This window comes from Oenanthe melanoleuca, chromosome 1 (assembly GCF_029582105.1).
Source record: "Oenanthe melanoleuca isolate GR-GAL-2019-014 chromosome 1, OMel1.0, whole genome shotgun sequence".
Classification (NCBI taxonomy): Eukaryota; Metazoa; Chordata; class Aves; order Passeriformes; family Muscicapidae; genus Oenanthe; species Oenanthe melanoleuca.
Genome location: NC_079333.1, coordinates 42,419,993 through 42,564,171, shown reverse-complemented (window position 1 = coordinate 42,564,171; position 144,179 = coordinate 42,419,993). Strand labels below are relative to the sequence as shown.

General features: G+C 43.0%; 1 protein-coding gene across 1 annotated transcript; it reads left to right on the top strand.

Annotated features, from left to right (window-relative positions):
* Positions 1-79,023: 79,023 nt before the first annotated feature.
* ARHGAP20 (Rho GTPase activating protein 20) lies at positions 79,024-137,155 on the top strand. Its single transcript, XM_056492649.1, is given in 16 exon segments — positions 79,024-79,187; positions 89,097-89,182; positions 107,121-107,291; positions 112,366-112,515; positions 114,365-114,406; positions 114,929-115,013; positions 117,671-117,748; positions 121,172-121,238; positions 123,123-123,305; positions 127,446-127,624; positions 130,501-130,662; positions 131,679-131,788; positions 132,061-132,250; positions 132,701-132,812; positions 134,355-135,305; positions 135,308-137,155. Coding segments are annotated over 16 exon segments (2,709 nt in total). The 5' UTR covers positions 79,024-79,088; the 3' UTR covers positions 135,352-137,155.
* Positions 137,156-144,179: the final 7,024 nt, after the last annotated feature.

Below are 144,179 nucleotides of genomic sequence, written 5' to 3'. Positions count from 1 at the left end.
GTCTTTTTTGGTACAGCAATTTACACGTAAGTATGTGATTTGAAAAACAATGTGTTGTGTCTTTAAGGCTCCCTAGTAAATGAAATAATTTGCTGTTCATGATGTATTTCTGTATTTTGTTGGAAGGGTGTTTTTTGCCAAATTATAATGCTGAAATTTCTGTCTTTGTAAGTGTCCCTGCTATAATACATCTATGATTAAGAAGTAGCTAAATTATTTTAATGTTTATTTGTGCTTTCTATCAATCATCTCTGGTCTGTATTTCCAGTCCATTCTTTCTTATGTTCAAACTAATTATAGATGACATAATTTGCACACACAACTTCAGTTATTATATCTTTTTTTGGTGACTCACAATATCCTTTCAGGGGCCACATAAATTGAATTCTGTGTGCTGGTAAATAATTGTTTCCAGTGGATGCTGTTTGTTGAAATTCTGAATCAGTAGGGACTATAAATTTCTTTCTGACCTTAAAATCAATGAAGCACCTTGCATGTAGCTGGCATTTCATCAGCTATTGCTGACCTTCTGTCCTCTGTGCAGGCTCTTGTAGCTGTGCTACAATAGCTTGAGCTATTCTGGATTTCTGCTGCCTCTCAAATGTAGGCTTAAAAATAGAATGACTGTGGCTCTCTCAGTACTCCTCACTGCCTCTGATGGGATGCCTCTGATGGGATACCAGATCAGCCAAAGCTTTCAAGTGAACTTCAGTAGGCATTTCCATAAGGTAAGCACTGCATGGAAACCAGCCAGGACTTACCAACTGAAATGAGTGACAGATACCCCTTATTTCCTCCCATTTTTTTTACTTAGGTATTTTTTTTTCCTCCCAGTGTTTCTTCCTCAAAGGATAGTGCTAATAACACTAAGGTTGTGTGTTTTATCCCAGTATGGGCCATTCACTTAAGAGTTGGACTCAATGACCCCTGGGGGTCCCTTCCAGCTCAGAGTATTGTCTGATTCTGTAACTCTGTAATTTGACCAGGTGCTAAAAGTCGAGGCTGTCCTTCTCCTCACCTTCCACCTGCAGCTGAGCTGCAGCCAAGCTATCCCAGCTGCTCTCTTACTGACCTGGGGAAAATGCATGGGGACTCTGGTTACCTGCTCACTGACATGAAGGTTTTCAGGGCACTGCTGTGTCAAGTGCAATAAAATGCTATGACGTTGCAATAAAAAATTGCAATGATTTAACCATAGTGAGTTTAGATCCAGCAGCCTGTCCTACCTATTAGTTTTGGTTCATTTATATTCTTGGGGCCAGTTACAGATCTTTTAAAATAGCTGGAGCTTTTGATGGAAAGTAGGTTACAGCTGAGGTTTTGGCATTCCAAAAGACACTAAAAAGGTGCTAATTGTCAGTCTTTTTCTTGTCTGAGTGGAACAGAAGAAACATGTCACTATCTTTGTCAGGTCTGCTATTTTTTGTGGGTCCTTGAGTGTGTTTCTATACCACCACTATGAAACCTACCAGCACTTACTAAAAACTTGCATGATGAGAGGTAGAAATAGATTTTGTATTTTTTTCTTTCCATAGTAATTTTGGAACAAAACCCTTCAGCATTCCTTTTGCCCAACTTCTAGATGCCATAAAATGTATTATAAAGGCAGCTGAGTCTGACACTTTTCATTCAGCTTTTACAAGTAGAAAGGTTACATTTGCAGGAAAGTATTTGTGTTTTCTTATTTACAGAACAAATATAACTATATATGAAGCAGAAATAGAAATGCCTTGTTGCTTATTAACCTCTTCTATGGGTGATATTTGAGGTTTTACTAAACATTGTGTTATTTTTAATACGACTGTTAGAATTAAAGCTCTGTGGAATGCTTGAAAAATACAAAGGTAGTATGCAGAAGCATACTAAGCATACCTAATAGCAGAGTAAGAGTAAGAAAACACTTGTTTTTCACATTTTGCAAAGCATTTTTTGCCTTCCTGTCTGCAGGATTCTGGATTGACCCTTGAATCTCAGCAGTGGAGCTCTAGCATGGAATTCAGTTGATTATATTTATGTGCCTATTGCTGATTTAGGTGCTGTGAGGTATCCAAGAGAGTTTCATGGGCCTGGTAGATATTACAGAGGACCTGTGAAAGAGACTTCTTTGCTGGGATTGCTGCTGGGGATGGGATAATTAAGCAGCTCAAGATGCTTTTCTGTGGAGTCACACCCTGAGAATGCAGTCAGTGCAGTCCAGAGAGCCATACATGTCCCTCTCTGTTTAATGGTGAGTTGAATTTCTCCCTGGGTTCTGTGAGCAACTTGATTATATCTCCACTGACAACAAAGGGAGCAGAGACACCGAGTGCGCATGTGCTCTTCTAAATTTAGCCATGCTGCTCTTTGAGCTGAATCCTACCTGAAGAGCTCAAAACATAGCTGTGCCAGAGCTGGTGTACTGAAATTTCTATTGTCAGTTTTCATCAGCCAGTGCTGGAGTGTCTTTCTTTGCTGTATGATTTTATCCAGAGCAGCAGGTAAAAAACATACCGTGGGTGTCTGCTAACTGCTGTCAATTCCTCATTTGCTCTCAGCAGGGATGTGGCTGCTGCTGTTTGCTCTTTATTCTGGGAATCCACACATAATAGTACTTCTTCTTTCTCTCTCTCTTCCCCCTGCCCCTACCTCCAAACACAGAATGACAGAATCATAAAAACACATTGGTTAGAAAAGACCTTTGAGATCATCGAGTCCAACATTACCCCAGCACTGCCTCACCACTGAACCACGTCCCTGAGTGCCACACCTGAGTGTATCTCATCCCAGGAGAGATTTAAAAAGACCCCCTGAGGGTCTTTTAAATATCTCCTGGGATGGTGACTACATGGACAACAAGCACAAAAGTGCTTGTCAACCCTTTTGGTGTAGAAAAATTCCCTGGTATCTAATCTTGATGCAACTTTAGGCCATTTCCTCTCACCCTGTCACTTGTTACCTGGCAGAAGAGGCTGACCCCCCCCCAGCTCCCCCTCCTGTCAGGCAGCTGCAGAGTGATGGGTCCCCCCTGAGCCTCCTTTTCTCCAGGCTAAACACCCCCAGCTCCCTCAGCTGCTCCTCACAGCACTTGTGCTCCAGAGCCTTCCCCAGCTCCGTGTCCCTTCTCTGGACACGCTCCAGCCCCTCAATGTCTTTCTTGCAGTGAGGGGCCCAGAACTGAGCACAGGATTGGAGCTGTGGCCTCAGCAGTGCCCAGTGCAGGGGGACGGTCACTGCCCTGCTCCTGCTGCCACAGCACTGCTGCTCCAGGCCAGGATGCCATCGGCCTTCTTGGCCACCTGGGCACACCTGGATCATGTTCAGCTGCTGTTTGCAGCACCCCCAGGTCCTTTTCCAACAGGCACCTTTCCAGCCACTGCCCCCAGCCTGCAGTGCTGCCTGGGGCTGTGACCCCAGTGCAGGACCTGGCACCTGGCCCTGTTGAACATCATTCAATTGGCCCTGGCCCTTTGATCCAGCCTGTCCAGATCCCTCTGCAGAACCTTCCTGCCCTCCAGCAGATCAACACTCCACCCCCCCCGCCACCCAGATTGGCGTCACCTGCAAACTGACTGAGGGGGCTCTCAATCTCCTTGTCCAGATCATTGATGGACAAAACCCAAAATTCTATTCAGCAGTTTGTTTCATGGAGCTTTTTGTTTGCAAGGTCTAAAGATGCTCTTGACACCCTGAGAAGCATTTTAGATGTCAAACAGAACTGACTCCAGTATTGAGTCTGGGGAAGACCACTTGTGATATATCCTTCTTTTTTTCAACTCTGTTATACTCTCTTTATCTATAATATATATGGATAGTATCTTTTTAAGATTACAATATATGTTAATAATTATCAAGGGCTCTTATTGATGTGGACTGCTGTTTACCACCCCAAGCAGAGTGGAACACAGTGTCTTCAAATACCATTAGGCTGCCAGGGAAAGATGCTTGCTGAAAAAGACCAGGTTTGCTAAAGAAGAGTGTATTGCAACATCTGACAGAGATCTGTGGGGACCATTACTCCACATCCATGTTACTAGAAAATATTCACTGTTCATGAGGAACACTAAGACAGATGGAGAAGAAAGGTTAGAAAAGCCTTGGGTATTTATGGTAGTGCTGTAGACACAGCCTCCTACCTGGTAATATTGCTCTTGCTCCAAATGTATATTTCAGCTTAATAGCTCTTTTATTTAGCTGCTCATTCCATGGAGCTTTTTGTTCTGTTGATGTCCTGGGCAGCATTTTCTCTGCTTTTAATGTAAAAGGTGCAGTACAGGCCATTCCAGAGATTATAGCAGCTGTTGTGCTGGTTCACACAGACACAGCACTGTCTCTTTAATAGTCCTGAAAACTACTTAATTGGTAAAGGCAACCAAACTCAAATGTGTTAGATCTCCCTGCATTATCACTACAGAACACTCTGGCATCAAAAACTTGATTGCAACAAGTGAGAACAGGATCTAATACTACTTTTATGCATCTATTCTCTGAGATATTTTTTTTGCCTTTGTGCAAAATAGTTCCCCTTGAATGTCATCTAGGCACATAAATATTGTGGATTTCATGCAGATTAATGAAGGTTTGATTCATTTCTGTATAATTCAATTTCTTCCCAGCTGCTAACAGGAGGAGGGAGCTGTGTTTGTCTGCATAGACTCTGCTCAGCATATGGCCCATAGCTAGCAGCAGATCACATCACCCAGCTGTTGTATCCTCCAGGACTGCTCCAACAGATTCTTCAGACTCTTCAGAGTCAATTTTCCATAAAGCTCACCCATAAAGGGATGAAAAACATGTCCATTTGCAAGGGACCAAGCAGTAGGTAGCAAGATTAAAATAAATTAAATCTTTGTAATATAACATCCAATAGTTGCATGTCAGTACCCTCTGGTGTGAATGTGGAGAAACTCTGTTGATTCAGTAGCATCTATTTTTACCTTTCTCCTGATTATGGATGATAGGAAGAATTGTGTGTTTGTTGCTGGATTTGAGACTTGAAAATCAAGCTCCTTAGTCCACTGTGAGCAGCAGGAATAGATTATTTTATTCTTCCCTTCTTTGTCCAGTATAATCCAGCTTTGATCTCTGTGAGAGGTGAGAGCACAGATCAGTTTTCCAGTGTCATCCCCTTTTCCCAGTTCACAAAAACAGCTACCACTAACCAGGAGGGCTGTTTCTCTTCTTAATACCTACAGCAGCTGAAAAACAAAGTGAAGACTGTAACTCCTGTGTTACTGCCTGGGCATTGCATCATGACCAGGCAGGAACACAAGTCGCAGTCGCTACAGAGCAATTTCAAAGTGGTGATGTGAATTCATATTTTCCTTCCCAGTATCTTCCTTCCATGTCATTTATAAGTTCAGCAAAACAAGTTTGCCCTTCTTATTTACAGAACTTTTAATGGTCACTCGGGGTTGGGTAAATCTTCTGGCATCCCATGCTCTGCAGCTGCCTATTATGACTAACACAAGTTTGGTATGGCTCTTGCTGGCTTCCTTTGTGCATTACTTTGTTTAAATTGGAGAGTTATGTTACTTCTTATTGGCATATGTTTACATCTTCAGAACACCATACGCTGTCTGAGACTAATCCAATTTATTCCTTGTTGACAGGAATATAGGAGGGACTGTCACTTGCTAGGCTCAGTATGAAATGTGATTTCATGCTGACTCTCCCCAGAAAACGAAAAGCCAACCAAGTGTTACAGAATGGAGATATTTTAAAGATCATGACAGCTGGGAAAGTTTTGCATTTCACTCAGCCTTTTCCAGATTTTGATGGTTTTGTTGTCTTTACAGTCTTAGTAGAGCCTTGTTGGCTTATGAATCTTGTTGGATTTAACTTTTTAGGATCTAAGGTTTGCAAGCTTGGAAAGCACATATGCTTCAGTAATTGTTTTAATTGAAGGACATTCAGCATGTTGTGACACTGAAGTAGACTTTTTGTGGATCAAAAGTTAGGTCAGTATGTAAATGGAAGTTTAACTTGAAATCTTCCCCCTTACTATCAGAATATGTTTGTCTACCTGCTAGACACAGTGGCACTTTTCCTAAAAAGGGGAATTTTTAGAGGACCATCTCTTGCATGGTCCTTGCTTCCTTCTGGAGTTCAAGGCTGTTCTGTGGGACAAACCTGCATGCAGAGGCTGAAAGCTGTGCTGGGAGCTGTCTATGCAGGAATTTATTTGAGGAGTGAGATCTCTGTTGTACTGGTGAGGTTCATCTGTGCAGACACCTCTAGCATGAGCACCTCCATCAGGGCTGGTCATTTTCTGCTCTCAGGATAGCCAGTGTAGACACACAGACTTTTCTGAGGACTTCCTGAGGGAGGGAGCTGCCCTGGAGATCTGATGGGAATAAGGTGCCCTTTTTATATGGATTTAAATTATGGTACATGTACACCATCAGTAGACTCACTTTGTGGTTTTGTCCAGAGTTTTGCTCTTCTGTTTGTCCAAAAACATGTTGAGTTGTGCCTGGGAATATTGCTTGGAGTAATGGATTTGTACTCTCTGGGAGGAAATCAACATACAGGTGGATCACAGGGTGGCTGAGCCTGGAAGGCACCTTAGGAGATTGCCCAGTCCAGTCTGTTGCTGAAAGCAAGTTCCCCAGGACTGTGTCCAATTCAGAGACAAAATGAACTCCTTGGCAACCCATGCCTTCCCATCTTCATGGTAAAAAAAATTGCTTTCTTAAGTGCAGTGTCCTGTATTTCAGCTTGGGCCCATTGCCTCCTGTCCTCTCACAGGGCACTACTGAGAAAATGCTGTCTCCATCTTCATCACATCCTCTCATTTCTTTTCCTTTCCTGGGTGTTGTTGGAATAGATGCAAGAAAGCTCATATGTTTTCTCCTGTGGCATATTACCAAGACAGCTGGAGTTCTGTTTAAGGAGTTTTAGTAGAGAATTAGAACAGATTTTTTCTCCCCTCTATTTTCAGTCCAAGAGCAGGAATTACAAGAAAGCTCATGAAAAAAAAACAGTTTGGTGGGGTTTCTGTGACAACACTGAGAATTTAAGAAAACCAGAGGTGTTTAGGAGAGAATTTGTAGCTTTTGAAGAATTTTTTCTCATATCTGAACTCAGCCTAAATTATCTCCCTGTTTTTTTCTTAGTGCCTAAGTATAGGCACGAGATTATTTTCCACCAGGAGTTCCATGTTAGGATAGAAAAGGATGTAATGGTTCTTTTTATTTTCTAGCATCTTACAGGACTGTAAAATCAGATCTAAATTGAGAAAATAGCTCTCAAAAAGGAAACTGATGCTACTGCCAATTTTTAATCCACCAGTGCGACAAGCCAACAAAAGCTTTGCATAAAAATTCTTTTCATATTTACATTTATTAAATTGAGTATATCCAACCACTGACATACCAGATCCTTTCCTAGAAGATTTTATAAAAGGAAATCAATTTAATTGTATTAGAGCAAGGCTGGATTTATTTGCAATCTGAAGAGTTTGGGTAACTGGAAACTAATTTTTCTTGAAACAGTTAATTTCACAATAATTTCTGATATTCCATTTTGCATATGGTTGGAGAGAGTGTGTTAGAGTGCTTTGGACCTTAGAGAGCAGCAATTTTCAACATACAACAGAATGAAAAGTGTACCCACTGGAATATAAAATCATTCTTTGTGTGGAAACATACTTGGCCAACAATTTGTGGAAATACCAGTATGTTACTATGTGTTATGTGAGGTTATATTACCCCCACCATTTAAGGAATATTTATTGCAGTCAAGGTACAAATATGAATTACAGAGCTTTGAAACAATGATTGTACTAGTCTTGACAGTGGCCCAACAAAGGCACAGAGACAAAAAGTCAGAGTCCCTTGACCTTTATAAACATTTCAGGTTGTGACACAGCCAGTGTGGTTTGTTTTGTTTCAGGAGACCATAGTTCACCAACTCCCCTCTGGCTGTGGATACACAATGTGTACAGGGAAATGTGGCTTTCCAGTGTTTTCAGGCTAAAGCCAGTCCTGCATATTGCTGTAGAATGATCAAAACTGTTTTGTACATTGAAAGTCTCAGAATTACAGTTCTGAGAAGTGCATGATCTACTTTCATTTACTGATAATTGCTTCCTGAGTTACTGCCAAAAGGTCACATAAAAATGAACCAAATACCATTATGTACCCTCAATCTGAAGTCACCCCATAACAGATCCTACTTCAATGAATTTAGACATTTTGTTTCCTGTAAAAGGGTTTTTAAATCAGGTGGGAATTTGACCAACATCATGCAATACAGTGTATCCTGTCATGAAAGGGTTTATGGATGAAATCAGACCTATATTTTGAAGAAATGATGAAATTAGGATTTAAATAGTTTGATCCACCTAAAAGGGAAGACTTTATAGTAAAATACTTGGAAAAAACAATGGAAGAGGACTAAGCTGAACATACTGTTTTTATGAGTCCTGAACTTTTCCTGGTATGTACTTGGAATTGATGGAGTAAAAGAGTGAAGCAAAAAAATCTAAGTAGCTCAAGATCTGACATGTGGATTTGCAAAAACATGAGGCTGGATAAACACACATTATAAAGAAATTTGCAGCATTTGGTACAGTAGGGACAGTCTCAGATAACAACATGTAGCATCCAAAACTTGTCACTTCTGAAGTCCTGGAATCAAGTTCGCCTGGGAATTGTCCCAGTTTGTGCTGCCAGAGGACCTTGTCCCTATGGTAGTCATTGCTGGAAGTCAGCAGGATTTTTAAACAATGTTTTTAGTAAGGAGACATCAAAGATCATTCAGCAGACATTTACAGATTGTACATAGGACACTGAGAGAATTTAATTTGCTGCAGCCAGCTGCTTGCACGGCCACTGTAATGCTGGTAGTGGGCTCTGGTTATCTTGGCTCACTCTGGCTTCCATGCACATCCCAACCAGCAGGAATGTGAAACATCCTCCTTCTGCCACCAGCCCCTAACCCAGGAGGTAAAGGGGAAATGCCATTGCCTGCTTTGGCAATGAGAAAGAGATAGAGAGAGCCTGTGACACAAAGCTGAGCAGCCCTGGACAGCGATGGCACCAGATCCCTGCAGGACTTGCCAGACCATTGCAGGGCAGCTTTCCTTTCCTGGGAGGAGCTCAGAGAGGGAAGGTGGCTCTCACTGCTCTGCTGCAGGGCCATGCTGTGAAAGGGAATGCATTAATGAGTGGTCTGAAAGGGTGTCCCTCAGCTATTCACCTTCTCTGGAGACTTCAGGGGTTGGATTTGAGAAAGCATTGCTTAATTAGCTCATCAGCCTCCTTGAACCTGGAAGCAATTGGGTTTTAATTCACTTTTCATAATATGCTTTGTTTTTATGAACCTCGTGTGGAGCATTCACTATGTAAATAAATTATATTTTCACTTTTCCCTCTTCTCTCTGCACTGGGCTCATTTAATACTCACTTGGCTTGTATCTTAGAAGAAAACAATCACAAACCGGAAACACCAGAGTTCTTTAATTTAAACAAATCCATTATCCTGGAGCTGAAAATTTAGTTTAGTCTCAGCAAAATAACAAGCATATGCAGTCTTTGGAGTAATTTTTATTTATATATTTAAAAGCTTATTTAGCTGTTACTGCCTGGCTGCCTTAGTGTCTGAAGGCTGCCTAAAGATTTAAGGTTAAGTCAATAACAAAGCAGTCAGGAATCTACAGTTGGACTTCAGTGGAATTCAAGGTACATCTCCAGGGATCAGCAAAATACTGTGCAGAGCTGCCTTAGCTAATGGTGATTGAGATGGTTTGGTTATTGAAGGCAAGGCAGAAACAAAGGCATGGCCATTTCATTATATGATGGAGCTCTCTAGTAGCAGTAGTATTTGACAGGTCCTGGTGAACCACTGTGCCTAACAGGGAACCTTGTCATGCTGAAGTGCCTTGACCAATCCATCTGTCACTGTCAGCACAACTCTCCCATAATTTAAGTCACTGCCCTTCTGAGATTTACCTTTGCATCTAAAGTTAGATGTTTCATACTCTCTACCCTGTTTTGCTGATGTTTCCAGCCCCTCCTGTGGAAATGGCACTTGCTCCCTGTGTCTATGCTCACATGGCAGCTCAGCCCCTTCCAGACCAGCATGCTGAGCCGAGGACAGCAGTGTCCCAGCTGTGAGCACAAGCTGTGCCTTCCCTCCTTGCTGCGAGCAGCAAGGTCCTGGTGACTGTGGAGGGTGTCGTACCTTCAGCCAGCAAAGACCCATGTCCAGAGGTCAAAAGGCTTCCCTGCAGAATCCTAGAATCTCTGGGGGCCTCAAGGGCCTGCCTTGTGGGACAGGTATCCAATGCTCTGTTTTGACTCTGCCTGTAGCCTTTGTATCTCATTCACCCTGGTGTTATTTCAGTTTCATGGGATACGAGTCCATCCAGCCCTTTACTGACAGGAAGAGGGATTTGGAGCCTTTAGACTGCCTTACCCTGCTCTGTAGGGGATGCCCAGACAAGTGCTGCTAAATTCTCTGCAGGAGCAGGTTCAGCTAAGGCAGGTCTTGTAAGGACATCCAGCCACTCAGGAGATTCTGCTCATTATCCTTTAGCTGCACTTTAGCCTTTTACACACTGCAAGATCCTCTGCTGCCCCTTTTGGAACTCGAGTTTCAACCAATGATTCCAACATTTCAGAAAGTATTTAATGCCTCAGCTACTGTAGAAAGCTATGCTATCCTGAGAGTTTAGTGAATATTGTACTAGACTATTAAATATCCACTGTGTGAGAGACTGTCTCATGTTCAGAGTACTCACTTGGCCAATCCAACAAATTGACTGTTTTGCACACAAAATAGAAGACTTGCAAGAGTAAAAGGAGAAAATACTCTTGAAGAATTTCTCAAGGTCCCCAGGGGAAGTGGTAGGCAGTAAGTCAGACTCAGCTCAGAACACAGCACTAGGGATGAGGTTTGATTTGAGGCTAATGCTACACCCAGACCCCTCTGTCTCCTCACTGCCCTGCAGGGTCTGTGCCTCTACACTCATTAAAAATTACCCAAAGAAATTTAAAAAATAAAAATTACTAAAAAAAATTACTAAAGAAATATATTTCAGGTTGAACACAATACATCATTCAAATCAAATGGATTTGTACTTTTTTCCTAATGGCATCTGAGTGGCACAGTGCCTGGCACAGTTTACCAGTGAGTGAAGCCATGTGCCTTAGAGGCTGGATGTACAAATCTGCTGTTGACCTTCCAGCAGGAGCAGCCTGGCCCTGGAAGGAGAGGAGCCCTGGGTGACACCCCAGGTTTGGCACCTGGACCCCAGTGTGGGGAGCTGGGTGCCTGAGCTGCACTCCAGCTGTGGTAGAAAGGGAGCATTTCATTCCCTGGTTTTGGGGGGCTGCCATGGCCTGTGGTGGGTGCTGGGGTGACCAGAGGTCCTGCTCTGGCAGCATCATTTACAGTTAGAGCAGATCTGGAGCTCTGGGGAATTCAGCTGTTGAGTTCTGCCAGAGTGGGTGGTGTTTTTCAGAGGCCACTGACTCCATCAGCTGTGGGAGTTTGTTTAGTCACAGGGTAACCATCTTTGCAAACATCAGGGGTGTGCTGCAGCACAGGAGACTGCTAAAGCTGCAACATGGAGCATTTTAGTATGGGAGGGGAGGGCAGCTCCTCAGCCTCTTCTTGAACATCATGTTTTGGCTAGAAGTTTCCAATGAAAATCAACCAAGAATAGAAAGATTCAAGGGTGAAAAAAGTTGTACAGTTGGACAAAAAATCATCAACAACTAAAAATAAGACCTTGAAACAGCAAATCTCAGGGTATTTTTGACTGCATCTGTCACTATCTGTGCTGCCTGTCAAAACAAGAGCCTGTTTCATACCCCCTCGTGTTTCTGACAAGTTCTGTGTGAGGTGTTCTTGGACCAGCTTTGCAGCTCTCTCTGGGATGGTGGCAGCAGGGGGAACAACAGATCAGGGAAGGAAGATGGATACATTCATCAAGTCTGTCTTTAGAGTAAATATTAAGTAGACAAAAGTTAAATATTTAACTGGAATGTAGTCAGGATTCCAGCCCCCTGTGTAAAGCAAATACAATCAGCTTTAAAAGGTAAAAAAGACTTGTATTTCTCTTCGTGTATTTTGTTCAAAATTATTTGAAAATATTAGATAAAGGTAATTCAAATTTGTAAAAATCTTTATAGTAAGAAAGGGAAATCTCATAACAGCTGTAGCTGAGGCAATACTTTCGACTTATCACTTTTCTGAGATAATTAAGCTAAATAATCAGACTGTATATATGTCTCCAGGCAAATACTTAATCATCTACTTTGGTTGTTGTTGCTGTAAAGGTAGTTCTTTATGGTAATTTGCCAGTGATGAGTGGAAAGCAATACTTCTAATGTTCCTCTTCCTTCAGTGCTCTGCTGAGCGTGCTGAACTGCAGAGAGCACACTGTGGTGTATTAATTGTGGGAAGGGATTTATGGTCACTGTTCCCATTGGAGCTCCTGGAGATAATGTGCACTCATAAATCCTGCAAGCTTCCAGGTGCCAGCATGCTTACTGACTAGCAGACCTGGCTAGAAAATATTGAGAGATGTACATTTTTTTCCCCTAATTTTCTTCAGGATTGAGATTCCTTGGAGAAACTTGTCTGAGCTGAAAATGCTTTGGTGGGTATAACCAAATTATAAAGTATGGGTGGCAGGTGGTTTCTGTGCATGGTTCTCTACAGGTTTCCTACTCTGAAGAAAAGCTAAAATCCCACCTGAGCCCTCATCCCAAATGCATTCTTTGTGAGACAGTCACAGGAGGAGCAATGGGGACAGCCAGATCTCCATGGCAGCCAAGCCAGGAACTGCCAGGAGATTGCAGCAGATCCTTGCCAAGAGTTTACCCACATGTAAACTCATGCAGACCTTTCCTACACTGCCAGAGACACTCACAGGGGGTAAGGGTTGAGTGCTAGTCCCAGGAGTGATTTGAGTGGTGGCCCCTGCAAGCCAAAGGGGTTTAAAACAGGGGTGAAGAGAGCCCCAGGTGTGAGCAGAGCACTGATATCCTGCAGCCTCCACCCTGAGCCCCAGGATGAAGGAAGATCCACCAGTAGCACACAGGCTGTGCAGTTTTTTTCACAAGTTCACATGCTGGTGGGAAGGGACCCCAGGAGTTTCCACTCCAAGCCTCCCACTCAAAGTGTGTTACCAGCAGCACTAGATCAGCTTGCCTGTGGCTTTGTCTAGCAAAGTCTGGTGCAACTCCATGGATGGGGGTTCCCTGTCTCCTGTGATCTGGTTTTGCACTACCCTCAAGGTGGATGAATTTTTCCTGATGTTCAGCCTGAACTTGCTGAGCTATGATCTGGGCCCTTATCTCTTTTAGACATTTGCCACTACCAAAAATTGTTTGTTCTTTGCACCTGCCTTTCCAAAGGGGGCTATTAGACCACTCTTAGCCTTTACCAGACAAAGCTAGCCCAAAGTTCTCAACTTTATCTCATAAATTCTGGCTCCTTCAACGTCTTGGTAGCAGTTTTGCAATATCCTTCTTTAACTGAGGCCTCAAAATTGGTCCAAAAATGCAACAAATCTAATCCACTGGTTTTACTGCAGAGGATTTATTGACACCCTGTATTCTGGTTGGAGTTCTCAGGCATCACAAACAGCACAAAATTTTGAGGCATTTGTGATGTAGAAGCATTCTGTGCATATTGATGGTGCATCAGGCAGATACTGCTTAGAGCTTGCAGGTCAGGATGGTGCTGGAGCACAGTCTCAGCAAATGCCTCTGGAACATCCTGGAGAATGGGAATGGAGCCCAATGAAAAAAAATGCATTGGCTGTGTGTGTTACAGCTGACATACATGAGCTGGCTGCAGTACTGAGAATCCCACTGATGAGCAAAAGTTGTAAGATTGCCTTTTCTTCAAAAAGATAGGCAGACCAACAGATTTCTTTCATTCAAGCACTAAATAATATTTTTATAACAATCCTTTTGAAAGTCTGTAAGTTTTGTGCAACTAAGCATGATTAACTTCTTAAATGTATAGTTTCTTTATGCTCTAGGTTATAATAAAAAAATATGATCCAGAGCTGCCTTTGGAAAGAATATAATCCTGCTGCAATTTCAAAGGGGACTGAAAACAATTGTTTAAAATGTATGTGTTAATTAGCATTTCTATATCACTCATCCTTAAGCATTGAAACCTTTAGAGCCCTGAAATGGTTTGCTAGAACTTGGACAGATGGTAAGAAGAAGGTATTTCCATCATTTGGTCCCAAGGCCAAGTTCTTCAGTGTTGCTGAAAATGCAGTTTTCTTGGCCCAAATAAAGTCATTTTCTTTAAACAAAATTAGGATTTTCTGGCATACTCTAGCTGGCAGCTCTGAGAAACTTTACAACATCTGAGGAAAAAAACTGAAATGGGAAAGGAAAGCTGAGGCATCTGACACCTTGTCTGGCCTTTGCTTATGGGTTTTATTTGGAAGATGCTGACTTCTCCCTCAGCTCTGTGGCACACTCCATGTGCTATTCATTCCAGTTCCTGTGGCTGTGGCCAGATGTGACCAGGGGCAGCTCTGTGCTATTGCAGCAGCCCACCTGCATATATCCATCTCTCCACCTGCCAAGACACTACAGTGGGATACAAAACCCCAGTCCTGCACTACACCATGTGATTAGTGGGGTCTGGGTAGTTTTGCCATCCCTGTGGCATAAGATTCTTTCCTCGTGAAGCAAACTGTGCCAGTGGGTGTATGTGCACTGCAGGTAACTTCTGGCTGGAATCCATTTCAAGTAAAGCTGGAAGCCTGAGAGCTGGCTGGATGTAAAGTTCATTAGGTGAGCTCCCTCTCATAGTCATGGGACAGAAATGGGCACCTCTGGAGGGTGAACCACCCTCCCTGTTTTCCTGTTGCTCCTGACTGACACACAAGGAACTCTTCAGCTCTCTAAGTCTGTCACCTGAATGACATGGCTCAAGTTATTCTCTTAAAATCCTGTCCAGGTAAAAAGCCATGGCTGTTTCTTTGTACAACTTTTCACTAAGTGGTCTGGCTTATTCCTTTATTCTTCCCACATCCAGGCACAGGCTTAGTTTTGACAGGTTAGAGACTGGAGCCAGACAATTGTGGGTAACAATCAATAGAGATCCTTGTTGAGGTCACAATCATAAAACTGTATCACTGAGAAATAAAAACAGAGGATGTAGACATTAAAATGAATGTTTGTGAAATATGTGCCAAAATTTAATTTATTAGGCAAGTAATGCTGGTTCAATTTTACTGATAATTTGTTTATATTATGCAGCATTCCTTCACTTACAGTTGTGACATATCACTTATTTCTTTAGGACTATTCCAGCAAGTAGAAGACCATATTAAGTCCTAACAGGACCTTTGGGACACAAAACACTCTCTCAATACTTTGAATGCATTTGCCTTTAAAAGCATAAAATAAATCATGGGCTAATCAGACTCTTCATTGAATTTTGCCTCCAAACCATACATATTTTTTGAGTTCAGTTTCTTTATCATACCAACCTTTTCCAGCACTTCTTTTCTAGCTGCACAGATGCAGCAACAAATCAAGCACCATATATGTGTTCCTAAAATGCAGTAAAAAAAAGTCCTTAGGATGTAAAAGCTATAAGTCTACATTGTCACACCACTTTTAATACCTGAGTATATTTGCCATAGGAAAAGTCACACAGCTAGAGAATATTAATAAGAGAAGAAAAAACTCCTCACTATCATTCACACATATGGAGAATCAATTTTTCTTCTGTCCAATTATGTCATCTTCCTAGAACAAAGTGCTGAGGAGGGCCAAGGAATAACGGAATAATTCATCTTGTAGTCTTGCTAATTTTTAACTAGTCTGGTTTGTAAGATATGTAATTGTTTTTACCCAATGTGCACCTGAAACAGACACAAAAGCTCATTTTAGGAAAGAAAACCTTCAAAAATGGTGAGAATTTCACAGGTTTCAGATTGAGGTATCCAAGCAATGCCTGTCTCAGTTTTCTGTGCAGCAGCACTCCCAGGTGAGTGTGTTGCTCTGCACAAGCCCCAGAGAGTCAAGGAGTAGGACTGAGGATGTGGAGGTGTAACACACTGCTCAGTGAGAATTTAGCACAACAATATAAAAGGTGTGGGGCCTCAAGAAAGTAGCATGATTATTAAAAAAACCAATGGCCAGCCCATCCTGCATGTGGTCTGTACTCCTAAACCTACTGGCAAAAGCATAAGAAAGTCATGCAATGAAAACTGTGTGTGGCCCAACAGAATCAGAAAGGGAAAAGACTGGAGGAGATTACCCAAAAGAGGGAACAGAGCACCCATAAAACATGGCAGCTCAAGTGTAAACAGAAAAATAAGACAGCTACAGAAGAAATAAGTGTGCCTGGAAAAGGGGGATATCAAAAAGCTGAGAAGCAAGAATACGGTCAGGAAACTAGTAGGAGCACTTGATGACCAACATGTCAAAAGGACATTTACAGATAATGAAGCCAGAGTAGCAAAGATCAGTGAACTTCATATTTTGCACTGCCCATAGTGTATCCTTTCAATAAATAACTATTTTATTCCTTTTGCTCTGTCTAGTCTCTGTTCCAGGTCAGCCTTTCCAGGCATCACTCAGTGATGCTATGGAAGGGTGGTAAAGGGAGCATGCTGATAAAGGGTGCATTCTTTTTTGGATATAGCAAGTGTGGATTTATAAAAACCCTATGATAAAGTTCCACACTGAAGGCTGTGAAAGAAGTTATGTTGCTGTGGGACTGAAAGCTGGTTGAAGTATTGGAAATAAACCATAATTCCTAATGGTAACTTTCCAAATTCTAAATATCAAGATTTTTCAAAACAGCAAGTATTTCTTTACAAGGTAGGAAAAACTTTTTCATGGAAAGGGTTGTCAAGCCCTGGAAAAGGCTGCCCAGGGAAATGGTAGAGTCACCATCCCTGGAGGTATTTAAAAAACACTTAAGTGTGGCACTTGGGGATATGGTTTAGTGGCAGTGCTGGGTTAATGGCCAGATGCAATGATCCTGAATGTCTTATCCAACTGAAATGATTTATTGATTCTAAGTGAGTAATCGTATTTTTATTACTTAGTTGTCTCAGGAGGTTGCAGAGCTGCTTAACCAGAGCAGATTAAAATAGAAACGAAGCATATTTATAGACAACAGGTTCAAAAGAAGAACTAAAGGGGAAAGGCAAGTATTTACCCTTTGACATCCCTCATCTAGATCAGGAATTGATAGCAGATGATGGGGAAGTAGGATGGGAAAGGACCATAGAAAGTGGCCAGGTGTCAGTGCTCTTGAAATAGCTTGTGGTCTTTTTCCCTAGGAAAAGTCAAAATTCTGAAAAACGAATAAAGCTTGTTAAAAATACCTGTGTTTCTAACATCACTGATCATCATTGAGGGCTATGAGGAGAGGAGTTAATGTTTTTAATGAAAGGAGGCATGCCAATTACATATAAATGAACACAAGTAAAAATGGGGGAAATCTGGGGTCAATCTAACTACTCCTCAGGTACAAGTCTGACACCTGAAGCCCTCAATGAAAATGGCAATGTAGAGCCCAGCTGGCATCATAAAACATCAGCTGGGATTACAGATGGAATACAGCCAACAGAGTAAATTATCCTTTGGTCTTTTGTGTTGAACAAACTTTTCTTTACCAGGACATTGTCTTGACAAGAAAAGGAAATCCAGCTGAAGAGGCTGTTTGGCTTTACCCCACTATGTCCCTTCCTCCCCTGTCTTGGCTCCATCTCTGCTGTGTCCTGTGAAGCCTGTGCTCTACTCCATCCTGGTACTCCTCTATCCCTAATTCCCTGGGGCAGATTGTTTCCAGGCAGCTTGTGAGAGGAGATCAGGCTTGTGAGTGGAAACCTTGCTGTCCAAGTGTAACACAGAGAAATTGCTTTCACCACCTTCTCTTCTGCTGGCTGTGAGCCAGCAGCTCCTGCTTAGCAACCTCTTTTGTCTCCCTCTCCCTCCTTCCATCCATTCTACCTCCATGGGTACTCTTCAAGGCACCATTTGTCTCCATCTGTACAAATCCCAAAGCTGACCTTGCACTCACCTCCCACAAACTTACCTGCTGAGTGTTTTAAATTTCATGGTTGGTACTTGCTCCTGGCATTAGGTACATTTGAAAATCTTGCCTTAAAACACTTCTTGAAGTTAAAGCTGTTTTTCTGATTTGCTGATCCCAAAGGACTTTTCCCATTCCAGGTGTTCTCTGATTTCTACTGGAAGAGGGATTAACACCTGGACTGATGGCTGGGTGATGCCCCTTGATGTTACAGTGTTGAGAACCAGAGGTTATTTGCACTTTCACTGCTGTACATGCAACACTAATATATGAAAGTTGTTCACAGAGATATTTCCCAGTCTTCCCAACTCAGCATGGATTGTGTCATCCAGCTCTGCTGGAAACCTCTAACTGGAGGCATTAAAGGATTTTCCTCTAGAGAAAAATTCAGGCACTAGTGGCTTGATCTGAGTTCTTCCACTGTGTTTCTGTGTCTGTTTCTGAGTGTGATTTGCTGCATTTATATATTTGCTAGGCAGTGTAGGGTCAGATGGATTTACAGCAGATAAACAGGTGCCTTTGAATATGCTACATTTATTTATATGTTATGTTCTTTTTTTATTTTCATATCTTAATCTAAGGATTATTAAATTGATATTAGAAAACACTACATTGCAAATGTTATCTTTATGGCTCTTTGTCCAGGATGCCTCAATGATTGAGAAGAGGAAAGAAAATGGAATGAAGGCATTCTGTCAAAATTAGGTGCTTAGTTGCTATAAACCTCCATATACTGCTGGGAGACCTGGTAAAAATTCTTAGAAAACCAGTAGGAACTTGGAAAATGTTGGAATGTGTTCAGAAGACACTCTTCTTGTCCAGAAGAGTCCTAAAATCTTGGCAGAATAGAAAACTGTTTGACAGCTCTTATTTTGGAAGCTGAGAGAGATGGAGGTGGTTTGCTGGATTAGAATGTGCAGCACCAGCATTAATGCAGAGCCTGGCTTATCTTCACAGCAACAGAGACCATTTGTAAAATCACACTATCAGCACTAGCACAAAGACAACTTAGAAGAGCTTCAAATATTCTGTGAAAAAACCCCACCACTAATTCATATTCAAAAGGAATTGCTCCACTGCTGATATAAAGGATGGAGTCTATCTTTGGGATGGAAATTGTTGTGAAGAATCTTCTGGGACCATGTCTTCATATTCACAAAGGTTTTCTGAGAACCTGCTGTTCTTACAGATGCTCCAGAAATACTAACTGAAGATCTCTGTATCCTGTTTCTTTCTGTATCGTTTCAGAGCAATTCAGGGGACCTGACAAGCCCCTGATGGTTCAAACTCTCTTAGATGTCTGGAGGCAGACTCTGACTTTGGGTTGCTGAGATACTTGTGATAAGTGTGTAGAGCTGGTGTTGCCAGGCACTGAACATTCTGGAGGGAGTCAGAAATGTGTGGTTGTGGTTACTCCAGCAATGTGGAGAAAGCACACCACTGGTTCCTTTGGCAAAATCACTCAGCAGATTACTGTGTATCCTACTTTGGGCATCCCTCACCACATAGATTTACAAGAAGGATCTTATAAGTGCACCTAAAATAGTTATGCCTTTGCTGGTGCAACATATATGGAGGGAGATTTTTTAAGAGATGGGGGCAGAACCTGGGAAATCAGGACAGCAAGAGGAAAAGGATGTGAATTCCAGATCTTCCCGAGCTTATGGGTAAGTGTATTGAGAACTCTTCTAAGAGAGATCAGATTGCTGGGCAGTAATCACCTTAGTGGGCCACTCTCCACAGCCAGGGGCCCATGAGAATTATCTTGTCATCAGGGCACTTGGCAGAGGGGCAGCTCCCAGGGACATGGCCAGGATTTTCTGATCACTCTTTACAGCCTTGCTTGAGGAGGAGGTAAAGCACTTTCCTGAATCTCATCCTTTATCCTCCTGCATGTCCAGGATGAGCAAGATGAGCACTCTGAATAGCTTTCACCTCGTCCTTTTCTGAGACTGGCAGGGGCAGCAATTCTCATGGTACACACTTCATCATCAAAGAAATAACTCCAGCTGGGAGGATCACCTCTCTGAGAGCAGCACACCCAGGTACGTGCCAAGCCGCAGGAGGATCAGCATCCACCAGCTTCCCTTACATCTTCCAGTGTGGAAGTGCTGCCCAGATGGACCTTTCCCAGCCTTTCCTCCCCTCCTCTGCCCAGGAGGGGAGTGCCACATCCCCTCCCAGTGTTGTGTCAACCCCCCTCAAACTGCCTCACACCCCCTGAACCCCTTTCAATCTGCTGCCCTGGAGGTTTAATAAAGGTAATGACACTTGTCTGCCCCAGGCCATCCCTCTAAGTCAGCAAAGAGTGCTCTGATCTTGTAAATCACGCTGTAAATTGCCTACATATCTCTCAGATTTTGTTAGTTTATTTGTTTCAGTTTTTCTCTGCAGCTCTCAGCTGGTGCTGGACAAGGGAGACTGGATCAGACCAGCCCAACCATGGATTTCAGCCAGCATGGCAAATCTGGAATAATTTATCTCTCTTCTTTTTTCTTTTTTTTCCCAAGTAGAGCAGCAGCAAGCTTGCTTTTGAGCCAGCACCTCACAGTCCCTTGTGACTATCACAGATACAAAAATCATGTGAGGTTGCTTGGTAACACTCAAATGTAAGTACTGTACATGTCCCAAGGACTGTGCTGCATTCAATCAAAAGTTACAAATACTGCATAAACACACCAAATTCAGGGGAATCTGCTAATAATTCAACAGAGCAAGGGTAATAATGCTGCTCATAAATTTAAAACTCTTTACATATTAAACAGGAACTGCTGACAACATAGCACTTACCATAAAATCTGTAAAAATGGGAGAAAATATGATTCTCTGGTGATTGATAAATCAAAGACATGAAGCCTATGGAGTAAACCCAAGAAACAGTGAAGGAAGTCTGCCAGAATCAAAGAAAACAGCATCCAAATTAACCTAAGCAAGATCCAGACTCAAGCTATAGCCACAGATCAAAACATTCCTCTGTATATAAACATCCTGCCATGGGGCCTGATCAACATCTCACATTAGTAATACTATATTCCCCTAGAAGGGCTTTCAAGGCACACATCAGCACAAAAGATGTGAAGTTCAAAGCCAACAATAAGAAAACAATTAGAAACAGAAATCTCCTGCTCAAGGACTCCACCAAGAATGGCAGGCTTTTTTATTAGCACAATAATCCCTTCAGTGGCAAAGAAGAACACTCAGACAAGTCAGAGAAGAGACAAAATAGTCTGCAAAAATTAGAATAACAATATGCTTGAGTACAATATTTTATATGTTCAAAGAGGGAAACAAACTTCTACTTCAGGAGCTCCTTTTCTCTACCCATGTTTCCTTTGTCTCCTAGATTTCTGCTGCAGCTGTTAGAGAAAATATCCCATTGTAACTGCAATGGTGCTAAAACAAATTGTTAAAATAACATTGCCTTTAAAATAAAACAATGCAGCAGCTGGGCTGCTGGACCATGTTCATCCCTCTTTTTTTCTGACAACTTCTCCAAATAAAGGGCTTTACCTGCCCCATGCAAGGTTTGCCACCATTACTGCTGTTGTTCCAGCTGCTTCAGGCAACACTAGAATTACTTTGTCTTTTCCAATATGTACTCTTCCTGTGGTTTTTGTTTTTGTTTGTTTGTTTGTTTGTTTTGGTGTTGTTTTTTTTTTTTTTTTTTTTGGTTTTTTTTTTTTTTTTTTTTTTTTTTTTTTTTTTTTTTTGTTTCCTTGGCAAATGTAATTTCAATGAATTGACACTGAAGAGCCACCAAAGACAGATGTTTGCTCAGAGGTTTCCTGTGCAGTAATACAGTCCATGGACAACTGTGAAGCTGAGAACAGCTTAACCACAGGTGAGCCTTCCCTCCCAGGGAGGTACCCAGAGCCTGGCTGGAGTGGGACAGGTTTACTTTATCTAAGCATTGGCCTTGAGACCCTATGTCCTCATGCTTTTGTTGAAATGCAGCATCCACAGTGCTTCATTTAGTTAGGGAAGGCAATTAAATGGGAAGGATGATCAATCATCCCCAAATATTTCACGTCTTTCCTATCAGCACTTTGATGTGCTGGGTCTTATGAATGTTGGAGAACTTTGGCTAAGATGCAAGAGCAGATTTTTACTGTTCAGAACTGTTCCTTCATAAATATTGAACAAGAGGAAACCGAGTAGTGGAGGGGGTGTCTATACCAGAGGAGTGAGTCCCCAGGATGATTTCCATGGGTGAACTCTGTCCCCTCATTGATGGTCACTGTACATGTCACTCCTCTCCTGTGCTCCACAGCTAAAAGGGAAGGAAAGAATGGGTGTGGGAGCACCATGCTGCCCTTCATTTCACAGCATAAGCTTTTCCTAATTTAGTTTGAGAAAACATAAATCTCCCTGAAGTAGGCTGTTCAGTGAACTTGTTTGGGGAGGGGGTTATAGAGAGAATGCCTTGGGCTAAAATCAACTTCTCCCTCCTTATTTGCTCAAATCTTTGGCAGCCCCTAGGAACAGAAACCAAGCAACTTTGTAGCTGTGCCTTATTAAAAACAAGTTATATAGAAGAAAAAAGGACAAGTTTAAAAAGTGAGAGGAGTGGTGATGTGTTCCAGACCCGGTCCCGAGCGGCAGCTGCTTAATGGGAACATTCCGAGGAGCCGTGCTCAGAAAGGTGTCCCAGGTATGGTCTCTGCAGCCATATCTGTTAGCAATCATTCCTCCAGCAATTCTCTGAGGCTGTGAAATAAATACAGACTCCAATAAAATAGATGGTGCTTGTATTTAATTATTACAGTGCTCAGAAAGAGCTTGCACAGTGTCAAGAGGGCCATAAGGTGAACAAAGAAAGTGAAATGTAAGCTGAAGAATATGATGCAGCTATGAATTTTGATCTATTAAATGGATGAGAGGACATAAAAATCAATGCAGGTCTTCCACTCTGGGATATGACTGTGAATACTTTACTCTTAAATTCTCCAAAGACACATGCCAAACAAATTCTCACGCAGGCATTTTCATTTTTCACTGATTGCCCTCAAAACAAAGCCCATTCAATGAATTCCACCACAATGCAAGATTTTTCCAGGGAACCTAGATCCTAAAAATATTAGTCTGCTGTAATTTCCAAGTACAAAGGACAGATATGAGCTGTGGTTGCAGGTTCTGAATTTGCTTCCAGGGTGATGATGGTTGAGGTGGTGATTTCAGAATTCAAATTGGGTGCCTCACCCAGTCATCTGTGAAATAATGACCTATGAAAGGAACAGTGAATTTGGGCAGTTGTGAATGGAGTGTGTTTAGATAATAGTGCTAACCAACATGATGCCCCCATGTCACAAATGTTTAGACAAACTCTGATCTGTTAAGGGTTATTTCTGCTAAGAAGGCAAAATTATCCCACCAAGAGGTTTTACTGTTGAATCATTCTGTTTACTTATTGAGACTAATGAAGCTCTGTTTCTTGAACAGAGAGAAATCAAATAGCAATTAGCATTAGTTTCAAGTGTCTGTCAGTCATCTCTCAGCCCCTCATCTCTAGAGGTCTCTCTTTCAGCTTGTTCTGGGCTCTATAACCTTCCACCTTTTTTTCACATTGATACAAATTTTAGGGCAAAATGGCCAGGGACTCTTCCTCATTAGCATGTCATTTTGGTTTAGAGAGCTGTGCCACAGAAGCCACAATTATTTCAGCTATTTGAGTTCACAGTGGAGTGTAGCTGCTCCCTGACAGTCTCGTGTGTGGATTTCAGCAGTTTGTAGCCCACCCATAACACTAATTCACTAGAATTGGCTGAATAACTGTAATGAATTAGCCATAAACTTTGTCATCAGCCAAGGTGGCTGTGCAAGGACATTAACACAAAAGAAGAATGGTAGCAATCACAGAAGTAAAAAACTGTATCACAAATGACTGCATTGCTTGAGTAAGTGAAACCACTGAAATATTTGGAAGGTCTTCTCAAGATAAGCCAAATTCCAAGCCCCACTACTCACAGGCTTCTGAACCATAGGGTTCAAGTGGGATGAATAGTTGAGTATTACAGATTATATTCATTTTTTTATAGCATTATATAAATTAAATTTTTAAAAATGGGACAGTGCTGATTTTGTTGGTTTCTAACTTAGAGTTTTGTCCAAATACAGTAATTTTAAAAGTTATTTTCATTATTCTGTAATCATTTTGCCACTGACATTTACTTCTCTTCCAATCTATGCTGGGATTATAGTAGACAATAAAATTAAAATGTCAGCCTTCTTTTTCACTGTGCCCTGTCTTTTCTATTAAAGATAAATTAAACCCTGTAAGGAAACCCATATTCTTCAAACAACTATCTTTAGATACTGTGCCTTGTTTGGTGTTGTTGGTTGGAATAACAAATCATCTAGAAAAGGCCCAATCTGTTTGTGTATTGTGGGATTTTAACTGAACATCTTGAATAAATTGCTTTGAATGACAGTGCCCCTGCCACTGCAAGGTCTTGCAGCCAGGAGGGTACCCCATGAGACATACTGCCTGGGCCTGGACAGCTGGAAATTTAGAAGCAGATCATGCCCAAGGGTGAGGGTCATCCCTGCAAGAGAAGAGCATCAGAAAGAGCTTTGAATCTTCAATAAGCAAAGATGAAACTGTTGAAAAGCTTATAGTGTGCAGACCTTCTCCAAACCTTCAGAGCTTGCACCTTTTCCACATTCCCACTGAGCTTCTCACAAATGCTGGCACCTAGGAAATGAAATGGGCCAGGGAGCATCCCTGAGCACAGCAATTTGCCTGTCTGTATTAGCCCTAGCTATTTATCAAGAGTAGTTTTCAACTGGCTACAGTTTTGGAGGCTAAGAGATCTACCTTTAGGTCAGCTGGCTTTTCATTCATTGCTCAGTACAGAGACAACCCTTTTGGGCATGTTTTTTAGATCATGTGCCATCTCAAGAGGTCCTGAGTGTGGCTGAAGGGTTTCCCTGCTTCATTAGACAGGCTATTTGGAGTCTAGTCACACTGCTCACATGATGTGGGTTGAGTTATCCTTGTAACATGAAGCCAGGTCTCAGGGAGCAGGGAACAAAGCCCCAGGCAGAGCACACACAGCAAATCTGGTCCTTGGTGCCTCTGCAGGGTGCTCTCGGTGTGTGTGTGTGTGTGTGTGTGTATGCAAGAGATGTTCCATCAAAATTATGCCACAGTGGCTCAGGATTTGTAAGTCCAGCTCCAAAGGACTTAGATTCTTCTGTTTGGATGAGGTTGAAGAAGTCAAGTTGAAAAACAGAGGGATAGAGGATGCAGGAGGATGAATGAGATAATCAAAGTCCAACATAAAGGTTTGTTCAGAGAGATGAGAGGAGCTGCAGAAGAGCCCAGAGCCATCAAAGCATACACAGAGAAAACATCAAATATGCCGAAGGCTCACCAAGGTGAGAACAGGAATGTGAAGCTCACTGGAGATCCTGGAGGTGGGCAGCCCTGCTGGCAAACATAGTAGTTTAGGGCAGCAAGAAAGACCTGGAAGAGGCATGGGAAGACAGGTCTGTAGAATTTTAAAGATTCAAGGAAGGGAGAGAGAAGGGTGTTCTCTGCATGTGCTATGTGAAAGGTCATCAGAGGGAATTTGAGGAAGAATGGGAAGATGCAAGAGAACATTTGTTTGATGATGTTGCAGAGGGAAGGCTTTCTCTGTAACAGCATTTACCTGAAATAGTGGCATGATACTGCAGAAACTATTCCTTCTTTCCTTCTTTCCTTCTTTCTTTCTTTCCTTCCTTCCTCCCTTCCTCCCTTCCTCCCTCCCTCCCTCCCTCCCTCCCTTCCTCCCTTCCTTCCTTCCTTCCTTCCTCACACTGGAACACACAGCAGGTTTAAGGCAAGCAGATGGTCTGCAGGCAAAGAGATGCTGAAGCTGCCTGGCCCAGAGGCATCACCACACATTTATTCAGACTAGGGTCTATTTTGGGCTTGGCCCCCCTCTTGGCACAGACCTGAGCTTCTCCTGTGACTCTGCCAAACTGTGAGCTGAGTCTCCTTTTTTTTTGACAGAACTGGCACATATTGTTCTTCATTCACAATCTGTTTTTTAGAGTCATTTTTACAGCAAATAGCCAAAGGAAACAACATTTTATTGCATAACGAGACAGCTCAGAAACAGTGAAATGGAGGTAAGAAATACGTTATCAGGAATTAAATTAATCATTAAAAAAGGAGGTTTGAGAGAAGATTAGTTCATGCCTTTGTGCTATTTTTATGACTCCTACTATTGCATTGTCAAGTCCTGGCATAGCACTGTGTCTGGATCTTCAGCCCGTGGTGCTGACTGCAAAATAAGCACTCACTTTGGAATGCTTTTCTCATTTTGTAAATCATCTTTCCCGAAAGAAAATCAATGATCAAGTGACCCAGACAGTCAGGTTCACTCACTCCAACTGTGCTGCAAAGCCTGGGATGCCAAGGGCTGGCTGTGCCTGGTGCTTGCTGCTCCCACCATGCGTTTGGACTCTGATTCAATGGAGCAGGAGCAAACCCACCTTCCCCAAGCCCCAAGCAAGGTGTGCAGGTGCAGGCTTCTCTCCTGGAAAGGCACCTGCTGTGCTGCCAGGTTTGAACAAGCCACAGCCACTCAGCTGCTGAAGCCTGCATTTCCAGCATTGGATTCTCCAGCAGCCTGGCCTGAAACACAAGCATTGCTCCAATACTCCTCTTTAACACGTGCCATCAGCATTCCCCAAAGTGGTTCCAGATCTCCTGTCACTGCACTGCTCCCTCTGAATCTCTGAATGTCTCAGCCTCTGTGTCTCTCACAGCAGACCAGTCCCAGGTTTCTTAGTCTTGGCCATGCTGGAGTTTTGTCCATTGAGAAACTGAAGGTTTACTCAATGAAAGTAGGAACAGGCAGAAGGAGAGAGAACTTTGACACCCTGCAGGTCATTCCTACCTACAGACTGTTTTGCAGAGGGAAAAGCGCTGGCATGATGAAGGGAATACATTTTTGGGAGGTTGTGTGAATGGATGGGTAGATAGGTGGATAGATCAATGAATAGATGATGAGCAGGACAAAGTGAAAAAGAACAGTTACACAATATCTAAAGGCTGTGAATACAAACATAAAAGAAAGATAAGGATAAAAAAAGTACTGTCTTTCTAGAGCCATCTTTTCATTTAGCCACACCTTCTGGCTATTGGGATCCTATTCAACAACCCTCTTCTAACCACAGACCCAAGCTAATTTCCATCTATGAACTTTTAAACCAGGATTAGACACAAGGAAATGCCTTTAAAGTCATGGGAGACACTTCACACATAACATCAAGTATTTTTAGCCTATAACTTATGTTTCCTATACTTATATGCTCTTAAATCCTGCTCTTCATGCAGATGCAGACAAGTACTGTTGTAAACAGACTAGTATAAACATACATCAAGAGAACCAAAATTAAGGGCACACTTTCACCTTCACATGTTTTGTTGCAAAGACTAATATAAAATGTAGTGAGTAGTTTGTAATGTGCACTGCACAGGTCAAACATAACATGCTTTGTTACAAACCGGCCTTGGCTAGACTGTAACTTTTTTAGAAGGTCTCAAACCTCAATGAACTGAAGAACTGCAAAGAACAGCTGGAAAAATTTTAGCATCTAATCTCTTCTAGAAGTTTCTCTGGTAGAAATGCAAAGTTCACATTTTTGCTCATGGACAGGATGATGTATGTGAGAATTCGTGCCACATATGCTCTAGTTCGTTAAGAGAGTAATAAAATTTAAATCTTTCTGCAGTCATAAAACTATTTCTCACCTGAATCACCACTGTAGAAGTTTGTGAATGTTTCCATTTGAATTGTACTTGAAGTATAAAATGTTATTAAATCAAAATAATTTTCAATCACATTTGACAGGCGCACACCAAAATATCAGCCTTACTATGCCATAAATTTCATCCATTTATTTCCTTTACCTCTCTTTCTTCTCTTTTTATTTCTATTATTAAATAATGAAACTCACGAAATCTAAGAAGATAGAAACAAATGTTTCAGTTTCTTAGGGCATTGCTTGTTTACCTCCAGTTTTCCCACAGCAGAAGGAATACACATTCCTTGTCTTCTGTCTCCTGGCTCTCAGCTTGGAATGACCAGGTTTGGTTTAATGGTTGGTGCAAGGAATCATGTCTCAGTCTTTTCTCCTTTCCAGTGCTTATGTAAATAATTTAATAGGGACTATTTCAACAGAAAACTTCCCTGTTTGATAGAGAAGGAAGCATCTTCCATGCTGGCAGTGGGGCTGGATGCAATAGTGGGAAGTAGTAGTTCTTTGCCAGATGTAGTTCTTTGCATTGCAGTTACATATCAGGGCAGAATGACCAGATGCCCACAGGTCAAGCCCAGAGCACATTCATTGTTTAAAGTCAAACTCTGGATGTTTTTTCTCCTTGCTCCAGCATGCAGGACCTCATCCACATCTTCCAGTGCATGCAAGCATGCTGCATTCCACCCTGCATGCTGGTCTACAGAGATACCAGGACTCCTGTCCCTGCCTTGGTCCTGAAGTAGTAAAGGCTTAGCTGATGCTTTCAGGATCAGTCAGGTCCTCTTTTAAACCCCAGGAGGGGGTTGCTGTTCTCATGCCTCTGCATCCTCTACTGAATTTGTTTTTGTGAACAAGCTTCACCAGTGCCACCATGCTGGTTTTAGCTTGTCTGGTCATGCAGTGCAGCAGCCACAGAGAGGATGAACAAGTAGTTTGGCAGTGGATCCTTAGGACTGTGTGCAACAGGCATCCCTGGAAGAATAGGAATGATCCTCACACTGGGGGAGTGGGAAAGTGTTCCACTGGTGGGAAACCAGCTCAATTTAACAAATGAAAATTGTTTCTTCATTTGGATAGCACAGGCTGCCAGCTTTTCTCAGCACTGCCTGACAATCAAGTCCTGCACCTGATATCTGGCAGGCCAAGTGTTTTCCAATCTCTTGATTTTCACCCAGCCTTTAGCTGTGCTCATTAGAACCATCACTGGTTTCTCTGGCTTCTGCCTGGTGTTCACCTTTGACCTGAGAGGTGGAGGTTATTCCCAAACTACTGCCACAGACACTGCCACTGATGAAAGCTGAGTCTCTCTCAGACAAACATCACTAACAGCTCCCATTTCTTATAGGTGCTGCAGTAGGTGGTCCTTACCTCTTGCATCAACTGCAGAAACTTCTCTCATGTTGTCTTAAATGTCTCAGCACTCCTGAACTGTGCTCAAGCTAAAAACTTGCACTGAAGAAGTTCATGCAGATTGATGCTTTTGCATAAACCCATGGTTTTTCCTACATATTTTCCATGTATTTTCCTTCAGTGTAGTGCCTCAACTATCTCTTCATACAATCTGCTGCAGATTAACATTGGAATGGAAACTTGTGTAACATCTTTTCTAACACAGAAAAAAGCAACTTGCTTACATTGGTACTTGACATAGCAATGTGCATATCATCCATAGAAAATGTCAATAGCTGGGATGAGCAATTTCATTTGAAAAAATGTAATTGTAGCTAACTTCCATCCTGTGGAAGAATATGCAATTGAAGTTGTTATAGATGAGAAAATATCTTAAACTACGAACACTAACAGGCAGCAGATCATTGGGTATGTAAGTGACTGTCCAAAAATGAACTTTTGAGTGCTGAAGAAGAAAAGACCTGCCTATGGGAGGGACACGTAGGTCTGGGGGGAAAAAGGGAAATGACTGCAGGATATAATGACAGAAGACAAGAGCTTGAAATTGGGCTCTCAAATAAACCCCAGTACCCAGATCCACCACGTGTTGTTATTTACTATGTCTCATTTCTGACAAAGTTGTAATTAAACCTTGAGCAGAGCAGAGAGGACTCCATCGATGAGTAATGCAAGAAGGTTTTATTTAAACAAGCATCTGTGGAACAGAAAGGGAAGAATGTCTGACTGGACATTTTCTTTTATAAATAAATTTTGGGTTTTGTGTTGTTTTTTTTTTTTGAAATGGGAAACAGTTGGCTCAACAGCTGCCAGTTATTTGACTGCACAAGATTTGCAATGATGATATGATGAGCATATTTGGAACAAGTTTTTGCTACACTATTAAAAATATGCTTGTAGGGGAAGAGGCACTTAAAACTAAAAGTGTACAGATTTTGTTTTCTACATCTGAAAGCATTCTTGTCCCAAAAGATTTCTGTAAGATTCTAAAGCAAATGGTATAACAGGAAAATAAAGGCAAAGTAAAACCTGATAATCCTGTGTCAAACCAAATGTATGTGTGTGAAATGCAGTTTCCTTCTGGCAGGTGAGAAAAAGCAAGCTGCTTCCACAAAAAGAGCACTTCTCTTTTTTCTGACCAGCTTTACAGTCAAAGTGTGTCTATAATCTGAAAGAGATGATTACTCATTATTTTTGCATGAAGGAAATTTGGGAATGACATAGTCATGCAAGAAGATATGTGAGCCATGTAAGAAGATATTCCATGTCTCAGGAAACTCAGAAATGTGGAAAGGGACATGACTGTGGTAGCTAATCCTAGCAAGAAGGAAGGATACTGTCAGTGACACAGTCATGGCTGGCATGATGAATGGCACTTGAATTTCCCAGGTAAGCACATTTCTTAACTAAACACTCCAGGATATCATTCCCAAGGTGGAAAGTCCTGAATACCCAGGGAGGGTACACCCAGGGCACACGCTGGCACAGTACCTGTGACACTACAGCTGTCCCCAACAAGGTTTGGTGGCTTCTGAGAAGTGCCTGGTATGTGCTCATCAGCACTCCTTGAAGAGGATCTCAGCTAGAAGATGTCAGGCTGAGGAGATGGAGGGCTGTACACACAAGCACAAGACCACCAGCCCACCCAGCTCACACTGGCTATTCCACCTGGAGCTGGCAGGAGCCACTGGGAAAGGTTTCACTATAGTTTGTGATAAGTAAACATTAAATTCTCCGAGGTTCTGCCAATGTTTGCATTGTGCTGGAATACAGAATCTGTTTGCACAAACTCCTGTCACCTCAGCAGCAGTGAGCTCAGCATCATGAATTTTGGGAGGTGTGTGCAGAGGGATGCTGTCATGCCCTGCCGTGCCATGCCACTGATGCCTTTGGTCTCTGAGGTGTGCTGAGTGGTCTCAGAGGGGCAAGTGAGCAGGGAGGCTTGTACAGCCCAGATCAAATCTGAGCAATGCACAACTACTTCCAGCTTCTGGTCTAAGCCCTCCCTTTTCTAGTTGACAAGACAGATGGTGAAATAGTTCCTTTCAAGTTATTATCACCCTGTTAAACTATCTACTTGATGGCTTTTTTTTTTTTTTTTTTCATTCTTCTCTTATATCCAGAGGATTTGTGCTTGGAAGCATTTTTGCTGTTGATCACAGAATTTAAAAAGAAGGGTTACCCAAAATAAAGATCTTGTTGCTGGCTTTATGTGTGATTTAGTCTTATCATTCCTGATTTTCAGTTGATGAGGTTCATCCATTCTTCACATGCTGGAAGTCCTGAGATACTCCTGGAAAACTTCAGTGTGATGAGCTTAGGAATTTTTCCATTTTAGTTGATAATATCTCTTCTCTCCTCCTCCTTCATTTCTCATGGCAAGGCTTATGTCAGACAGAAACAGCACTGCTTCTCAAATAACTCAACCTCATAGAAGGAGGTGAGCTGTCATTTATTTTTCAATCTTGCCCAAATAACTCATAGAATCTGAATGACTAATTTACTCTGTGCTTGGAGAAGGACAGGAAATATCAGGGGAGTGCAAATAAGCAGACAGATTTTGCAAAGTCAACCTTCATGTAGGCTAGATTTCTCCACTTAAATGTCCCAGACTTCCTTCTCTCAATCTCTACGCATGATGTTCCCAGCCTCAAAAGGTTTTGGCACAGCTGTGTGCCAGAGCAAGCCCTGTGTGTTGTGCTACACCTTAAAACACTGTTTATATGCTACCAGGATGGTGCTCAGGCTCTGTACCAGCCCTCTGGTTTCCCCCGTGCAGGGGAGCCCTGGCACAGCTGCCAAACTCTCGGGGACTTGGGAAATGCACATTGCTCACATGGGGGAGATCCAGCAAATCTGCTGCTACTCAGACATGCTTTAATAAGCTGGATAAATGGCTGATTAAAGCCTTGCCCAGCCCTGCTGGAGGCTGAGCTTGTTGCTTTGCTTAGATGGTGCCTTGGCTGAAGCAAAGCACCTCCTGCAGCTCTGCGGGAAAGCGCAGCGTGATCCGTCCTGTGAAGGTGTCACGTCCCAAAGTGTCAGCAGGGAAGTGAGCAGTGATTTTTCTGGCTCTACAAAGATGGTTCTGCATGTACTGCCTCGTATCACAGCAGGACTGGGCAGATGATAGACAGGGCTGGTGGGAAAAGCTATTTTCTCCTGAAGCTCACAAGGCCAGAGAATGCTCGTGTCACTCCAGCCAGCCTGGCTGTGCCAGCTCCTCAGATAAAATCAGCTTCTTGTCTGTGGGCTTTGAATAGCCCTTAAAAGGCATCACAAGAAGAAGATTAAGGTACTTCATACTTTTCACTTGCTTGGAAAGCTTTTGGAGCAGGGAACTTCCCCTCTCCCATAAGTTGTTCAGCATCTACTGTGGTATAAATCTTCCCAGCAAGCAAATACATGGAGTATCCTTGTTGGCAGGGCTGCTCAATCCCTCCATCTCCCATCCATCCTATATGATAGCAGGGGTTGTCCTGACCCAGGTGCAGCACTTGGAACTTGGCCTTGTTAAATCTCATGAGTTTCATATGGACTCACTTCTTGAGCTCATCGAGGTCCCTCTGGATGGTGTCCCATTCTCCAGGTGTGTCAGCCATGCCACTCAGCTTGGTGCTGTCTGAAAACTTGCTTGATCCCACTGTCTGTGTCATTAATGAAGACATCAAGCAGTCTGGTTCCCGTATGGACTCCTGAGGGACACAGCTTGTCTCTGATTTGCATCTGGAAATGGAGCTGTTGACCACTCCTCTCTGGATGGGGCCACACAGCCAGTCTGTAATTTTGTAGCACAGTGAGGGTTTTTCTGGAGGCTGTCCCATACCCCATGGCCAGAAGTGGACATGTTCTGCACTGTCTCTGGGGATGCTGTGGGTGATGGACAGGACACCTGTTACAGATCCAGATGTTCATCCTTTACAGGGAGACTCTGGCTGTGGGAGACATTTGCACATGTATGTTTTAATTGCAGCTGGTAATGCCTCCTGCTGATGAGTCACAGTGTTTGTGGCCAGCACACTGGGGGCAATCCCAGTTCTAACACTTCAGAGCAGTTTCTACCAGGATCTAGTTCTGCTTTACTACCCTGAAGGGTAAATTTTGGTTTTTTAATAGTGAAACAAAATATGTCTCATATGTACACATGCAGGTGCAGTTCTCTCAAGGTTCTAAACTGCAAGAGAAAGTTGGTGCCTGAAGTGACAGCTATGTCAGTGTGAGAACTGACTACAAACATTGCTGGAGGTGGACTGAGAGCCTCAGCATAGTCTAGCTGCTCCTTAAGAAAAGCAGTGGAAGCTCCTTCCCAGAAAGAGAGCAAGTAAATTCATGACAGCTGATTTTTCCCCTATGACAGCTCTTCCCTTGGCAAAGCAAGATAAACTAGAAACAAAATACCAACACAACATCCACTCTGCCCTGGTGGTGTGCAGCTGAATGTATTGTAGCAGATGTCTCTGATGTCCTGTAAGAGCACAAGGGCATGATTATTTTCAGCAGAGCTGAGTCCTTAGTCAGAAACAGAGAGCACAGCACAGTGGCTATGGGCTTATAAGATGGACAGAGGCAGAAACAGGCTGGAAAAAGGCAGGCATCACTCCCACCTTCAGGAAAGGCAGAGAGAAGGCATCAGGCTGGTCAGCCTTGCTACAGCTCCTGGGAACATGATAAAGCAAAGCCTCCTGGAAGCCACAATTACCATGTGAAGGAAAAGAAGGTGATGGGGACTCAGCCCACTGGACTTACCAAGAGCAAACGGTGTCTGGCCAAACTGGTTGCTTTCTATGGTGAAAACTCTGTGCTCAGGAGGGATTTGCTGGAGATTTCAGTCAGATCTCAACAGCTTGGAGACATGGAGTGGTAGAGTCCTCATTAAATTCAATGAGGACAAATGGAAAATAGCTGGAAGGGAATAACCCTCTATCACAAGACAGGCTGGGGGTGCACTGGCTGGAAAGCTGCTTTGCAGAGGAGGACCTGAGAATCCTGGGGTCAAAAAATTGTGCCAGCACTGTGTCTTTGCAGCAAATAAGTTCAACAGCATCCTGGGTTGAATTAGGTAAAGTGTTGACATCAGGTCAAGAGAAATGATCCTTCCCTTCCACTCAGAGCTGGTGGGACTCATCTGGAGTGCTGGATCCATTGATATTTAGCACCATGTAGGGCTCCTCAGTGTCAGTGAGACATGGACACATGTGAGTGAGCCCAGAAGGAGCTGTGAGCAGAGGCTGAGGGAGCTGGGCTTGTTCAGCCCCCAGAAGAGAAGCTCGAGGGGGACCGAGCTGCACTGTTAGGTACCTAGGGGGAGTTGCAGAAAAGCTGGAGCTGGACTTCTCTTGAAGGTGAACAGAGAAAGGCAAGAGCCAATGGAGACAAGCAGCAAAACAGGTCATTTCTCCTGCATGAGGAGAAAATTTTCTGAATTAGGATAAAGATCAGAAAGAGGCTGAGAGAGGCAGTGAAATCTCCATCCTTGGGAGGGTTCAAAACTCATCTGGGTAACCTACTGTAACCTTACTTTGAGTGGGTGGTGGTCAAGCAAGAGCTCTTCCAGCAAAGAGGAGAAGATTCTAATAGGAAGATAACATACAAAAAGATTCCTACAGTTGATCACTTGGATTGCTGATGATTCCACTGGTAATATTGTCTTCATCTTCTCAGCAGTGCAGAAATTGTTGGAGGTTTGTTTGGCTTCCCTGGGCAAATGCTGCCACCAGAAAGCAGAGTATAAATACTGTGATAATGCTGCACAGAGCTGTCAATCCTGCTTTAAGGCAATTCCCAGTTATTGAAAATACCCTTTATTTGCTTTTCTCTCCCCACCTGAGAGGGGTGACACAGGCTCCTGTGGAATTGTACATGGTGTTTGTTGTCACTAATGGGCAAAAAAAGAAGTAACAGAATAGGAAGGACTATTTCTGCTCTGTATTTGGCTCAGTTTCTTCTTTCCTCAGCAGCTGGGATAACTAACTTGTGATGGAAAGATACATGCACTCAGTCCATTGGCTTCACACATCTGACACAACCAGATCACCACATTTGCCCTTAAACTCAGAGAGTGACTTTGAAAACAGACTTTGGAAATATGGATCTAGCTCTGGTACAGCTTGAAAAACCCCATGTCACAGGGACATTTTGTACTGATGTCAAGTGTGCTTGACATCAGCATGAGAGTGTGAATGCAGCCCCAAAGCCTGTTCTCACACCAGGGCTGTGTACTGGGAACGTGCTGGAGAGCTGGGGAGCATCACTCCTTCTCTGCAAGCCTCCTTCTCTGCAGCCTCCCTCTCTGCTGCTGCAGCAACACTCCTGCACTGCTGGGGCCCTGCCAGCACGCTCTCAGCTGTCACCACCCTGCCTCCAAAATTAAATTGACAAATCACCAAAACTAAACATATGCGGCCTGACTTGCAAAATGGAAAGTGTCTGGATGAAGGAGTGCATTAACTCTGAGATGTTCAGGGGTGTGTAAGGATCTGTCTGCTGCAGATGTGAATGTCCTGGGGACCTCTGTGCTGAGTGCCATGGTGCAAGGCTCTAATCCATCAGGCTGAGCAGCAGCTTGAGCAGGGCTGGACTCAGGACCACCAGGTAACCCAACACATCCTTTTATTTGAGCAACAACTGAACACAGTCTCAATTTCTTATTGCACCCTGGCCAAAGCAGAAGGGACAATCAGCTTTCAAAAAAGGGATTCCCCAAAGCTGAAAATATTTATGAGAAAAATTGACTGTAAGGAAAAGTGGCACAGATAAACACAGGGAATATTTGGAAGTTAAAACCACTTTACCATGTGGTCCTAAAACCATTACACCACAAACACGTTAGGGACCTACAGATGTAGGCTAAAAAAGCCATGTGGTGTAGAAAGAGAATAAACACAGAAGGATGGAAGTTGATCTACCTAATTTAGACACCTGACTGTTGGCAAATAATAGTAAAGCATCCCTTGAATCAATCTGTTTCTCACTGCCGACTGGGGGGGGACATATAGACACCTTCTTCAGGAGGGTTTATCTACTCACTGCAAATTAGGGGCCCCAGCTGGGCACCCAGCTGTCTCTCATAACTAGAAAAACATTCAATGGTTAAGTAGAGAGGTTATAGAAGTGAAGATATAAGCAGAAAGGAAATCAACAAGAGAAGCAGAAGAGACCAGTGAGAAACTGGTGTCCAGTGAGGATAACAAGGATGATGCTCTCCCTTCCCACCTGAAAGGTCCTGTCATGCATCTTAAACTTAAAAATGCTTCAGGGAACACCTCAGTGCAGTGCTGGACACCTGAAACACAAGATCAGTAACAAGTCAGACAACATGCACATGGTTAATAAACTCTGCTGGGCTGCATTTAGATGATATTTAGCACCATGTAGTGATAAGGAATTATTTTCTGCCCAGCATTAACTGAAAGGGATGTTAAACAGTAACAGCTAACAGATTAAAAACCTGGTCAGTATAGCTTATATCCAAAAGATTGAGGTGCACTGGCACTGGTAGAGCAGATGTTACTCTTGAGTAAATCTTTGACACTAAGGCAGATTCTATCATACAGCCCTAAGGATGAGGCTGGAGCAGTTTTCAGAAGGGGAGATAAACAGCCAGACAGCTTTGTAGCACCACATGCCTCTTGTGCAAAATGATGGAATACCCATCTTCTCCCAGCAGTCTCCAAGCACACAGTAAGGAACACAGAAATACCAGGGAAAATCACACAGGCAAAATAGTTTCTGTCCCAAATCACCAGCCCTTTTAACCACCCAGAAGCCATCTCCTTGCTTAGCAAAATAAGAAATCACTACAGTTTTCAGGATTTGTAAAGGATGCAAGGGGATTCATAGCTATTTCAGTCCTCTTGATTTCACTTGTGTTTGTTAACATGCACTATGCTATGTTTGTATGCTTGACATATTAGCTAAAGTGGCCTAAGTTCTGTATTTTGGAGGGTGTTCTCTCCTGGATGATCCTGACACAAACTTCTTTCCAAACATTTGTTACATCCTCCATTGTTTCTTGACTGCTTTTGTGGACCTGTGCGTTTTCCACGTGTTTATATATTTGGATTCTGTTTTTGTTCTTTGCATCCATTTTTAGAAAGTAAATATAATGATTAATCCAAACATTTCCATATTCTCAACAGAGACGTTTTAATAGTGATTTGAACAATTTTCTCAAGAGAAAGAGCAGAGTTGAGGCTGTTTTATGTTAAAGCTTCCAAACACAGTTGTTTACCTTATTTTAAGTGTCAGAAATTTATTCTTTAAATAAAGGAGAGCTACGAAACCCTAATGGGAACTAGAAAAGTACTTAAGTGTACTGTTTAAATGTCACCTGTTTCCATTACATGTGCTGTAAGGAATCCAGGCAGGCTCTGCAGCAGCTGTGGTTTATGTCCTGTGGTGCCAGGTCCTGCTGTGACACAGGCACAGGGGCTTCAGAGGGCACAGGAGTTACCACGATGCTCTCTGGAGGCAAGGATGACTTGTCTTCTAGATGACATGCACCTGAAGACCACAACTGTGTTTCAGATATCCTCAGCAGGCTGCTAACAAAGTAAGAAGCAGAAGGTGATTTTAAGGAACGTGTACTCCAGTTTGGAATGGCCTTCATGGACTGGAACATGTAGGAAACAGCTTATGGTGGGGACAGAGTTTTCCAGACCTAATTTCAGATGTCCAAATTAAGTTCTTAAATGTAGGTGAGATGACTCTGGGCAAGGGCAACCTTACTGCAAAATGCAGGCAGTAATCTGACTTTTTCCAGCAGATACAAGGAATATTTTGATTATAAACCCCATAAGCAACAGGAAGCAGCACTTTATCTCTGCAGCTGTGAACAGAGCACTGAGCTGGGCTGTCTGTAGGTCTTTGCTGCTCAGGGCTCCCATCTCCAGACTGGTAGGCCCTCTCACAGTCATGATGACTTCCAGCTCATTTTTCATTAATGAGAACTTAACTCATTGAGTTAGGAGCAGATTCTCACACTTTTATTCTTGGTGAGAGATGCCATTCTTCACACACAGCCCCATGAAGTTCAAAAATCATTTTTGTTGACATCAGCCTCAGTAAGTATATTATTTCTACATGTGGAAACTGCAATGAAATATATCTCCTGACTCTGAGACAGGCATTAGCCTTGGAAGCTTTATGTACCATTTGATTTTTGCATTTTTTGCTATCTGCATCTCTTCCTTGGCTTAGGAAAAAGGGTGCCAATCCTGATTACTGCATCCTTTTTGCTTTTGCTTGGGCCTGTGAGTTGGAGGCACACAGGGGGGCCGCTGGCTGGTAATGGTGTTTGCCATACCATCATTTGCCTGATGATACAGATCAAAGCCTCTTGACTTCTGTAGCATTTTACAAACTCATTCTCTCAAAGTCCCACCCCTTCGGATGTCAGGAATGGCAGGTCAGTGACACATTCTGGGTTTTTTTTTTTTTATTTTTTTTCTTTCAATCTGTCAGTATTGTGATGATAAGTTATTTTAAAAACAAAGTTCTGGCAAACAGTAAATTTGCCAGAAAGTATGATCCTACATTATCCTGTAATTAAGCATAAAGTAATTCACTAGAGGACTCCACTTGGAAAAATATTTGTCTGGTTAGAACTTCTGTTATCAGAGGGCAGGATGCCTCTCTACCTCCTGCATCCCAGGGCACATCAGGCTCCTCCAAAACACCAGTGTGCATTTAGTGACCCCTGCAGCCCAGGGATGTGAGCCCTGCCCACAGAGAGCTACCTGTGAGGTGTAAGGCAGGGAGCCTTTGGGGTGACCTGGGTGATGTGCTTGCTCTTGGTGTGGGCAATTCTTCACCAGAGCAAGCACAAGCAGTGCTTGGCTTTCAAGAGGTTTTCTCCTACTTACACGTGTGTCAGGGCTGCTTTATTTAATTCCTGATGGCAGCCTGGGGCCAGACAGCAGCTTTGGCTGGGGGTGGGCTCCTGACAGCCTGTTTGGTACCCTCTGGGCTTTATTCCCTTCCTTCCTCAGCACTGCCTCATGCAGATGAGCTTGGGCTTTATTCCTGGGCTTTATTCCTCTCCTTCCTCAGCACTGCTTCATGCAGATGAGCTGCCTGCAGGAACCTGCACTGGGGGGTGTCCTGCTCACCCGGGGTGGATGGGGAAAGCCACAGAGATGTGCTTCCTTGGCACCCTGCTCAGGGAAAAACTCTCCATTCACCTGTCAAGTTTTAATGGGCAAAGCAAGGACAGCCACTGCAAAAGAGCTGGGATCACAGTGGGGTGAGCACAGCTGGCTGCAGTGAGTCACTCACACCTGTGTGACACTGCTGGCTTTCATGGAGAGCATTCAGATTTACAGCTGTGCTGGTGGAATGGACAGGGCTACCATGTCTTTATTTCTTCCTTAGCCACTGCAGTCTGTGCAGCAAATCCTCTGGCTGAGATGAGCCACAGCCTGGTGCTGGTGATGACCAGCAGTATCAGTTGATGCAACTTTTCCTATGGAAACTGATTGTACCTCCTCAATTTCCCAACCTGTTCCAAAAAGAATCAAGAAAATAGAAAACCTAATCTGTTTGAATAGCAGAAAAAGCTACAAGCACGCTTCCCCCCCAAAAATATGAAATGCCCAAGATCTTTGGCACACCCACAGCTGCCACCACTGAAAGAGCAGGCTTTAAACCAAACACCTTAGGCAAAACTCACACAAAACTGACCTAAGCAAGTGGCATAAAGCCCTTAGGAACCTGCCCAAAAGAAACAAAGTTCCAGCTCTAATAACTACATAAACTTTACCTAAGCTGTTTTAAAAATCTTCCCTTTCCTGTTTCATGACCATGGTTGGTTAAAAACCCCACTGATACAATAATTACTGAGAGATAGACTATTATATTTTTGTCTAACACAAACTGACACACAAAAATACACTGGAGATGATGAAGTCAGCCACAGCTGGGTGACTGTCCTGTCCTCTGTGTTGAGCAAAGGACAATTTAGGGATGCAGCAAAATCCTCCACCCTGAGTCCACAAGATGGGTGTTTGCCAAAATGCCAAAGAGTAAAAGAGCCAGTTGCTCCTGTTCTACATGACAGGAGCACAGAGTGCTCCAGGAGCAGAGATATTGTCCCAGACCACACATTTTTTGTGTGCTCTACAAGCATAAGCTGCTTTGAGTGCAAACAAACACCAAGGTAGGTGTGTTCTCACCAGGAAACAGCCAAGCAAGAAGCCAAGGAATGGTCCCATTTTGGTTATGATTTTGAGGTTTATTAAATCAAACAAGGTCCTACTTGCTTTGTTCTCACAGTGCCCTCATTCTGTGCATGTCATTAAAACTTACTGAGCAAAGATAAAGTCTGATGGCAAGGAGCCTTTACAGAATGTGTTTCATGTAACCATATCCCTGGAAATGCCTTTCTGTTCAGATCAAAGTCCTGCCTTGACCTGCAGGGGTGAATAATGAGGGACAGGGGACTATTTTTAACTCAGCAGCCGGAGCTGTGGGTGCATCCCAGAGGGATGCCCAGAGGCACCAGTCTGTAAAAGGGGTGGGAGAAGCAGCCTGGCCTTGAGCTCACAAGGCTGGGGGCAGTGACCTGGGTCTGCAGGATCTCCTCAGCCCCCTCCCCAGACAGTGACACTGCTGCAGGAATGGGCAGGGGACATTAATTTTTGGACAGGAGCTGAATGAAAGCCCAGAGTGAGAGGGCACTGGGGAGGTGACATACCTTGTGCATCCTGACCAGTGATACACACTTGTGTGTGATGCACACTTGGAGTGGTGACCTGGGGTCCCAGCACCTCTGCTGGCTTGGAATCAACCACCCATGCAGCTGGTAAACCTAAACTTCCAATTTCCTGTTTAAATATCCAAGTATGTGACCCAGAAAAGCTCCTTTGGAGCTGACTGTTACCAAGCATCCCAGAAAGCCAATTTAATACTGTTGGTATGAATTGTGAAATTAAGTGTGAATTTAAGGGTCTAATTTTTGGCATCCAGGTTATAAAAATCTAAGTCTAATCCATAAGGGAAAATCCTTCTCTTTAGCCTTTGTGAGATTTTTTTTCCTGATGTGGCTACATCTGAGCAGTGTCATGTATTTCATTTTAATCTGTGAGACAATTTGTGATGGGAGCTAAATGTTACTTCCTATTAATATGAAACTGAAATGCTAGAAGCATTCTTAAAAATAAATGTTATGAATAGGAGAGGAGAAAACAGGGAAGAGAGTGGAGACAAGGCATTTTTAACAAAGCAAAAATACAGTATGTATTGTCCTGTATGTATTATTAATGGGACAAATCAAATGAGATGCAGATCTGTTTTCCAAGGAGCCTACTGTGAGAGTCTAGGAGTGCTTACAAGTGCACACATTTCTCATCCCCTGACATCCTGGAGGTTTGGGGATTGGTTGATTTATGGCCACTGACTCAAGCTGCACCTCTCTTTCGTGGGTTTTATTTCAGTGATGTGGGTAGCACTAAATTCAGTGTGGTCATAAATCGTGTGCTGGTCATTCAGTGACAAGTGGCAATGCTTTGTCAGCCCTCATCAGGGCAATTTTATTCTGGGGGATCTGACTGCAGTATGCCTTTTAAAAAGAGATTACCTAAATTAAAAGTCTTCCTGCCCTTAGGAAAAAGCTGCAACACCTTCCTTATCAGACAAACATACTCATCTACCCCGTGCCCAATTGTTGCAGAGCCCTGCCAGAAAAATCCCTCTCTAGAGCAATGACAGCAAATGACTATGGTAAAAAAGAGAGATCCCATCCAGAAAACATATCCTGGAGATATGTCAAGGATTCCATGAGGTCTGCTCACCTTTAGTATTTAATTTCTTGTGAAAGACACTCAGCTGTGACAGCAGTGGGGGACAGGTCCCCCACATAACCCACCCACATGAAGCAGAGAGGAGATTGCTCTTTGGAAATGCCTCATTATATTGGAAATTATACTTAAATTAATTATATTAGCATCAATTAATTAATTAATTATCTTTAAGTTGCTTTACTAACTTTTATCAGTTCATATTAGATGAGAGAAATGTCCCTTGATGTGTTTGGCTCAGACAAAAATACTGCAAGCCCTAAAGAGTTAATATTTACAGCAAGCTGAGAATGAGAGGCTCTGAGACAACAACCACTGCAAAAGTTTTAAGCATGGTCAGACAAAGGTACTGAGCCATAAACAGAGCATCAGATTTTCCCTCTTGAGGTTGATTTGGGTTAGAGAGCTTTTAAGAAATAATCTTTTTTCTTGTCTTTGAAAAATTAAAAAAAAAAAAAAAAAGAAAAACCAACACACAACAAATTTCTTCTCTTTGATGAGATGTGAGATTACATTCTTTTTAATGATATGCTGTCACAGCAAAAGGGTGATGAATGTCCTGTGTACAAACTATTTCCAGCTGTTGATAAAACCACCATGACCAGTGGCTTGCCCTGGCCAAATGCTGCAGGCAGCCTCTGCAGCCAGATTTAGAGGAAAGGAGCTGCTGCCTTTGTCCAGCTCAGGAGGCCAGTGAGGTTTAGTGATGGGCTTTGCTGGGGCACACAGAGAACTGACTGAATTTAACCTAACCCACCAGTTTTCTGGAGCTGGGGTTCAGCTAATTTTTAATTCTGGACAGTTCACGTATTTCTTTAAACATTCTTCCTTCATGTCTTTCTTTGAAAGCATAAGCACACCCAAAATGATATCCAGTTAATATATCTCTGTAAAATACCTCATGGGATCCAGAAAACAATGTCTCTAGGATCACTAATATATCTTTCTTCTCCACTGGTGCCATTGCAGCTGTGGGTAATAAATATGTCTGCTTAAGTAAATAAGTATGTTTGATTTCATTAAGGATTGCAGAACTGGAAACTTGATATGAGATGTAAAGTGCTGTAGTGTCTTCAGTTTAACTCTTCCCTTAAATTGTACCAGATCCCATTTATGCTGTTAACAGGAAAAAAAAAACAAAACCCAAACAGCCAAATTATTTATTGTTCTTTGAGTCTCCCTGCCAACAGTGACACCATGTTTCTTTTCCACACTTTTGGAATGATATTCTCCTTCTTGTTCTGAAGTTGTACCATCACAGCTGTTTTTCCAGGCTGTGCAGGATTCACAGATGTCTACATGAAGGTCATATGCATTTCAATGACTCAAGGCTCATCTCCAAAGGAGTAACTGCTGGCTGGAGACATTTAGTTTAAAGTAATAGAAGTCTGAAATTCTGCAAAATATATCAGAAGCTTGAACAAGATTAACACATAGCACAGCCATAAGACAATTCCTCCCATCACCTGGAAACCAAAGCAGGCTGTATGCTGAAATTTCTATGCTAATTCTTAAAGTATTTTTGAACAGCAATCATATTTGCAGGTTTTTTCTTGCAGTTCACTAAAATGTGTGCATGTGTGTTGGTTGTGTCCTGACCACCCTCTGGTGAGCTTGACATCTTCACTGCTGAGTGATGGAGACCTTTCACTTCTCTGTTTTGAGAAATGATTTCTGACAGGGAAAATCTGAAGTCATTGTATCACAAATGCATTCCCCTGGGCCTCTTCTAAAGAGCAGTGGCAGAGTAGAGAGTTTGAAGTACATCTAAGTGATTGCTGCCTGCTGAAATTTATTCAGAGTTCTCTGGTCTGGAGAAGAGGTTCAATATGTCACCAGAACAAGATGTTCAGTTCTTACCAAGCTTTTGGCCAGGTCAGTAATAATTTAAAAACTCTGTCATACTGTATATAACCTTATCTAGTCAACCTGCCAAGGCATGTGTGCTGTGCTTATTACACTCTAGTATTAGACTGCTCTGGCTGAGAAAAAAATTACCAGGAGAGCCTCACAGTGCAGGGCAGGGTATATTAGAAGAGACAATATCTTTTATTAGACCTATAGATAGAAATTATGAAATGTGACCACCCTTCCCTTGGAGCTGAAACAGGGCTGGGGTCTTCCACCTTTTCTTAGGTGACACCTTCTGCTCTCCCAGACACTTTTTTCTAATTGTCTGACAGATCAGCATAGGCAGACTGCACCCAGAACTGTTGCTCTGGACCTGTATTGGATTCTTTTGCTGTGCCAGTCCTAAAAAAACTGCTGGTTTCTTCAAGGTTTGTCTTCTCCAACTGTGTCCATCCATTGAGAGATGGTACTACTGTTGCCTTGATTTGCCTCAGAAGGGGAAGATCCTTCAGGCCAGAGATCAGAGCAGGGCAGAGAGAGGAACAGGAAATTAAAGTCACAATACACAGCAATATGCTGTTCACAGGCTTGACCTGTTACACTGTGATTTTGCATCATGCTTCTGCTTGCAGAGCTCTTGACCTTGTGGATGACAGCAGGCTGCTCTTTACAGCTGTCAGAAGCCAGGAAATTCAGGTTTATGGAGCACTTGGTGCAGCTCTTGCAGGGTCTCACTGGGTCAGCCCATGATGCAGAAATGGTTCCAGAGCTTGCACTGGGTTTATTTCAGTAACCAGGTTGTGCAAACAACTCCTTTAAGAATTCCTCTTCTTCTTATCAGTTGTCAGCGTGTTTAATTTTTCTCTCTCAGCTTTTCCTTAGACTTTATCTGCACAGTTTTTCTTACTGATTCAGAAATGAATGCTAGGATGAGCTATTAGGAGACCAGCAGGAGCTGTAATCTGGGTACAGCTGTATTCATGTAAATGTAAAAATAAAATACACCATTATAGTGCAGTGTGGTATAATGCACTGACACTACCATGCCAAGTAGATGCCAGTGAATAGCAGATGCCACCTTCAGCCACAGCTTGTCCTGGCCAGCACAGTTATGAAGGAAAGACTTGCCCCAGCCTGCTGCAGCTGAAATGAAAATTCATACTCAGCCTGTGCAGGCAGGGTGTGCTTTGACAAGGATAAATTATTTTATCTGGGCAGAACAGGCAGCAAAGACAGGATAGAGTCTAGACCCACCTGCTGTGGGTCCAGCATGTATACTGCTAGCAGTGCACTAGCAGGGTGCTCTTCACACTGTCCTGGCCAGAGAGTGCTCCCCCTTGGAATGAGTCTGCTTAAAGCACTACAGAGTTAGAGTTCTTTCAGAAATACTGCCTCTGGTGCAGTGATGGAGCAATGCCCCTGGGACTGTGCTAGCACCCATAGCCAGGCAAGCAGCATTCATCCCACTGTTTGGGAACCTCCAGCATGGCATAGACTCCTCTGTGAGCAGCAGAAATTACTGCAAGGACTTTGTTTCCTGTGTAAATGCCCATGAAATTTCATATGTGTGTGTGTATCTGATGGCAATATTTTATTTACTGCAGTGGGTATTGCATGCCTTGCTGGTTCCTGTTACTATTCCCTTAGAGGTACAAGTTCCATCCATCAGTGTTTCAGGCCAATAAAAAAAGACTTTGGTTTCTCATTTCTTTATCCAGCTTGTCTCTTTCTTTGAGAATCTGTTTCCCAAATGTGCCCCTCTTGCTCTGCACTGGAAACTGGTTAAAAACTAGGTAGGAGGTTTGATAGTTAGTCTACACCCAGGGCTCTAATTTCAGGGGAAAAAAATTAATAGAGGCTTGAAGGTGTGGGCTGCTTCTAACCAGAACAGTGTTTAGGGGAGATACGCCCAAAATCTGATGATGCCTGTATCTGGGAGAGGAAAGATGATTCTAGTGGAGCTGTGGGAGTTGTGCAAGATGGATTGCCTTTTGCACATGGGTTTTTTAAACTTAGCAGGATGCTTTGCCTCACTTTGCCATCTTTACATCAGACCTTGCTGGGTAGGACTAATCATCAAGCATGCATTGCCCAGATACTGAGGGACTTTGCTCATCACTGTTGGCAAAGCACTTGGAGGAGCAAGTGTTCCAGGCATGCATAGACATATCTTGATGTCAGATGATGTTTTTGGCAGAAAGCATGAACTGCACCACTCCTGGTACAACCCCTTGTGCACATTCAGTCCTGCGTCCCCATCCACGTCGTTGCAGCCAGGCATGCCAAGACTCGGTGCAATTCTTTATGGCCTGCCAAAGAAACAAATCATTATTGCACTACAAAAATGAAACTGGCATTTTAAATCCAAAACACATGACATCATCATCACATGTGGAACCAGTACCATCAAATCACATGCCACCTCATAAATATTCAGGCTGGTGGGGCAAAAGAAATGAGTGGTGGATTGCTGGACAGCACTGCTCCCCAGGGTGTACTGCTTCATAAAAGGCTTTTAAGCAATATGGGGAGTGTACACACAGCTCATTCTGGATAACCCACGAGGAGCTGACTCTGCAGCCCTTGCAGATTTGCTTGGGAGGCTGCAAGAGGGACCATTCTGCAGCAGAGCACTGGGATGGCTGTGTGCATCAGCACAAGGCCCACAGGAGGGGACAAAGGCCAAGAAGCCATTAGCAGGAACAGGAGTCATTTGGCTCAAAATCCCACAGGAGTGCATTGCTGCTCAGCATCACTCTGCTGCCCACATGATGGCTCATGTGGAAGTGTGTGAGAGCACCTGTCTGCTGCCCCTTCCCTAGAGCATCCTTCAGAACATGGAGGAATTGTCCCAAAAAGCACCACTTGTGGTACTTGCTGGAACAGAATGGGGCTTCATGTTTGCCTTGCCAAGGTCCCAGAAAAATGATGTACAAGCTGGAAACTGTGGTTTGGTTGCAACCTCCTTCCAAAGCAGCTTCTAGATATTTTAAAACTAAACTGAAAAAACTTAGTGTTTGATTAAAATACGATTCACCAGTTTTTATGGGGTTTTTGGGGGGTTTTTTTTGGTAGCATTGGAAAAAAAAAATCAATTTTCAGAGGAAGAACTCATCCAGAATTCTAAATAGCTTGGTACATTAGAAATGTAATCCTCCCATTATCTCCCTGCACAACCTTTGTGAGAAACTCTATTTAAATCCCATTTACATATTTCTAAGAATAGACTATTCTGCTCTTAGTATCCATCCATCCTGAATTTATTATGGGTTCAACAAATATTTGCCTTTTTTTTCTGAATGTAAAAACGATTTGAATTCAGAAAAATCTTGTAGCATAACTGGAAGCTAAGCTTACAGAAGATTTGGAAAGCATACTTATTATAAGACACTTCAAAATTGCTCCTAAGGGCCATGACAGAGCTCTTCCAGCATTTTTGATATAACCTGTATGCTGGAAGCAATATGCTGCAGCAATAACTGTTCCCTGATTTTTATACTTTTACTTGTGGAGGACTGTTCCCCCAAACTCAGAGAAGACAAATACAGCAGAGTGCTTGGGGGAAGAGAGGATGAATTAGGGTTTTCTTTGCTTCTGAAAGATCTCCATTGATCTTCTGCTGCAAGCTGTGAAAGGGAACAGCTCCCCTAATTCCAAAGAGAGAAGATGTGTGTGTCCTCTGTCAGAGCAGGGTGCTCCAGCTGGGAACCTCCCTGCAGAGACCTGGCAGAGCTGTCACAGCCATGTTGGCTTTGTCTCCAAAGGGGAAGGCAGAAAAGCTTTCCAATGAACAAAGTTGCACAGTCTCTGCAGCCCAGCATCCTCACACCAGGTAGGTGATGTGTTTCCAGCAGCTTGGATGTCGGATGGGCGTGGAGATGGAAAAAGTCTGAGCTAAAATTTAATGCCAGAATACTTCTGCCCCACCCCAACAGGCCCTCTTCCTTTCCAGAAATGCAGTTTCAGGAGCAATTACCAAAAATAAGGGATTAAGGTGCACAGCAACAAATGACAAGCAATGAACTCACTACTAGAAATTGCAGCAAGACAAAAAATTAAGCTCTCTCCATTTATGTTTTACCTTTGAATTTACATTCAGTTGGCTTACAAGTGCAGAAAGGGTCTCTGTCTTCTTCCCAACTCCTGATATCTTTTTTTTTTTTTTTTTTTTTAGATGAATATTTTTTCTCCTCTTCTGCAGCTGTACAACCAACCTCTGAAGATGGAGAATGATTGTAGATACAAAAAGAGGCAATAGATTGCTGCAAGGTGATAAAGAGAGCTCTGTGAATGCACGAGCTGGGGTGGGGGAAGCAAAATAAGAGAGACTTTTACCTCTTCTTTGCTTTCACTTATATTGAGCTACAGCTTTATTTGTGGCAAGGGACAGTAAGTACTTTATGGGCAGAGATGCAGTAATTTTTAAATTGACAGTGCCCTTGTGAGTACTCACTTGTGTTTCTAATAAATCTATTTAGGACAAGTCAAGAGAAAGGAGGTGACATTTTAATAAATGTGGCTTTCTCCTATTCTCCCAGACTTCTGGGTTCTATCCTTCTCCTTGCCAAGCAAAGGGCAGAATGGCTGTCTTACCCCCTCTCTGCTGGTAGAACAGACAGAAACTGAAATTGAAGTGGCATCTAAAGAAAAATATTAAATAAAACAGAATAATATATATTAAATTGTCATCACCTTTAACAAGCACAGGGAGGATTACAGAGGTTAATAAGGACATATTTTAGAGTGTCTACTTATCCTGAGTTCTACTCACTGACAGTGCAAATGTTGATTAACTCAAGTGGGAGGAGCATGGCCTTTTCTGATTGCACATGATGAGAAGAAGTAACCAGAGAAATATAAGCAATAATAAGATATATCCTATGCCACAGTGGATCTGTTCACCTACTTTTCTGTCACTCTCTCTCATGAGCACTTTCCAGCACTTCTTTCTTAAGCCACATCTTGCTTAGGAATATAAGGCCATACAAGCAAACTTGCTTACCTGGAGTTTAGACCTTGACTTTCTCTTCTTCCCTGCCATGGGCACAGTTCAGGTAGGCTGAGTTTATAATTTTTGGGGGTTCCCCAAGCTGTCACCTCCCTGTTGAGGTGTTGGAGCTGACGAGCCACAGCTGTCAGGGTGTCTCTGTGGGAATCAAGGAGCAGGGTGAGGCTGTGGCTTTGTGCTCTGGCTGAGTCAGAGCAACCTGTGACAAGAGGGACAGTCTGGCCCCCAGCCCCATCACAGTCTGCTCCTTGCTGTGAGAGAGGGGAGCACGGAGGAGCAGAGGAGGAAGGACTGCTGGGCTATTAACAGGTTTTATACTTCAGCATACACACAGCTTGCTAACACAGCATGATGGGTGCTAGTAGAAATAAAGTCCCCTTCTGTCTGTGGCAAAATTTACTGCAATATTTGTAATATTTCCATTTGGCAGTGATGACATCACACATACTATGGAAAATGTGTTTTTCTCCCCCCAGTTATTCCATTACATACTGGTCCATGGACTGCCTGACCAATTAATGCCAGTGGGAAAAGGCTGCAAGCTTCACTTATAAACTCATTTTTTTTAAGCTGCTACTAGGTTCTTAAAAAAATACACAAGTCTCTAGAAGTATGTGTGATGTTGAATAGTCACTGCTTGAAGGGACCCACCTTCCACAACCAAAGATTTGAATTATTCACTGCTTCAAGATCTGTTTCTAATCACAGAATAATTTGGGTTGAAAGGAACCTGTTAAGGCCAGCTAGTTCCAATCCACCTGCAATGAGCAGGAACATTTTCAGGTTGATCAGGTTCTTCAGAGCACAATCCAACCTCACCCTCACAGTTTCCAGGGATAGGGCATCTACAACTTCTCTGGTCTTTTTGTGACACAAGGTTTTCTCACAGAGGATGACACAAGCATGCAGTGAGCCCTTTGGACACCCCTGCCTGAAATACAGGGGAATTGCCTTTCTGTTTTCAGATAGAACAATTTAAAAACATGCTAGTTTGAGGTAAGAGATCCTAATGAAATCTTGATCTTGGGGATGGGATATGTTTGTTAGCCAGCAAAAGAAACTTGCCTCTCCTGTTCCTGGAGACTAATATACTAACAGGCACAGTTCTTCTGAATTACAGAATATTTATTAGCTGGTTTTGCTTGTTTTCTTTTAATAAAAAGGGGTTTAAAAGTAAAAGATATTGGTCTAGTGGTGCATTGCTGCTGATTCCAGTGGGTAAAACAGTGTACCAGGGTTTTAATAGCTTCATCTGGTGTTTTCCAGGTGTAAAGTCTTCTCAAAAGTGATAATGCCAACTACACAACTTACAAGATTTCCATTATTTCATCATCAAGGGATAGATCTGCTTGCTGCTGCATGTCTCAGGGCACCAGACTGATTTTTCATGGTAGAACTGGATGTTTCACACTGGGATGTGTACAACACAAACCTCAAAATGAACTCTAGCAATGCATGATTCATCCCAAAACATCTCATCAGTGAAATGAATGATGAGGAACTCCTGGTACAAAAGAGTTCTCTTAGTGATGGCATGTTGCCTAGAAAGAGCAGTTTCCAAAACAGTTGTGAACTTAAAATTCCAGAGTATGAATGTTCCTTACAGATGCTAAATTAATTACAAATATTATAGTCCTCACTTTTCCCCTTGATTTAGCTTCAACTTTGACCTTCATTTAAGAATAGGGGACTGGGTGTACAAAGGGGTGAATATTTTAATTCAGAATGAACTACTCAAGGAAGAACCATGATTTTGAAATTCTGTCATTTGGTTAATGTTGCAGAATATTATGAATTAATATCCTAAGTTAAAGGTGAATTTATCTCCAAAAAAAATTTAATCAAAAGGAGTTTAAACTGTTATGCTAATTTCCAAATCTCAGTTGGCTTGTGCTATTCCAAAATCAGTATGTTGCTTAGCTCCAGAGCTGGGTGAAGACTCTTGGGGAATGGCATGAGCTTGTTTGGAGCTGACTGCTTTGGGTGTTTTCCAACTTTCTGATTCAACTATCTGTATTTTTGGTAGCCAGAGGCAGTCACACTTCAAACTGTGATTATTTTGTCTGAATCTGAAAGCTTTTTTATTATATTGGTTTTGGTCTCTAGTTATCTGGGACTGCTGCAGAAGGTGTTATGGTCCATTTTTATCTGAAGGGGTTTGCAATCCCTTAGCTTAACTTGTCAGCTGGCAGATGGCAATGGGCTGAGTATTCAGAGCTGAGTGGTCTCTGCTCAGGACAATGGTTTCTTACCCACCCCTGGTCAGAGGTCAGCTGGGTAGGATCATTTATATTATGCTGTGTGACACATGTGACATTTTCTTATGTCCTGGGACTCCTACTCCTTTTGCTTCTGCATAGGGCTGCTTAGCAGACCTCTCAGTCTGTATTTCTCTCTGAATTTGCCTCTGAAAGGTGTACAGGCAAGTAGCCTGCTGTCAGAAAAGACAAATCACTGCAAAGTCGATGAATAAGGAATGTGAGTCAAACCAATTGATTTGATTTATCCTGCTTATCACAGTGGCTGCTAGTTTGGGGCTGACTTTAGGCGTGAGTCATGTTGTACTTGCAAAATACCTGCCTTGAAAATATTTTGATCGGGTATCTCAAGTAATTGGCAGCATTTCTGTTCATGCTATATGCTCTGAGTGCCAGCTAAGCTTTACAAACACAGTTCAGGGCAGGTAGAGAGGAAAAAGAGAATTTGGACTAATTTTGCCAAAGCTGAAGTACATGACAGGAGCCGACACAAACCCACGATCTGCCAGACCAGCTCCTTGTCGTGCTCCTCCTTGCCAGGACACCTTGTGCTAGAGAAACACAGTCTTGCAGGAGATGGGGGGCATTTTGACAGTTAACAAATGGCTGATTAACGTGAGCTACCAACCTAATTAATCATGAGCCTCAAATTAAATGACTGAGGGACTGATTCAGGTCAGGAGCTGTGAAACTAAATGAAGGTTATTGGGGTTACGGGCACTGATTTGCAGTGGAAACTGTTCATCACTGGAGGCTGGAAATCAGCCTGGTGATTGAGATCCAAGCACATCACTCTGCCAGTTAGAAGAGTTTTTCCAGGCAAACAAATAAAATTTAACAATGTGATGATGAGGATGGTCTGCAAACAGTTATCACTGGTGTCCAGTGAACTGAGCTGCTGTGTCTGTGTCCCTGGAGAAATGCTGGCTGGTGTTCCATCAAGATGTGGTGCCCTGACCTTCAGTAATCTTCATGATCCTATTTTACAATCTCAGCTGGAGTTCTGCAGCTCCTTGAGCCTACTGAGACAACTGTGAGCTGCGAGGGGCTGGCTGCAGGCAGCACACCTGAGGGGCACTGTGCCATGGCAGCACAGTGCAGGGCATGGCCAGCTAGCCCAGCCCTTGCACTCTTCCCAGGCAGGTTCTTCTTTTGCTGGTGTTGGAATTTCATAAGGGAAAACAGGAAAATAAAATGTCTGGTCTGATACTTGGTAATCTGTTGGCCATGCAGAAAATGATGAGGAGCTGAAAACATGTCAATATGCAGATCTTACCACAGTGTGACTGTATGGCTGGAAAACTGTTTCTGTTTTCCATAATCATTTCCCTCAAGTGTCCTCAGCCTTCCAACATCTCAGTTGTTTAGGAATCATAACATGTGAGTTGCTTGGGTAACCAAAATCTGCCTGAACCCCTATATCCAGCTGACTGGCAGACTCCATGTTTCAGGACATGGATCAGTCCTGGAAAGAAACATTGGCCAAATGTGACATGGCTTTTCTATCATGGGCTCCAACAAGGTGCTCAGAATAAACTGAGAGTCATGTACACAGACACCTCTACCCGAGGAGATGGAATTGAACCATTGCAGTACACATTGCTTATAGGGTTTGATACTCTTGACAATATTTAAGATGACACTGTTTAAGATGACATGTGTCTCTGCTACAGGCATTAGGAGACGTGTCCTTGGGGACTGAACGAGGTACATCAGCAAGGTGTGCACTGTGGAAGGAATTGTGCTCTGGAAAGGAGCAGGAGACAAGCTAGCAGAGTTCCTACCACTGCTCCTTCCCTCTGCTTCATTACAGCTCAGACCAACCTGCAGGAAAAGACCCACTCTGTGGTGCTGCCCAGTCCCTCTGCTTGCAGTGGTTTCAGTGCATGTGGGATTTTGTCCATCCTTTTCTAGACTTAGCCTGGACCCCAAGTTCTTTGTCCTGCTGCCATTGTGTGCCTGACTTCCATGCCATCCTCCACATACTTGACTGTTCTGGTGAATAAGCATTGGCCTCATTTGAGAAATGGGGAGAGAGGTCCTTTATCGTCACAAGACAGATTCAAAACTAGTTGCACATGTCCTTTCCCCATAAACCATGGGCTGTCTTACAAAAAAAAATGGCAAGTAGACAAATTTTTTCCCAGGAAAATTAATTTATTTTTTCTATCATGAACTGTTAGACCATAAGGTACAATGAATAGAACACTTAATCTTGGGAACAGAGGGCATGAGCAGTTCCCCTAGTGCTGGACTGGACCCCCATGGTTTTCAGGACATATCTCCTGGTTGTTCTTTCATGCAGATTTTGAGCTCTAAATTCTGATTTGGTGACTGCATGCTGGAAAATTTCAGCATGTCCCCTGAAGATACTTCACCAGAACTCTTCTCCTCTCTCTAATTTTCAGAATTGATGTCATTCTGCTCCTTCTTAATTAATCTGACCTGTTGTGCTGTGCTACTGCTTTTGCTGTTAGGGCTTCAACCGCTGTTAGAAGTGTGATGAATCATTTGTCTTTTCCTGGAAATGTACTTGAACCTTCCACAGAATTGTCTTCAGTCCATCTTCTCCCTTCCTGTCCAAAAACCTGCATATGTTTCTGCTGTGCTCTTCGCCTGGAAAGCGTTACTGAGTTCAGGACTGACTTGGTCTGAGCAGTTCTAACTGCTTATGGTGCTCAGAGTTGTTATAACACAATGTTCTTTCGAAAAATAATTGTTTTCCCTGCTTTGTCTAAGAAGACATGCAGCGCTACCAGGAAAAGTGTGAGCTCCTTGCTCGGGGTGTTTGTCCTGCCGGAGCACTTCAGCCAGGCGGGCTGCGGGCCCGTGGCAGCAGGTTTTGCATGAGCATGGCACAGATGGTCCCAGTCCAAAGCACTTACAAGCTAATTGCCATGTCTCTGTACTCATTAGCGTGTGGCACCCTTCCCAGCCCGTGGTGCAGGGCTGTAGTGTGCCTGGCCAGCTGACCCACACAATCACAGCGGTACTTCCCTGCTGCCTCGCCACCTGGCATGGAGCCACCAGCTCCGTGCTCCTCCATCGTGCCAGGGTCACCTCCTGTGTGTCAGGCTGCCACACAGAGCTTCTCCATCCCTGACTTCTGCCAGCTTTGCCTGCTGGCACCGGTGACTCAGGCAGCCACAGGGATGGACTCTGCACTTGTCTGACCCTGTTGTCAACAGCAAGAGACACTTGAGGACTTATCCGACAGCATGCAGGGAAGCACACTATGCTGTTACTGCCCCAAAAACACTCATGTTTCTTTAACTGGTGATAACATCACATAATAAGTGAACATGTACTCACTTTACCCATTTGAGGTTTCCCAAGATTTGCTTGCTTTCCTTCTGTGGCTTTCTCTTGCTAAGATGGCTGTCCCGTTTATCTCTTGTTTTTCACGCTTCCAATTTGCTTTCTCTGAAAAATATCTGCAAGTAGTTAAATGGTGCTAATATATATCCACCAAGGGATGCTGTAAAATTTTTAAATGGTGATTGGGTGTTTGGCAGGCAGAAGGTGAATTGCTCTGTCTTTCCATGATCTCACACATCGCATAAGGGTGAACAAGGAATTTTCTAAACTGCAAAAGTCCCAGTGCTGCTGTCATTCAGCAAATGTTTGAGCCACACATTGAACAGCTCCTATTTTTACTGGAAATATTTCACTGCAGCAAAAGGGAGTTGAAAACCAGAATACCATCCTGTTTCTCAGCCCCAGAGGTGGAATTCTCTGGGTCAGAGTTGAGAAGCTCTGGAGGATGCTATGGTTGGGGAAGCTTGCACTGCTGTGCTGGGTGGATGAAATTCACCCCTAAATACAGGATTTTATTAGGATACAGTTATCACCAGGGTCTTATGTCTTCCCTTTCTACTGACCTGTTCCACCCTACAGGAACAAAAGCTATTGTTGTTCAGTGCCTTCATTCTGAAAGATCACATCAATAATGTATAGAAATAAATAGCTTCTGTGTGTGTTAGACCAGAAGGATACTGCCACACAGACTGTTGTGCCCTTGCTGTCACCTCTACTGAGTTGCTACTGAGTATCATAAGTTCTTAGCCTCCCCAGCACCAAGAAGCAGGAAAAAGTGGTTAACTTTCCCAGTCTTTCCAGTTCTAGCCACTTCTGTGCAGAGTGATTTATCTTCTGTTTTAACCTGCTCTGGAATGCATGAGGGAGGAGTGAGGACAGAATGGCTGTATTTCAGTGGTTGTGGCTGGAACAGCTTTATGCTGATGCTGAGCACATGTTTATGTTGATAATAATGACACATACGTCTCATTCCTACAGAGAACCACATCCAAATTAATCCCATGCATACAAAACCAAGGGAACTACTTATCATGCATAGGCCACCAAGATGATGAGAGAGATGGAGCACCTTTCCTACAAGGGAAGGCTGAGAAAATTGGGGTTGTTCAGCCTGGAATAGAGAAGGCTCTGGGGAGACCTCATTGCAGCCTTCCAGCACCTAAAGGGGGCCTACAAGAAAGATGGAGTGAAGGTATTTACATTAACATGTAGTGATAGGAAAAGAGGAAATGGCTTCATACTGAAAGAGAGTAGGTTTAGATTAGATATTAGGAAGAAATTCATTACTGTTAGAGTGGTGAGGCACATGTTGCCCAGAAAAGTTATGGATCCCCCATCTCTGGAAGTGTTCAAGGCTGGGGTGGGTGAGGCTCTGAGCAACCTGGTCCAGTGGAAGGTGTCCCTAGCCGTCCCAGAGAGTGCAGCTTGCCCACCACCAAAGGAGAGCTTTCACCTGCCTCCAAAATCCCTGTTCTGGGCCAATCTGCTGCACCTTTATTGTCCCTGTGGAGCTAGACCTGCTTCAGCAGTTTCTGGAGCTGTACAGGGCAGCAGCTGGGGCTGGGGAAGCTTCCTGAGAAACCTTTGCTTGCTGCAGTGGGAAGGGGGCACAACAGATCACAGGTTAATTCCTGAGGCTTGTCTGAAAGTGATTCCTCAGAAGGAAGGAGAAAAACTTGTGCTTTGTTCCTATTCTTTTTCCTAAATGTAATCTGGTACATAGCAGCCAAAATTACCAGCATCTCATATTGTGGGTTGCTCCATCCACTCTAAATATCACTTCTTTCCACAATCTGTCCTGACATATTTCTCTCAGATTATCTCATTTTGCTGTGTTCAAATGCATCTGTGGCTTTACCTAAAATTAAAAAGGAAATATGATAAAAATGGGTTATTCATTCCAAAGCAAGCAGAAAGTAAAGCTTTTCTTTAGTGTCTAAGCACAACATTCTCCATAAGTATCTTTGGTACTAGAAAGCCAGTTTATTCGAGTTAAATCTTGAATGTGGGTCACAATTCATCAAAAGACATTCTTAGCTTCCAGTCCATGACTGTCTCTATAGATGTCTAGTGAAAAACATCAGCATGTGCTGAAACCCTTCTGAAAATTTGCATAATTTGGGAATAAGTGCCTTTTATGCCCTTGCTGCTTGAGTCTAAAAAACCCAGAAACATGGATCACAGTTTTCAGCTTTGGAAATAGTTTTCTGCATAGATGTCTTCAGCAGGCAGGGCACAGAAAGCCTGGAAGGACTGGGTGCACAGCTGCAGGGGCCAGCAGCTCTAGCAGTCCCACAGTACACAATCTGTAGTATCACTGGCACACTCTGCCAAGCCCCACGCTGCAGTGTTTCCAAGGAGACATCAGACCATGTCAGTGGCTCGTAGGAGTTTGAAACCTGCTCCATCTGACACATTATTTAATATTTCCATTAATAGAGTTGGTGAAACTACCAATTTCTGGTCGAGCTTCTCGCAGGTCAGAGGCCAACAGCTACCCTTGCACATGAATGAGAGTTTTGATGTTCACATGTGACAAAAAGTGGGAGAAAGCAGAGAAGAGAACTTGGAAATACTTTGAGGTTAGAGAGGGAACTTGCAGTGAAATTCCTGAGCCAAATCCTTGGTTTGCAAGGGGCAGAAATGAGAGCAGAGACTGTCAGAAAACTCAGGGAAACAAATTGAAAAAATGGGGAAAATGGAAACATTTTGTGTTTTGCAACACTCTAGTCATCATGTGTTTAGGAGGAAAATGCATTAAAAGCTGAGTTTTGCTACTCAAAATTCACATTTTTTTCTTTCTCTGCAGGGACATCACATTGAATAGTCATGAGAGCAGAATATAAAAGGGACATGCCCAGGGCAGACTAGAAAAGCACACTCCTCTCCTGGGCCCATGGGGAGAGATGAGTGAAGCAGCATTGCTCACCTTCATGCTCTGAGATGCTCATTTGTTTTCCTATCTGTTCTTATTCTCCAAAAAATGTGACTGTGTCAATAACAGTTTCACTAGTAAGGCAGTAATAAAATACTTACTTTGGCCTGGATTTTGACCCTGAACCCCTATAAAATACCAATGAGCTCTCAGAACTCCTCTTATCCATTGTTACATTGCCTCCCTGGGGATCAGACTGGCACACAAGTGGTAGTCAGCTCAATTTTGCAGCCAGAGACATTTAATTTTACAACTTTCTAATTAGAAGGATAATTAAATTTTTTTTTTAAAGGCAAGGTCAGAGAAGCATCCGTCAGGGACAGTCTGGCTGTCTCACAGCCTGTCTCAGTGTGGGGTTTGCACTGTGTGATGTCCCAAGGCGCTCTCAGCCCTCTGCCTTCACACCTCCAGGTCTGAACCAGCTGTGCTGTGTGAGGCTGCTGCTGACAGGCAGCACGGGAGCCTCTCCAGGTGTGACAGCACTAAGGGCAAATATAACCTTGCATTTTAAGTGGCACAGCCCAGTGCCTTCCCGTCCTTGCCAGAACCACTCACATGTCGCCTCACTGACATTAATTTCACTCTCACTTCACACTGGAGAGCTGGACTGGGTTATGGATGATGACTGAAGAATGTTTCTGTCTCTAGTAAAGCGTTTGGGCTGCATGCTTCTGTTCTCCAGCCTTGTGAGAGGCTCTCCTGTGAAACACTGTTGCTCCCCAAGGAGGGATATGGGTCAGACCTGATGAATTTGCTTGCTGGATTAGTGGACAAGAGGGAAGCAGTAGCACAGTTCATCCAGCTGTCAGGGGTGTATTTAATATTGCATTTCACAACAGATTGATTTGCAAGGTCAGAAAGCATGACATAGAATAGGCAAGAAAATGCTGAAAGGGATTTAAAAATGGCTTAAGGGCAGAGAAAAGGCAAAGTCATTAAGGAGGAAAATTTTAAGCAGTTTTCTGTATTATGGCACGCCTCTTTTATTTTTTTTTTTTTTTTTTTTTGGTGCCAGTTCTCTTGAGGAAGATACTTGTAAAACAGTGAAGGGGGAGGATGGTCTAGCCTTGGAGGATGGCAGAGGATGCAAATGCAGAGTTGAGGCGCCTTCCAGCATTCTCCTTTCTGTCCTCAGGAGCTGGGTACCAGTTTACATCAGATTCAGACTGAACCCAAAAAGCAGAAGCTGATGAGCAGAGGAGTCAGTCTGCTTCTGTGGGAACCCAGGCTCCTGCTTGCACACACAGCAGGACTGAGTTTTCCCCCTTTGCTTTCACATCTTCTCCCCGAGGTCCCCTACTGTTTGAAAAAAAAAAAGATATTTAAGTCCTGGGTTTCAATTCACCAAACAGATGAATCTTTCTCCCAGTGATGCCCAAAAGCTTGTCTTAGCCACTTGCATGGCCAGGCCAGGAGTGCTGAAGTGCTGGAACAGGGGAGTTCCTGCAGAGTGATCCCACACAGCTCCAGATCCTCTGCTTTGTAAGAATCTTTGAAAAATTGGTTACAATGGGTCACTTCGAACATACCTGGGTTTTAACCCTCTTTGAGAAGTTCTGAGACCTTCTTGGCTTGAGGTAAAAAGGTGAAAGTGTAGGTTCTTGACACCACTTTCAGATTAATTTCTGCCTGAAATTATTAGAAAACATGGCTGCCATGGCATTGCTTTTGGAAGCTTAGGGCTTTTTTTTCCTGCTTCTTTCTGGTTTTCAGATTTAACACATTTCCTTTTTTCAGCTATATGCTAATTAACATCAAATTGTAATGAGATAGAATAATTTAAAAAATAACTTAAACGAGCCAAGAGTTATAAAAATAACAAATCCTGTGGGTAGCATCCAAAAGACTTTCTATCATGCTGACTGATTAGAAGACTCAATTGTCTGTATGGAAATTTTGTGTCACCAATTCCTGGCATTCAGAAATTTTGAAATTTTAAAATTAATAGGCTCACATCACTTCTATTTGCTTTTTTTGACTGATTTTGTAACCTCTATACTGCAGGCTCCTTTGTTTCAATACAAGGGGGTTTTTTTTTAAAGTGAAGGAAAAGGAGTTTTTTAATTCTTAAAGGCAAGCTAAGATTCTCCAATGTTCACTGGGTTTCAAGAGCAGTGGTCTTAAAATATTGCAGATGTTGGGCATGTCACAAAGGCTATAAGGAGCTGTAGGAGTAATTTATTTTCAGTATGAAGAAAATACACAGATTTCAGCTTCAAAAATTTTCATTTCAGTGTTTAGACATTTCCATCAGAAATTGGATTGACTGTGTGCTGCTGGACTTTCACCAGTGGTGCAAGGTGGACAGCCTGGTTGGAAAAGCAGCCCACACAACATGATTTTTTCAGGAGACCAGGTCTGCTCAAGGTCCTGCTAACTGCAACCAGTACCTTGGGTATTTAGCAGAACTCAGTTCATCTCCCAGCTTCTTCCCCATAGCTGGAGACACGAGTGGTAGCCCATGGTGAAGAGTGCTTTACAGAAACAGTCCCAGTAGCAGTGGCACTGGCCACAGCCAAGCTTTCTGCAGAAATTCATCATCCCCATTTCAGAGGGCTTACTGAAGGCAGAGTCCAACTTTTCAGAAAGCTCAGGAGAAAGTGACACAGGAGGGACAGACCTGCATTATCATTCCTTGTATCAAGCATGGCTGTGGCCATAGCTGAGCTTTCTGTATAACTCTGTTTTTTAAAAACTGTGCTCAGGCCAGGCTCTCCTTGGTTGGGAGCAGCCAGATGGACACCATAAATCAGCTGGAAAACTCCTGGCCAAACTCCATGCTCACACTGATTTGAACAACCCCATTTAATGTCACAAATGGGACTCGTGCAAATGGAGCCCAGAGCAGAATTTGGCCTTTCTTGTTTGTTCAGATTAAGAAATTTGGATAGTAAAAAGCCCACTTATATTCTGGCTAGCAGGGTGGGTATCAGAGCACTGGAACAGTGGGAAGCCCAGACAGATGGTTACATGAATCACAGTGAGGCAGGTCTGATTATCTTGATATTTTCCATGAGATAAAGCAGGGGGATGCAGTGCCATATGGTGGAATATGGCTGAGGGACTCTCAGCAGCTGGGCAGGATGTGAGCACTTTCCAAGGCAAGGGGAAGAGTTCTCAGAGGGTTGGATAAGGAAAAGGTGGCTTTCTGGGACAGCCAGAGATGCTGAGCCATTGGAGCAGCAGTGTCCTGAGAGAAGGATGAGAGAAGAAAACCAGACAGGTTGGTCAGTGCAAAAGCACTGCAGCATGGAGGGAAACAGAGAGGAGAAAGTTAAATGTGTGAGGGTGAAGAAAGAAGAAGAAAGAAGTTTTGCATGGAGGAGGAGGGAAGCCAGTGGCATTTTTGGGGCTGAGTGGCTACAGAAAGGGCAAAGGGAACAGGAGAGCAGTGCTGCTGATGGTCTCTGTCTCCAGAGGCTGCTGCTGTTTTGCTGAATAGAAACAGCCTATGGTTTGCCCGTCCTTCTTATCCTGAGGACTGCAGCAAAAAGGAAATTGCATAGGAGTGGACTTTCACAGACATCTAAAAAAAGTGACCTTGTACACAGTCATTTAGACTCACTTCACTTCCATGAGCTGTTGGCTGGGATTGCTGGTCCAAGGCTTTCTGTTTAGCTTGTAGCACATCTATTTGCAGAATACCTCATTTTAAAACAATATGCTACCTAAAAGCAAGGAAATTTACTCTTCTGAAGTAATCAGAGGATACAGTTGGTTCATTTTTTTGAGTCCAATCAAAGAACTCTCTGGCAGACAGTGCCTAAGGGCCTGCAGGTGCACCAGGAACACAGGTGCCTTTCACACAGAGTGCATCAAGAAGATACCACAGTGCCACAGGACCTACCAGAAATAGCTCTCCACCTCAGCAGTAAATCCAGAGCATGGTGTTAAAAAATACACTCAAGGTGTCGAAAAGATTTTAGCTGCAACTCATTGGACAACCAAGGGTGCAAGGAGCTGATCCATGGTCTGATACCCAAGAGTGGAGGCAGGAGCACAATATGCAGAGAGATGTGCAGTCCTGTATCTCATCTTGACCACTGTTTCCCAGAGAGGATGATTTGGGTTTTTTTTTCCAGTGGCAGGCAAATCTCACATGCTCAGATTGGGGAAGTGTTATAGATGTTGTTTGGGTCTGGTCAGGAAAAAGAGGAATGAGTTTTCTTTTGTTTGGGTTCCGTGGTTTGCTTGAAGCTGGCTGCACGTTTAGCAAACATCAGATATGAGGTTAGGCATGTCAGTGAGCAAGTGGAAAAGTACTGGGGAGGAAGTGTGCAAGGGCTGTCTGGAAGACACCACATGGGCTGGCTGGAGCACAGGCTGGGCAAACCAAAGCTCACGCCCTGCAGTGCTGGGTCTGGCTGGGTCACAAAACCCAGGACACAGCTGTGAGCCCTGGGGATGCTGCATCAGGGGCCCTCCAGCACCAGCAGCCAGCCCAGCCTGGCAGGACAAACTGGAAAGGCAGCACTGGAGACCACTTTACGGGGCAAAGTATCAATGAACTGAGCTGTAAGAAAACAGCAGACTAGATGACTCGCTGGAAGTTAAATGGGACAAAGAGTTCCAAACCAGGTGCCTTACTTTACTCATCCAGCTTGCAGCTAGTTGCTTTGATTTATTAACATTAGCTGATGTCCAGCAGTAGAATTCCAGAGGCAAGCCATAATTCCCACCTATTTTATAACTGTATGCACCTCAAAAAGCTACTGGGAATACACATGCAGGTAGTGCTGGGACAATTTTTCAGACTGAATTATATGCTACTGTTCTATTCTAAGAATAGGAAAGGGACTGTATGTTATTTCTGTCAAGTCATTACCCCTTAGAAGAGCTGATTGTCTCTTGCATGCTGAGGAAATAGCAAATGTCTCTTTTTTTCTGTCAGAAGATCAAATAGACAGATTGCACAACAGAGGAACTGGACCCTTTGCATGGAGAAGTAGCTGGGTGAAGTAAGTGATAGCCTTTTGCAACAGCAGCCAGCTTTATCAAGAAATATAGGGTATATACAGGGATGTAAAAGTGCCAGTGTGTGGGTAACCTCTTACCAGGGGCAGGCAATACGAGAGGCCAAAGGGAATGGAAGCTGTGAGGGGCAGCCTTGTTATGCTCCCAAGGAGGGTTCATGTCATGACACACAACATGAAAAGTAGGAATGATTAACTGTGGATGTAAAAAAGCAGGATTTAGGGTGAGAAAAGAGAATTGATTTCAGTTTTATTGTCTGAGGCACTTCACAGAATGGCTCTGGCAATTTGTTAGCCAGATCAACATATGATTTCTTACTTAGGAAATGTTCATCTCTGCTCGACACACCAACGCAGGGGTGGATGTCAGTGGAGGCAAGAAAGGACTGGTTGGCCTTATCTGGCCTCTTTTACAAATGTCTTCACTTTCAGCAGTTTATAGCTTCCATCTTGTCCACATAATTCAGAAACATCTCCAGACAATTCCTGACTGCAGAGGCCAAGCCACAAAATCCCTTGCCAGCAGTGACCCAGTATGCAGCAGAGCTGTGGCCGGTCCTCTGCTGCTGCCATTGCCAGCAAAGGTGCAGTGAGAGGCAGAGCTCTCCTCCCAGGTATCCTCTGAGCTCAGGGACAGGCATTTGAGGGATTTGGACACACTCCCAGGTGATGGGGTCTTCATACAAACCAGCTGCCTGTGTGTGCTGTGCAAAGCTGAACTCTGGGCAGCAGCACTGAAACGATTTCTTGGAAAGCGATGTGGACTTGCTACTTCCCTGGAGCTGCTATGACTGCAGTACAGCACTATGTGTGCTCTGATCAAGAGGCAATTACCCAGTTTCAAAGCAGAGGTCATGGTCATTAGTGCCAGGGATCCTTTCTGGCCACAACCAACGCAGTAAATAACAACATCCATCCAGCCTGTGAGTCCAGCACGGAAAGCACAGCCCCAGGTCTGATTTAAGGGTGCTCATCCTGACCTGGGGACTGCAGCAGCTCTTTCCCATTGAGCTGCTCTCCTGCTTGTACCAACACTTGTGCTGGACTCCTCTGTCCTGTGGAGATAAAGTTGTGTGGGTTTATGAAGATCAAACAGTTTGGATTTTATGACTGCAGACATCTCCTGCCTCTCCAGCTGCAGGAGGGGCAGGATACATGCTCTCTTCCCAGCTGGAAGCAGAGACCACCTGTTTGGCTCCTATTGCAGCTGCCTGTGGATAGGCTGAGCTGGAGGAACATGCAAGGGCTTGCTGAGAGGGTGGGGCAAGGGCTTGCACACTGGGACAATGCTGCCCCACAGGCCAGAGCCCTTGGCTGAAAACTGCAGGACAAAACCAGAGCAGCCAGGAAAATGATGGACAGGAAAAAATGAATCCATCTAGGTGTCTGTGCACATGAATGTGTGTACATGTGAGGGGCTGAGGAAAGTGCAGAGTCAGAAATGCACAGAAGCAAACCCTCCAGGACAAGCAGGACAGATTTAGTGCCTCTCTTTGATTTACTCTAAAGGACATCTTCCCATTATGTCATGGGGGAAAGAAACATGTTATTACTGTTTTATGGTGATCAAGGTAAAAATTTGTTGATCTGCCACTCTTTTGATCCAGAAAGCCTGAGCTGGTATAGTGTGATACTGAGTTTTGACAGATGAAGAGAGGGAACATGAGCAATGCATGAACACACTGTGCTAAGGAGCAGTCACACCTAGAAAGGACAAGGGAAGCATTCCCATCTTTTCTGATGGTGGGAAGTGGGAAGGTCACTATAGGCAGGCACAGACAGAGATGTCATTTGCAAACTCCATGGATGACAACAATCATAAACAACTGGAAAATATGTATTTCATTAGGCTTACACACAATTACTGTCTATTTTCCACACAGTTACTACCTATTTTATTTTCTACATTTGCATATTCATTCCAAATCCTTTCATACACAATTTAACAGATAGAAAAGAAACTCTCCCTCTTTGTTTTTACATAAGAAGCTAAACTGCCAATAATAATCACCTTTTCCAAAGGCAGCTTAACCAGCAGAAATCTTGTGGAAGGGCATGGAATTTACCTTTTTTTTTTTATTTTTTGAGTCACAGTCTTATTTAATAAAAAATATCAGTTTTCTAGAAATATGTTTTGGTTGTTACCTTGTGAGATTATTTCCCCAACAGCCATCACCAAGGTGGGAAGGGGCAGAGCCACAGCATCCCTAGTTTGGGCTGTTCCTGCAGGTCTCCAGGGATGGTGACAACAGTGCTCCTGGGAAAGTGCAAAGGACAGTTGAGACTCCCATCTACTGCACTTCTTGCCAGAGCACTGGATGAATTGACTCTTTCTGAATACTAGCCAAGACAATGCATCAGAAGGTGCATGGATTTTTACAACTTCTACCCATGCAGCTGCATTTTATGTATTAGGCTGTATTTTAGTAAGTTTTTAAATACAGTCATGTTCAGAATCTGGAACATTTAAAACCTTGCCTTGTTTGAGATGTGTTTTTACATTTTTAATAATGAATTTAGTGAGACATATTTCCCTAAACTTGAGTCTGATTATCCTGTTTCTCATTTGGCTGCTTCTGAGGGTATTATGTGAGCTGCACTGATTTATCTAAGAGCTATGATTTCAAACCAGAAAATAGTATTGAGTTAGGGGCTGGCTCAGCAGTTTTCTGGAGGATAACTTAATTTAGAGGCGGGATCTGAATTCTCCAGCCCCGAGGTATTGAAAAGTCGCATCTCTCTCACAGGTGACTCACTGCACATCTCAGGCAAGCCCAAAGTCTGCCTGCCCAGGCACGTGGGTGATGATCAGTGTCACATTTGGCTTCTGTGAAAGCACAGCAGACTCAGTCAAAAATATTTCTGGGACAAACTCACAAAAATGTTGAATTGCAGATAACCGCTAACCTTGCCCTCAGGACAACTGATGTAAAATACTTGTTTGGGACTTGTTTGTAGCAAAAGTCCCACAAAGGGGAAAAGAAACAAACTGTTTCTGTCCTGACATTTGGTATGATTATTGCTGTGATGCTCTACAACATGGCTCTCACCTTTCCTTATCAAGTGGATGCCACAAACTCTAAATCAAGTAACATTATCACTGACATTTTGGCTATTATAGTACCAGACCAAAAGATTTCTATTTTGCTGAACATAAAAGTAGTTACAGCTTGTCTCTGCAGAGGAGAAAGTCACAAGTGGAATTTGGTGTCATTAAAACAATTTCTTTCTCCTTAAATCAAACCCTGTTCATTATGGTGATTTAGTCGACCTATCTCTTGTCCTTACCACCTGCTGCTCAGAGATGCCTGTTCAGCTTTTGGCTAGCAAAATAAACTCTAGCAAGTCCCACCAGTCTTCTCAAGCTATCAAGGCAAAAATAGGGATTCTATATGAAGAAATTCAACTTCAGACATATTAGAACCCCTTCCAAACAACCAGTTCATTTTTACATTATATACTGAATCTACATCTTTCATTTCCTCAAGGAAACATACCTGTAACATTTCCAAAGGCAAAAACCATATGCATATATACCCTCAGGCTCATAGAGCCCTGAAACTGCAATGTATTAACTTGTCTTTGTCAGTTCTCTATAATGTGCATGTGAGCTAATTCTGAAGCCTGTTCTCCTTGCAGTCAGTAATAATCTATGCAGAAGTAGCTGAGTACACCCACAGTAATCACAAAATCTGCAAAGAGAAAATTCTTTAGTAGAGATAATATATTTAAACCTCAGGAACCTCCATGCTTATTCACTCTACATTTTCAGAGACGTATGTATACTTAAGAAGAGTCAGAAATGTATAAAGGTTAAAGTTGAAAATGGAGTTATCAGATCTGGGCTAGTCTTTTCCAATGTGGCAACCTCCAAATGTTTCCTGTCTGGCACCCTTTTTGTCCTTCTTGTAGGGAATATGTGATAAGTTAAAGAATGGAAGTAAATAGGGAAACTGAGAGAAACCAGTGCATCAAATCTCTCTCAAATCTCTCACACATCCCCCCTTCTCACATCCCATGCATTGTGCTTTCAAACTGGCCAAGATTTGGTTTATCAATTAAAAGCTATGGCTCCCTACTAAATTGTGATGAGCCATGGCGTGGTGGCAAACCAGCTCTGTGTGTAGAAAGTTCTTGAAACCATTACTGTGTTGGCATTGTTCATGCATTTTACAAGTATTAGGTCTGCAATGCAAGTTATGAGAGAAATCTTTTGGTTTGGAAAGTAATAAACATCTGGGGGAAAGGATGACCTTCTCACTGAGAACTAATGACAAAATAAACAAACAGCCTAAGCCACATGGAAAAATAAGACAGCTCCCTTGCATGTGTGCTCTGCATTATAGGAAGTGTAAATGCATAAAAAATGATTGGTTAGGTATGAAAGAAATGTCTGTGTGTGTGTCCCTCCCTTCCCTCCACATTAATACAACACTAAGATTGAAAACATGATCATGAAAGATCAAGATGCTAGTGGAATTATGTGCAATAAGCCACATGTGTTTCCAAATGAAAGATCTTGCCAAACAGTCTTGATTACATTTTATGATGGAGTTTTACTATTACTGGACAAAAGCAATGACGTAAAGGAAATATTCTGGGATTTTAGGGGAAGCAAATGATAGGGTATCTCACAGCAAAGAATAATAATCAAAACTGGCCTGGAAATGAACATTGTCACATGGATTAAAAAGTGGCTGGAAAGCTACAAACACAGAGCTGTGAAGAATAACAAGACATTGAGTAGAGAAGCCTCATGATCGGACAGCCTTCAATTCATTCTGCAGAAAAGCAGGGTCTAACAGCCAGGATCAGTGATAGCCAACCTGCAGCTCAGGGTGATGTACAGCCCAGAACAAAGTCTCTGGCCTACAGCCTGCTAGCCTCAAAGTCCTCCAGACACAGGCAGCATGTGAGCATCCCTGAGAACAAATGACTAATGCTAGCAGTTACTCAGAAAGATGAACAAACAACAACTAGGGGTGAAACAAGGGAAAACAATTTGGTTTATGCCTGGGAAAATATTCTTTGCTGTAGGTGACTTTAGAAAGCAATGTGAAATTGTGGCAAGAAAATTTTAACTTTGAGTTCAGGCAAATGAAGAGTTCTTGGAGGTTTTTGGATACCACCATCCTTGTCACCCCTCATGCAGGGCAGCTAAAACACCAGGGACTTTGTATCAGCCACAACTGCGCTTCTGAGCTGCACTTCAATTGTCATATTACATTTATTGCCATCCTGTGAAATTTTTGTACAGTATGGTGGGAGTATTTTTCTCCAGTAACTCTATGGTCCCACTCATAAGTGAACATTACAACTTTACTGGTAAGCATCATATGAAAATGCTTACCACAGCTGATTTAATGCTCCAGTTTACAGAGACTGTGTAAAATTATAGTGCTTTATGCAGACAGCTGAGTGGCTTGTGAACCAAGAAAAATCCTGATTCAGATTAATTGCCACTTGAGAACAGCAACAACTAGTAGGCAAAATGATATTCACTCCACATTGATCAATATATAGGCCAGAAATAAAATAAGTTTTATAATGAAAATCCTTCCATAATGTCATTTAGATATTAATTTAGCAGGAGGATATTATTCTTTCCTAGCATGGTATTTATTTTACTGACAGATTTTATAGTATTCAAAGCCCTGAGTAAAAGAAGGAGCTCTCAGTGATCATTGTTAGCTTTCTGGTGTGACTCTCTGGAAGAACAAATCATTTGTTATTCCCATTGCCATGTTCATAGCTCATTACCTAATGCTCTTATGACAATTCCACTTCAATCCATATACACCCACTAGGCAATAGAGCAGCCAAAGCCACAGTCAAGCTCACCTTATTTCTGGCAGTCTTTAAGACATGGAGCTTGAAATACTTTTTGGGGTTGGGGTAGGCAGCAGCTGGAGGCAGAGGTGAAAACACTCATCCTCTTTGCTGAGTGCCATAAGGTCTACAGTGAGAAATGCAGGGTAGCCATCCCAGAGCAGAGGGGATGGATCAAGGGGAGACAAGGATGGAGCATGCTGGAGTTGTGGGATAGCCAGGGCTGCCTGGTGGGGTGAAACACCACCAGCAGCGCTCTATTTTCAAAGGGTTTGAAAGAGAAGGAGGCAGACAGCTAGAATATTCTGGATATCTCTGTCATTTAGCAGGTTAATGAGTCTGCAAATGACATCAACCTTCTGGACAGTGTGAGGGGCTGTGCTTCAAGAGACTGGTTTTTATGTCCCAACTTATAGAGCTGGCATTACACCTCCAGGTCCAGACTTAGGGGGCACAGGGCAGTTCCTATGCCCTGTGTGCCACCACACCACTTTGCCAAGCACCCACATTTCCAGCAGGGCTGCAGCACAGCTTTGCATCTGAGCACCAGTCTCCTCCCACTGGCCCAGCTCTGGGAAGGGATCTTCAATGAAAGGCATCTTCCAGGGGTGGTACAGAGCCTTTCTCACTGCTGGGGTGGTCTGGAGGGGCTGGCAGCTGATGGGAAGCAGCAGGGCTGGGTGCCTTGGGACCCACGTGGTGGAGCAGTCAGGAATTTGCAGTGCAAATTGTGCATGAGGTGCGATGCTGGACTTTTATTCTTCTCCCAATGGAAACTTCTCAAATAAAGAGGAAGGGAGAGCTCTTGCACTGATGTAATTCCAAGGGCTTCCACTGATAACACTGATGATTTGCAATTGTATATCAACCTCCTTTCTAACACCAGCTCTTTCTCAGACACAGCGCTACCCCAGAGGGTTCATTAACATCAGATTATAAACCCCTGTTAAAAAAATATTATTTATGAGCATCTTGAGTGGGAATGCAGAGGTAGAGGCTTCCTGGACTATTTTTAATGGGTTTGCATTCAGGTGCAAGAGAAGGAAAGGTAAGCTAGGAAAGGCCTGGACTGCTGACAAATTTGTGGGTGAAAAAACCTGCCTCTAGAAAATTTTTACTTTTCCTCATCGATCCAGTGAGGTAACTGTAAAATTAGGGCATCCAAAGAAAATTGCAAAGCATTAAATAAAGTACAAAGCTAGAATATATTGTAGAATAAGTAGATCACGTGACATCAGTGTCAGCTGACCTTTTGAAACCAGCAGAATTGTCCTAGGGACATAAAAATACATGCCATTATGTCATACTGCAAAACACTGGAAATCCTGCAATACTTAGTGAACACTTTTACACATTTTATTTTCAGTTCAATTGAAACAGATTTTTTGCTGCCTTGGTTACTGGAATTGGCCTGGAAAGCACAAGACTTCGCCAAACCCCATAATTCACTCATTTTTCTTGACAGGCCTCTCAGGATCAACAGTTTCCACTGACCTGTAAGTCTTCAAGCCAAGAGCAAATCTATTCCATGTAGAAATTAATCTGTGAACCTTGAACAGCAGCAGAATCAAAATGATAGTTCTGTGATAACTACTTCAGATTTCTTTTTAATAAATGCCAGTACTCTCTTAGACAATAGTTTTAAGCTGTTTTTTAAAGTTATTTTTTATTTTCATGACCAAGAACACATCCCCACAGGCAACTATGTTTTGACAAATGCAAATACATAAGATGTGAGGCTTGCCATGTTGCCCATGCTCCATGAAGATGGTCCAGGAGCATCTAAGAGTGATTATCTATGCTAAATGCTTCATTTCTCAGGAAAGATGTTAGCTTATATCCCAGCTACATTAGAATAATTATAAGTGTTTCTGCATTGAAGCCGTGTGCAAAATGTTGTAATGTGTGGCACTGCTGTATTGCTGATGCTGTCCAGCCCCATGTCAGAGAGCTCCCTTGAGAGAAAAGTCACAATGAGAACCACATCATCTAAGTGCAACATAAAAAAAAAACAGTTATGATGAAAAAAACTCATGCTCCTTTAAGAAAAATAATGGCTTTGAGGTAATTTGAGGTAATATGAAAACACAACACCCCTGATGCCTCCATGGCCCCTCTCACTGCATGTGGCATTTCTTGACTCAGCAGCTCCATGGCTGCCAGCTCTGAATCTCCTCTTCCTCCCCATCTCCTTCTACCCCTTCCAGTCCTCTCTGCTCTTACTTTGGCCCAAATCCTCTGCATTCATGGCAATGAACATTTTCACTCTTCCAGCTATCTGAAGGAATCTTTCTTCCAAAATGTGTCAAGCCTTTTTTCATATTTTGGTTTTCCTACTTTGAGATCTAAAAATTTTAACTTTTAATGAAGTTTATGAAACAGTCGCTTGTTTTGAAGGATCTGGCATTTATGGTGGAGACATTGAAACCAAATGATCTTTAGGGTCTCTCCCAACCCAAACCATTCCATGGTTCCATGATTACAGTAACAACCCTTTTTTTCTCCACAAGCTTGAATCCTAAAATAATTCAAGCCCACTATTGTCCTACAGCTTAGCTTTCCACTTAGATGTGTGCACATCAGTAGCAATAACCCTTCTGTTAATTTAAAAGCAATAACCATTTAGCTTTGCTTGATAACCAGGGCCCATATCCTGCTGATTCAGGAGAAGTGCTGGGTCACAGCTTTCATATTGAGAAATAAGTGTGATAGGAGTATCTGCTGGAATCTCATCTGAACTTAAACTATTCAAATATTTTAATACTTCTTTGTATATTTTATGGGTTCAACAGTTATAATGTCACTTGAGAAATGTAAAATTAATGTGTTTTACTTTGTTAAATGGCTTTACATATCATGGAGAATAACAAAAAATTATGTAAAATATTAAGGATGGACCACCAACCTTTCTGTACCTCTCCCCACAGCTACACCTGTCTTCAGTCAATAAAAAAGCAAGGAAACATTTGGGTTGGGAGTGGGGTGTGAAAGGAAGAGAAATATGTGCACATCATCCTTACAAACAAAACATATCCTGCTTTGGAAATGATGATTTAGAAAGGAAATGTACCAAAATGGAAAGAATTCAGAAAACGAGATGGATCGGAGGATCAGGAATCATGGACTGCAAGGAAAGCTGAAGGATTTGGTATTGTTTAGTCTAGAAATAAGGGTTGTGGGGACATAGTGTCCAAATATGTAGAAGGTAGCTCTAAGGAGGAAAGAATAAACTTTCTTCATATCCCCTGGGGTTAGGACATGTTGTCATAGGCTTAACTGAGGAGGAGATGGTTTCATAAGGGAAAATAGTTCCCAGCTGAGGTGACAACGAAGAGACAGGCTCACAAGAGAGGCCACACATTCCCATCACCCCTCATTTCTAGAGAACAAGTAATTGAGGAAAGACTGAGGGAAAGCTGCCTGATGATGAGGTTAGGTGATCTTCTTTAGTCCTTCCTAAGTCTACTTCTTACAATTACCATGTTGGAGTCAGGAACAGCTTGGATACACTCCAAAACCACTGTTTTTTCCTTAAAACATTAAGATGCTCTAAGTAGCAGTTGTGAGGCAGACACTGTGGTAGGAACCTGGCAGAGACTTCGAGCACTCCTCTGCCTTGCTTCTGCTGGCCTCCCCTTCCTAGAAATTACACCCTCTTAGACTGCCGTAAAAGCCAAACTCCATTTGGAGGCTGACAGTCCTCATTGTCCATATCAGACAGAAGATCCAGGAATTTCAGCCCTCACTGTATTTGGCTTGTGTGGCAAGGTTTTGGCAGTGTGTGTGTGGAGGCTATAGGGGTGGCCTCTGTGAGAAGCTGCCAGAAGCTTCCCCCATTTCCAACAGATCCAATGCCAGCCAGCTCCAAGACACACCCACCACGGGCCAAGGACAAGTCCATCAGCGACAGAGAAGAGCAATGGCACAGCTTTGTAAGCACTTAGCATCCAAGCAGGGTCAACCCAGTACACTCGTGTAACAAACCATTTAATCTCTAAAATGCTGGGGGTTCTGTTATGGCTGAGACAGGCAGGAGAGCCAAGACCCTGCTCAATGGAATGCAGTGAAGCCTGGGCTCCCACCTTGGCTTACAGAGACTGAAGATATGTACATCAGGTCATATGGAGTAATTCAACACACTTTAAGAAAAATAGAGCTGTTTCCTTTCAGATCCCAAGTGAGTGGGAGGATGTCTAGTTCATTATTTCTTCATCTGAATCACTTTCGAAAGCACTCTAGTCCTGCAGTGAAAAATTTTGCAGTGTGTTATGAAAGGACAACTAAAAATCTTGTCCATCTTTTTATTTTTAATGTCTGTCATTCACAGCCTGACAGTCCCACAAGCTATTACAAAAAGGGAGTCCTCTATGGTGAATGGAAAATAGCAAATCCAGGGTGGGATCAGAAGTACAATATAATCCATCAGCACGTTAAAAACACAAACTGACAAAAAATATGGCCCTCAGGGTTCTTAAACACACTCACAGTAAAACCTGTCTGGGTTGTGAATTAGAGAGACAGGGAAAGTGATGCCTGAAATGGATACAGAGCAAGGAAGATAACGTGACAGCTTTTATGGATGAGCGTATGTTACACTCGAGAGGGTCCCCTGTTCATGGGAGCTTCCTTCATGTTCCCTAAAGAGCCAATGTCAACAGTCCACTTTCTGCTTGCAATAAATTTAAGTCCCATCAGCCACAAAACAAAGATGCCCTATTCTTAGTGCAACCTCAATAACTTCCCATTCTAGTTACTATAAATGTTTCTGTTATGAATATATAATTCTCACCAGTCCCTTGTATGCCAACCTGACTCATGTTACCTAATTTATCACTCAGTGCCTCAAGCCACTGAAGTGGGGATTTGGCTGTCAATGTGGCCAGTGCTTTGTGGAGCTCCAGGGAGTCTGTTGGCAACACCTGGCTGTAACACAAAAAATAGTGCAGGTAATTTATTATCTGTATGCTGATAACCATGTTTCTCAACTGTAATTTTGGGACAAGCATCTGAAAACACCCTCCCCCACCAAAGTTTAAGTGATAGAATGTCTTTTCTCGAGAATATGTTGAATATAAATAGAAACAAACCTTGATGCTCAGTATCACTGTGGGTGCTGAGGATCGTGGGTTTTCCAGGACTCAGATAGTGTGATGGGTACATTGAGATCCAATAAGGCTCAAACTTACACTGAAGAGATGTGAGCTCTGCCCATATCTGAACACTTAGTAGATGTTTCCTAAGGTCAGTCTCCTTTGTCTTAATGGCACCTACTTTTTGTACACAGGATTAAGCTGCAGTTTCAGTTCTGTGTCTTCCCACCACTACTCACCTACCTGAGAGCAAAGTTAATTGGCTCCAGGCACAAGTGCTCAGATTAAGTTTGGAAATGTTGCACACAAAGGGAAGAGATTAGGCCTTATCTCAAATGAAACGCTATCCTTTCATGTCTAATACTTAGCTCCTCTGTGAGGTCCTTGTGGATGAATATCCTGTTACTGATTTTCAACTTTGCCTCGCAATTTGCAACTGAAAGACTGAACGCTGGACAAGGACAGTAAAAAAAATCTTCAGTGCAGAGAAACCAAAAATATACAATCTTAAGAGCATATTAGTGTGAATGAAAGAAATAAAGCATAAAAATGAGATGGAAGATACAGGAAAAACAGGGAAAATGTGCACAGTAGGAAAATTCAAATGCCACTTGCATCTGGGAGGCATTGATATTGGGCCATATACATTGAGATACACATTGAGATACTTATGCCAGCCATATTTGCTCATAAGCATAGTACTGCTTCAACTACACTGATTAAAAAATCAAACTTAATTAAATCAGAGCAATGTTTGCATGCAGGAAGCATGCAGCTCTTCAAAGGCAAACTTGCCTTTGATGTGCTGGACTGAATTTCACAGAGCATATGTAATAAGACTGAAGGGGATATTAAGAATTGGTAGAATCATTGGCTGGTTCATCCATGAGGCTGGGACATAAAAGTCTTTCCTCGTATCTGGGCAGCAGGTGTAGCCATGGGAGGATGGTTCTGGATAGCCACAAGGGTGATCCTATGTGGAGCACCCAGCACTCAGACTCTCCCTGTTCTGCACTGTGCCTGTTCCTACAGCTGAGCTGTCAGCTGGGCTCCCCATTCCGTGTGCACACTCATCCCTGCTGCTGGAAACACACCACGTGCTGCAGACTTGGACTCCACATTCACTTGGGACCACCTGTATTTCTGGGGTAGAGAGAGAGGGTAGGTCTCTGTTTATTTGACAAGCTTTGGCAGAACAGCCCATGTGAGGTGTTTCCCAGCCCTCAAGGAGCCTCTGAGGCAGAACATCTGGCACAAAAGGCCCTGCAGACTTTATTGCTTAGGAAGGGACAGAAGGGGGTTCTTCCTGCTAATGTGGTACTATCTGCACAAAGCATTAATAACTGCTGTGGCCTGAATCCCAAGACGTTAATGAATTCCACTTAGCAGCTACTCACAGAGCATTTAGCAGTTTTATTAGGGCAGGACCTGGTACCTGGGCTACCTTCTTCCACATCCTTTGACACCAGAGCACGAGGATGCTCTCAGTTTACCACAGCCTTTTGGGAAAGGAGCAGCAGTAAACATCATGAAGATGTGCAATGAAGGATTCACACTGTAGGGTAAATACTTGCCTCTAAAAGCTCCTGTGCTGAGTTCCAGCATCCATTCCATTAATCCTGTTTCCTTCTCCAAGCTTTCATTTCAGCTCAACTTTTCTCTGAGTAGCTCCAATCTGTCGAGGATATGGTCCTATTTTTAGCTGTTCACAATGCACGAGCAGTACAAGATTTTAGGTACTGGGATATTAAACCAGAAAGTCATTGCATCAGATCTCACTGAAATACAACTGGCCCTGGAGTTTCCAATTCAGATCAACTTCATGTCCTCTAATTGCATGGGGCACTTGTGAGATTCATAAAATTAGTGCTCAGGCAACTGTGTCCTTTTGGGGCAGATTTGATAGAACCATGGGCTTTTAGTGCAGGTTAAGTACTGTTCATTCATTTATAGCCTCACACAGTTCCTCAGATATCATAGTTTTCTTAGAAGGGAATGTCTGCTAGTGCTAATGTGCTTGGAAAGCTCATAAAACCCAGAGGTAGCAGCAGCCTGTGTATCTTGCATTTGCTAACAGTTCACTCTGGGTTTCTCTGATGTGGCAGATTTACAGGGGTCATATTTCCACCTGGATGGGTTTGCCCATGAATAATTCTCCCATCTTGTGTACAAATGTTATTTTTCTACAACACCCATATATTTTTCTGTCCCAGTTCTCCCCCTGTCTCTCTGGTATTTTTCTTCACACCACGTCGTGGTCAAGGCAACAGAAAGAAAATCTTTCTATGAACATGCATGCTATTTTCTGAGCCTTCTATGTCTTTTTTGAGGGGGTTTGGGCTCAAGCAGGATTTTAGCTGGTGGTGATAACGGTGTAGTTCATGGATGATTTGATGCAACTATAGACCTTGTCTTTTCATTGTTCAGACAAACACAGGCCAGAAATACCCAGGCTGTTGTTAAAACCCTGATAGCATGAGAAGCAGCAGGCAGTAGGTGCCCCCACAGCCTGGGGAATGTCACACTGTGCCTGCTCTGTGCTGTGGGGTGGCACAGACTGGGATGGCTTGGACAGCAACAGCCCCATCCTCATGCCTGGCCTCACACCAGCCCATGTGGGATTTTCTTCATCCTTGGACAAACACTGGGGCAGAGCTGGTGATTTTCCTACTGGGAACCTCTGCACAGAGGCAGGTTAACCATCAGACAGAGGCAGTTCTGGGAATTCTACACAGGCTGCAATCACATCCTGTCCCCAGCCTTGATCACGCACTCAGTTTTCCAGGTTCTCTCAAAATCCAAATGAAAACCAACAAACAAAGTCCTGATCTGCCAGAAAGAAACTGTTGGTTAAACTCTGAACAGTATTTTGGGAATCCTTATTTTTCCTGTTTCCCATTTTTGGCGGTTCTTAGCGGGTTCATTCATTCTTACCCTTGGAGATTAATCACGGTAAGGCATGAGACCCACTTGCTGCTCGTGTCACACCAGGCAAGGCGCTCCAGGCTGCCTGTGGATTGCCACTGTACTCTGCATGCTTCCTCCTGGTCATCTGTGCTCCAGCAAGGGGAAGGGAGGCTTGTAAAACCCTGCTCCCTCCCATCATTCCCGCCAGTTCACACCTCCTGCACTAACCTTCCTGTCTGCTTTTCTGGCAGAGGAGGTTAAGGAAAGGCATGGAAACGTTGGCTCTGGAGAAGAACTGAAACTAACAAAAACATGTTGGCTGTATGTTTGCATATGCAAACATATTTGTGCTTCGAAGAGAAGAAAGCTTCTTCATCTTGGTCACAAAAAACAGCAAGATTTTGGTCTATTTGCCCCTGTGAGTAGGTGAGTCAGTATTCAATGAAGAGTGTAGGAAATGTGCTCATGGTAGTAGATAAAATAATACATCTATGCCACGTGCAAATTTTAGAAAGCTTATGCAACATTTCGTTTTCAAGTAAACAAATACGTACAGTCCTGTTTCCAAAATGTCACCGAGAATATCACTTGCAAATGTTTTTGGAAAGCAGGTTGCCAAATAGCTAAATATATTCTGTGCTTTGAATAGGCATTTTGTACCATTTCCTTTCTACCCTCATAAATATTTTCTTAGCCCTCCCACAGAAACTCAAAGACCTGCCTGGGGATGGCATCCCCTGGGCTGGGTGCTTGTCCCCATGTCACAGAGCTGGGTGCTGTGCCAGGGGAAGCCTGTGTTCCTGTTTGTTCCCCCCTTGCTGCCAACCCCTCGCAGGACTGGCATGGTGGAAGAGGATGAAGGAGCAGAAACAAGGACATGACCAAAGGGACGGGAGTGGAAGGATGGGAGAGCACCAGCACAAGTGCATGTGGGGATGGGCGCTCACAGCTGGCCTGCACCACCGCCCAGAGGTGCAGAAATTAGCTGACATCATGGTTTTCAGAGACTCATGCTTTAAAAATTCAGAAGGCTTTTTAAAATACAATTTTGGCTCAGTGATGAATGGCCATCTGTCTGTAAATTAGTACAGATACCAAGAATGCATCATTTCAAGGTTTTTACACTTCAGCTAAAAGACCTTACACACACAACAAAGAGGAAGTGCCACAACTCATAACACATTAACACACACACTGCCTACAAACCTCTGCCCTAATCATCCACTGCTTTCCCAAAGATATCAGGGGCAGCCTGCTGGGCTTTCTGAAATCAGACACAGTGTCATCCAAGAGCTATTTCCTGGTGGTCAGATATCACAGATATCTATGATTTTCTTTTTATTGGTTAGTCATACAGTGAGGAGAAAAAGTCAGGTCAGATCCACAAAACCCCGGTACTTCTGAGGAGGCGGAAGAACTCATACTGCATTCCAGACTTAAATATTTAATCTTTCCTTACTTACATGATTCCATCGACTTGCAGAAATGAGGTGCAAAGAGAGGGCAGATGCCCATATCAATCTCAACAAAGAGATCACTGAAGCACTACTACATGGAGACACTGAGCCTAAATAATGCATCCAGGGTAGCTACAAAACATGGAACCAAATTCATCATTTACTACTATTTTAGTCATATATGGCAAGAGGCACCGCCACCAAGCTGCAGAAGCAGCACATCCATTTGTGCTTCCAGGAGGAGAACCAACTCAAGTTCTCCAGAAGAAAATTAACTTGTTAAAGCTGAATCTATTCTCAATCCAATTCACCACAGGGTTGTAAAAACTCTCCTTGCAGAAGGGAAGTGGTGGTTTTGAGAACCTGCACACAAGATAGTGTGATCTGTCTTTTTCTGCTTTTTCTTTTGCGATCAATGTGGGAGAAAATGCATGTAGAGTCTGTAACAGCTAGAAAAGCTGGAGATAAAAATATCCCTCACAAAGTGTAGGAAGGGTTAGAAAGAACCTCCTGGGTGATGAGGCGTAGCCCCTCACTGTTGAAGACACTGCGTTTAATGAGGGTATACAATAATGTACCAGCATGACAGCTGTATCAAACCACCACCATTCAGAGAGCTACACCTTCTGCTCCTGGCTAGCAGGGATCCTCCACAACCTCCTCCTTAGGATCAGTACGATCAGTACGCTTTCTTCCCTTCTCCAGTTGAGATTTATTTATAGCCCACTTACAACCATTTGTTCTCGAGCCAACACCATCCATCAGTGGAACGAGTGGTTCCTCCTTATTGCATGATGGCATCCCCTTGCCATCCTCCCCCAGCGCACGGGGACCCTGTGGTGCCATGATCCCTTTTCCTCTGCACCAGGGCCCCCACCCCAGCACCCAGAGGGCTGTGGGGACAGCCATGCCCCGTGCTGCAGGGACACACGGGGGACAGGAGCTCTGGCACAGTGGACTCCACCTGGACTCTACCTGCAGCACCCACCGCAGCGCTCCGTCCCTGCGCTCCTGCACCATGCCCCCCATCCCGCCCCGCCGCGCTCTGTCCCCTCACACCCGCCCCACTGCCGTGCCTCCCCATCCCGCCCCGCCCCATTGCCGTGCCCCCATCCCGCCCCGCCGCGCTCTGCCCCCTCACACCCGCCCCATTCCCGTGCCCCCGTCCCGCCCCGCCGCGCTCTGTCCCCTCACACCCGCCCCATTGCCCCTCACCGCCCCCCGGCCCCGCAGCGCGCGCAGGCGCGAGACGCGAGCACGCGCACCGCCGGCCCCGTCGCCCCGCGCCCCCCGCAGCCCGCGCATGCGCGCCGCCGCCCCCCGCTGCCGGACGCCCCGGCGCGGCCGAGGGGGCGTGGGCTCCGAGGGCGTGTCCCGTGGGGGCGTGTCCCCGCGCGGGGGGCGTGGCGCGGCGCGGCGCGCCCTGTCCATGGTGCGGGCGGCGGCGCGGGTGTCCCCGCGGCGGGAGCGCGGCGGCGCGGGGCTGTATGGACGTGATGTCCCCGCAACAGGAGCACCTCGGCCCGGGCCGCTCGTCCTCGGTGAGCGGCGAGAGCAGGGGCTTCGCCGCCGCCGACAGCAAGAAGGTGAGGCCGCCCCCGGGGAGCGCACGGCAGAACGGCCCCCGGTCCTCGCCGCTGTCCCGGAGCTGCCCGCGGCGGGCGGCGCGGGTCATCCGCCTGGTCCTGCCCGCCGCCGTCGGAGCCGGGGCTGTCGGCGGGAAGGGTCCGTGCTCCCCGGGGAGCTGGGAGTGCGGCGGTGCTTCTGGCGGGTGCATAACCCGGGGAGCTCGGGGGCGGCTGCCCGCATCCCCCGTCCCGGAGCGCAGGGAGGCTCTGCCCGGCTGTCCGGGGTGGGTAAGGAGCGCCGCTGCACAGCCGTCCCGGAGAGCTCGGGAAGGGTTTGCTGGGTGCTGCTCGGTGGGATCGCTGGGCTTTGCTGCATGGATTTCCCGGTGGTCTGGCGCGGAGGGTGTTGCTGCACGGATGTGCTGGAGCGATGAGGGGGTTTGCTACATGGATTTCGTGGGGAAACCTAAAGGACGTTTTGCCGGATGGATTTCTGGAGGTTTTGCTCGGTGGGTATCAGAGAGAGCTGGAGAAAGGTTTGCGGAGTGGTTATCTGAGGGATCGAAGAGGATTCTGCTGCATGTGTGCCTGGAGAGAGCGAGGGAAGCGTTTGGTAGAGATGAGGGTGTTTGGTGGCTCCTCTCGCACGTGCTTTGTGCAAGAGAAATATAAGAAGCCTCCTGAAGAAGCATCTTGTGCAAAGTGCTTACAATTCGTAGCAGAAGAGCCTAATCCCATCTTCAGAACTGGTTGTAAAATCTGTCTGATGTCTCAAATTGCTTTTCAGCATCTAACACAATCAAATGCAAAATGCTTTCTTCTGCATACAGCCAAGCACTTGTTTCTGCCTTCTACTTAGCTGTAACAAGCAAGCTGTGATAACCAGATTCTTCCTGCTGTATAAAACAGGAATTCTTTTTTATTCTCTTGGGTTTAGCAAGTGCTGTAGTGTTTTTCTATCCAAAGTAGAGCTGGTACCTTGCTGCCTTGCCGATTTTGCCTCACAATGACATTTAAATCTATTCACTGCCTCGTCTTTAGAGGTGCGCTTCAGATGACTGCCAAACAGGCTGGCAGGATTAGAATGACTGGCCAGGTTTCAGTGTCCCTTAGTAAATCTGTCCAGCTGGTGACAATTCAGGATGGTAGTACAGTCTGAGCTTGTGTCTGGTCCTGTGGCTAAGCAGTCACTGGGATTTTGCTGGCCATGGCACAGAGAGAAGTCCTGCTGATGTGTCTCTTCAGGCTGGGAGGTGATGCTGTGTGTTTCCATGGTTTGTGTCCGTGGGTGCTGTGTCCCACCAAGCCCAAAGTGCAGGGTTGTCCCTGTCAGCCAGTTAAATGACCCAGGTAGATGTCTCCAGCCTGACTGCAGCCGTGGGGACCTCTTCTTATGGCAGCTGCTGTCAGTGGCGGAATGGTTGCCTGGAGAGAGTTTGGCCAAGATTTCTACTACACTTTGCTGTAGTTAATATCTGATTGGTTTCTGAACTGGGCATGTGGTACACCTACACAAGGTGGTGGAGTACCTTCTGCTGCCCAGCTGAGCAAAATGATGGAGTAGATACTCACCCTCTCCAAGGACTGTGATCTAATATGAGATGGCTACATGAGCAGCTTTGATTTTTATCAAACATTTATTTCATTTTTGCTGAAGACAGAATACCATGTACCTTCCAACCTTGCAGAGCCCTGATGCTAGGCACCCACCTGAAATGAGAAGTGATGTTCAAGTACTGCGAAGATGAACGTTTTTATCGTGCAAGTTCCACTTCATTATTCAGCATTCTGAGGACAAATATTAATGGCAGCACTTGTGTTTCCTATTCCTGCTCCAAAGAGCCCACAGTCAAAGGAATGCAGACCTTGTTTTTGCCAGCGCTGACAAGGGAGCAGGGATATTACTTTTTACGGATCTTGGCAGCCCTTTTGGAATTCCTCAGTGTGGAGGCACATGCAGTGGGGGTACAGATGGAGATCCTCCTGTGGAGAAGCAGCTTGAGACCCTGGCTGTGCCCTGCAGCATATGGCAGATTTGTACACCATGCACAGCCAACACAGGCAGTCACCAACATCCAGCCAACAGCTCAGCTGCTTGTCCACAGTTGTGGTGCTTCCTTGAGACTACTAGCATGCCACTTCTTTATGCCTCTCTGGAAAGAAGATTCCTACCTTTATCCATGTACATGGAAAGAATATTCCTAATTTTGCCTGACGCTGGATCTCAGAGACAGTTCAAATATTTCTTTTACTATTTGGGTCCTTTGGACTCTATATATACACCTGTGTGTTGTCTTCCACTCAGTGCCAAAGCATCTTTTTTTTTTTGCAGTACAATAAGTCTTTTTTTGGTACCAGGGATCTTACCTTGTTTGTATGGGTTACTTACAGTGAAATGGAAGAACGTGTTGGCAAGAAATCAGTTTGGTCCTGGTGACATGGCATGTCAAGTTAAACAATTTTGTTGCAAATATGTATTGAACATCAACTGTTTTATTTTCTGGCAAAAGCTACCCCTAAATATGTGATGCTAGGCGACCACTGAACCTTCCTCCCTTTTTATTATCGTGGCTATATTTTCTCAAATTAGCTGAGATTTGCTGCATTGTTCTGTGGTTTTCTGTGGAACTCCTACTTCATCTTCCGCTTGGCTGTCAAAGTGAAGCTGAAGGATCACGTGCTTGATCACACCACAGAAGCAGAACAGGGACAGAAAATGTCTAGGGCTTTTTTAATGTATTTTATGTGACCATTTGCACTAATACCTTGGAAACATTTCTTTGCCTATTCTTGGCATGCAAAATAATTTGCTAACCTACCTCACAGTCTGTGGGAGGTTCTCTCTGTTAAATGCTTACAAGGCAGTCATGACACTTTGCTAACAGGTGACCTTGAAGTGCAGTGTTTTAGGTAATGCTTTTGGAAAATTCTGGGCTAGTTTCCCTCTTTTACTGGACTTACTGGAGTCACTGTGTGTGATTGACCTACAGAGAAGTTTTGTATCGTTTAGCTTAGTAGCCAATACCAGTGAATTGATGCAACCCTTAAGTGGATTGAAGTAGCATGAGTATAAGTGATTATACTAATAGAGCTTATTCCTAAAATTTGTTGAAACAAACTATGCAGCAGAGATGTCTTTTATGCCAATGTCAGTGCGTCAGCAGTAGCAGCCGGGTCATTTAACCCATTATGATATTTATAAGTTCCTGGTGTTTCACTTCTCTCTTTTCAGAGGGGCCAGATTCCAACCAACACTGAATATTTTATGCAAAAGAGTATCTGGAGTCACTCCTAGGATTTTTGCTGCCTCCTTGAAGATTTCAAGTAACTGCTTAAAATGTTTTGGAAGCTCAGCAATTTTTAATATTTACATCTACAAAGTGTGCAAAACATTAACCATTTTGAATACTAATCAGAGTAGCCTTTATGGTTTGAGACTTGGCATCTGGGAATTCCATCACCATAAATATGTGTTTCTTTGTGATTCTGATCACAAGTGCAACAACAGTTAACTGGCAGGGAAAAGGGAGTTATAGTGTTCCTCAACAGTGTATTAAATGGATAAATTAATGCTATTTAATGGCATTGGAAGAGTAATCATGCATAATCTTCATCTCTTGTTTTACTCTGAAAAGATGAATCAAGTATGTATTTGCCATTATATTTTACACCTTGATCTCATGCCAATATATGTATGTTTTTTAACGTAAATCTCCTTAAGCAGAGATTTCTTCTTCCTGCAAGACTGTCCTGTTTACTATGGTCCTGGCTGAGGATCTGGTGGGTTGTTTCTAAAATCACACCTGGTAGTGCTGGAAATTTCAAACGTATAGGAACACTTCTGGCACTATTTAGTTCAGTGATGGACAGTTTCTATCATCCTGCAGACATATCCTGTAGCTATTTTGTCTCTGATGAGGGCTGAAAAAGCCCTACTTTAATGAAATCACCCGTGAAGTGGGTCGTTAGGTTAAAATCACCTTGGTAGGCTGTGCTGGCTCATGGTAACTTAGTATTAGGATGTGCCTCCTGATGCTGCTTCAATTACGAACTAGTGAAAATTATGCAGAAAAGGATGTGTTCTAGTTCCTGAGGGTTTTTTTTTGCCCCTCCTGGCGGCAGTAGGAAAGAGAGGGGCACGATAGTTCATGAGGGATCTAATACTCAAGAACCGCAAATAACAAATTACTGCCTCCTTACTTAATGTTGCTTGAAGTATGGATGTGGAATGGGGGAATCTCCTCTCTCTGTCTTGTGCAAACTGCTCCTGAGGAGGTCTTTATGTACAGAAACTAGGGCAGAATTTTATCCATGCATTAACCTTCCTGCTTTGTGGCAGGCTTAGAAGGAAACTTTAAACTTCAACAAGACCACCACAGAGCCACTGGTCTGAGCAGTGCCCTGACTCACCATAGGACCCACAAGCAACAAATTCAGTGTTCCCCTCCTCTATGATGTTTTTAATAGTCTTTCTCATCTTCATCTTGTGATGTAGATGAGTAGAATCTTTTGAAGACATCCATATCAATGCTTCCAAAGATTTGGAAGTAGTTGGTGAAACATGTTTTGGTCTTAGCTTCTTTTATCCATTTTTCTTTCTATTCTGAGACAGTCTTCACTCTTTGCCATGCTCTCTAGCAGCTGCTGTTCCATGATGATCTGCTTTTGGTCCCACTGTGTTGATAGCTCTTTTCTCTTGTGCTCCTGCAATTCTTTTTCTCCACAATTATCACTCAAAAAATGGCTTTCTTTCTAGGAAGGTCCTTGTAAGTAGAAGTATTCTGCCAGCATAAACAAAAGCACATAGTTTTGTCACCTGCTCTGTCTTTATGGTAAATGGTCTCTCTGTGGGACCTTCATCTCTCTCTGCTGCTTGAGCCAGCAGTTCAAATGCAGTCATCTTCACACCCTGTTTATGAGGGCTTGAGAATGTTATAGGTCAGCATAGGTCCATTTCTTGCTTTAACAAAGTACAAGAGATTCTTGTTACTTTGGTACTTTTTGACAACCCTGGTCTGTAAGTCTAACAAATACTGGATTGTAATATGTAGGAAAATATAATCTATTGCTTCTCTTAAGTGGCCCAGTGATACAGGGCTAAGAGTGATGTGTAGTTGCCCTGGAAAATTAACTCTCTATGTGGAGGGTTGTTGTAGTTTTTTGATTGTCAGGCAGTTAGCTGAACTTTGCCTCCCAGTTTTTGGTAAGGATTTGCTGTCTGTGCTTTGGTTCATCTCTAGCCAAACCAGGAGTGTGTGCCACAGATACGTTGTGTTGCTCAGATAACAAGAGCAGAGTTTGCATGGTTGAAATCTCTCACAGTTATTAACTTAAATACTTTTAGAGAGTAGGATTTGTTAAAATCAGACTTCCTTTCATTAGAAAAATAGAGCAGTGAAAGGGAGAGCTTAGCCACTTGAAAGCAATCCTCAGCTCGAGGCATTGGCACATCTGAGGGTTGTCCCTGTCACCCAGTTAAATGACCCAGGCAGATGTCCCAGCCGTGACCCATTTCTGGAGTGAGCCTGTAAATCAGGAGCCTGAAATCCTTCAGTGTCTGAGGAGGCTTTAACAAGGTTATCTGCACATTGCTGAGGAGGCATTTCTGCTGTGTTTACCTGTCACTCGGGAACTAAATAAAATTTTCAGCTGTTTTGTATGAGTCTCTTAAATAGTCAGATAACATCAAATAACATTGTTTTCTCGTCCTAAGCTCAAACCACTGCAAGAAAAAAGTCTTTTCCAGTGTCACATACATTTCTCTGTTCCCTGTCCTTTGCCCAAATACCAAGGAGAGGATTGATGATGATTAACTCTATTTTCTTGGTCACCTTGCTTTTCTTTTACAGTCAGTGGAGGAAAACTTTGTCAGACAAGACAAACTGTGCCCTAAACTGTCCTTTTCTCTCTGACAGCTATAAAAGGAGCACAGGGCAAACAAACAGCCCAGGTGTGTGAGTCAGAGGCTGGGGGGGAGGAATGCTCCTGCTTGTGTCTGACCATGGCATGGTCAGGCAGCACAACCTGGCAATGTGGGCAGTGTGTTCCAGGGAATCACTGCACACAGTCCCTGTCTTAGCCCTCCTGCTCTGACCTCTGGCACGTCTGCAGTAGCTGCAGCAGGGTATCCACTTACTGCATAGATTTTTAACTTCTCTGGGTACTTGAAAATATTATAAACACTCTGTATGCATTACTTAAATTACTTGTCATCACAAAATAAATAGTAAGTGCCATTAATTTTTTTCATACATTCTTTATTTAATTCATGCTCTGCCATTCTCTTTGGAAGAGTGATATAGTAAAGTGATACACATAAAGTGCAGGAACAGTTCCAGGTGTTCTTTTTATCTTATCATATTACCTTTTCCAGAGTGGAAATCAATATTGTAACTTGGCAATATATTCGTTTATATGAATTTCATATAGTACCATCATCCACTTCAACTGCAAGGCAAAATTAGTTGAATACTGGCATCCAGGAATAGATTTTTCCTCCAGCTGATGACTTGTGAGATGCTTGTGCAAGCTTTACTGTAATCCACAGGGCTTCTGATTCCTGAGGAGAGACAGCTTATTTTCAGAGATGGTTTGCAAGCTTTCTGTCCTCAGCATGGTGGGCTGATTTGCTCATAAACCACCTACCATCACAGCTTACAAAACAGTGTGTCAGATTGTAGGTCTGATCGATATCTGGTGTAAATTCATTCTTTTCCAGTCTGCAGACCTATGACTTTTTATACCAGATGAGAAACTGGCTAAATACTGTCACAAGTCCAACAGCAGAAAATGCAAAACCTTTTTGTTTCTGTTAAAAAGCCAAGACAACCACAACCAGAAATGCAGAAAGTATGAAGTTAAACCTGAATCAGAGGGGAGGGGGCAGGAACTCAAGCTTTTGAATGTGAGGAAGACAGAAATAACTCTAGTTTGTCCTGACACAAGATTATCATCTTTGCATCTGGCACACTGTAAGCATTCATTATAGATACTGATTTTATGATACATTTCACATGGGTGTTACTCAGCCAGCAAGTATGAGAATTTCTGTCTGTGTTGACCTTTCTAATATATACATGAAAAAACAGGAGGTAATGATGTAGGACACATGTTGAGAAATGCTTCTCTGTGTTCCATGCTTAGATAATTGGTCAGTGCATCTCCTTTTCCTCCCAAACATCTGCTCTCACTACAGCTGTTCAGGATATATCTTCTCTTCTCCACATTGCCATCCTTGCACATAATAAAAGCAATAAAAATGAGGATAGTGGGCAACTGGATCCAACTTAATGAAGAGTGAATTTATCCTCTCCCTTCTCAAAGTGAATCAATTCAGGTTGTCGTGATGGTCACTTATTTTCTCTTCCCAAACTCTGTACATAGCAAAATGAAAATAAAACACCCCTTTCTGTCTGTAATCAATGTCTCTGTGTAATGTGTTTATTTGCATACAGCTGACCTGACTCACTTGAGCGCTGTGAAAATTTTCCTTTTCTCATCAGTGATCTTTTTATGTTTTGAGGCTAATTTTTTTTCCGTTAAGATTTACTTGGTAGCTGTGCTAAGAGTTTGCCTAGAGAGGCTGTGGATTCTCATCCTTGGAGGTCACACAGACCTGCACTGGAGGTGGCCCAGAGTGGCCTGCTTGGATGGGTCTTGCTGTCAGCAGGTTCAGAGAGGCTGCATCACAAAATCCCTCTGACCAGGATTATCTCTGCCAGTTATTTGAGCTCTTACAAAATTTGCTGTAGTCTAGACTTTACTTTGGTCTTCAGACATTTGAGTCAAGACTAGAATCGTGCTGGCACAGGTGCTCTTCAGCACTGCTAACCCAAGCATTAAAAAAAATGCTGTAATTGCCATAGATTTTAAAACACTGTGGTTTTTTTTCCATGCCTTTCTTTTGAGACCTGAAGATCTCTTTGAAAATGCAACCAAACTTCTGCTGCATTTGCAGGAGCTGAGATGCTCCAGTTTTTACCTCCCCCAAAAGCCACCTGCCCAGTAATGAGTAAATTGCAGTAAATTTCCCACTGGGAGTTGATGATTTATATAAAATCCTTAAATCTGCCTCTTTGTGACATATGTGGCCGGTCTGTAGCATGTTACACTGCATTGTTACACAGATCTGTTTTTGTCTTCATATTTGTAGGCATGCTACTTTTAAAACCTTTAACAGCTTTTCAGATTTGCTAGCCTGATTTAATTCACTAGAACAATTTATCTTATTTATTTATTTTAAAAATAACTATTAAAAATGGGCATCTCTTTTATTAGTAATCTTTTATTATCCTGTTATAGTCCAATTGGAGACAGCTAAATGTTCCCAGATCTAATTTATCAGTCTTGAGAAGGTTATTTTTGATAAAATAGGGAGGAGGGAATAATTTTTAAAGGTGAATTGAAATTACATAGTTGGATTTATAACAACTGCTGCACAATAGCTATAACTGAGTGACAAAACAAACAACATGCTCCACATCAATGAAGAGAGAACCAAAAAAATGACAAAATAACAGATGGATTGCAGTGAGGAAACAAAAATGCACTTGTCACAATCGAGTAAAATATGTAGAGTTCAGTTTCTCTGAAGGGAGCACACTGTGCACCTGCCCAAACAAAATGTATGTCACATCCAGCACATGCATTGGCAGTCAGTTGTTCTGACTGCCCTGACATATTTATCCTGGTAGTCAGTGGTTATTTTTGGTATGAAGGAGGAGAGTCATGCTTTGTGATTAGCTGAGAACCAAGACTTCATGACTGTCACAGGTTCACCTGTTTGTGGGCTCTCAGTGGTGGCCAGGGTGGTGTGAGCTACCAGTGCATCATTGGATATTTTCCTGTCAGGGTCTCAGGAGGAGCTTGACCCTGGTTCTTTTGCTCACAGTTTATTTTGAAAAGTATTTGAGCTAAATGAGGTAACAGTCACCCTTCTGGTGGAGGGCAGTGTGAGGAGAGGTCGTGCACCTTGGCAGCAGGCTGCACAACCGGCTCCAGACAGCCCTCCAGGGTTAGGGCCAGGACTACTCAGTCTTACTTCTGGCTGCAGGAGGGAAACTCAATGCATCCTGGTGAATACATTTGCATTCAGGGAAATGTGTGTTTTTGTCTCCTGTGGGTGCTTTTGAAAATTTCTAGCTCTAGGGAAAATGGTGTTATTTATTTGCTCAGTATTTTTATTGTAGTGTTCGACTTCACTGACTGGAAATCCATGCTGCCTTGTTAGCTACTGACATTTTCATCTCTTCCTTGTGCTTTTTCTTTTTTTTTTTTTTTTCCCTGGGGTGTTCTCTGAATGTCTCCTTTTTTCTTATTCTCTTTCTAGTTCTGTGCTAACAACTGTCCTGCCTCTCCCTATTTTATTTTTCTCATACATAATCAGGAATGAAAAAAATGTCATTGTTGACTGCATTGTTGAGGGGCAAGATGTAATGCTCCAAATAGATTACTAGAGAAGGAAAATGCTCTTCTCTGTAAAGATTTGTTAAAAAAGGGTAGCCTACTGTAGCATGTAAGGTCAGGTAGACCAAACCTTAATTTATGGTAGATGTCAGAACTGACACAGAAATGTATGAAGCATTTGAAATTTAAACCCCCGCCTGGATATTTGATAAGTACAATAAATTACTAAGGGACAAAATAGTGGTTGAGGACCAGCTGTAGGTGTTTATTTCATGTGTGCAGGTGTGTAGTAGGTATACTGTGCATAGACAGTAATTTTCAGCTTTTCTTTACACTGGCTTTCTGGTAATGCTCCTGTTTTGCTTGCCATGTGATATTTTCCCCCTCCAGGGTTGCTGAGGGTAATAACTTAGCCTTTTTCCCATGGCCTGAAATTGGAGTCTGGCTGTGCCCAATCTGTATGTGTGCAGTTACTGTTCTGCATCTCACCTGTGATTTCATTTTGTTTCTCTTTCCAATCAGAAAATGAAGAGTTTGGCCCAAAGACGCCAGTCTGCACCATCTTTGATCTTTGTCAAAGCACTCAGCAGATCTAGATCGGCCTCAAGGTGAGTCAGTGAGTTTTGCTGGCTGTACTGTTTTGCAGCTTCTCAGCCCAAAACTTGAAGTGTTGTTGAGCTATTGTCCCCAGCAGGTTGTTGAACACAATTCAGGCTCCTAGGTAGCTGCACAGCTGTAAAGCCTGGTGAAAGATGTGACAGAACCAGCCCAGGCACCAAGCTGATCTCCCAGACAAGGTTTCCCCAGTGCTGCCACACTGAGCTGTTTATACCTGGCTGGGTGGGCAGGGCTGCTCTGCAATTTGCAGCCAGGGATGGGACATTTGGGCTGCTCAGCTGTCAACAGTTTGTGACTGGCTGGGATTACCTGCTGTGGAAATGGCATGGACAGAAGAAGAGAAATGCTTGCTGCCTTGGACACTTCCATAGTGGCAGGCATAACTCAGGATTGTTCATTGTAGAATTGCACAATTTAATTTGAGCTAAGTTTCTTCTGTCATTGCTTGCTGCATGGTACAGGCTCTCCAGGGCTCTGGAAGCACCTGCTGATTCAGGACAATTCAGGAATCTGGTGATCACAGCCTTCCCTTGTTGCTATCGGGCTAGGAGAACAGCAAAAAGGATGTAGCAACAATACTTCCTTCAGGTAGAAGAGAAGAAAAAAGCCCTTTATTAAAGAAACAAACTGCACTTTTATGTGCAACTGAGGATAGACCTGATTTCATTGGTGCAAGGAAGGTAACACCCTTTGTCATGTCTCTCATGCACCCTGCAGGTGTTTACTTTTATTATTAATTCTCTTTCTTATGTTTTCTTTGAGCAGCTTGAGAAAATCCAAGGCTGCTTTTCCCTGGTTTTTACCACTATCCACATTTCCCTGTCCAGTATTAGCACTTGTGGGGCTGAATATATGGGTGTTAAGCATTCAGCCTTTTTTGTCCTTGTCTTCTGCCAGAATCAGCCATCCTCCCTCCTTCCCTCCCTCCTCCAATGTAAAGCTGCTATAGAAGTGGAAGTTTCTGTGGAGCTAGTCCCCTGTCCAGCCCCAGCCCTGACCTGCCATTTGAACCACTCTGCATACATAACTTTTTTCTCCCTGCACTACAGTTCATTAGACTTTAAACTTACCAAACGTGTTTATCGAGAAGTGAACCATCTGGTAGGCTGTTAATGCTTCCAGCTGTGTATTGCTCTTTATGAAGAAATGTTATTGAGGGGAATAAAAGTATGGCTTTGTAAGGAATAGTTTTTCCTACTCTGTGGTGTGTTAAATAATCAGGACGTGAGCTTTGGCAAGTTTTTTATCTTTGATCTAATTAATACCTGGTTTGACATCTTGCAGAATTCCACAGTATTTCAGAAACCTGTGAAAGTATTCTGTGAAAAAATCAGTGTTGCAAAATAGGAAAGTGAAGATTAATTTACCTGTTGGTATTCAGACATTAATATTTTTCTTCAATTCTACTTTTAAAATTTACTTTATTGTCTGCTCCATATGTATCAGAAATCAGAAATAGCTATAGAGACACCAAGTGTAATGCATACTACATTTTCAGCTAAGAATTTTATGCTTTTTTAAGTGTCTTGCTTGTATAGCCCAGATCAGAATTATTTCCAAATCTAGTGTGTGAACGGATTCTTTCATAAGGCCAGAAGCTGTTGACAGAAGCTGTTGGTGGAGAGGACCGAAGAGGGAAATGCATTTCCATGTTCCGCAGTAAGCAATGCTTGTCCTACACAACAGCTGATGGATGCTGCCTCAGTCATGTCCTCTGCCTGTGGCATGCAATAATTCAGCTGCTTTTGTTGTTTTGAACTGAATTTTGTGGCCTTTGTGAGAGGTATTGGGTGAAGTCTGAGGACGCTGAAGTCAGAGCAGGTGATTTTGTAGCTTCAGAGTCTTTCAGTTTAGAGGGTGACACTTTGCATGGTGTTTATTATTGTTCACAGGAGCAGCAGTTCTCACCTATGCCTGACTTGCTTGTTTGGCTTTGCAAAGCACATTCCTTTTCATCACCAAACTGATGGATGAGTTTGATCTTTCCACTGGGTTTGTTGTGTAAATGCTTAACACTGGTGAAGTGCTTTCTCTGAAGGAGAGCTGAAGAGCAACAAAATCACTTCTCATGTTTTCTAATCTCCTCCAAATGTTTTACCTCAGACCTGTCTCTGCTCTTAGTTCTTACAGACACAACCAGTCTACAAAACCTATTAAGCTTCTCTGGCAGTGAACCTCAATAGTGGGACTCCATAACACTTACTTGTTAATGGTTGATTAATGACTTGTAGATAATAAAGCTCCTATCTGAAGTTAACAAACATCTGTGAGGGATTTATTTGAATACTCTCACCTCAGCAGCTGGCTCACCTCAATATTTGTTGAAATTAATGAACAAGTGCAAAGTTTAAAAGGGCAGGAAATACTTAGAAGCCGAGTCAGTTTGTATTTTTACACCACTTTATATGTCAGGTGTCCCTGGTTTATATACAGGGCACTTTCATAAAATGTTGTGGCACATTGGACAGACTTACTCTGGGGCATTTTAAAGTTTATTAATGCTATTTGTTCAAAGAAACCACTGTGACATCTGGAGATGGCTGTTTAGCATTCAGAGGACTAAGGTTTTTGGTGAAAGTGTTACTGTAGCTGTGATGACACAAGGATGTGAGCAAGACAAGATGATCTAGCTGGAAAAACCAGATACTTGTTTGGGCCATTGTCCTCTTATCCAGTCCTGAAAGAGAAGCAAGTCTGAAAGTCTTGTGTGCTTAAAAGCTTGTCATCTTTTTCTCCAGCTGGATCATTTGGTTTAAGGAACATTCAGCTTTCATTACAAATCTTGCCTTGCCTTGTCAATCATATAGAAGGAGTTACATGATATTCAGCCTAAAGAAGAATTCTGGGATGGCTGTATGGCATGGTGGTGCACAGAAGGGAAACTTTGCTGTAATTCATGCCTCACTTGACTTGTACCCGTAGGCAGAAGAGAAACATAGTAAATACTACAGATATTACAGTGGAATTTGGGCCCTTTACATTCAAGAGATGAAGATATGCAGACCACCATTGCCACATGTTCTTGTTTCTCTTCCTTTTTTCCCTGAACAGCTTCTTTTTCATCACAAAATTGTAAAGACTCTTCACATTATTGGATCTACTCTTTGGAAGCACTTTGAGCAAGGTTATTGTAGAGATTCATTGGAAAAGTAAGCTTTTAGTACTTTTCTTGGCTCATATTCGGGTGCAGAAAAAATAAATTTGATTGTTAATTCCATTAATGTGTGTGAAATAGGCAATGGATTTGGGTTAGTTATATTTATCCCCAGACTTGTTCTGCAGTTGTAATTTTCCTCTTACTTTTTCATGATGTCTTTTAGTGAAACTTGCACAACTTAATGATACAGTTCAGTGCCATACAAATTACATGCTTGAAACAGAAATGTCTGAGGCCTGGATTTAAAGCATCAGGTATTGTCATCTCAAATAATTGATATAGAATATTAAAGACTTGTTTCAAGTCAAGTTTTCAGCTTTTGTTCTGCTGTCCCTCAAAACAATTTTCACACGTGACAAAACCCAAGTTTTTGCTCTGCATTGATGGTCTTCTGCTTGCATCTCTAATATTTCACAGGGACAGCCAAACTCTGTGCTGCAGTCACCAGCAGCTTCCCCTTTTCTACTGCACACCTCAACAGATCTTTGAAAGTGATATTTTTACATGCTGAAACTAAGTAATACAACCTCACAGTTTCTGAATCTGGAAGACCATTTATAGATCTGTGTCTCTACACATTAAAGGTGTTAAAATACTGAAAATGTAACAACTCTTTTTTACAGTATCAAGTGTGTTTATGATGTTATTTTGGTGTGAGCTGGAAGCATAGGCTGTTTAAAAAAAACCCCAAGGGATATTTTTTAGTAAGTTTTATGAATAAATCCCCTGAATAAAGAACCTGAAAAAGAAGTTCCTAAAATGTTACCCCTACTCGATTTTGTTATGTGGCTTTTATGGTTGAAGAAGTGGAAGGTAAAAATGGAAGATTTGACAAGTTTCCAAGGTGTTTTCTCCCCTTGTTTACATAGAGGTAATGTTATGCCATTCACAGAGAGATTGTTCTTCCTTCTTCCAGTGCACAGTAAGTGATTCTGGCATGTCATCCTTTAGGGGTCCTGTGCCAAAGGCTAAATATCCCAGATAACGAAGATCATATGTGTAATCTAGTAATGCATTCCACTTGGCGCGAGTCAAATACAGAGTGTTCCCAGAGTCTTGGACATTGTGTTTTCAGGGTCTTAGTCAGAAGATATGTGGATGATCCAAGCTATGTGACTAGAAGAAGACAAAAATAGAGACTTTTAATAAATGTAAATTGCCAGAAGGCCTTAACTGTCTCTTTTTCACAGGGAAGACGAATAGTTGGCGTTTCAGGCAAAACCGATGGCAGGGACGAAGGGGATAAAAGTCCATTGCAAGTAACCAGCTTGTTATGTCGATATTCAGCCGCAATAATTTTGCTTGTGACTAATTTCATGCTAGTGACTAATTTTGCCGGGCAGTGTGGTCCCCGTGGGGCGGTGGCGAGGCAGCGCGGGCCTGGGCCCCGCCCCGCGGCCGTTGTTGCCCTCTGGCCCCGGCGGGACCAGGCCCCGAGGCAGAGGCTGCCCTGCCTGCTCTCCTGCGCGCCCATGTGGAGGTGGGTGTTGCTGTAGCACAGCCCCCAGGCGCCACGGCAGCGTTCGCTGGAGCGTGGAGCGTGGCTGGCACGGCCCTGGCGCAGGCAGAGGAGTGGCACGCTGGGCTGGGGCCGCCATGGCCTGGGCAGCGCCACTGCGGGTGGGGACATGGCTGGGGTCAGCCCTGGGGTGCTGTGGGACAGGCAGTGCCTCACCCAGGAGTTTGTGAGGGGCAAAGGCCATGCTGTGTGTGTGCCAATTTCCAGGCTTGCCTTCCACATGTGGGAATTTGCCTCTGGAGCAGCTGCCTGGCACCAGCGGGGAGAGCGGGGCTCAGAACCAGAGGGGAGCTGGCACAGGCGGGTTCCAACCATCCCGGCTGGCTCCAGCCAGTCATCGAAAAGGAGGGAAAATCCTATTCCTACAGACTCAGTCACTGTCCTGGTTTGAAGGACAGGTGTGTGCCAATAAAGGCAGAAGCTTCTCTTTGAAATGGAGAATGTAAACCTCCTTCCCCCAGATTATTATAATTAAGGGGTTCTCAGGCAAAGATAGTGGAATTAGGAATAACGGTTCTTTACTAGGAAAATTAAAAGTAGAAATACAGTATTACAAAGAACAGTCCCAAAACACTGACAGTCAGAATACACCCTGACACCCTGTCAGTCAGGGTGTTGGCAGCAGTCCCATTAAATGGTGGCTGCATCCTCCTGCAGTGGCAGATGTGGTTCAGCTGGAGCAGTGCTCCTGTAGAAGGTGCAGTTTTCCTCTGAAGGTCCAGGGATGATGTGGAAAGGTCCGGCTTCTCCTCTGGAATCCAGTGGAAAGAAGGTTCCTTGGTGTCCAAAATCTCAATTTTTATCTAGGTAGGAAAGGCTTGGCTCCTCCCCCTGGCTGGAGCATCTCCCAGTGGGATGATGTAATTTTATCTGTCATACAGGGGGACTTAATGGCCCAGCAGCAGATGATATCCTCCTGGAGGGAGGATGGGTTGTGGAAAAGATAAAGATGATTGCCCCATCTTGTCTTGAAGATGGCCCAGCAACAGATAGTACGTGCCACAGATGGTGATAGAATACACATTTCTGGCCACATCAACCCAACACAGTCACCAAAGCAAATGAAGGTTTCTTTGCCTCTGGGTCTAATTCTTAGATTTAATTCAGCCTCGAAGCATTTGATCAGGATTTTTTCTGAGTTTTTTTTTTATTTAATGAGAAGTTCTGTTGTTTTAACATCTTACACTTAATCAAATTGGGCAGAAATCTCTATATGAAAACTGCTCTGGATTTCTCCCCTCAATATGTCATGTTTCCCTATGTAAGGTAAGCATATATGAATTTGTAGAAAAATAGTAATTTTTAAAAATTGCTATTTTGTATTTAATCCTCTTCCTTTTAAATGGAATTACATATAATTAAAACAATTTGTTCTAATATTCTGCAAGCCGTCAGTTTCTAGTATATCTAAATCATGCCTGATTAAAGCTAATTATAACACTGGACTATTGCTTCCTTAAGCCATGTGTTTGAACACAAAAGTTACTTTTACGTAATAATAGCTGAAGACAAAATTTTATTAACTGTTAACAAAGTGAACTTTCTGAGGCCTCAGATGGCCTTTTAAATCAGAGATTGGCAATCCTGCCCCTCTGCTCTGTTTTTTCTATTTTGTTTTGTGGAGTGTATGTGTGCATATGTTTGTTTTTGATAAAACCCCTCAGTTCTTCATTTATGACCTACAAACTGGCTTTTAGCGATGTTTGTACATCTGGAGATGGAAATGAGCTATGGCTTTCAGAGATATGCTGCTTTTTTATTAAAAGGAAAGGACTAGAGGTAAGAAGAAGGAAGGCTTGGAAGCAGGGTTTTGGAGGGATTGGACTTAAGGGATTAATTTTACAATAAATAAATAACACCAGCGCCTTAAGCTGATTCCCTTTTGGAGAAGGTTGTGGCAGTATGAAGACAGTGAGGGGCAGTGCTCATCAGGATGATGACTTGTCCATGGATGGACTCTGCTTGTCCAGATGTCTCAGTATCCACATGTGCTTTTGGCTGCAGCCCATTTAAAGGACTTTTTGGATTAGGCCTTGAGGTCTGGCAGAATGCAGCTGTTGTCCAGCCATTGTGTATTGCTGGTTTTAGACAATAAAATCTCTGCCAAGTGGTGGTCTGGCCAAGCAGTTTGGGCAATAGCATACCTGAGGAAATCACAGACCAACTTGCTCAGTCTGCTTTGAGATCATTTATCTTGTGTAAACAAGCAGAAAGGCTCTAATGATGTGCAGGCTGATGTGCAGCCTTTGGTGCTCTCACCTCTGACAAAGGCCAGCATTAAATACCCATTGGACTCTCCTCCAGGCTTTGGAGTTGCTTCTCCTGGTCCAGTTGCATCTTCATGGTGCACCTAGCTGCTGGTGAGGGGTTTTAATCACATCGTGGGAGGAATAGTCTGTATTTAAGTATCTTCTGTACCCATTCTTTAGTGTTTGAGTACTGGGGGCTAGATCTAATGAAGGATAATAAACTCCAGGGGCAAGACTCTAAACTCATGAAGAAAGACGTCATCTCAGAGGCTTCCTGACCTCTCAAGTGCCCCTGTTCTTTAGACACTGTCCTGCTGACCAGAGTGCTTACCAAACACCTGGAGTTTTGCTTTTGCACATCCCAGCACAGCTTGACTGTTGGCAGCACTGAACAGGTAATTATCATAAGGCATAGAGATATAGGTGATCCTCTAACAGTTTTTTTCCCCAGTTCAGATCACTAGCAGAGTAGGAACCTCTGACTAAGCTGCCTGAGTAGCTGTGTGAAAAATTCGTTGAATAAATAGGTGAGCAGTTAGTTATGGGAGAGCAAACAGGTGCATGTGGCTCCATGCATGTTCATAAGGAATCTGGGTCACTACACTTGCTATAGCTGGCAGCAGCAGGCATATCAAGTAATGTCTTCACTGTAATAGGGTAATTCCTGTGCTGTAGTACAAGTATCAAAATATATCAAAGCCCTGGAGGCAAAGCAAAGCCAGATTTGTTCCTGTAACAGCTGGACAGGTGAAGTGACAGTCCTGTCTTCCATGCTGGCACCCATATTGGTCATGCCTCTTAGAGAAGTGATCCTTACAAACTGAAGCCAGTACAGGGGCTGAGCAGATGCTCTCTTCATGTCTGTGGTGGAGCTTTGTGGAGTTCACCCCACTGTGTCCCAGGGGTCATAGGATCATAGGATGGCTTGTGCTGGATGAGACCTTGAAGATGATCTAGTTCTAAGCTCCCTGCCATGGACAGGGATACTGTTCACTAGACCAGGTTGTTCAGGGTCCCATCCAACCTGTCCTTGAACACTTCCAGGAATGGGGTATCTGCAACTTCTCTGGACAACCTGTACCAATGCCTAACCACAATCACAGTATAGAACTCTTCCTAATATCTAATCCCAACCTACCTATCTGAATTGCTTCTTCAATAAGCAAAAAATTAGGGAAAATTAGAGCCTAAAGGGGAAGGACTATTGAGCAGTGAAACTTTGAGAGACCATGAGCAGCCCCACTGGTATTACCCAATAATTGAGTGGGGTGGCTGACAGGCAGTAAACCCAGGCAGCCAACTAGAAAATGCCATTTCCCTGTTGAAAGGACATGGTCACACAAGTGCCTTACTCTTACCTGTCTACAGCCTGTGTGACATATAGCTGGAGATGTTAGGGTCATCAGAAATATGTAGGATCACTGACAGCCATCCATGATGTTCCAGAAAGGATTTCTAAAGATGTCCACACTGGTCTTTTTACCTCATGTGCATACCAGCTTTAAATTACCAGTTTCTGTAGAGATCTGCAGAATGTCCTAGATATTTTTGGTAACCCAGAATTCCTGGCTGGTATATGACCTGTGCTGAACTGTTGTAATATATTTACAAGAAGATATATGAAAATCCCTTTTCAATAAAAGGTCAGTTTTATCCATGAGGTAAGTCAAAGTCAGTGGAGTTGAGCCAAGCTTTTAAATGTTCCAGTTGTGATTAAGTGGGATTAATTATCCTAATTGAAATTACTGCTTCTCAAAAAAGTTAAGGTAGGACAAAAACCTTATCCCTTCAGCTGACTAAAATAACTCTGGATCTCTAGTGGGATTGAGATCCCAGAGTTCTCCTCTGTATGCCTCCTCAGAATGGCTAGGAAGAAGCTTGGTTGGTAGTAGCAAAGATAGCCTGTGCATCCAGGATTCTTGTAAGCCATGAGAACCTCCAAAAAGCCCAGACAACCATGGACCATGGTGCAGAACTGCAGAGCTGGGGTGTTAAGTTTGGGGGTTTTCTTTCCCCTCAGTTCATCCTACTTTTTTTTTCCTATTTTTCTTTTCTTTATGCTCTTTGTTTTTTCCACCCCAAAAGGTCACTTTCTTTTTGGTGACTTTTTTTTTTTGGTCTGAACAATGAAATCTTTTTGGTAGACAGTGCCTGGAATGGTATTTCCCTGGTGCAACTGTGGAGAGAGAGTAACTCAAGGTGCTGCTATGTCAGTCAGTAAAAGTGAGTGAGAGCTGCAGTGGTGAACAGAGGATTGATTCTCCCAAAGGCCAAAAGGCTTTTATTGACTTCTGCATGTGAATGTGACCTCTCCCAAACCTCTCCTTTGCTCAGGGGGCTTTAGACCAAAACCCCTTGAACTTGTTGACTCCTGTATAGCAGGACTCAAGAACACCCACACTGCAAGAGCTTTTCAATAGGATTTAAATAACCTGCCCTAAATTATTTTCTGGTGGAAATAGTCAAAATACAACCACAATATGTGGTGCTAATTTATACCAATAGAGAATTTTACCCTTGTGTTAAATTTTCAGAGTAAACACCTTGCAGCTGTTTGTTAAAATAAAACAAAAGGGCTTGGAAGCAAACCAAACCACAAGTGTGTTTCCTGTCTCCAGCCTCCATGCTGTAGTGCATGCTTGCTCTGCAGAGGATATTATCCTTTGGCTATGCAAAAATTACTTAAGTACAGCTTTGTTTACAGTTAAGCTGCCAAGCTTCCATCCTGGTAAGTGTGAGGATTTTGTTTTAATAATGCATTTTACCCTACAGCTATGTGATATTTTACTGCCAGACTACAGAAAGGTAGTCTTTTATGTGCCTCAGCACCTGAAACATTTCGTGCAAGTCACCTTGTTCTTCATAATAATTTTTATTGTGTTTCATAAGGTTTTGACATCACGCAGAGATAATACAAGACAATTTTTAGAATTCTATTATAATTTAAGTTGGAATATTTTTCTCAATATATATTGCATTAAAATGTGCACACTGAGTTTTAGAAGCAGAGGAGTGATATCCAATTTCAGAAATACAAGTTTTAGCCTTGATTTCTGTCCTAAAATATAAATTTGTCTATTTATCTGAGTAAAACTTGCTCCCAGTCTCAATTAGTACACATCTTCCTTCCATTGTCCAGGCTTGTGCTTGCCCTGCCAGTGCTGGAGGATGGGTTGCAGCACATTTTGATCTGAAGTCTTTGTGACCCTGTTGGGACTCACTGCTTAATCTTGGGGGCGATTTTCTGAGGTGCAGCTGCTTGCCTGGGTAGAGTGAGGACAGCCCTGTGCTGGAGGCTGTGAACTGAGGCTGATACGTGCTCCAGGTCAGAGGACTCCCTATGAGATCCAGAGGCAGTCCATAAGGGAAAATGCAGAGGTGAGGGATGACTGCCCCATATTTGTTCAAATACATGACTTGTAAAGAGGAAGTTGCAACCAGAAAAAACACTTGTAAAGTAGAATCAGACATTGTAAAAGTCAGCAACTAATGCTCTTTGAAAAACCAAGTAGATCTCACTTGTTTCATGGTACAAAAGCTACTGTACCCGCAATGGTGATGGCCTAGGGGACTTTAAAGGAGTGCTGCAGAAAATAGACTTGCTATTTCTGGAATGCTGCACTGTTTTCACAAAGTGCTGCTTCAACTGCATACGATTTACCAAAGATAACAGCATGCAAACATGCTCAGCATCCTCAGAACGAAGCTCCCTTGGCATAGCAGGGATCAATTGACAGCAGATTTTCAGAAATGGGTTGGCAGCCTATGTGATTAAGGGAGTTTTATGCTTGTTTATTCAAGTCCCTTCTAAAAATAGTTAGTGTAAGTTTACAACTGCCTACTGACTTGGTGCTGGCCCACATCTTACCTACCACCTTCCTGGAAAACACTCCTACCCTCCAAGCTCATATTTTTTGTGCTTTCTTTCGCCTCCAATTATAATTATTATGTATTACAATAAAGTGCCATACAAATGTAGATGAAGTGCATATTCAGGATCATGAAGATTTGAAGTGGACAGATCCTGAGCACGTGGGCGACTCACCAAGGGCACTGATTGTGGTTCAGAGGCAGTGGCAAAAAGGAGCAGTTAGCACCTTTAAAAATGCAGAGGATTTTATATACCTCTATATATATCTGTAGCTATATATATCTGCCTGCCTAAGTAGGGCTCTGAGCTGCAGATTGCTCCGTGTGGGTGAGCCTTGTCTGTGTTACCTTGTTCACAGCAATGGGAGCTGTGAATGCTCGTCCCTGAGGCCAGCAGGGCTTTGTGTGGTCGTGCTGAACAGGCAGTGGAGATGGAGCAGGCTGGACTGAACAAGTCATGGGAAGTAGGCATGGCTATTGGCATCCCTGTTTTCCACTCCTTACTCCGTGGATAGTTTGTGCCAAGCCAGAAGCTGTCACGCACATCTCCAGATAGATAATGTTGTTAAAGAGTACTGTGTTGTATCTCCATTTCTTCCCTTTTCCATCTACAGCTGGTTTGAGGGAATGATCAAGAACAGGGCTTTGCTTGTTCCTCAACTGTTTTTCAAAGACAAAGCCCCTTACTGACAGGTTTTGGAGGTAGGTCTGCAAATGGGTGCAGTGCAGTTGTAGCCTCCTTTCTCTTCACGGCTGTTCTAGCCTGAGGAGTGATTCTTCGAGCCATATGCTTCAATAAGCTGCCAGCATGATAGAAACTAAATTAATCAGGAGCATGAACAGGACTATCTCTGTTGTCCTGTGTTCAGGCCCAAGCATGGACAGTTGTTTCCAGTGTAGAAGAAAAGCTCTTCTTTCATTTAATTTTTCACTCTTCTCCTTTAGTGTACAGAACACAATGATCTGTTTTGTGTGATTATTTTGGCAAAGTCTGTGATTATTTTGTCAAGTTGGCCAGAATACAGTTCAAGTCATATCCAGATTACCATTTATGATGAAATTCAATATGTGTTGAAGTCCTGAAACCTTAATACTGCCCTTTGGTGCACTATGAGGAATGCTGCAAGGTGAGTCAGTACTCACTGCTGAGTTACTGATTTGGTTAGATTTTTTTGTTCCACCTTATCTCACTTTATTTGGTGAGCTCTTGCACACCAAGTTTGACCTATTTGCTTTTGGTTAGTTAAACAATTGTTCTCACTACATTATTACCTTGAGTGCAAAACACCCTCTTAGCCACAGCATGGGTAATATGTCTGTGTGTTAATGGATTTCCAGCAGTAAACCATCTTGGCTTCCAAGCTCCAGTTAGCAGGTCCTGCCTCATTAGCAAAAAAACAAGGAAACCATCTATTAAGCTCCTATTGAAATTGCTTCTCACAGGACTCTTTAGGAGCTTAAGGGTCAGAGTGGGAGGCACAAAAAAAAAGTGCAAGTACTGTTACCTGATTTCCAATATAAGCTCTATTAAGAAAGTGGAGGAACTTCTAGATCTTGCTCACTTTTGGGGGTATCTCTGCTGGTCACAAATTACATGTTTTCTCTGACTGATAATCCATTTTGGCAAAAATCTGTAATGTGGGCTGAACTGTAGACATTTCTTGTGGTGCAGATAGCTGCTGTTTTCACAGCATAGCCCTGAGAGGATGTGAGTAGCTCCTGCTTCTCTCCGTGGGCTGCTTCAGCCCAAAGCTGTGATTCAGTGATGGTAAAGTAAATGCTTTACTGAGAGATGCTGAAGTTGAATTTATCCTAAAGGATAAATTGCTTATTCTTTAGAGCCATCCAAAACTGGCCTTTGAAATCTGCAGAGTAAATCTGAAGTCTCTAAACATTGTGAGGAAGGTTAGCAAGTGCTCTGCTTGGTGGCCTCTCTAGCCCATAGCCAAAACAAGGTTAGATTTATGCTGCAAGCTCTACTGTAGGCAGATCCTCCTCACTGTCTTCATAAATGACTTGGACATGGGCCTTGAAGGTACAGTTACATCAGTTTGCTGATGACACCAAACTGGGAGGAGCTGTTGACTCCCTGGGAGGCAGAGAGGCCCTGCAGAGGTAGGTAGGCAAATTAGAGACATGGGCAATCACAAACTGCATGAAGTTTAACCAGGGCAAGTCCTGGATTCTGCACCTGGCATGGGGCAACTGTGGATGTACAGACTGACTGGGGAGTGAGATGCTGTAGAACAGCCCAGGGGAAATGGATCTGGGGTCCTGGTCAGTGACAAGTTGAATATGAGTCAACAGTGCCCTGGCAGCCAGGAGTGCCTAGCATGTCCTGGGGAGCATCAAAAGCAGTGCGACAGCAGGTCAAGGAAGGGGATTCTCCCTCTCTACTCCACTATAGTGGTGCCCCACCTGGAGTTCTGTGTCCAGTTCTAGCACAGAAAGAAAATGAACCTATTGGAGCTGGGAGAGGAAAATTACTAGAGGGATGGAACATCTCTCCTAAGAGGAAAGGCTGACAGAATTGGAGCTGTCCAGCCTGGAGAAAAACTCTGTGGAGACTTTAGTGCAGCCTTCCAGTACCTAAAGGTGGTCTGTAAGTTAGGCTTTCTTGAGGGCCTTTAAGATACCCCATGCCTAGAAAGATTCAAGGTCAGGTTGGTCAGGAATCTAAGCAAGCTGGTGTAGAGGGAAGTGTCCCTTCTCTGTCCTCTGTCCTGGACTAGATGACCTTTAAAGGTCCCTTCCAACCCAGGCTATTCTGTGACTTTGTGATTGAATGATTCTCTTGAGTCCCTTCCACCTCAGGATATTCTGTGATTCTATGATTGATTGTATGAAATCTGGAAAGAGCCTCTGGTCCTTCTTTGAGCTTCAATACCAGTGGAGGCTTGCAGGATTTATACCTTCATGTGATTGTGAAATGAGCATAGGCCAAGTTGTTCACTGTAAGAGGAATTTGGAAAGGTATGCAGCACTGGTGCTGCATCATAAGAAGAAATCAACTTCTGTGGCTGCAGAGAGATCATCAGTGGAGAAAAGTTCTGGCAGAGGACAACAACCAAAACAATGGAATGAGGTTTAGGATGGAGCATGAGCAGTCTGTGAGGGGGATGTCATATAGCTGAGATGCCTGCAGCAGCTCATTCCAGCTTAGCTACCTTGGAACAGGTTGTTCCCCTGAGGCATCTTAGAGCTTAACCTAAACCCATGACAGGCTGAAGTCATCATCAACTGAAATCAGGGGAAATGACATTTGGATCATGGGTTTAGTAACCACTTAGCATGGATTGTTGAGCTCTCCTTCAAAAAGTATATATTTTTCATTGTTTTCCCTGTAAACAGAGAATAAAGCTGACATCTCCATTAACACCAAGAATAAACGTTTTGTGAGTAATGCCATTCAGGTATCAGCTTTATTGGAAACCCCAAGGAAACTCTTCAGGGTGAAGGAGTATTTTTTGTGTTTCTGTGGTCTCTGGTGAATAAAGGATCGATGAAGTGAGCTCTGATGTTTGCTTTCACACCAAATGCAGCCAAGATGTGTTTTTCAGTATTTGGCTGACTACTGTAGATTTCACCCTCGTATGTTTCACCTACAAAATTGAAGCAGTCTTTTAAACCATAGTGTCTTTTGAATAGGCACAAAATGACTATTTTGATTATTTTGAAAAATAAGAGATAAAAAATTTATGTTCTGGAAACACCCAGAGAGAAATCTTCAATTATCTTTCTTCTAGTTTCATCCAGCACAGTAATTTTAGTATTTTCCTGAAGAGCTTAAGAATATCTCTGTAGATATCCTCAAATAACAAAATATTCTCCTTATTTAAAATCCCGTAAGGAAATTTCAGACCCCCAGAATAGTACTTTTAGAAAAAAATGTCCATTTAAGACTGGAGTTTCATAATGGCAATGCCATCAAAACATCAGTGTCAGCCTGGCTTCCTCACAAAATGGAACGTGACTGATTGCTGGCTCTACAGGATCCCCATATAACCCCATTTTTCAGAAATCAATTCACAGTTCCTTCTTAACATTCTTAAGCTGGATGACAGCTTTTTTTTCTTTTCTTTTTTTTTTTTTTTTTTTTTCCTGCCAAAATGGAAAGATGTTTCTGTGTGGGATTTTTACATGTACTAATCATAAAGTAATTTTTAGGGAAACACAGGAAAGGCAGAGAGAGCTCTGCATCACTGACTTTCACTTTTTATTTCCATCAGAAATCATGTTGACCTGAGTTTTGCCTAATTTTATTGAAAGGAATTTTCAAAGAATCAGTATTTACCTACTTAGCACTTTTTCAAAATTAGAACCATCTAATGGCAAGAAAAATCATTGAGCCATTAAAAATTGAGCTGCAAAAACACCTCTCTCATATAAATCCTTATGCCTGAGGATATTGCTGATCTGCATTTTCTTCAATGTAACAACACTTGGGTTTCATTCATGTCTTGTAACACAGAAACATTAATTGAGAGGATCAAAAGCCTTCTTTCCAAAAGACATTTCTGTCACTACTGACACAAATTTCCTCCTTCTTGTTCCTGGGGCATTAGAACATTCTGGCTAAATTAATGGCTTTGATTTTTTTTTTTCCACTTTGAAGAAAATATTGCCCCTTTTTTTTTTTTTTTTTTTAAGTAAGGTTTATCAGGTAAGGTCTAATATTAGTGTATGTAAGAGTGCTTATTAGAGTTCAGCTGACAGAAGTGCTTGAAAGGCTCAAAAGACAGTTCTATTTGCTTGACCCTGCTGGTATTACTAGACCTACCACACCTTCATTTGTGTAGCAACATAGCAAAAATTTTGCTTAGTTTGATTTGAGAGGCTCCTGGGCTTATGAATCCTGATGTAGAAAATGTACAGATGGGAATAATAAAACAGAATTGCCTATATGGAGACATAAAACCAGACCTTATGATTATAAGAATTCTGACAGCAGTGTAACATGAAAACGGTTTTCCTCCCAATTGTTGTTACTGGGTTCAAGTACAGGTGAGCATATCCCTGATTTAATCTTTGAGGTAAAGGCCATGCATGGCTTTCCCACAGGTGAACCAATCAGCATTTCTGAATTCTGCTTAAGTTTCTGTGCTGCTAGGGAGTTAATGAAGTTCCAGTTACCTAACACTCATTGATGAACTGGTGAGGTGGCAATTTCTAGTGCCATGAGAATGGCAGGGTAGGAGAGGTGCTTGTTGTTCCCCTGGCTCCTGTTGCTGGACACACAGTGTGTATCCTTGTTATGCTGGACCAAAATTCCTCCCTCTGCTTTAACCTCCACCCTCCTGGACACCTCTTCTGCATAGGAATGATCAAATAACTTAAGTTTGCATTATTCATTCTGTAAGTCATTCCTCTTCTTTCTCACTTACCTGAAGGGGTAGGTAATGAAAGACAAGATTAAGACACAATTTAAGACAAAATAAGTTGAGGAATTCTTTTAAAAACTGAAGACTTCCAGCCAGAAAGGGGAATCCAAGGCCAAATCCAAGTCTCTTCCCAGCAGGTAGAGATCCTTGCCAGCTCCATATACATCAGTGAAAGTGTGTCCTGATAATGTAGGCCAGTCTTAGAGCTTATCCTTTCTCTCCCACATGTTAGGATTTCCTAAATAACTTTCTGCATAATCCAGCCACAAGTATCAAGGAGAGGAGGGTCATGAGTCATCCAGGCTCTGAGAGATACAAGGTTTATGACCTTCTTTGAAGGGTCCCTGTGCTTGCTCTTGTTTTCTTTCATTTCCCTCCTGTTTGTTTTGTGACTTTCACCAAATAAGCTCAATTTCTTCTTCCAAAAAAGTCATTAGGTGTTTGTCATCCATTCCAGTGGGACCAGGAATAAACTGGAATTGGAAAGTTGTTCACTGCCCTTGCCAAGATGATCCTGCCAAGTGCTAGCTTGATTTTTTTAACAAGGAAAAAATAAGTAAATACGTTTGCATAAAAATTGAACTGATTCATTTTGCCAGAGGGAAATGGTTCATTTGGAGGCATCTCTTGAGAAAGCAAATAATTAAAAAGTTGAATTTCAAAATTGTGAGTAAAGATACTTATGGTTCCTGGATTTAATCCAGAAATTCATTGTTTAAGGCACACTAAGGTGTAGTAGACCCCGGTTCAGTTCTCTGAGCTTTCTCTGAGAACCTGAGGCCATGCCTCTGGCTTTCCAAGGAAGAGCCTGACCTGCTACAAGCTTCTAGGGAACCCTAGAGAAGGAGTGTCCTCCTCTTAGACCCTCATGTTCATTTGGTTTGGCTCCATATAAATGGTCATTTGTTAGAGCAAGGCTCAGAAAGTAGGGATATCCTCTCTGGGCTAGAGAAAATCTATTTCTGCTTCAAGAGCTATTCAGCTGCTTTATGTAGAACAGTTGCATCAGGAGAGTTTGAGAGAATCGTGTCTCCACCTTGGGCTGCACTTCTTCTAGGATCAGATCTTCTGGGAGAGAGCCTGGTATTTCCCCCATAGGCTTGGGTTTGCATTACCCAGCAGCATAGCTGTGCTCCAGCCACACAACCCAACCCTGCATCAGGAGCTTACTTCAGTGCTTGGGGGTTGTGTGTTGGGAGAGATAAAGGCTGAGCAGCCTTCTCATGTTGCATCTACATGGTGTGTCTCTAGCAAGGTTCAGTAACACCTTTATTTGTAATTTCTGAATAATTTCTATAAATGGCTTTTAACCCTGAGTCCTATTCTGATAAAGGTGGGTATGCAGCTATCTGTTCATCATGCATATGTGTCCTCTCTCTTTTTAGAGAGCCTGCAGGAGATGAAATATTTTCTCTAAGACTTCAATACAAAGGGAAACAAATACAAATAGCCAAAATGGGGAGGGCTGTGTCTATATTACTGTCCTTTGCTAAATGCTACTCATGCTAAATGCTACAGCTTTTACAGCTTGGACTGTAGAGGTTCAGTGAGGACAGTCCCTAACAGATTTTGTGTCAGAATCTGACTGCTGAATTATCCTGTAAGTGCCTCTCACCTTTCACTGAAATGCGGTCAAATAATAAATTACTTTTTGGCAGCAGGTATGGGAAGTGAATGCATGGTTCTCACTCACAGGCTGAGTAGTAGCTGATTTGCTTTCCTTTATTCCATGTATTTGATGTCCTTTTGCAGGGAAGGCTGTTTGTCCCCCATCAGCCCAGAGGCATGGCCCCTTGTGCAGTCTTTCATCTGCCACAACCGAACGTTCATCCTGGACGGCCACGTGCAGCTGAAGACGAGTCTGCAAACCCAGGAGCGACACCTTTTCCTCTTCACAGACCTTCTGGTTGTTGCCAAGTCCAAGTGAGTATGGCCCCTCTGCAGAGGAGACCTTTTCTTTAGTGGAAAATAGCATGGATTTCCAGAATGCTTTTTAATAGCGTATCTTCCCTAAATTATAAGGAAATGTTTTATTTTGACCTCTTCAGGGACCTTTGAAAACTGCATAGCCATAGGGAAATTTCAGGATGCAGCATTTTATGGAAGTATCAGATATTCTTTGATATATTTCTTGTTTTCTATCACTTTGGGAGTGCAATGTCACAAAAGACTCATAGGCACTCAGCTATGTCCAATGTGCTGCCTTCAACTTTTTGTTTTATACAGGCCATCTTCTGTCTTGTGGGGTTTGGATAACACCAGTGGTTGTGTTGTAGAGGGACTGCAGGTTTTAACCCTTACCTGGAAGTTGCTTTGATACACACCAGGGATGAGCAGCTATATAAAAACAGGGATTTTAGGCAGCACTGCAGTGTCTGTCTCTGTAGGTTGTCCTGTGCCAGAAGGAGCGTGGGGAAGGGGAAGCCATGCTGAGCAGTCTGGGTAGTGCTCATGTGTAATCAGGCTTGCTGTTGAGCGCTGATTATTCACTCTACCATTCACAATTAAATCACATTTACAAGCTGTGTCTAACATGCCAGCTTCATGCGGCATTTGTGGTTTAAGGCAATTTTAGAGGGTGCTTTCACTTGTTGTTATGGGTTGTGGAGAAATAATAATAAAAAATCCTGATGTAGCTTCGCTCTCTGTTAGGCACTGTGTTGTGGTTTCACAGGGTGGGCAATCTCTGTGTGAATCCTGGGCTTTTGCAATGTGTCATTTTGCTTAAGCAATTGTTTCAGGGGCTTCTGGGAAAAGCCAGAAGAAATCTGTGTTTTCTGTAGAAATCCGAGCTGTGTCTGTTTGAATCACACATAGTAAACATAACCCCCCCAGCTGAACTTCCTCATTTGATGTGGTGTGACAGCACAGAGGATATTTTACCCAAAACATGTTCCACTATGGGTGGGTGGAGACCATAAGGATATTTAGGGGAAATCTTGGTATTCTACCAGCACTAGGAGTAACAGCATTGTTACTGTTTTTGTTTGTTGTTGGTTTAGGGGGGAATTCACCTCACCTAATTTCAGTAAAGTGAAATACTTTCAACTTACATAGGTTTCTGGGTTCCTCTTACAGTCATGATGCAAAACCAGCTCCTTCCTGTGGCTAGCTCATCTGTGCTGAAAGAGCATTGATAGTGGGTGAGGGGAGTCGTGCTCTTGGGGGTCTCTTTCTCTGTCCACTGGCTACTCAGTGGGCATGATCCACTAGCTTAGCTCCTAAAATTGTGGATGAGTACAGTCAGGAGGGATAAAGCCCCCCCTCCCTGGTCAGGCTGCTGAGCACAAACTGTGTTACAGCCCCAGGCTGAGCTGCACATTGCTGCAGGTTTGGCTGGGTCCCAGTGGGACTATTTGCATAGGAAAGCACTAGTTGGTGTAACCACACAAAAATCTGGTCCCCCGGGAGTAATAACAGCTCCTACAGCATGAGATTTAATGTGCTGAAGAGATACAATGTTTAAAAAAGGTGGAAGAGAACAATTTGTGCTTTTGCATGTGAAAAAGTGGGGGGAGCAAGTCTTTGCTAGAAATGGTAAAAATAGTATTTTGAATGATTTTACTTCATGTGTTTTGAAGAACTAATTGGGATGCTCTCTCTACAGCTGCCCTGTCAGCAATTAAAGCATCAGAGCTGTCACTAATGAATACTACTTAAAAATCAGCATTTTTAAAGCTATCTCTCACTAAAATGCCAATGCTGATTCCTAGAAGGAAAACCCGAGTGTGTGTATTGCTATGTGGCCTTGATTGTTGATGGCTATTGACTTTTTAATAGCTGGTACAGAGTGAAAGCAGTAAGATTAGGACAGAATAAATGATACAGTTGAATCTGATTTAACTTCAGAATTATTCCTTGGGAATAATTCTGTCCTAAGTAGTTTTTGAGCTTAGGGCATATGAACCCCTAAGGTATCTTTGGTGCAGCTGGGCCCTATGTGAGTGTGAGCTCAGCTGCAGGTGACCAGTCACTGTACAAATGGAGCTCACACACAATCAGACTTTGTATGACCAGCAAATGGGTACAGGTTTTTCCTAAAGAGAACAAATATCTTGTGTCCTCTGAGCTTGCTGAGTGAACTGCTTGTACAGCACTGAGCTCCTGCTTAAAGGCAGCACATTGGCATTGTTCCCATTGGAATTTGTGAGGAGTAACTCCTCTCTGTAACTGGTCCATCTATGACTTTGGACAAGGGGCCTGTGGGTTCATTTTTTTGCTACTTTCTAATAATTTCTGTAATAAAAACTCCTATGGTTTCCTAGGATGCATTACACCAGTTTATAAAAAATGATAGTCACATGCTGTGCTCCTCTGCTGCCCTGTCCTTCACTACCTTTATGTGAGGGTTAAGTCACAAATGAATTTATTGAAGGAGTTTTTCTAACTAAACCGAAGTCAAGTATGTAAAATGTTATTCTCTTTAATATATTGATTAGATTTCTTACAGAGTTTATGTTTTTATTTGGCAGAGTAAATATTTCAAGGATCTGTCAGTTCAGTGGTGGAGGTGTCTCACATGCATTTTTGTGTTTCCTTTTTCTCCTTTGTGATGTGCACCTGCATATATACACGTGCCTTTTAAGAGCATTTTCCTGAAGTGGCTGGGCATAGAAATTAATGGCTGACCTCATACATAGAATTATGGTAGTAGTCTCACAGCAGATCCATAAAAGCTTTTGTCAGAGAGTTCAGTTAAGGAGATTAGCAAATCTAGAGAGAAATTAATCTTCCATCTGTTATTGGCTGCAAGGTATCCAATTGTAAGCAAAAGGAACTGTGTATACTCTGCAGAAGTGGCATAACTTGGGGTGTGTCAATATCTACAGCATTGGTCTTCATGATTTTTCTGTTGATTTCAGTCGATTTGGGATCTGCCTGATATTCACAGTAACATTTGCTAGGGGACTTCCTTAAAAAATATACAGTACTATACAGTACTCATTAGATTGTAACTGTACCCATTTTTAAATGTTCTGTCATTCTGGTTCCTTAGTCAGCAATATATTCATTTCTAAAGATGATGCTCTGGCATTTAAATAGAAGACCCATGTTTCACAAATGCTGAGAAGCCATGGATTGCATAAAGGCCATGGCAGATAGGGATAAAATTATACTTTGGGCTCTGTAGATGTTAATGGAGGCTACTGTTTCAGCACCTCTGGAAACCAGGCCACTTGAATATTGATAATAGCTGAAAGCTGTGGCTAGGCATGGCAAACAGGGTAAGAATATACATCAAGCATGACTGGAGAACATCCTTGTGTTTCTGCCAACACCCTGCTGACACCCGCTACTGGCACTGTAGAGATCTGGCTTTATGGACTGTAAATATTAAAAAATGAAACAGCATGTAGAGTGTTCAATGTACTGGGTAATGGCAAAAAGAAGTTGTGGAGAAAGGGAAGGTCAACAGATTGATTTGGTGGAGTCAGGCCAGACATCCACTTATTAACATCTACATTAGAATTAGAATTCAGAGCAGTATTTTTTTGTAAATCTACATTTTCACAATTCATTCCATGGACAGTCAAAATACAAGTTTTTTAGTATTCTTGACAGACCTGAGTTGTTGCCTCATAAACTGATTTGCTAACAAGCATGTTGAAATATGCTCCTGTACTTCAAGTTTATCTTTGATTGGGTAGCAAAATGTAATTAAGAGAGGTGAAATGTTCAGCTGATCAGGAGACACCATAGCCTTAGGTTTGATATATACTGATGGTTCTTTCTTGACCTTCCTCTGAATGTGCTGCACTATCCCACTGCACCTGTTGGCACAATGTCAGCTGGAAAACTCAGACCAGCCAGGTTCATCTCTGTCCTCTTTAAAGCCACAAGGTTCAAGTGCATTCATGTTTCAGACTGTATTAGTTCAGTCTGTCCTGAATCAAATACCTCGTGAACGAGGCTAATCTCAGACAAGGTAGTCCATGTGTACCAAAGCCCTAAGAAACTGCTTACCTGGAGTATTTATTTATAGACCACTAATCACCATGATGCCCAGCACTGTCCCCATCCACATTTGCAACACAGTGGTGAGCTGACATGCTCTTAGTTTTAGGGAGGGGATGCTTTTCCTCCAGCCTTTCCTTGCTGGCCCAGGAGAACCATAGCTCAGATAATTCTGCAAGACTTGAAGCGAGTGGCTGTAGCAGTGCTGCAGAGCTGGATTGACTTTGGGAATTTTTACTTGTTTCTCACATAGCACTAGCACTCACTAATCCTACAAAGGAAGGACACTTACAAAGAGAAATCTATTGGAAGAAAAGAATTGAAGTTAAAATGTGAAATTCTGTAAATTTGACCTTTACTCCATTGTTTAGTAGCATAAAAGATAGGAAGGGCCAAATTTTTTAATATTGGGAAAATTATGTATCTTCCTTGTAGATGAGTATATATTTTGAGAATGCACAAGGTCTTGGCTCATTCTCCAAGTGATGTGGTCCTAAAGCTACCATGTAGAAAGTTTGTGAAGGCTGTGTGGTGACCTGTGCTGTAGGTAACACAAATCGCAATTTTCTGCTTGTTCTTTCTTTAGGTTTGCTTCATTTGCCCTGGCCTAGTTATCACTACTTAAACTCATAATCATTTTTGACCCAGGAGATAAACAATAGAGCTATGCTGTGAACTCCTTAGTGGAATTAAAGTCTCTGAAAGGAGAGTCGAATACAAGTGGCAATCTTTGCCTCATAGCAAGATTTGGAGGACAACTCTAGACACAGGCAGATTTCCACTGAGAAGGGGGCTATCCAGGGATGCCAGGAGCAATCTGTTTATCCCTCAAATAAGAGATTTGTTGATCCCATTTAAATTAAAAATTGATATGTTTTTATGTGCAACCCAATAAAACATTTTCTTTAACTGAAGCAGAAGTGCATCTTCTGTCAGCTCCAGTGTAAGCCTCACATGTGCCTGAAGGAAGAAAACCTCTAGTTGTTTAATCTGCTGTCCATGTTTTCATGTGTGTGACACACCTGTGAATTTCCTCCTGCAGGTCACACTCTCATTTCAAACTGAAGTGCCAAGCACGTCTCTGTGAGATGTGGACAGCCTTTTGTACAGAAGAGGTGTGTGAAGGCAGCACAGACCCAGACCGCTCCTTTGTTTTGGGCTGGCCCACCACAAACTGTGTGGCAAATTTCAGGTAAGAATTAAGATATGTTTTATTTAACAAGTTTTGTAAATGTTTCTAGGCTGGCAGGTCATGAGACTATCACAGATTGATTTCAGCACCAGTTAATGTGGGGGGCAGAAACTTGCTGATTCTTAAACCAGTTCCTTCTACTGCTGTGAGCAAGTTGCCCTCCATACCTCATTTTCCATCCTGCCTATCATTTTAAAAATTGAGAAAATATGTGATTTGACAAAGCACTTTCTATGCTGCAAACTTGCTCAGTGGAAATTACCTTTTTTTGGTATAATTTGACAAATACCTTGGCTAATTAATAAGATGAACTACAAATATTAAACAGCTGAGCTAATGAATGGATCAAAGACACTCTCATAAGACAATTTTAAACAGAAAGCCATGTATTGAAAATAGCAGGAAACTTACAGTGAAATACTGACCTTGTCCTATTTCTCTTTTTGATTTAATTTTGCTAGAGAAAATGTCAAAATTCCTCTTAAAGCAGAATCTCTGAATTTTAATTTAGAGAAAAAAAAATTTGGTCTGTCTTTGCAGCATTGACTGCACATAAGGGCTATAGAGGTAATTTCAGTGATTAGGATAATTTTAGTCTCAGCAGGAGGGCTCTTTCGTCACTTCAGATGAGGGAGGGCACCATCCCCCTGAAATCCCAGCTGCTTAGCCACATTCATTTGCCTGAGTCTTGGAAAAGCATTTTCTTCTTTATCAACACAGAGCAAAAGCTGAAGTAGTTGGCTTAGTCTTTATGTCCCATTGTCCATATCTAAGGACAATGTTGTCTACAAACTGCACTCTCTTGAGCTGGTTGTACTGTTTATGTTTTCTACATAATAGGTAGTCCTGAAACAGAGATGAAATTTTCTGTTGATTTTCAATTGAAATCTTGCCAAAAACAGGAGCTTTAAGCTAAAGACAGTATGTGATCCTTTATAGATAACTGAAAGTAGTTGAATAGGAAAGCAAAAACTTCAGTCAAAAAGAGACAGTGATCTTACAGAAGTGAAATTATTTGATGTCTGGAGGTACACAGACAAATCTAAAGTGCCATGCATGAGTGCATAGATGTCTGTCCAGCAGAACTGAAACAACCAAATCAGAATCATACTTGTAACATTTATAAAGTGCATTTCTCTTACAGCACCATTGAGTAGGTTTGTAGTTCCCTAAATGCCTGCTGTGGAAATTTGAAAAACTTGATTTGCAAAAGCAGCAGTGGGAATAGCAGCTACATCTGGGGCAGGATTTAAATCAAGAAAGTTGAAGCAAAATTAGATTAGATTCCTTGAACTGTCATATTATTAGCCATGTTTTACTGGACAGCTTTGTATCCTTCCAAGTATGCACATGAGATAAAAATAAATGAGATAAGCCTCAAAATGTCCAAAGTTAAACCCTGCTAAGTACAATGGGCTTGTATGTATTTGTGATGTGCTGATAAAACAAGTAATAAATAAGAAGATAATTAGAGTAGTGAAAGTGGAAATAAATCTGTGTACCTGAGGAAATACCTTTAAACTTTTGAATTAAACTCTTTTTATTAAAGTGCCTTGCTCTTCTATTTGGACATTAAGAACTCAACATATTTCCTACCGAATTCTCTGGTGAAGCTTTACCTTTTGTGGTGAAAACTGATAACAGGGATTTTTGATCTCCCTGGCAGACTTTCAGTTGACTTTGCAGGGAAGCAGACTTTTCATTCAAATCTGCATAAACCTTTTAGTTTTTATAGGTATTTATGAAATTGCAACCAAGAAACGGTCCATTCCATTGTGGTTTGTAGAAGGACTATTTTGGTATAAGAACAATGGCTGATTTGTCCTGTTTTTTTCTTTAATTCTTTCAGGTCTGCAGAACAAAAGGAAACATGGCTGTCTTTCTTGCAAAGGTACTTTATTATATGGTATTTAAAGACACTGGAAAGAGTTCTGGTCCAGACCAGTGATTCCCAAGCTGTGGTGCCTATGCTGTGATGATATAAGCTCTTTCAAAGTGATGTTATGAAATGAAAAATCTCACGTCTTCTTTCTCAGAAGATGTTGTGTGCTTTCATGCAACAATCGCTGTGCAAGGAGGGAGTTGCTTCTCTGTGCTCAGCAGAAAACTGGAGCAATTCCTATCACATTGCTCCTTCCCAGCACAGCAGCACAAGCCTCTGCCACCATGGCTTGAGTTGAGCCTGGAGCTCTTTCCATAGTGGTGGCATTCAAGCAAGTCCAGCTCAGAAACCTCTGCTCTAACCTTTCTGCTGCTGAAGGCTGGCTGCATTTTGTTCTGAAAAAATATGCCAATACATCTGCAAACAATCTCCTTCTTACCAAGTTACTGCTTGATTGCTGTATAAATCTACATCTTGCTATATTATGTGTGCAATATTAAGAATTGACTTGTTTTGTGCTTGCTTTGTCAGTCGAATAAGAGAAGAGAAGGAAAAAGACAATCCTAAAAGCATTCCTCTGACGATAATAGCAAAGGACGTGGGAACTTGTGCATACGTAAGTGTTCTTGAGCTAAACAGGGGTCTGAATCCACATCACCTAGGAGTGCTATTCACCTGCAGATCCTTTGGATATTGAGTGCTTTCCTTTGGTCAGCTCCTTGAAAAGTTTTGGCATAGACAGCACTGAAGTGTTTTTTCCCTGTCTTTAATACATTACTTCTGTTTTAAAGGCAGTGTGCTTGGTAAAAAATACTGGTGCTGGCACATGAACTAAAGGCTGTACAGTGTGAAGTCCCAAGAAACATCTCTAGCAGAATTTATGCATAAGCATCTCCAGAAATGTCAGTACAATGTCAATGTTCCCTTTTTTTTTTTTTCCTGTGAAACTTACCTAACCTCACAGCTGCCTTCATTAAATTCTGCAAAGTTGCAGTTGTTTTGTTGTTTGTAATGATCTTAAGTCAGTAAAGCAGTGTATAAGAACACCCTGAAATTGCCTTAAGCATTTTAATCATCAAGTAATAGATGTCAGTGAATTTACAGGCAAAGAGTAGATGGTAAAGGAAGGTCATCCATAGCATGATTTGAACCGTTTTGACTATATAATTTTTAACCAGTTTAAGCTAAATTCTTGTGTATAGCCAGTTCCATAGAGATACCCTAGCATTCAGTGATAATCAATCCATTCTTTCTCTGCTTTTTGTCCTTTCTTTCTTACTGTGCTTGTGACATTTGTATTTCAAGCTCAGAATCCTAAGAACCATGGGTATGGCCATAAGAAATTTTCACAGAAGTTAGATTTCACTGTAATTCTTTGCCCAACAATGACTCTCCACTTAGAATTCTATATGTGCATAAATGTAAGCATAAAGAAGTCTGCCTTTTTCTTTTTTTTTCCCAGAAAATCATTATTAAGGTAAACAATGATAGAACTGCCAGGTTGCTAAGACAAAAGTTAATAAGCAATACGAATAATTGTGACAGTTCAAATTCAGGACTGCAGATCAAGGTCTGCTCAGGTGTAAAAGTCTATAAATCATACATGAACTCAGGTGTTGCAGTCTTGTACCAGGGTTTGTTGGGGCTTTCTCTAGTGTGTTTTCACCTTAGCTATAATTAGCTCTTGTGCCATATATGCTGTCTTGATACTGACAGTCCTAGGAATGATACACTGTAGTCTAGATATTATCAGTAATAAAACAGAGGAGGAACAGATGGAAATTTTGTGATGCACATGGTTCTTATGGTGCTGTGGTTCCTGTGCTACAGCAGCTGGAGATGCCCAATAATTATTTCATTTTTGGGCAGTAGGGAAGGCTGAACACAAGGCACAAACTATATTCTAGCCAAGAGCAAAACTTATGCAAATGTGTTGACCTACTCCTGAGAGCCAGATGTCATTGCTTCAGGCAAATGTTAAATTTTTTATGGTATGAGCATTCAGATCTGTCCTGAAGCAAGATACACAGTATTCTCACTACTTTCCTTTCATTGCCATGGCAGCTTGTTAGTGTCAGGGTCTTACACTCAGGTACAGCTCAGATCTTTTTAAATGCAAAATGTCAGGAGTTTGTTTCACCTGAACATCTTATGGCCAGTATAAAACTGACGTGCTACACAAAGTGTCAGGGTGTTGCAAACTGTCTTGAGACTGGCAGTAAACATCTCCATCCCAGCTCTGCTACCTTCCCTTCTTTGGGCCATCAGGTGGGCCTGGGTGGTTTGCCGCAGAGGGTTTGTCTTTGTTCTGCCAAGGCTTTAGTCTGGCCATGAACCAGCTGCAGTCCCCAAGCTGTGTAGTCCTTGACAGAGCCAAGCCAGCCTCTAACAGGGGCTCAGTGACCTGTGCTTGTGGCTGGGAAGTTGGCCAGTGTGGGTGTGGTGCTACAAGCATTGGAGCAACCCATGGAGCTGAGGTACAGGAGCAGCACTGGTGCCAGGCAGCAGGTGCTGAAATCTCACTCTGAAAAAACTGCCTGTGGAACGTGGCACTTTGGTGACACAAAGCTTGGCACTTTGTGCTGGTCACTGTAGCTGGTTAGAAAGTGAGGTCTCTGCTGCTCCATGCTTTTCCAAACTGCCTATCAGCAGATTCTGGAGGATGCTGGAAAGGTCATGTTTTAACTGGATGGAACATTACCAAGAGGAAGTGCATCTGGTACTAAGCCAAATCTAGCTTTGAGAAATCTGTATAGAATGTGGGAAACGTTATGAGGATGAACAGCATGTGTATAGACCTTTCTTACCATGGAGATCTTCAGCTGGAAAAGACAGAAATTAATGATTGATATTTCACTGAAAAAAAATCCGTGAAATGTTTCAATTTTCAAAGGAAGCTTCCATGCTTTTAAATTAATCAAACCATTAAGTTTCCTTTATGCAGTGTCTAAAAGTGCAGTTAGTGGTTCTGACTTCTTGCATATTTTTTGGAAGTCATGTCCCCAGTAATTGTAATACTCTCTCTTCTGATTGAGCTGTTGGGGAAGCAGGAAGCAAACAAAGAAAGTATGTGACAAAGCAGAGGAATCGAACCTTGGTCTCAGACAGCTGGACCTTTATCTATGTAGCATAATTTATTTATCAAGTAAAATTTTAACAGGATATTCTCATTTTTTTTAACTATGAATTATACAGAGCTACTGCACTTCAGATTCTCTTTTCAAATCCAAACTTTTAATGTCACTTTCCCCTTCTCCTTTTTTCTGTTCACAGTCAAAAACCCTAAGTGTAACCAACGTTGATACAGCAAATGATGTAATTCTGATGGCCCTGCAGCAGCTGGGAATTAATGTAAGTCCTTGCACCAATTTTAATGAGTCTTTCTTTGTAGTTACTTTTAACAATCAGATCTTCTCTTGCACTTTTTACAAGTTTCAGGATATGAACATTAATTAAATTCTTTAATATGCTAGTTCGGAGTTGTTGAAATGCAGCAGAAGTGCCTTGTTAGCATATAGACCTCCAGAGATTATCAAGTGCCTTAAAAGTTTTGAGTAAGCCTCTCATCCCTATAAGGGATCAGTCATATTTCAAGTTGCTTTTAAGTCTCTTTTGCTGATGCCTAAGAGGAGATATCTTGACATAAGAAGGGAGAGTTTGATAGAGCTCCTTTTGCATTCTTCAATGTGAACAAGAAGCCTACTGGTCTGCCTGTTAGTTGATTTCAAAGTGTGCAAGCATGCATGATCAGCTGTGTCCCCAGATTGCACTGCTCTCAAGTGTCCCAGTCAGGTTCTCTAAATATCCATGGACCTTTGGAGCTATGTGAGATACAAATGTAGCTAAGTGATTGCCTGGAATCTGAATGCACCCAATTTAAACAGTGTCCTGGAAAAAGGCTTTTACAGAACTTATGATAATGCAGGGTAGTGCACCAGATAGATGCAGTGATCCCTGCTAGATCAAGTACTGCCTCAACTGGCTTCCTTTGCCCTAAACCAGACTAAGTGGTGCCTCAGGTATAGTAAAGGATCAGTGCCAGAGACAAGAATTCTGTCTCTCTCACTGTGTCTCAAAGCGTGGCTCCAGCCAATACCAGTGATCATACAGAAGCTCCTGGATGAGAGATTTTTAACTGGTCTATCAGCTTGCTGTTTGGGTAACAGGATTTTTAAAAATGTTTTACTTATGATGCATATGTTAATCTCATTGCGTGGAATCTGACAAGTCTTTCCTCATCACAGCCCTGAGTGTGAAGAGTCAAATATGATAAGCAAAATGCCACTGGTATGTTTCCCTGGGGCTTTCAGGCTACAGAAAAAGCTGGAGTAACCTCAGAATTTCCCTTCCTCAGCATACATTATCCCTAATTTATACAGGCTTTTAATGCAGGAGTCTATTCTGCTTGCTTGGCATTTCCGAGGCACAACAATTTGTGTCTACACATCTTGTTATGGCTCAGACATCTCATTTACATCAGGGCTGGGGCTCTGGCTCAAAATCCAGTAGTCCATTTAATTAAGGAATCTCTGGAGTTGACAGAGGGATTGCAAGGTGAAAAGGATAAAAGGTGAATTAAAATTAGGATTTTAATTGCAGATTGTCTCCCTTGCTCTGCACCAAAAATTAGGAGACTAAGTGCTATTACAACTGCAAGTCTTTATTGTGATGTGCTTCATTTTTTACCCATTTTATGGGTCTCATTTATGCTTCCTCACTTTGTGTACAGAAAAAACAGAAAAATGTTAGTATTTAAAGAGAATACTGTAAGATAAGCTGGAGGAGGAGCTGCTTGGGTTTCAGCATTTTGTTCTTTTGTATGTATCACATTCAACCTTTTCCTCCTCTTTACATTTTTATTTCAAGTGGAAAAAGAATGAAAGCCATCTGAAAGATGTAAAATCTTGCCTGCAGAATTATTTACCCAACTAATTTACTACATTTTTGCACTGCTTCTTTATAGCAGAAAGCCTTTTTTTTTTTTTCATTAGAGGCGTGTCATAAGATTAGCAATAAAATCAAACAAGCTAAATAAATTGAGCTGTAGCCTGCATATCAATCAAACACCCAGCCCCCTGGTAGGAAGGTTCTGGCTGCAAGGAAGCTCTGCATCATGCACTGTATCAAGGTTTTTTATTTCCGTCCACAGAGAACCACTTGAAAGGAGCTCCATGGCTTTTCAATGGCAATTATAAAAACTACATTTCACATATTGTGTGATTAATGGGGCTATTACTTTGGCTGAGTTCACTCTGGTTTAACACATCAGGGTTTTTTCCTCTGTGGTTTCTCTGGTAAGATGACAGCTAGCTCGTGCAAAATGGCATTGATCATCTGTTCCAAATTATCAAGTGGGGCAGAAGGAAGGGCCTTGGGTTTCCCAGCTTTGTAAGTACACTTGCTGACTTTTCTGGGACAGTCACATTTATCCTGACAAATGGCCTCATAAAGCCATAAAGGACAGCATTTGCAGTCAGAGATGAACAGCCTGCCTCCTGGAACCACTCTTACTGGCTCTTCCCTGCTTCCCCTTTACAGCAACGAACCCTTTCATATATGTATGTGAAAGCAAAAGCAAATACCCTTTCTTGTGCTCTTCAGCTGTATTTATTTGTTCCTGGCTGCTTGCCCTGAGGCATCAGAGATGTCTCCAAAGCCTATTTATTTTCCTTCTGCCCCCTGCTAGCTGACTTAACAGCAGTGCTAATATGGGCCAGAAAGCTCTGTCAGTCAGAGAGCAAACTGCAAAGGCTTTATTTGGTATATCAGCATTACATCAGGTGCATGCAGCAAGTAGGAAGAGTCTCAAAAGCCTTAGTTCCAGAAAATGCAGGATAGTAGGCAAGTCTGTTTAAAAAGAGGTAGGAATTAACTTTGGGTCTAAATAAATGCTGTCATGAGGTATTTATCGCTTTTTATAGCCAGAAAACATTTAGATTTTAACTATCCTGATTTAGTAGTGTCACCAAAAATGGATTTAAGGTAGAATAGGACCCTTTTAATGCAGTGTATTTATCCACTTTTTATTTTCTTTTATACATGTTATACAATATTTAGAATATGCTTTCATTTTCCCAAAAACGATCACATTCCCCAGTCTTTTGAAAATGGTCTCTTTTGATGTAAATTTATCCTCTCTGCTGTACACTTTAAAGAGGGCTCAGTTGTCTTAAAACACCATCCAGCAGTCCCAAGGCCTTCCACACATAAGGGCTGCACAAAAAGGCTGGCAGCAGCCCTACAACGAGATTTTGGGGCAGCATTGAGTGCCAGGAGCGTGGGGCTGCCATCCTTACCTTGGTATCCTTAGGGTGGGCTCAGCTCTCAGGTGAAGGTGCTCCTGCCCTGTGCTCCAGTGTCAGTCACAGGATGCTGTTGGCTCACCAGCCTGAGCTCCTCCTGCTTAGAGATGTAGAAAAGCTGGGGACAGGGTGGAGCAGAGGAGAGAAGTGGGCTCTGACATCCATCCCTCTGCTGCCAGGAGTCACTCCAGTCTGAGGGAAAGAACTGGGGGGAAATCTACCCCTTTTTCTTCAGAAGTGATGGGCTCCAGCACCTCTCACTGCTCAGAGCTGAACCCAGGTCACATAAACCACATTGCACATGAGAGACACACTGCAGGAATTTTGCTGGTGGCGGACTTGGGCACTGCAAAAGTAAAGGGGATTCCTTTGACCCTGCTGATGAGGTGCTGATTATTCTTATATTGTGAGAAACTATGTGAGAACCTGTCCCTAATGGCTGATAAACTGATTCTTAATTTTGGTTTTAAAGGGCTCTGAAAAAGACTACAAGCTGTGGGTGATTTCAGGAAGAGAACATGCTCCTTACCCTCTTATTGGTAAGTTGCTGACATTGTTTTGTTTTTCAGTATTCACTCAGTTACTACTGCTACAGGAGGCAAGAAATAGAGAGAAGGCTGAAATTCAGTTTCCTCTTGTTTTGTTTTTTCTCTTACTTCCCTATCATGCAAGTTTGCCTGTCTGGGAGTTAAAGAAATGCTGATCCTTTGTTTTGAAGAGCAATTGTCTGCTTATGTCACTAAGAGGTTGAAGAAGTTCATTTATTTCTGCCCCAGTTTTGCTGCATGAGACCCAGTGTTTCTGTAGGGTTGGCCTCTCCAGTCACCTCCTCTTCTGGAGGTTGTCCAGCTTTCCTGTATTTCTTCCTACACCTCCATAACATTGTTCACTCCCCACCTCAGCAAAATTCAGCACAGTCTTGAGAAATGTTCTTTTCTTCCACAGCTCAAGTGATTCAAGAGTCCTTTGCAATCCTGTATTTCTCATTCTGACAGTTTTCTTCTGATTAGGACAAATTTGTGCTTATTCACCATCTAAAATGCTTTTCAAAACATTTCAGGACCAGGAGTCAACACAAATCTCAGAAGCGATTGGATGGAGTGATTCGATTTTGGCCCATGATTCACTAAGAGCAAATCCTTTTCCATTAGTAAGAACATTTCCCTGTAGAAGCCTAGCATTACTTGTGCTGTATGAGTTTTCAGATGATTAGAACAAGAAAAACTTGTGGATTTTCTGTTTTCTTTTCTCCTGCAACTGTAATCCCAGTAAATCTTAGCGTTCCTTCTCAAAGCAGCCTTAGCTACAAATGCTGCACTGGAGTCAGACAACATTAATATTTATAAAATGTCTAACTTGTGCACCTTATAGAGAGTGCCAACTTTTTTGCCCTTGAAACATACCAGACTTTGGGTTTCTTCAGACTGATTCACATCCATGGCTTTAAGCATAGAACCAGAGAATTCAGAAATGGGGAAGGTCTTTCTAATTGACTGACTCTCACTGCAAGTTCAAGTTGCAATCCTTGGAAAAGAAGAATTTGACATGAAAGTGATGCTGTTCTTGACACTTATTCAAGATAAGCCCCACTTTTATCATAGGTGCACATCAGAAGCAGTTTAACTGTGCAATAGCTTCATACTATAATCTCAAATAACATCTCTTCCATTCTCTTAGTATTCAAGTCTAACTGCAAGCTAACTAAAACATTTTAGCATTGCATCCACATTTAATATATTTAATCCACCAGGTCTTTAGACAAGTCTGAAAAGCATCTTTCCGGTGGCATTTGTGAAAGCTCCTCCAGAAATGAATTGCCTCTGTGTAGTCCCCAAAGATGCTGGTTAAAGCCAAGCATAGCTCATTTGCATCAACCCTGTGATTAACGTTTCCTTCCTGTTTCAGCCTCAGACAGGAACCATGATTGTGTCTCATTTGACTGACTTGATGGCTGTTGCACTTAACATGTTAAGGGAGGGAAGATCACTTCCACACTGGAATTCTTTGTTTTTGCATGCTCAGCAAAAATTTGATGTGACTGATCCCAAAATCTAATTTCTCTCCAGAATGATATGAGCAAGCAGTACCTAAACCTTCAGTGCCACAATAAAAGAAAAGAAAGAGTAAACACTGAATTCAGAAATAGGCACTTTTATTATTTTTTCTGATGGGCTTTTATGTGATACAGCTGTAATAGATCTGATTTTACTTTTACATCTGTTTAACTACACCAAACACAGTAACTCCCTATCTGCCAGTGTATGATTTATGCCCGTGCAAATATGGAGAAAAGCAACAATTCTTAGATTACTGAGAAAGTGCTGCGGGCCAGCAAGCAAAATCTGCTTTTCCTCCGGGGCAGATGGAGTTTTGCAAGTCTCCAGTCAATGCAACAGAGATTATTCCGATTTCTCTTTGAACAGGACATGAATATCCCTTTGGAATTAAAATGAGCCACATTCGTGACGCTATGCCCCACGGATCAAAGCACTGTGCCTGCCCCAGGCAGCTCCAGGGCCCTTTCTCGCCGGAGCAGCTGCCCCAGGAGCTGCAGTGCCAGTTTGTGCTGAAGCCCAGCCAGGTGGCTGCGTGCCAGCCGCTGAACGGTACGTTGTCCTCTCAGCCCACATCTCCCTCCCCACAGCCTGGCCACCTGGCCCTGCTACAGAAGGCAAATGTGCCGGGCTGGGGCGCAGCGGGAGGCGCGGAGCAGCGTGCAGGTGTATCTTCCAGCTGCTCGGGGATTTTGCAGTGTAGCTCTCACTGAAATGAGCGTGCTGTTGGATATGTGTCATCTTTGTGAGTTACATTTTGACAAGCTGCCTGTCAAGTGATTGTTCTAAAATCAGCAAAAGAAAGAATCTCTCCCCTGCAGTTTTTGTGAGTCTATTAGCTGAGCTTGGCTCTGCAGCCCTTGCTGTGCTCTGCAACAAGGCAGGGTGGTTTCACAGTTCAAGAGTCAAGGCTTGACTTTGGCACAGAATTCCCATGCAACATTTGGCATCTCACTTAGGTACTTAGGACTACACATCTGGGACCCTCAAGTGACAAAGTCTAGGTAGGTGCTTGGGTCACCTGGATGCGGTGAGCGAATAGAACTTTGTTTCATTTGTCTTTGAGTAAAATAAAGAAAGCAATATTTTCTTTTGCCTTTGGCCTTGATGCTGTAAAAATATGAGCGCCTGCTCTCCATTTTGCACTCTGTTGTCAACAACACAATGACTGTGCTCTGCTCATGATAAAACAAATAAGGAGATAGTGACAGGACTTGGGACAAGGATACATCCCATGGCGTGTTTTTGTTGTTCTTAACACACTAGAATACTCAGCTCAATTTGGAACTCAGCCCTACTTCACCATTAATAACCATATCATAGAAAAAAATAGCATCCACAGTGTTACCTTGGGCACTCCCCAATAGCTAAGAACTCCCACAATATATGAATATGAATAGAATCCATTTGTAATGTTTTTAGAAATTAAATACAGTGAAGCTATACCAGAATCCATTACAAATTATTCTGGAAATTGATTACATTTTATATAAATTAATTTCCTTTCCACATGCATTCATCCACCCCCTTTCCAGTGATTTGTGTCATATATTACTTCATGGCATATTTTAAGAGTGAGGCAATCTAGCAAAGGGGTGTAATTAGGTTTACAGACCCTGCTTTGGCAGCTGATCTTGACTGGCAAAAGAAAATAGAAATGCAAATCAGGCCTGTAGAGTTTTAATGCAGATGTGTTATCATCAGTGCTGTGCAAGCTGCAGGAGTGGAGTGAGCCTGGCTTGGGCAGCAGAAGCCTGGGGCAGCCTGCAGGTAATGCACAGGGGCTGCACTAAATGGCAGAAAGAGGCTTTTAGTGCATTCACCTTTCCTTCTTTCATCAGACAAAACCTGTTAAAAGTGATGTATAGCTGTAACTGCTTGCAAAGTAGGTTATCTCACATGCAGTACTGTTCCTTGTGCTTTTCCTAACTGTTCTGGGTTTGGAAAATGGCAAAAATTACCTGCATGCAAGCCAAGGCTATGATCTGGCTTTTGATCTTCAAATCAGCAAGGTAAACTCTGTGTTGGGTACCCACTGGGCACACTGCCACATACAGGTGAATTTACAGAGAGCAGTATCTGTAACCCCATACTTCACAGCCACATGCTGTGCTGTGCTACCTCCCATCACTTCCCTGCAGAGGGACACACTGCTGGCCATGCTGTCCCTCCTGGAGGCAGCAAGGAACAGCTGTCCAGCTCCAGTGTGCACCAGTGTTAGACAGCAGTGTAGGTGCTGACAGGCAGGCATGACTGACACCTGGCCCTCATGTCAAGTAAGTAGTTGAGTGGACACCAAATGTGGTGGTGTAATTGCATCAACTGTCCTGGTAGGATGGTTAAAAAAGTACAGTAGAATTTTCCATGTGGAAGAAATGGAATGTTACTGTTGCCCCTGCTGTAGTCTTCCAGCATGTAACAGGAATGGTCACCTACCAGTTAAGCATAGCCATTAAATTATGCTCATGAGCACATTGTTAAATAGAGCTGAAGATTTATTTAGAAGTTTCTGGATAGTTTCAAGGAGAGGAAATGCCATTTCCATGGCTAGGACACTAACCATGAGTAGACATTCCCTTCATGTAAAATACAAGCAGAAGAGGTGGCTGCTGTGAGCTCTGACTGAAATTTCCCAACAAACTTTTTTCTGATTCTGGCTTAGAATAATCCACCAGAGCAAGACCATGAGGTTTTTATATGGAAGTACTTCTGCAGAGTAATAATTGGCATCTGTTTTGGCTGAGAGGAGTCTGGCCTTCTCCTGGTATTATAACTTTGCCCAGGTTCAAGGAAAGAAAGTGTACAACCACTCTTTCTCCTCTTCAGCTTAAGAATTCTCAACACCCTTAAATAGGGGGTATGAAAAGGATGAGTTTTCCTGTTTTTCAGTGAATGTTAGTTTTTAAGTGACAGGGCATTTCATTGCCCCACATCAGTTGTTGGTTTCTGCCCTGGTATGCTGAAGAACACTGGCTAAGATTTCCTTCCTGTCCCAGGAGAGAGCTGCAGTTAGTTGCAATGACCCCTTGTTCACATTCTCAGTTTGAGGCATGGCTACTAAGAGGGCAACAATCACTAAGAGACTGAGAAGAGTTCCTAATTTTAAGACTTCTTTTTTTTATTCACTTCTGCTATTCCTTGTTCTCCAAAACAGCATCTGAATTTTTGCTTCCACTGAGAGCGACAGGGTATACAGAAAAAAAACACCAGTATGTATTTGCTGTTGTGTCACTAGAACACTGGCAAACTTTAGTTTGTGAAGCAAACCTTATTCAGGCACTAATATCCAGCTCGTCTGAAGGAAAAAAAAGTAATTTTGAAAGTTGCAGGTCAGTTATGTTCTCATGATGTGTCAAGTAAAGCCTTAGACACTGCCAGACTTACATTTCTTGAAGCTTTGGACTGCTTAAAATGTATATCCTCATTATTTTTTATGAAAAGCATTTTTCTTCAGGCTTTCACATTCATATGTTCACATTTTGAGTTAAACTGTAACTTTTCATCCTGTAAGTATCTAATGAAAAGATTTCCACCCATTCCCAAAGGGGACATGATCTGGAATGGAATGACATATGATGAAAATCACCCTTTGAGCTAAAAAACCAATTCTAATAAAGTATAGGATAGAATAAAGTATAGGAGAGAAAAATCTGGTATTGCACCACAATCCTTGATTCTGCAAGCCTTGGTTTCTTGCCTCCACAACAGCAGAAAGTAAAATGTTTGGAAGAACCAGCGAATTGAAATGTACATGGGGTAGGCAAGCAACTAAATCAATGCTGATTAGCTTTGATAACACCTCAGAAAGGAAAAATATATCAGAATAAGTTTTTCCCAGTTAGCACTTCTGTCTAAACAATCCGCACTCGTTTTCCCTTTAGCAGTAACCCATGCTGTTAAGAAGACTTCACGATGGCTGATGTTGAGAAAGGTCATATTAAAAAACCCCTTTTTGTGTCCCAGTACCAGTATTTCCTTCTCTCCACGCTCCAAACAAGAGTTGCAGTTAGTACACCTCCGTCAATATCTCGTGGAATGTGTTACAGCAAAGACAAGCAGAGCCCATCAGTGTGCTGGCAGCATGCTGGAGTGCCATCTGGAAGGCATTGATTAAAGGGCAGGCACCATGGTCAGAAAATGCTTGGAGGGAGGACACTGATGATACTCCTGCATTGCAGAGGAGAGAGCACAGGCAGTGGCTTTTCCTGGTCTGAAAATGCCTCACCCCATCAGTTGGTTCTCTGGTATTACTTGTGGGGAGAGTCTCCCAAATTGTCAGGAGAGCTAGGATGGCCCTGGACAGCATGCTGAGGTGAGGGCAGTGGATTTCCACCTGTGGGTGGAAAATGAGTTAGCAGAGTGCAGCTCTGTGTGAGTCAGCAGGCTGAGGTTTGCCATCCTGCACTTGGTGGAGAGTGCTGACACTGCTCCAGCAGTGCAGGGCAGATCCTGGTGATCCTCTTCAGGGCATGAATAAGGCAACACATTCTATACACACACACACACACACACACACACACACACACACACAGAGAGAGGTATGTACATGGTGGATTAGGCTTAGCTGGATGCAAGGAGTTGGTTGAGTTCATGACATTTTTTCCTTTGAAACCATAGCAACCACCAAAACCCAAATACTGGAACTAGAATTGAAATGCATTTCTCATAATAAACACCTTTCTCTTTCCCCAGACTTAAGCCAAAAGTCATTTAAAAGGAAAAGATCTATCATAAATTGGGCTTTTTGGCGTGGCCCAGGCTCTCACTTGGACAATGCACCCCTCTCCTCAACATCTGCTGCTCCTGGGAAGCTCTTTGGCCTTTTACTAACAACCATCTGTGAGGATGACAACCTGCCCAAACCCCTCTTGGTGAGTCCCAGGCTCGGGGTTGGGTCTTACAGTGGTGGAATTTCTCTGTGTAGTAAATGAGGATATGTTTGTAAATGGGACATTGAAATTACCCAAGCAAAGAAGCCAGAAAGGTTTCCATAGGGAAACCTCATTTGTGGTTCCCAGCAAGAACTTTGGTTTTTAACTTATACTGTGGTCAGGCCAAATAAATAACAGCTTGAGAAATGTATGTGATCAGTCTGCTGCTCTGGGCTATTTCTCCTTTATAGCCCATGCTATAAGGCTGGTTTCTTAATCCTCAGTTAAACAGTGTAAATAAATGCCACATTCACACATACTTTTTAAACCACTCCCAAGATCTCTGTAAAATCCCCACATCCATAAATGTCTCATCTACTGTCCCATATAGGCAGCCCACGCAGGTATAAAAATGCCACCTGCCCATAACTAGGCAATTTCAGAGCCTTTCTTGAAGTCATTCCAGGGCAAGCAAGTACTTTTGAGTCCTCATTTTTGGTCTGACTGCAAAAAATAGGTGGGAATGTGGAAGCTACAGTAGCATCTTTTCATCTTGTCTTGAGGGTGCTCTGGTGCTGCAGGGCTCTCAAAACTAGCCTAGGACCATGAAAAAGGTTGTCCTAGAGCCCATTCCTGGGCATAATTAAGGCATAGATGTGGTATTTTTGGTCATTAGAAGGCCTGTTGTCAGTACAGCAGATGAAGTATTTATGGAGTGGGAATGAAAACTGCAGGATTGGGTCCTTCATCCTAACAGTCTGACTTCTGGCTGGAAGAAATTGCCAGAACCCCACTGAAATCAATGGGGTCACACCAGTTTAGAGGAAGAGATGTTTTGTCTCCTAAGCTGGTGCTTAATGTGCTGCTTTATCACTGCCTGAATAGTGAATCATATCAGGATTTTTCAGGTCTTTTAACAGTGTTTTTTTTTAAGGAGAAGTGTGTGCTTTCATTATTTAGATTATTTAAATAAAGCCCTCCAGAGATGTATTCTGTATGACTATGATCACCTGAACCCTCCTTCTCTCTGTTTAAGAGATGAGCCAATGCTGCATTTCAGAAATTTTCTCCAAAACATAAATATTAGTAAATTTTTATTTGAAAAAAATCCCCAGAGTTACTAAGCATAGAATCACAGCTTGGTAGACTTCGTGCTTTGAATTTTAAACATTGTATTTATGCCACAAAATATAACTTACTTCTGAATTCATGCAGCGTCTCTGAAGAATAGAATACTGGGGAGCTGAATGGGATTTACCTGCAAGAGAAAGAAAATATCAGGGATGAATGCTGGATAGCTGCTTCAGAGCTTCCAGTTTGCTTTCACAGCTGAAGGGCTCTCTTTTAGCTATTTTGCATACTGAGTTGTCTTGCACCATAGCTTCATTTGTGTAATTTCATCTGGGTTTGTTAGTTTAATAGGAGCTTCCCATTTTTATCTTGTGAATATTTTGTTCAAAATGTATTTTCAAAGGGTTTGTTCATGTGCTAACATCCTGTGCTGTGGGACTCAGCCTGTTTTGATGGGAGAGCTCTAAATTCCTGCAAGGAGAATGAAAATGCTGACGTGAGTCCTGCTGCCACAAAGGCACTCCTCCAAAGCATCTGCACTTATATGAATTCTTGATCTTGGACTTCTGCAAGAGTGAGAAAGAAACATTCAAGAATAAAAGCAAAAGGAACAAGCTTCCATTAGACTTACTTGCAGACCTACCTTACAGCCCACACTAGGAAAGTCCCCAAACTCCATTCCTTATCCATTACTGTTCACTAATTCAGTTTAATGATGATGGACCTATATCCCTTTTCTTGCCACCATTTTTGGTCCTCAGGTCACTGCATGCATAATCCCAGAGACTGCACGTGTTTCCCCTATCAAAGAGATAAACATGACAAATTCTACACTGCTTGGAGCAGGCCTGCAAGAGTTGACCTGCATGTCTGAGAGATGACCCATGAGAAACTGCAGAGACCTAAGCATCTGGCAAATATCCTGAATGTACTATATTAGGAGAAGTTTCAACATTTCCTTTTCTCCTTGTTTTCCTCTATTATTTAACAGAAAAAAATCAGTCCCTGCTGTAATTTTAAAAGCTCAGCAGGAATCTGCTTGTTTTCCCTTCTCTGTAACAATCTGCCTACTTGTTTAATCCTATGCAGCCTCATTGGCTTCAGGGGAGCAACAAGCTGAGCTTTATCCCCCTTGGAGTGACCTCCCAAGCAGGAGCACCTTGCCTCAGAGTCCTGCTGACAGCCCTGAGCTGCTTGCAGATCTGATACCACTCACAAGCAGCAAAGAGGGTAAAAACCTGACTCTGGTCTGCTGTAGAAGTGCAGGTATATATGAACAAACAAAGCACTTTCTAGTTTAGAAAAAAATCTCATTTTTTTCAGATATCAACAGTGAAACAGAATTCTTTCTATCTGTGGTTGGTGATAATATTAACTATAATGATGAGCAGTGAGGGTCTCATTATCTTCCTGCAAAGTAGTGTCTGGCTGAGGCCACTGTCAAATGCAAAGCTTTGAATTAGATAGAGCACTCTCCTTTTCCCATACCACAGTCTTTATGTATTTAAATGACTTGGCTGAAACTTGCTCAGGTCCTGGAAGGTCATGCAGAAAGTGAGTGCTCAGCAATGGCAGCACAGTATTTCTGAGGGGATGTTTTCCAGAATCACAGAGCCCCCAAATCACAGCTTTGCTGTGTAGTTTGGTATGGTCTGGGGAGCCAGCCTTGACTTGTGTTTGATTTCTGATATTTTTTAGAACTAAATGGTTTTCAGCTGTGGCAAAATGGCAAAACTACGTTTTAGTGGCACTGGACAGAAAAATATATTTATGAGAAGTCATCTTTGCCTTTTGAATTTTTTTAGGACATGCTTTCCCTGCTTTACCAAGAGGGGCCTTCCACCAAGGGTATTTTCAGACGCTCTGGAAGTGCAAAAACGTTTAAAGAGCTAAAGGAGAAGCTTGATTCTGGCACAGAAGTGGACCTGGCCCGTGAATCCATATTTGTGACAGCATCTTTGTTTAAGGTATGTGAAGAATGTTCCTGTCCCCTTTTTGGGTGAGAGCAGCACAGATCCTGTGCTCAGCCAAGGAGGGCTTTTCTCCAGGGACAGGCTAAAGAGGAATTGGTGGACTGAATTAGCAAGATGGTTAACATTAACATTGTGAGGATCTCCAGAGGAGGCTACCACTGAATTAGGATGAGGAAGAGGAGTAGCCAGCTTGTTTTGCTGACAGCTTTCCTGAGGTCTCTGCTACAGCCTGGTCGTGTTACTCTCTTTATCTCTGCATATGAAATACTAAAAGGCATGTTGGCAGACATGTCTCCTTACACATCAGTACTATCCTACACTGCAGATCCCAGAGAGTTTATAGTGTTGCCATAAATATTTGGATTATTTTTTCCATGCATTACCTTTTGTTACAGTCTTGTATGTCAAAACCAATGTTCTTTGTGCAAAAAAAAGGATCATAGCTTCCCTCACCCTTACTATTTTGGGAAGCTAGGATTTGGCCTTCTTCCTAAACTGCAACAATTTCCATGCCTATGGTTTAGGTTTTAGGAAGAAGGAATAGCAGGACTATCACTGACTAGTTTAAGTACTCCATTGATATGGGGAAGGAAGGTAGGGATGCCTTGAAGTGCTTATGGTCTGGAGGTATTTGAGCTTGTCAGCTGAGGAGAAGAAACAGGGACTACAGATGAAGTTAAGTGATAAGTAAAGGCAGACATTATTGCAACATCAAATTAACTAGTCTCACTGCAGATTTTCTAGTTTAGCAATATCAGATGAAGCATTGTAAAACCTCTATTTTGACAGGAGAGGGTAGGGAAAGGCAGTAAAATATTCACTTTAAGCATAATCTAAAGTGCCTCTATCTTATATTATTTTCTTCTGGTTTTGGTTGTATGTAACAGTATGCTTGCCAGTGAGTGCTGTCCCATGGATACCTCCTCTTGTATCTGGGTATCTTATTCCTGCTTCCTCACATGCCCCAGAACAACTGCTCACATGTTTTGTTCTTCTTTTCTCTGGATAAGGATTTTCTTCGCAACATCCCAGACAGTATTTTATCATCCCAACTGTGTGATAAGTGGATCTCTGTGCTAGATCAAGGAAATAATGAAGAGAAGATAAAAAGCATCCAAAGGTAGTTATTTATATTCTCTGCATACTTTTCCTATAAAGGTATTCCCAGAATGCAAATGACAAGTCCTCAACTTACAATTATTTTTTTAACAAAAAGAACATATCATTGACACACCCTCCCTGGTTTAATTAGTTATTAACCTGGTTTAATTAGTTATTAACCTGGTTTAATTAATTATTAACCATGTTACCCTGTTTTTATTATCTTGACTTGTATGTATCTATGGAAAGTGGTTACTAATGTGGAGAATTCTGTTTTTTATATGTTTTCAGGTTAATAGAGCATCTCCCCAGAGCTAATGTTGTTCTCTTACGTTACATCTTTGGAGTACTGCATGGGATAGAAATGAGATCTGAAGAGAACCAGATGAATGCCTTTAATCTGGCTGTCTGCATTGCACCTAGCCTGCTCTGGCCTCCTGTTTCCTCCACTCCTGATATAGAAAGTGAATATATTAAAAAGGTAAGAAACACTTCAGTGTAGCAGAAAACCAAGCCAACCTTCATCCCATTCAACCACGTTGTTGGTTACAAACATGAGAACACTCAGTACCTCTTCAGATCAGGACTTGTCCTCTTATCAGGGCTCCAGCAATGTTCATCAATCCATTCTCATAATCTTCCTGGAAGAAGGGGAGAGAGGTCCTAAAGCAATGTCCAGTGCATCAGCAAAATGCTTCTCTCATCAAGAAGATTTCTGGTTGTGGTGCCCTTGGAACAGGACAGAGTAGAATGAAAAAGATGTTTACAAGGATGTATACAAGGACAGTTTATTGGGCCCAGGAGACTGAGAGAATAGTTCCTGGCTGCCTTCATGGATGACAGTTTGCTCTTGTTCCTCATCTGTATGGTGAGCTTGTCCTGAGTTGAATAATAGAAGATCTGACATCTCTCTCCCATTGCTTTCTTGCAGATTTCTAGTCTGGTACAGTTCCTCATTGAGAATTGCTGCAGGATTTTTGGAGATGAAATTACCTCCCTCTTTGGAGAAATACTGATGACATGCAAGAGAGAGAACAGCTCAGGTAATGCAGATTGATGTTTTGATCCCATTAAGGCAGCTTAACTCAGCCAGGCAAAAGATTGGTATATGCCATGGAAGAATGCTGTTCCTTCTTCATGTGGTGTACTCAGATATAGCTGTTCTCTTTCCATTTAATTCCCCAAAGAATTGGTCATAATCACTGATTCAACTTACCATAGACCTGGACAATATTACAAAAGGCTTTCACAAAGACTCTTGCTCTCCTATACCAGTCATCTGAACCACTATGGTTAAAAAGGAGGAAGGGGAAACAAAATAAAATCTAGAGAAGGTTTCTTCTCAAATCTAGCCTGTGTTTTCCCAAAATATGGGGAGGTCAGTGGTCAACAGTGGACATAATACAGCTGTCACACCATTACCTTAGGGTTGAAAGTGTCTATTCACTACCAGAAGAGAGAAATTTCTAGAGTTTCAATGGGACATCCAGATTTTGCTAGCACAGAAAAATCATGGAACTGGTGACTGGAAGTGCTTGGCAGACTAGTTGACAGAGCTTTCCAGATTATCATTAATGTGTTTTTTTCTCTCCAGCCCTCTGATTTTGACTGGAGTTTTGTGTCTCTCCTTAAAGTATTTCTGAAGCAGCATTTTTGTAAAATAAATTTTGTCACAGGTGGCCTATACTGAAAGTGGTACTGGCACTTGTGTCAGCATGTCTGACTGACTCAGTGTAGCTGTTCCAAACTGCTCATGCTCTGTTTCCTGTGAGATTGGATGAAATTTGGCCTGCCCCCTCCCCAGGAGTGAGGCACGTGGGATCTGCTGTGCTGGGATGTGCTGGCAGTGAGAGCTTAGACCCATGACAGGTTACAGCAGCTGAAGGAGCTTTCAGGCAGGCACTGAGGCATGGTGACTGCCCATGCATGAACCGTGTCTGCTGCAAATGTGAGATAAGGCAGCTTAGCCTAACCCAGAGCAAAAGAGATTTAATGTAATTCCAATCACTGCAGATACAGGAGAGGGCCCAGGTGTGCACTGCTCAGTGAAAATGAGGTGGCTGTTTAAACTGAGCCTAAAACTTCACAGTGTTGCTCTTAAAAATACTGTATTTTCTGGAAGAAGTAGAGGTAAGAAGTATGCCCTATTCTCTTAATTTGTCTAGAAGAAGGAAAGGTTAAATGTTATTTTCAATATCCAATAATGGAAAGAAAAATTAAATAAATTACCAATTCCATATATGTATATATGTATGGAATTTATAATTTACAACTGCATTAGCTACTATCCACTTAAAAAAAAACCAAGCTAAAGCAAAACCACAACAAAAGCCCACTAACCCTTATTTGTGCCATTATTCTGCATTTCTTCACTGAACTATGGCTTAGTACTTGATTCATCTTCTCCAGTTCAAAATGAAGACAGTAATTTTTAATGAAATTATTAGTACTTTTGCTTGCAGAATCTTTAAAGGACAAATGCTCCTGAAAGTAAAGAATACTTGACAGGGGAAAAAAAAAAATAAGCTGCTTGTCAAGAGGGTGGTTCAGTCACTGATGTGTTAACGCTTGGTTTGTCCTTGCAGATGTTGCTTCTCTGCATCAGAATGACTCTTCCTATGACAGCCTGGAAAATGAGGCAAATGATGAAGCCGACTCTTCCTCCAGTGACTGGATTAAAACCCGTGACCAGGATAACAGAAGCAGGGAGTCTGTCTTCACTCTGAGCGATGGCGATTCGGAGCAGACGGAGGCGGATGAAATCCAAAGCCAAACCAAACTGAAGCAGTTGGCCATTTCCACCGACGTGCACCTGAAGTTTTCCTTGCAAGGCAGCTCGAAGGAGCCTCCCTGCTGCAGTGGTTTCCCCTCGGCAGCTGCCTCGGGCGCTGCCCAGGTGCGGAGGCAGCGGCGCTGCTCCGAGCCCGCCGTGGGCCTGCCGAGCCGCGGTTCCGCGCGCAAAGCCAGCTGTGACGGCGTGCTGAGCCGCGGGGATGAGGAGTGTCTCTGCCAGCGCCGCTCCCTGCAGGTGGAGAGGCCAAAGCTGGGCCATCACAGCTTGTTTGTAGGGATTAACTTTGGCAAAGGTGACAACACAAACCAAAACGTTGAGAGGAAAGAGCCGTCCCATTGTCTCCTGCCTCCGACGCCAGAGGGATTAAATATTTGCTCAGGATTTAGCTCTTTCAGCCGGTCTTCTTCTGGGACATCTCCATCTGTGTCATCAATTTGCTCCCTGGACAGTGCTTTCTCAGTGTTTTCAGACCAGGCTCTGTTTACCTTAAGTGAAACCTCCTGCCCTTTGGATAGCACTTTCCAGTCGCTAAAGAAACACGAGGACACTGCTGCTGCTGTGGCTGATGACTGTTTTCTTCCACCATCTCCACAACCTACTGACCCTGGGGCTGAGGGGGGCTTGGTGGGGCCCAGCAGCAGGTCAGCACCCCTGAAACCTACTGATGGAGTTGATGGCTGTTTGATTAAGCCTGACCTTCAGCCATTGCCTCTGAAAGTCACTGGGAGAGACAGACTTCATGATCAAAGAGGAGGTCTAGAAAAGCATTACAGCAGTCCAAAGTTTGAAGAGACTGACCAAAGCTTTTTGCAGAGGAGTTTTAATGCTTAAAATAAACACCATAAAGAAAATGCCTTTGGTGTTGATGTGTGTTCATTTTAAGTTTAACATCCAGATTGTTCAAATTTAATTGAGCAGTCGCCAGACTCACAGGTTTTCTTTTTTTAGGAAACTGAGTAATGTTCAAATAGAAAGCTTTGCAAGAACATTGTAGGAATAATAAAAATTGCTGAAAAGCAAGCAACCAGAAATCTCCTGAAAATCTGGAAGGGACCCAGAAGGTAACTAAGGCCAGTGTCTGTTCCCTGACCCTGCCAGGGCAGCGGGCTGCCTGCTGGGCCTCTCTCCTTGTCCACTTGAGTGTAGAGCCTTGCAGATGTGAGTCCCAGTCCTTTGTGCTTTTGGTGTAGCGTGCAAAGTCAGCATAGCTTCCATAACTGTGGTATTATACTACTGTTCTGAAACTGATAAGTATTACCTTCACTGTCCTCCAAGGAGTAAGTGTGTTGTTTTCTGTATGTTTATACAGTATGTTCAATAGGTGTAGTTATTTCTTTCACACTGCAAATGAAAGAAAAAAGTAAGCCCAAAAATATGTAAAGGGAAACGTTGAATCTTGTAACTCACACCTTGCAACTCTGTGTTTCATTTATTGTGCTTTGTTGGCTGTTCTGTTCATGTTTAAGTTGTGAATAGTTTCTTCACATTGCTGTAAATGGCATTATGTATTATTGCAAGCAGAACACGTGTAATTTTATTATGCAACATCTAAATCATAAAAACACAAAATGGATTGGGTTGGAAAGGATCTTAAAGATCATCCAGTTCCAACCTGCAATAGAGACAGGGACACCTTCCACTAGACCAGGTTGCTCAGAGCCCAATCCAACCCAGCCTTGAATACTTCCAAGATTGGGACATCCATAACCTCTTGGAGCAACTTGTTCTAGTGCTTCCCCACTCTCTAAGTAGAATTTCTTCCTAATCTAATCCTGCTCTCTGTTAGTTTAAAACCTTGCCCCTTGTCCTGCCACTATCTGCCCATATAAAAAGTCATCTCCCTTGTTTTTATAAGCCCCCTAAAGGTACTGGAAGGCCTAACTGAGGTCTTCCTGAAGCCTCTTCTCCAGGCTTAGCAAGCCCAACTCTCAGCATTTCCTCACAAGAAGAGGTTTTCCATCCCTCTAATGCTCTTTATGGTCTTCCTCTGTACTCCAACAGGTCCTCCCTGTGCTGGCCCCAGAGCTGATGCAGCACTGCAGGTGGGTCTCACAGAGCAGAGCAGAGGGGCAGAATCCCCTCCCTGGCCCTGCTGCCACCACTGGGTGCAGCCCAGGACACATTTGGCTTTCTGGGCTGGGAGTGCACACTGACAGCTCCTGTCCAGCCTCTCACCCCCAAGCCCTTCTTGGCAGGGCTGCTCTCAAAGAGTTCTTCTCCCAGTCTGTACCTGTACCTGGGCTTGTCCTGACCCAGGGCAAGATGCACCTTGCACTTGGACTTGTTGAACCTGCTGAGGTTCTCATGGGCCCACTTCTCAAGTTTGTCCAGGTCCCTCTGGGTGGCATCCCGTCCTTCTGTCGTGTCCACTGCACCTCTCAGCATCCTGTCACCTGCCAGCCTGCTGAGAGTGCACTCAGTCTCACTGTCTGTGTCATACTTCATATAATATATTAGAGTAATGCATTATCTAAATGCTTTGAGTTTGTATAATATATCCTGTTAAATTTTGCTATTATATATGTTCTGAAAAAATAATGTGTATTTTTGTACTTGCAAAAAACTGCTGCTAATTTTACAAGTTCTGTTTTGTTGTTATGGCACTGGTATTGATGTGTATGCATTCAATGCTATATATTAAATATTATTTGTTATGTCATAAATTCAGTTTATATTCTGTGGAATTCTTTTATGTGTCAGTTCTACAAGCTATTGCTGAAGCAGAAGTCCCAGTGATACTACTGAAAATCCTGTATGGGAAAGGACTGAAGCATTTTTCTTGTAGTTTGGGTGGCATCATTCCCACTGCATACTATCATGCTGTTGACTTTCGTAAATTCTAGTAATCCTCAAGCAAGAATTCCTACTCTTTTTCTCTTCATCTAGTGGTAGAAGGATGTTTTCAGCTAATGGGATTCAGTCAACAATATGGAGGTGAAGAGAGATCTTGTGGGACAATAAAAGGATTGGGAGCAAGGAAAGGAGAGGAGTAAACCAATGACTGAGAGCAGGACATTCTTTAATATTAGCAGGCTCTTCTTTTTCATATTCAGCTATTTTAAAGAAAACAGTAATATGCAGAATCTGATCTGTAACACAAACAAAGATAAAGGTGTTTTACCTTTACAAAGATAAAATAGTTTGTATGCATTTTCTGTCCTGCAAATAGTATCTTCCTACAAGTCATTTATCTCTGCTATCTGAAGAAAGAGTATATCAAAGTGTGCTTAGATGTGCAGTGAGTTATGTGTCTGCTTTTGAGCTGTAGCTAATGCTAGAGTGCTTTCAGCTCTAAATGTATGGCAGACAAGCTAGATGTAGACCCAGCACAATTTGAAATACACTTATGTCTTACAAGAAATACACCCTGCTGCTGCATGAGGCGTGTTCTGTGACAATCACAAAAAAGAGCACTAATGGGAAAAATCACTGTCTCCAACACCTCTGGGTTGTGAGCACACAGTGAAGGATTTAATTGCTGGTAAGATCTAAAATGGATTGTACTGAACCTTTTTAGAGTGTCAGATGCAGCTCTGAGCACCTCAGTAAGCATCCTCCTGGCTCTGCTGTGGGTCTCCTCCATGGCTCCAGGTGGATCTCTGCACCTGGTGAGGCTGCCATAACCCGTGCAAACAGATCTGTTTCATGTCTTGCAGGTCAGCCTGTGCATCTACAAAACATCCCAAATGATATCACTGAGTTGGGCCTGTCAACTTCCTCTCATTTTTATCCATAAAAACACTGGGGAATGGGGTAACTCAAGCTGGAAGGGGCCCCAAGGGTTCTCTGGTTCAACCTCTTGCCAGGGGCTTGCACATCCATGTAGAATCATAGAATCATAAAATTGTTTATGTTGGAAAAGATGTTAAGAGCATCATGTCCACTGCTAAACCATGTCCCTAAGCACCTCATCTACACATATTTTTGTGTACTTTTATGGATGGTGACTCCAACACTCCCTGGACAGCCTGTTTCAGGGCTCAACAACCCTTTATGTTTTCCAAATACCCACTCTAAAACTCCCCTGGTGCAACTTCATGCCATTTTCTCTTGTCCTATTTTTATTTGAGAGAAGAGAATGAACCACCCCTCCCCCTGGCCCCTGGCTCCCCCTCCTGTCAGGCAGCTGCAGAGTGCTGGGTCCCCCCTGAGCCTCCTTTTCTCCAGGCTAAACACCCCCAGCTCCCTCAGCTGCTCCTCACAGCACTTGTGCTCCAGAGCCTTCCCCAGCTCCGTGTCCCTTCTCTGGACACGCTCCAGCCCCTCAATGTCTTTCTTGCAGTGAGGGGCCCAGAACTGAGCACAGGATTGGAGCTGTGGCCTCAGCAGTGCCCAGTGCAGGGGGACGGTCACTGCCCTGCTCCTGCTGGCCACACCACTGCTGCTCCAGGCCAGGATGCCATCGGCCTTCTTGGCCACCTGGGCACACCTGGATCATGTTCAGCTGCTGTTTGCAGCACCCCCAGGTCCTTTTCTGCCAGGCAGCTTTCCAGCCACTGCCCCCAGCCTGCAGTGCTGCCTGGGGCTGTGCAGTGCAGGACCTCGCACCTGGCCTTGGTGAACATCATAAAACTGATCTTGACTCATAAATCCAGCCTGTCCAGATCCCTGCCCTCCAGCAACCAACACTCCCACCCACTTGGTGTCATCTGTGAACTGACTGAGGAGGCTCTCAGCTCCTTCACCTAGATCATTGACAAAGGTATTAAACAAAGCTGGCTGCAAAACTGATCCCTGGGGAACATCACTTGTGACTGGGATTTACCTCTGTGCCCCTCCACTCTCTGGGCACACACATCCAGCCAGCAAAGAGTTTTCACTCAGCAAAAGTTCACCTGTCCAAGCCATGAGCAGACTGCTTGCTCCAGGAGAAAACTTCAGGAGACAGCATTGAAGGCTTGTGTCAAAGACATGTAGCTCATGTCTGGATGAGGGACATTGATGTTTATCACAGCTGAAGAAATTTAATTAAAATAACTAAACATAAGGTTTTGGAGCAATGATTACAGAGTCAAGTATCACAGAATATGCTGAGTTGGAAGAGACCCACAAGAGTCAACAAGTCCAACTCTTGGCCCTGCACAGCACCATCCCCAGGAGTCACACTGTGTGCCCAAGAGTGATGTCCTAAATAATCCAGAAAAGGTCTAAGAAAAAGCTGTGGTCTTACATCCAATTATCAAGTTATCCCAATGACTTCTATATTAGGAGAAGAGACTATGCTACATTTTCCCTCAGTTTTTAGCATCTTTCCACATCCTGTGTTTAAAATACCTGAACATGCCTAAGGGCACAGCCTCAGCCCAGACACGAGTGGACATCCTGAAGCACTCACACCTGGAGCCACACTGGGGGCTTTGCCCTCTCCAGCACTGGAGGTGGAGGAGGCTGAGCAAGGGCTGCACGGAGCCTCATCCTTGGCATTTGTGCAAGGCCACTTCCCATGGCAGAGCCCTTCTCTCCTGCCAAGTGTGAGAGGCACTGGAGCATGATGTCTGCCCCATCAGCACCAGGGGAAGGCAGCCAGCTCTCTCCTTCACAGGCTGCCTGCATGGTTCCACTTGCTCCCAGGATTAGGAACCAACATCTCTGCATTGAGGCTGCTGTCAAGATAAACTAATTGACCCACTGGTGTCCAAAGGGGAAGATTCTTTGGTTAAAGGTGTTGAATATTTCTGTCAGGGCATGGTTGCCACACAAGGCCTAAAGGTTTTGGACATAATTTGTGTTTTATAAATATGTACAATGCAGCCTGCAATGATTTTTCCTGGGTAGTAGGTTTTCTCCAGGCCCTATTTTGTCAGTTTGGTTGTGGCTTCCCTGCAAATGTCAGCAGTTCCTCGAGGACAAGTACTGGGTAGCTGCTGCCAGTTTCATTAAGTTAAATATTTCAGAATTTAGCCCTTCTGTGACCCTGCATGGGAGAGGTGTTTTCAGTGCAGAAATCATTTCTCTGCACTTGATTCTCATGTCACAAACTATTTCTGTCAATGTGCTACAAATCTGCTGTCAGGCTCAGCAATAATTCTGATATGACCATTGAAGGCAAGGCTCTCCTGCTCCTCCTCCTTCTCCTCCTCTTGGCTTTTAAGAGTTTCCAAGGGTTGCTGCTGGCCCAGAGGCTGGGATGGGTGGGGGTCTGGGTGGCCAGCCAGGGAGGGAGGGACAGGAATGTGCTGCCAATGTGCACAGTTGAGGCCACACCATGCCAGCTGAGAGTTTGTATGTTTGGGATGGTTAGGGTAAGGATCAAAGGCAGGGACAGGGAGAGACTGAGATGGACAGGGGAGGAACCAGCATGACAAAACAGAGGGAAAAGGGGATTAAAGGGGCTGGTGTGGGTGACAGAACACAACCCTTTATCCAAGCCTGCCCCTCATCTCCACAGCCTGCCCTGGTCTTACTAAATATTCAGAGGTTAGGTTCTAACTGATTATACACTACTAATAATAATTGTTTCATTCTCTCAGGTGACTTTCTGTGTGACCACACCCTCTGCCCTGAGTCCATGTGAGAGACCAGCACCAACTTTCAAGCCAGACAAATGGGCAGCTGAACTGAGCCAGGTGCCTGCAGCTGGAAAGGGACCAGAACTTCAGAGACTGGAGGCTGCCAGTGCCAGCACCTGGGGGAACTGGGGCCAGCTCTGGGCACACTGGGCAGCCAATGCCAGGTATAGACCCATTTTCCATGTGTGTGTGCACATCTGCCTGGTGAAATCGATCCTGATGGGCTGGAAGGTGCAGAACCTGCCACGTGTGCTGCTCACCTGTGTGCCAGCACTGGGTGCAAGGGGCTGCCTCACTACAGAGAGAGCAGTTCTGGACAAGAAGGGAGGTTTGAAACCTCAGGTGCCCCATGGACAGCTTGCACAGACATAGTGCAAAATGCTTTGAAAGGACTTAGTGCAGGAGAGAGAAGGGGCAAGTCACCATTTGCTGCAGGGAGCAGCTCATGTGCAGCCCGACCTCGAGGAGGCAACAGCAGCTTTGCTAATGCTGTGACTTAAATGCTTCCCCTGAAGAAATGGGTTTCACCTGAAACACCACTGAAAGCACTGTGGACACTGCTGAAGGCTCAGGGAAAATTCCAACTCGTATTTTCCCAGGCTAAAGACTTTCTCAATGATAAACAAGAAAAGAAACACAGATTGGCACCTGGTGCTGATCACAGAGCAGTGCATGTGCTATGTGATGCTTTAATGAAAACATATTTTCAAGAGGTGTTGCCTTCTTGGACCAATGAGCCTTTTCTAGTCTGTATTGCACAAACTATCCTATATAAGTGCAGTGGCCTTTCCACAAACTGCTTCTTTCTGCCTGGAAAGGAGTCGTGTGTGTGTTGCTGTATTCACTGTTCCTAGTCTGGAAGCACCACTGGAAGTTCCCTTAGCAGAACTGGGGGCCTGGCTGGGTGGGGGTGGCAGGAGGGAGGCAGGGCTGAGCTTTTTTTATGGGCACATCTGCTCAGGAAAGGGACATCTGGCACCAAATCCACAGGTGTCTGTGACTTGAGGAAGTTCATGGCCCAAAGTTGTCTTTCCAAGCAGGACTTGGTCTCCGCAGATGGTTGTCATTGAAAGATGCTCTTCATTGCTCAGTCCCATCTGAATACTTCCATGGCATTGCTATCCCTCTACTGAATATCCAAATACTTGCAGAAAGGTGCAGCATCTAATGATGTCATGCTTGTCACCCAGAGATAGGGGAGGAGTCTGGAAGGTCACCTTCAGCAGAGTTTCTGGCCTTGGCTTCTATATGTAAATAGTCCCAGAGAAGTCCAATAAGATTGCTTATGCATTTAAATTCCTAACTGGGCTGGAGCCATGCCTATTTTCTAAATAAATTAGAAACCATATCAGATGTTCCTGCTTTATTGAAAAAAAAAATTATTCCTATGAAGCTTCCATCTGCAGTTAATTTATATTACAGACGTCTATCTATTATTTGATAGAGACTTCCAAAATATTCTTATATTGTGTAAGAAATAATAAAAAGCATTCAATACTTATGCATCCTGTCTAGATATATTAAAAAAAAAAATAGGAGAAAGAAGGATTTGTCCAATAAAATGTTTGGCAAAGCCAAAGCCTGAATTTTTTCCGTTTTTTTACCTTGGGATATGAATTTACAGTCGATTTGTCTGAAGTGTGTAAATTCAACAACAGTAGTAGGTTTACTACACAGAAACTGAAGGCTCTGACTTTGCCAAGAATTTTCACTGGGTAAATTTTTCATTTTTCTCACATTCAAAAAGGCCATAAAAGCCATAATTCTGAAAACAGGTCTCAGTGAATAAAATCTCAGCCCTGCCTCAGGGTGAGGAGACCCACACGATGTGGGTGCAGAGCAGGTCTCACTGTGAAATGGATTGTTAGTCCAGGCTCAATAGCCCAAGGTATTTATGGCCTTAATACAGTCCCCATGCTTTCCTTTCTGTTAGGAATGCTTAGACTCCCATCTCATAAAAATGTGAGTGCTCTCAAATCTGATTTTCTCTGTGGCTGATGCAAAAGCAGGCCCTGAAACCTATTTATTTTATAATAAATTTATTTTATTTGGGTTTAATGCCATGAATGGGATTGGCAGTCAAACTCCCAGAAGCAGGGTACAACACTGCTCTGCTCTTCAGATCTGTGTCACCAGCTGCCTGTGAAATACCTTCTGAGGAGGGACAGGGAAGGGACAGTCCTGCAGAGCAGGACAGGGACAGAGGTGGCCAGGAGCACAGGAATCTGGATTCAGGCCCAAAACAAACACTGATCTGCTTCTTTGTCCTTGAAGCATCCCAGGAGGTCTCTTGCTGCTTGTTTCCCAGAGAAGTGATTGAGAAACCTCCTCTGAATTTTTTTCTGAAAAAAAAACCCAGAAGAAGGTGTGTTGGGCTTGCATGGGCAGGCCTGTTTCCTGACTGCACTCTAGGTGTACAGTCCATGCAGGACATCAGAGGGAACTATCCACTCTGCCCCAGTAAACTGGCAACAATGGACAAGGAGAAGGCTGAGGTACTCAACAACTTCTTTGCCTCATTCTTTGATGGCAGCCTCTCTTCCCACACCTCTCACATGGGTGGGCTGCAAGGTGAGGGCTGGGGCAGCAAAGAGAGTCCCACTGTAAGAGAAGATCAGGTTCATGACCACCTGAGGAACCAGGATGTACAGAAATCTTTGGAACCTTATGATGTGCATCCAAGGGAATTGGTGATGCAGTTGCCAAGCCCCTCTCCATGATATTGAAAAAGTCATAGCAGTCAGGTGAAGTCCCAGGTAACTGGAAAAAGGAAAATATTGTACTCATCTTTAAAAACAGTAGAAAGGAGGACTCTGGGAATTGTCAACCTGTGTGAGAGACTAGATGCCATCCTTGAAGAGAAAACCTGTCTCTGGGCATGTGGATCCTTTAGCTCATAGGAGAGGGAGTCCAGCATACCTGCAGCCATCAGTTAACAGCAAACAGTGTAAACCACCAGATCCTGATGCTTCTTGTGTGTCCAGTGACAAAGTGGCTCCAAAACACACTTGTCACCATCATCCTGCTGCTGCAAGCCCACTGCTCTTTGTTTCTGCCAATGTCTTGTCCTTTGTTCTCCTGTCCAGGTGACACTGGAACAGCTGAAC